General features: G+C 50.8%; 1 protein-coding gene across 2 annotated transcripts; it reads right to left on the bottom strand.

The window, feature by feature from the left end:
• Positions 1–4,934: 4,934 nt before the first annotated feature.
• Syt2 (synaptotagmin 2) lies at positions 4,935–106,981 on the bottom strand. Of its 2 annotated transcripts, none has more exons than XM_051147453.1 (9): positions 106,772–106,981; positions 11,835–12,029; positions 10,858–11,024; positions 9,372–9,491; positions 8,882–9,049; positions 8,441–8,608; positions 7,093–7,210; positions 6,062–6,195; positions 4,935–5,261 (listed from the first exon to the last, which is right to left on the bottom strand). In XM_051147453.1, exons 2-9 carry the CDS (start codon positions 12,010–12,012, stop codon positions 5,055–5,057), a joined length of 1,260 nt encoding a protein of 419 aa, XP_051003410.1. In that variant the 5' UTR covers positions 12,013–12,029; positions 106,772–106,981; the 3' UTR covers positions 4,935–5,054. The 2 variants fall into 2 exon arrangements, with proteins under 2 accessions (XP_051003410.1, XP_051003409.1); XM_051147452.1 differs by lacking the exon at positions 106,772–106,981 and adding an exon at positions 49,671–49,926.
• Between the last annotated feature and the right edge of the window lie 6,133 nt (positions 106,982–113,114).

The following is a 113,114-nucleotide window of genomic DNA, read 5'->3' as shown; positions in this document are numbered from 1 at the left end:
CCTGGGACCAGCTCAGGCATCATGATCTGTGAATGGCAGGAGCCACCTTGTTGCCTCTGGCCTTCTCCAATGCACTTGCCCAATTCTGCCCTCCTGGAGGGTCCTGTGGGCGCCCAAGCTGCTCCAGCCCTGTCTACCCATACAGTTACTACTTGCCATGCCTGCTCAGGCTACCGTGTGAGCTGATGTGAGTCAGGCCAAAGCCCAGTGTCCCCTGTTTTGAGTCACCCCTTATCACTACACCTTCCACCTTACTTTCAAGGGCACCCTGCTCTTGTGGCACTGCCAAACCAAAGAGGGAGTGTGGGTGGCCAGTTCCAGGCTTTCCCTGTGGGTCACTCCATTGCTTTCTGTGGGCCCTGACAGCTCAAGGAGAAGTAGGCAGGGCTGGCCTTGTTCATCCCAGGCTGGGCTGCTGACTGCTTCTAAAAACCCTGGTTGCCTCCAGGCCTCTAAGATGATATCCAAGACACAGAGTCACTCCCACTGGCCTGCTTATGGCCAGGGCAGAGCTGAGTCCCACTGTCAGACTTAGGCTAAGGAAGCCAGCCAGGGGCATCTCCTGAGACCCCACCAGAAGCCCTGAAACACCAACTGTCCTCATGACACAGGGCTGAGGGAGCAAAGAGGGTGACAGACAGGTGAGCCCTTCACAAGTGTTCTGTGGGGAGCCAGTTAGAGGGACAGGGGGGCTCCTGGGAGGAGTGGAGGGCAGCCTCCAGTAGGAGGCCCCTTTATGGCTTTTCAGTTTATTCAAGACAGTGGGAAGAAGGAACCACATCACACACACGGAACATAGAAGCAACGGGACACCAGACACCCGGCTAGACACAGTGCACTGGGCCCCAAGGGTTAACCCTGCAGACATGCAGCAGACCTGCCTTCAGGGCTAGTGTCCTCCAGGGTCTTCCCCAGGCAGGGCTGGCGCTGGGGCCAGAACACTGTCTCCCACTGCAGACATTTCCTGTAGGGGAGGTAAGGTGGGGCTGAGGACAAAGACTTTACACAACATAAAATCAAGGAGCAGCCAGTTCTGTAAAAGGGGTTTGGGGGATGGGAGATCGAGGGGACTCTCAGCATTGCCATGCGGCTATTTACAGTGTAGACATGCATCTTGACTGAACAAGATTCTGCTCATGTGTTTATAGATAACATCTTCTTTTATAATATATAACTAAATGCACATGGAGGGGTCAGATGAGGCTCGATGGCTTCAGAAGGTTCCTGTTTTGTTGTTAAAAAATAAAGTATATTCATATATCTTCAAGTCACAGTGTCCCCTTCTCAATATCGCAGTTCAAAAAACAGGTTAAATCAGATCTGTGGTAACCAGCCTCTGGCCCCTGGGACTGAAGAAAAGAGGGGTGAAGTAGCCAGAGGTACACTGCCAGACTCAATATAGGATTAGCCAATTAAATTTCACATTAAACAATGAATCACTGTCTATAGTACAGTATGTCCCAAATACTGCATAGGATATACTAATACTTCAAATTTTTTTATCTGAAATTCAAGTTTAACCAAATAGCCTGTGTTTGTATTTGCCAAACCTAGCAGCCACTATGGGGACCTGGGCCACCTGCTGATACCCAGCCAGCCTACAGTAGGGTGGACACAGAGCAGAGGGGCAAGCAAAGGATAGGGAAAATTCAATCTCTTCCTACCTTCAGGGAGACTGCTGCTAAGTAAACCCTCAAAGGCAGGCTGTCCCTCACAGGGTTGGGAGACCCAGGATTTTCAAGAACTGACATAGCACATAGGACATAAAGGAACAAGGGATTTCTCTTTGCTGCCATCACCCACCCCAGCTCTTATGTATAGTATGGTGGCATGCTTATAAAAGCTACTTTTATCAAGAGGCCTGTGGTAGCCTCCCACCTCTCTCACTGAATCTTGGGTCAGCAAAATTACCCCAGACCACTCCTACAGAAACAAAGCTATGTGTCGCCTTCCTGGGGAGAAAGAAGACCAGTGTCTTGGGCTGGGCATCACCCTGCTTGTTCCAAGCACCTACTGGAGTGGGGACCCTCCCCACTCCCCAAGCCTCACTCCACCTGTGTTTCTAAGTCTCAAAAACTACCCACAGCACTGCAGAGCTTGCCTCTCTTCTGGGAGGACCATTTCAGGGAGGACACATGCCCCCAGATCCTGAGTGGAGTTGGGTTTGGGCATTCATAGTCTTGAGCTCTCTAAAAGAAAAAAAGGAAAAAAAAAAGCAACAACAACAACAAAAAGCAAAACAAACTCATAAGTACTTTCCTCTCTTTGGGCCACACTTTGGGATAAAAAACTTTCAGCCACAGACGTATCAAGACTCCCTCACCAGTCACTCTACTTAGTGCTGATACCCCTAGACAACCCCCCCCCCGAAATAAACCCCCATGGCAGTGAAGGTTTGAAATGCAGTGCTGGAGTTTGGGTCACATCAGCTCCCCTAGTACAGAAAACCTTAAGCCTCAACATGTTCCTGCCAAGTGCCTGGGCCTGGATAGGTGCCATCTGCTTGGGTGGCTAGTTGGGGACCAACCCTGAGCCTGCGGAGGAGCCACTCCCAGCATCCATGCTGGCTAAACTGGTGATCAGAGTCAAAAAAGCCCTGGCAGGCTGCCCACAGTAATGAGCTCTAGCCTGCCTCTAAGACCAGGGACAGTCAAAGCCCAGAGGCACCTACCATTCTTCCTCTCCCCATCAGCAGTGCAGTAGGACTGTGGGCTGTGGGAGGGCTGACTGACGCTCATAGGAGAGAAATCCACAGTGAACTGGGAGAGGCTGAAAAAATACAGGAGGAAGGATAAGGGGAATTCCTGTGAGTGAGGTTTATAGAATGTGGGTGAGAAGAGCCAGTGCGGGGAGGGAGCTTGGAAAGCACCAAAATTCCACAGAAAAGAATCCAGTGGCATCCGATGTCCATACCAAGACCCTGGAGTTCTTTAACCAACTGAGTGTGCCCTATTGCCTGACAATTTCCCACCAGAACTCTGGTCCCAGGGACTGCAACCCATAATCCTATCAGTCCTTCATGTTTGTCATAAAGACACATACAGAGAGTGTATGAAGTCTAAAAGTCCCCATGTACCAAGGACCAATAGCAGAAGGGTGTCTAAAAGACAGGCAGACCAAACCTCACACTGCAGCCCGTTTCTGGTTACCTCACTCCCTATTTAAACCAAAAAAAAAAAAAAAAAAAGCAAAGTAAAGCAAAGCAAACCCACATATCCCTCCATTTTCATTAAAATTAAAAGATACTCTGCACCTCCTTCAGGCTGGGTTCTCAAAGCCAAACTCTATGCCACCATCCATCTCTCACACTTACGAGAAGAGGGGGCAGAACAGAAGTTCCGCCACATTTGCTGTTGAAGAAGCTGACCTGCCCAGGCTTCAGGAGAGCTGTGTATTTTCTGTGGTAAGAAGACAAAAGCCTGAGAGATTCCAGGACAGAAGCAAGACCAAGGGAACACAGCAGCCTCTGGCTTCATGGAACCCAACTCCCCTACCCAGGCTGAGGGTTCAGAACGGTACCCAATGCAAGCCTGACTAACATATATATGGCTTTTTTTTTTTTTTTAAATCAATGCTGGGGACAAGTACAAAACAGGAAAGGGAAGAGACAACACAGGGTAGAAACCGGAGCAGGTTTCTGCCATCATCCATTTGAAATGAATGCCCTGTGTTTCCTAGCATTCAGAGAAAAGTGTCTCTAAGGACTGGAGGGATGGGGCCTCTCCACAGGTCTGCCTGGGCCACTCCAGCTACAGTCATAGAGAGCCAAAGGGTCCAGAGGCTCAGGAAGAGGAGCTGTGAGGAGCTCAGCACAGCCGCCTAGCTCACCACTATCCACCCATACCCCCCTTCCTGCTGCCTCCTCCTTACCTGGACCTCAAGGGAACTAAACACTTAAGCCTTCCTCTAAGGGTCGCTGGCCCTGTCAGAGCACTTGTCTTCAGACAGTGTTTTTCCACTTACACGAAAAGGGAAACAGAAACAAAAGCAAGATGGTGCATGAATGCAAATGAACGCGCTGCTGCTTGTACTCTGCGGGGGGCGGGGGGGGGGGAGCGTCTGCTTCCCACTGGATGAGGCGAAGATCCAGGAGCTTAATTTTAGGCTGAGTAATGGGACTTCTGTTTCTTCAGGGTTTGATGTTGTCAACCAGAACGCCAACCTGGGCTGGCGGTCTCTGGTAGAGTCCGACCAATCTAATGAATAGTCTATTTTCATGGATGTCCCCAAAACCCCACTCCTGGGGGAAGAAGCCATGACTGACAAGAGGATGTCTGTGATGCCATCAAGGACTTTGGTCCTAGTTCTGAACGCAGCCAGTACCACATCTTGCCACCTCCCAGATGGCCATTCACACGGACTTTGAGAGCTCCCGTCACCTGACCAGGGCTTTGGGCTTTCTTCCCACGCTGACAGGCCTCCCACTCGGGCGGTGGGCGTGTCCCTGAAGACTTTCTCCTCTCACACAGCTTCATGGTCCGTGGCTCGTTCCAGAAATGACGGGAGATACTCAAAGACAGAGGCAGGTGGGGATGGATGGACACACACACGCACGCACCCACGCACGCACGCACCCACCCACGCACGCACCCACGCACGCACCCACGCACGCACACATACAACGCCGGCCATTGTGTTGCCTTCGCAGTCAAGAAACAGAATGTGTTTGCCATTTTGTTGGTCCAGAAACCCAGGAAAGCAGAACCTGCTTTCTGCCTGTAGAGGGCCTCACTCAGGATGAGACCTGTATGAAGCCTTGACGGAGTGAGGGGAAACCCTGACAGCATGCAACAAGGACAGCTCCTGGGACAATAAACAGAGCCAGGCTTCTCTTTCACGTCTTAGGGGACTCTCTCTTCACGCAGCCACCAAAAGGAAGTTGGTCTTTAAAAAGAGAGAAAGGAAGGGGAAAAAAAAAAAAAAAAAAAAGAACGGGACACACCGCAAACAAATGAAGAAACCTCTAAGGTCGCATAACTGAGGTATTGATAGCTCTGGATCTTGTCAGTGTCCTCGGCGGGCGGGGGGGGCCATGCGCCCCCAGCTGCTGTTGCCTATTTGTTCTTGCCTAAGAGGGCATCCACTTCCTCCTCAGGTTTAAGAGAATGCCACTGGGCAATGGGCCTCCGGGGGTTGGCCAGCATGTCGGACCAGTGCCGCAGCTCCGTGCCTGTGGCGTTGCTGCCCACAAAGATCTTGCCGATGGCTTCGTTCTTGCCCAGCTTGTCATAGTCCAGCACGGTGACAACCACCTGGACTTTCTGCAAGGCAAGCAAAGGAAGGAAGGAATTCAAAGGAGAAGTGGGGACCCACGGCGTACTCTCCCCTCTGTCAGTCTATACTGCAAATGACTTGGAAAGGATGCCTCCAGGTTTCTGGCTTCTAGCTCCAGTTAAACGTCAGAGTACATGGAGGTGGAGGCCACAGTTTTGTTTTTTTTTTTTAAATACTTGTTTTTCTGCCAGCAGATATACTTGAGCCTACACAATGCTCTAGGCACGCAAGACTTTATGGGATGGGAGTGGCCTCTCATGAGGTCAGTGGACACATAATAAAAAACACAAAGTGCTGCACAAAATGCAAAGTACACAAGGGTTCCTCAAATACATATGCCTTTTTTTTTTTTTTAGATTTATTTATTTATTATTATACAGTGCTCTGCCTCCATGTACACCTGCATGCCAGAAGAGGGCATCAGATCACATTACAGATGGTTGTGAGCCACCATGTGGTTGCTGGGAACTGAAGTCAGGACCTTTGGAAGAGCAGGCGGCGCTCCTAACCTCTGAGCCATCTCTCCAGCCCACATATGCCTTTTAAAACTCATACTCTCTCCTCTGTCAGTCGATAATGCAAATGATACGGATATACAAAAAAAAATATGAATTTTAAATTTTAGTTCATGTTTATCTTTTCGGATAATGGGGGCCCATCAGACAAGTCCTCTGCAGAGTCCCACCCCCCAGCATCGCCAGACTCAGATTCTTCCCCACCCAAGTGCACTTGTCCCACAGGCTGCTCTGGTGAGCTCACAGTCCTAAGGCCCTTGAGGCTTAAGCACCTGGATCTGCTCAAAGGGGATCTCGAAGCTGAAGGACTCGTTGAAGTAGGGGTTAAGGGTCTTCTTCTTCACCGTCGTCTTCTTCTTCTTCAGTCTCTTTCCATTTTGCATCAAGTGGATCTTCACGTAAGGGTCTGCAGAGAGAGTCCCAGCCCAAGAGACACCTCAGCCCTGGCCAGTGGTCCCAGGGTCTCTGCAGAGAGACCCTGGGAAGCCCAGAGGAAGGACAGAAAGTCCCCAAAGCAGAAGAGTCACATCTGGGTCATGGGTGGCAAAGGTGTTAGGCCACCCTAACTGTTCACTTATAGTCTCCTAGGGAACTTCTGAGCTTAAGAAAGGCCTATGAGAGGAAGTGTGGGGACTTACAGGTGAGGTACTTGGGCTAGGCAGGAGTCAGAAAGGCGGGAAAGGCAAAGCACACTTCCGCCGAGTCCTGACCCTGGCCCATCCAGTCTTCCTAACCTTGCTTATGAGAATCTGAGGACACAGGAGGGAAATGACCAGTCCAGCGTCACATGTGGGGGATCAGTGGCAGAGCCAAAGCCCAGCTACCAGGCTCACTGTCTGAGGAGGCACCGCAGAGGTGGTAGGCTTTACCTATCAGCATCCTGTGGCACAGACTAGCCCTATTCACTGTCAGATAAACTTGAGACCTAGATCATCCCTTCTGGAACAGAGCTGGCAGAGCCTACAGCCTCTCGTGGGAAAAAAATCCCCTACTCTGGTGGCATGGCAGAAAGGCAGACTTTGGGCTAAGCCCTGCCATTTCTCATACTTCCTGGAAAAAAACTGCCGTGTCATTAGCTCATTTGGAGAATGAATTTCTTCTGTCTTCTCCATGGCCCACAGAGCATGGCTAGAGAGCAATGGGAGAGGACTCAGATATGGACAGGCAGCATGGGAGAAAGGTGGCACTGGAAAGCCTGTGCCTCGCAACAGGTAAGGCTTTTTCTATCGTTGGCCCCAGGGACTCGGAGCAGAGAGACTGGCTCACTGGTGCCACACACTGGCGGCCAGAGGTTCTGCATTACCTGAAAGGCCGCCCACATCCATCTTCTTGAGGTTCTTGGCTTCCAGGATACAGACCGTGAGCTTCCCAGCAGTGGGCACATAGCGCAAGGAGGTACAGATGTCGCCTAGCTTCTCTGGCTGGCCACGGAAAGAAGCAAGGGGTTAGGTCACTTCAGCTAGCCCAGTGGCCTCTAGTGTGGCTGGCCCCATCTCGCCAAGACCGGCAAAGCACAGTGGTTTCTGCTTAAGTCACCAGCTCCCACATACGTAGCTGGGACAGTCTGCAGCTTTCAACATCAGTACCTCGCACTGCAGTTCCCAGCCACAGCCTGGGAAAGCTGACACTCACAGAGGCAACTATAGTAGAGGGACCCGAAAGACCTGGCAGATGTAGGGTATGCTCAGATCCCCATCAAGCTGACGTGAGAAACGCATGAGGAGCAGGTGCTGGGAGGCCAAGCATTTTGGGAGCTTCCTCCCTGATCGCTCCTGCCCGCAGCCATCTTTTCCCCATCAGCCACTGGGCTTGCAGCATGTGGTTCTCAAAAACACTTTTCTTTCCTTTTATTATGTCACTTAAACCTTCTGTGTGGATAAGGCAAGAACTATTTGTAACCAACAAGAAACTCAGATTGCCAAGGGCACTGCTCCTCAGAGGCAGACAGCAGTGTAGCGCCGGGCAGCAGAGGTCCCAGGATTCCAGACTTAAGGCCTCCGCCAGCCCCCAGTTTCTCAGGCACGGGGCCTGCCAGGGAAAGGGTAAGGCCAACCAATCGCACATGCCCTCCTTTAGGTGTTCAGGGCTTCACCTCTGACAACAGGACAAGGCCCAGCTACAGAAGGAGGCCTAGGGCTTTTATCCCTGTACCTCCACCGAGCACCGTGTCAGCAACTCCAGGGGCCTGGCTGAACCAGGTGCTGATGCCGGCAAAGTAGCTGAAATGGGAGTTCTGGCCCACAGCAAATGAGGGGCTGGTTGCTGTGGAGGTCGCTAGGAAGACAAGCCACACACTGAGAATCCTTTAGCAGCACGGCTGGCTTTTTCTGGTGGGTAAGCTGAGGCCCACAGTCTGATTGGCAGTGGGACCTTAAAAGGAACAATGACAATGGCATCCTTATGTCATGTCATGGTTTGCTTGACAGACACTAGGCCCTGTGCAAGGCACTCTGCATGGGCAGGTAATTCCCAGCTGGAAGCTTCTAGAAGAAGGCCTCAGTTTAATTAGCTCCCCTTGGGTCAACAGCCAGGCAGTGGGGAGCTGGACTCTTCACCCAGCAGACCTGACTCCAAACCACCACTCTTCCCAATATACAAGTGGAGGAGCAAGCCTCTGTGAACAGTGAGAGACCTGGCTTCTCCGTCCTTACCTCTTCCTTCTCCCCGCCTTGGAGGTCTCTCCATTCCTCAATGGGCTGGCCAAGGTCCACGGTGTTCATAGGCACCTTCACCTCCCCGATAATGTCATGCTTAGAGAAGCGGTCAAAGTCATAGATGGCCATCACCAGGGTTTTGCCTCCTAATTCCTGGTATGGCACCTGTAGGGCACAGATGGGGTTAGAAGGGGACAAAGCGGCTTGCTCGCTTCTAGGGGATGCTGTGGGGAGATCCCCAGGCTCAGGGCTGTGTTGCCCGATGGGTACCAGGCAAAGTGTAGAGACCAGCGTATGGGATGGGAGGGAGCCTACTGCAGCCTGCTACTGTGCCATACTGAAACCATCCCAGGACCCTAGCTGTGGCTGAGGACCAGGGCAAGATGCACAGAACCCAGGGGCAGAGGGAGCTGGAGTCTTCCTTCTAGTTTCCATCACCTTGAAAGTGAAGGTCTCGTTGAAGGCGGGGTTCAGCGTCTTCCGGTGCACCTTGGTCTCATATTTCTTCTTCTTGTCTGGGAGGAGGAAGACTTTGACATAAGGGTCTGAGGTGCCGCCCATGTCCAGGGCAGGGAGTTCAGCGGCCTGCAGGACGCCCACGGTGAGCTGTGGAGAAAAAAGGGTGTCTGAGTCTCTGGATTGCTCCAGCACCAGATCTAGTCAAAGTCCAGTCTCCTGCCTACACCCTACTCCCACCCCAAGTGGGAATATGGAGAGTGGGGCCAGGCCAACCTCAACAAGTATGTTACTAGCACAGTTCATCTGATACCTTCATCTGAGACTTATGGCCAAAGGCAAGGTCAAAGTCAAAGGATATATTTGTGCTGTGGCTTCCAACTGCCCACTCCATGGGAGGACACAGGACCCACCTGTCTCCAGAGTAACCACTTTTGCCCACATCCTGTCCCCTTTGCCCAGCCCCACATACCTGGTTGGCCTGGAAATCATAGTCCAGAGAAAACTGCAATTTGCCCAGGTTCTCTGGCTCTTTCTCCTCCTCGCCTTCACCTTCCCCTTCGGTCAGGCCCGTCTCTGCATCGTCATCATCCTAGGAGAGCTGCGGGTGGGGAGAAAGGAGTTGAAAGAAGAAAAGCAGACCAGTAACGCCTCACAAAGACAAGAGCCTGACTCAGAGCACGTCCAGGGATGCTGTGGGAAGATGCCCCAGCTTGGGCCTGTCTTGCCCGCAGGGTATAAGGTAGACTGCAGAAACCGACATGTGACATGGGAGAGTGGCTTGTGCAGGGGCTCGGCTCCCTCACAGCTCCCAGGACCCCCTGGCAGAACCCTTAGGCCCTCACTTGGAAGACATGACTCTGGCGTGGGCAAGAAGCTTTCCTTTCTGTGGGGTCAGGCACCAGGCCACCAGCCATACAGCCTCTTGCGGCAGGGCACTCACTTCCCTTGTAAAACCCTCTCAGTCCTTTGCCCAGCTCAGATTTACCCAACCTGGGAGAGACATACCAGGATTGCAGTCCAGGCAGCCAGGAACAGGGTGAGTCCAGAGAGGCAGAAAGAGAAGGGAGTGATATAAGAGAAAATCCTTCAGCTTATGCTAATCCTGAAGTCATGGCTGCTTGGTGAGATGAGGCTGGGTTGCACGCATGCGCGCACACACACACACACACACACACACACACACACACACACTTATGCATATACACAAGAATACACACATATGTACACATACATGCATACACACTAGCACACATGTGCATAAATATATCCATGTGTGCTCATGCACACATGCACATGCACACACACACGCGCGCGCGCGCACACATATATGCACACTGTAGGCTTTGAGGTGAACATAGGCACACAGACAACACATGAACACTCAAAGGCCATCATGACCCTGGCTGCCTATTGAGCTGTGTCCCTCCCTCCTTCCAGCTTTCATTATGATGCCTTGAGATAACTTCTCCTAGTCATTCCCCAAACAGACAACAGACTGTGACACACCAGACGCTAAACTTAGAGGAAGGGCTGATGTGCCAAGGGACCTGCCGTAACCAACAGCAACAGGCTGGGCTCAATAGATGGTTATCTGATAGTAATGGGCGCCGCATGGTCCTGTCTCCCTTTCCCCCTACCCCCCATCTCATCTGAGCCCTCAACCCACCCACCTAGATATATCTATCCTTCAGTTTTTCCCGGCAGGAAAATTCAATGTTACCCAATGGTGTCTTCCTGATGCCCATCATTGTCCTAGTGGCCTCCTTGGGAGTCCATAGATTGTTCCCTTGTTTCGCCTTTCCAAGGGTGAGCTCATGGTGACCTGTGGGTAAGTCCCTGCCCTCCAGCTCGGGGGCGGATGGCCTGACAACCATAGATGCAGCCATTAGGGCCCGCCTTTGCCTCACCTTTCAGCTCCGGGAAAGCCAGGCAGGGCCCCTCCCCCAGCGTCCTACCTGGCCCCCTTTCATGTCTTTCATGTTCATGGCGTTCTTCATGCCTTTGCCCTTCTCCTTCTTGTTCTTCTTCTTCTTGCAGCAGCACTTCTTGCAGATGCAGAAGCAGCAGGTTAGCAGCAAGAGGCCAGCAACCACAGCCATGGCGATCAGAGCCCAGGGTGGCACTGCCCACACAGAGAGCCCCGGCGTCAACACGCTGAGCCTCACACGCCCTCATCCCAAGCACGGGCAGATGTGTGTTGGGGCTGTGACTCCCAATCCTCCCACCCCACATACACACACACACACCTCACATATACACATGCCCCTGTGGACACAGCCTGCTGGCTTAGCAGCCAGGAGTATATGCTGACCGAGTTTTTCGGTTCCTTTGATCTTTGCCCAACTGACTCATCCTCATCACAGGCAAGGGGAGGAAGAGCCCTGTGGACCCTGACTCTGGGCAGTCTCAGAAGCAGAAAGGTTTCATGAACTATACTTCCCCAGAAAGACTGGCCTTGTTTAACCAAAAGGGCTGGGGACCCCTGACCCCACCCCTACCCCAATCTGCCCCCTCCATGATGCTCTCCATGGTCCTGAAGCCTTGGCTCCCACTAGTGTGGCCTTCCCTGCAAAGGGGACCCTAGTTCCACATCCTTTTCCACTTGTACAGAAAGCTTAACTTTCCGCACTCTAAAATAAAGCGATTTCTAAAGTCACCTGAAAACCTAAATAATGATTCCTATCCTATTTTTTTTTTTTCACCTTTTATTTTCATCTTTGGGGAGGAACTTGCCTCCTGTAGCACAGGGCATGTAACATAACTCCCTTGGTGGGCTCATGAATCCCAGCCCATGTGTAATGGGGTGGGGGTGCGCACATCCAAAATGGGACCCAAAGAAAGAGTCCAGCTAATCACATCCCAGTGGCTCCCCCACCTCCTCTGCCCAGCCCTGTTGTAGGCTGTAACCCTCCTGGCCACCAGGGCCACTCACAGGGAATCTTGTTGATCTCGTTGAAGAATTTGTCCTTCAGCTTGGCGAACATGTCTTCTTGGGTCTCCCCAGTGCCTGTGCTCTCTGTGGAGTTGTCAGCAGGTGCGACAGGCATTGTGGCAGTGGTGGTGGCAGGAGCCACCACGGGCTCCTGGTTCCTCTTGAAGATGTTTCTCATGGTGGCAGAGGGGACAGCTTGCGGGTGAGAGGAAGAGAGAAGAGGGTAAACATTGCAGAAGCTCTGCCCAAAGGACCAGGAGACATTTCCAAGCTAACGGCTATGGATGCGTCTCCCTCTGTAGTGCAAAGGTGTTGAGCACAGGTATCCACAGTGTGCAGAGACAACAACCAGTGCGGGCATTCTCAGGGCTGTGACAGGTGCCTGCTGTGTGGGAGCTGCTAAATTCAAACAACAATCCGAGGAGTGTTTGGTTGTTTGTTTCTTCTTACTTAACAGCTGGGGAAACAGGCTCAGAGAGTTAAACAGTCCTGGGGCCGCCCAGCTGCCAGTGGGAACCCAGCCTGACTGATTCTGCCTCGCTCCAAAGGCCACACTGCTTTCCTATGCAGTTCACATCTAACCTCCCACCGCTTTAGAAGGAGCAATGCTCTCACTTCCGCAGCTCAGCGGGCACTCTGCCTGTCCGCGTGACACAGGGACACTCCCATCCCCTTCCCTTTCTATACTGGCCTCCTCCTGCACTTGCTTGGGATCTTTTCAAGCCTTTTCAGAGCCACTTCTCTAGCCTTGCTCCTCCCAACAGCCCTAGAGCAAAGAGGTGGCATTCTCTGGAGATAGGAAAACCAGAAGAACGGGGAGGCAAGATGGAGGCAGAGACAAAGGGAGCCCCCACGATCCTACCAACCAAAGAACCTTAGTTCTGGCACACTTTGGGCTGGTATCTGTTCTGTCTTACATGTCTAGACCACAGGTGTGTGTGTGGCGGGGGGGGGGGGGGTGTTTGTATGCTTACTCTGCTTTATCTTTCCTTTACCAGTACATTTCGTCTTCATCCCCAGGTGGTTTGTAATATCCCACTGTTTACAGTAGTCCCATTAAGCTTTTACTCCATTAGTAATAGAGTTGCCATTGCTATGCGGCCACAGGGCTAGTTAAATGGTAGCACTTGCTTAGCATGTGCTAGCCTAAGTTCCATACTCAGCACCACTACACACACATACACGTGTGTATAATATATATGTATTATGTGTATAGCCACATACCCATACATACACATCTACAACAAGATGAACACAAACCCCGGTCTTCGTTTAAAGCAACGCTCTTCCGAGCTTCTAAACTCTAACCCTGCTCTCTGTGTTCCGATGCTTCTCGAAGGGGTGTGCACCTCTTCAACTCATGTCCAGACAGGACACAGGCTGTGCTGTGTTCACACTAGCTGATTCTGTGTCTCACACACACAGTCCTAAGGCACACGTTCTTGGCACCTGCCTTGTTTGCTTCTTTTGTTTGTTCTGAGGTGAGATCTCACTATACAGTACAGGCCAGTCTGGAGCTCAGAATGCTACCTCCTCGGGCTCCTGGGTGCTGGAATTATAGGTGTGTGCCGACATGTCCGCTTGTGACTGGCTTCTTTCACTTAGTGTGTAAGCTTCATCCATGCTGTAGCCTGTATCAGTTCTCCATCGCTTCTTTTTAAAAAAAAAATATTTATTTATTTATTTATTCCATATACAGTGCTCTGCCTGCATGTACACCTGCAGGCCAGAAGAGGGCACCAGATCTCATTATAGATGGTTGTGAGCCACCATGTGGTTGCTGGGAATTGAACTCATGACTTTTGGGAGAGTAGCCAGTGTGTCTTAACCTCTGAGCCATCTCTCCAGCTCCTCTCCATTGCTTCTTAATGCTAAGTGATATTCCACTATATAAACAACACATTTTTATTTATCTATTTATCAATCTATGGACATTTGGGCTATTTCCATTTGGGGGTTGTTATTATTATGAATTATTATGAATACCCACATGTGTTTTCACTTATCTTGGCTACACTTGTTCTGGGACACAAAGCCTGGACATCAGGTGTACCCTGAACTCAGATCTGCACCTAAAACAGCTGGCAAGCCAGCCAGGAGGCAAGACCTGTGCTCTATCTTACTTTTGCCTTCCTCCTAGCTTTCCCCTTTCATTTTGTCCAGAACAGTGGAAGTGGACAGACTCCCACAGAAGGGTGGCGTGGGGGCGCCTCTCCCTTCCTGTCTTTCTCCCACAGCTCATAAGGCCAAGAGCCAATGATGTGCCTGGTCCTCCTCTCTCACACTCCTGGGCTATAAGCCAAGGCAATGACGTGCACACTGACTGTCGACTACACAGTAGAGCGACACTGCAGATTGGCTAAATCTGGGAAGTTCATGGACCACATGGGGAACCAAACAGGACAGCCATGCTGGCACCAACAAAGACAGTGCCACACTCGCACTTTCCTGTGCTGTTGACAGTCATTCATCCACTAATATATTATTCCTTCCTTCCACCTTCCCAGCACCCACCAAGATGACAAGAGCAGCAGGTGGGGCTCTGAACAGGGTGCTGCAGAGGCTTATACCCAAACCCTTATTCCACAGAGATAACTCCCCCAGGGACCTGCACTGACTCTGTCTCCCTTAGGGTCCTAAAGCCAGCCGTTTTCACATGCTGACCCCCAGGGGGCTCTTAGCTAACTATGCCCACCCACATCCCTAAACCAACGCCCTGTTTATTTCTCCATTATACCCTAATTGCGTTCGATGTCTCTGTGGCCCTTTACTGCAGAATATCAAGGTAAGTCCCCAGGCGACAAGTATGAGGTTCAGAGGAGATGGGAAAAAACACCCATTTGCACTTTTAACCTCAATGGCAATTTCAAACCAAATAAAAAGGCCAAAGCCATTCATATAACTCAGAATCTTCTCTGATATAGAAGCCCAATAGCCTGAGGATTTTATGAGCTCCTCCCTGTTTTGGGGGAAGAAATATATTAATTCGCCCAGATGAAAGAAATCACCCCACAGGTGTCACAGTAGAGGCTATATCACAGGAAACAGACAATGTAGAGATGGGTTCAGGCCCTGACTGGGGAGCAAGGAAGTGCAGAAGAGCTGAGATCCTTGCCATGGCTTCTCTTAGGCCTGCCTTGGGATGCCTGGGTAACAGGTGATGGGGGCGGGGAGAGCTCTCACCCAGCGGGTGTCCTTGAGAACTTGGAGCAGCCATGGGGAGGGACTCTTCCCCCAGAGGCCTGACACTTGTCTCTTCACTTAAGCCTGTCCCTTGGACTCTGTACAACTGGTCAGCCTCGAGAACTGGGATGAGGTTTGTCCTGAAAAGATGGAGGGAAAACAGAGGCTGAGATCTTACAGGAACCCCCTCTGGCCTCGGTACAAGCTGAGTGATGGGGAAGCTCAGACAAAGATGGGAAATGAAACTACAGCAGCACCCTACTGCTGGACCAATTTGGTAAGGACAGACAAAGTGACTGGAGAGCCTCTCATGGCTCTCCATCAGAACAGGGAGATGCCAAGAGAAGGGGCAACCTCTGATTCCCCACATATTAGGGTCCATACAGAAACAGTAGGCAGCAGGATTTAGACAATACATTTTCTCCCACTCTGCGGAGCTCCAGGCCACCTTCGTGTCTGTGAGTCCGTGTTCCTGCTTCATCAGCAATATAAGAAAAAAGCTGGGGTGCTTCTCTAAGAACTCCCCCACAACATGACTAAGAACCAGCACACACTAATGCCATACCTGAGTCTGTATTCTAGCGTGTCTCTGGGCTCGTGGGGACTGACAACGACTTTTGCCTTCCTACAGCCTTCCCGGGTTCCTGTGCTCTCCTCCTGCCAAGCCTACCTGGTTCTCTTTTTACGGCCCAAAGACTATTCCTAGAACTCACTAGCCCAACTGAGTGTCTTAGCCCAAGGACACAACCTTCTTGGTGCTCACACTGAGGCCTGAAGGAAAAGATCCTGACATGACAACCTCATAGGGCAGAACTCAAGGTACCCGAAAAAAAAAATTGATAGAAAACAAAAGCCACGTCACTGATGCCCCAAGAATTAACCTCTTTCCCTCCAAAGACAGAGAGAGAGAAAAACAAAACAAAAAATCTTTCCACTTCACTAACATAGTTGTATCATGTGTGTTCATAGTTGCTTCCACTTGATTTCCCTTATGTTACTCTGTCTCTAGAATACACACACACACACACACACACACACACACACACACTTAACTGGGGAACAAAACTTATAGCTACTTCAGGCTTTCCCACTTTTTTTTTTTTTTTTTTAGCTTTCTTAAAGATTTATTTATTTATTATGTATACAGTACTTTGCCTGCATCTATGCCTGCAGGCCAAAGAGGGCACCATGTGGTTGCTGGGAATTGAACTCAGGACCTTTGGAAGAGCAGCCAGTCCTCTTAACCTCTGAGCCATCTCTCCAGCCCCTTCACTCATTTTTTAAATGTGCATTAACTTGGCTTTCTATTTCTCTTTGGGCATGCCTATTTTAAAACTCTCTCTCTCTCTCTCTCTCTCTCTCTCTCTCTCTCTCTCTCTCTCTGTGTGTGTGTGTGTGTGTGTGTGTGTGTGTGTGTGTGTGTATGAATAAATATGAATGTTTGTGGGCTGAGTTAAAAGGCCCGATAGAGGCACCATGCCATAAAAACATAGGCATTCTCAACTTCTTTTATTTGTTTGTTTGTTTGTTTGTTTGTTGAGACAGGGTTTCTCTTGTCTGTCCTGGACTCGCTTTGCAGTCTGTCCTTGAACTCACAGAGATCCGCCTGCTTCTGCCTCCCAAGTGCTGGGATTAAAGGCATGCGCTACCACGCCCAGCTCATTCTAAACTTCTTAAAACCTATTAGCGTGGCATCTTTGGGTCTACTGAATGATCTACATAATGCTTTTTAAAATGTGGCATTTGTCTTTTGTTTGTCTGGTGGGGTGGCGCTCCTGTGTCAGAGTGCACATGAGGAAGACACAGAAGCAGTCAGTTCTCTCCTCCCACCATGTGTGTTCCAGGGATCCACTCAGCTCACCAGGCTTGCCAGCAAGTGCCTCTACCCGCTGCTGCATCTAACTACCCCTCCTGAGACCTGGAAATGCTGATTGCATATATAAAATAATATTCACAAGTGTCATAAAAGCTCCATGAAATTTTACATTGGATATAGAGATTGCCTTCAAAAACAGGTTCTAAAAATAAACAATTCTATTTCACTATTTAAAATAGCCATGAATAGCTGGGCGCAGTGGTACATGCCTGTAACCCCAGCACTCGAGAGGCAGAGGCAAGCGGATCTCTGTGACTTCAAGGCCAGCCTGGTCTACAAAGTAAGTCCAGAATAGCCAAGGCTACACAGAGAAATCTTGTCTTGAAAGAAAAAAAGTCATGGGTGACATAATAGACAATAAAGAATGGTTTATGTTACTCAAAATACCTCTAAATAATGTGTCTTATTAGATTAATTGTTATAGATTTATTTTTCAAGAATTTTTTTTTATACAGAGGCTCACTATATAGCCCTAGTTGGCCTAGAACTCATTGTGTGAACTAGGTTGGCCTAGAACTCACTGTGTAGACCAGGTTGGCCTTGAACTATGTGAAACAGGTTTGCATTGAACTCACAGTGTGGACCAGGTTGACCTTGGACTCAGAGAGACCCTCTTGCCTCTCCTAAGTGCTGGGATTCAAGAGCATTTTCAGGAACAAATGTTCTTAATATACAAGTGAGAAATATAAGATTTTCATTAAGGCTGTGACATGTGTAAAACCATGGGTAAAATGTTTACCAAAGAGCTTTATGTTAAATTCCCTTTTCATAATGAAAATTATAGGCAGTGAAATCCAAGCCAGTAGTAAATTAAAGTCTAGGTATGCTCACTCCAGATGTAATAAAAATGGCTGTTATTAAATCTTAAAGTAATATTAATGCTTACGATTTAAGCACATTTTTAACTTATACTTATGACATTAAAATATAAGAATACTGTCCGTTCTCCGCCTATGTGCTCCTCCTTCAGAAAACAGGCTTTTCAAGACTCTTATCTTGATCAATTAAAATAATAATAAATAACTTTAGTAACTAAAACTGGTGCCTGCTCACTCACCCTGCTTTAAAACCAGAAGCCTTCTATTTTACCTATATGAACGTCACTTCTCTAAAAGTATAGATTTGGGGTTAAGGACTGCTTATGCTATGAAAAATGACCCAATTAAGGTAAACTTAAAGCTGACAAAAGTTACAAAGTCTTTGGCATTTCTAAAGCCTGTCTTCATATACGGCCATGTATACACTTCTGTTGTCTGCATGTGCTGGTGAGGAGTTTTATTTTGTTTTGTTTTGGGGGCGGGTTGTTTGTTTGTTGGGTTGGTTTTTCAAGACATGTTTTCTCTGTTTTTAGCTCTGACTGTCCTGAAACTCACTCTGTAGACCAGGCTGGCCTCGAACTCAGAGATCCACCTGCCTTTGCCTCCGGAGTGCTGGGATTACAGGAGTGCGCCACCATAGTGTTTTATACTGTTCACGTGGTCTATAAATCAAAGGTGCTGTTAGCCAAAATTCCTTTTAGCTTATAGTATAACTAAAACTATAAAACAAACAAACAAACAAAAGCGAAAGGTGTATGTAATTAAACAGGTTCCCTCAGGATATAATTTAGTTGCTATTTATTGGTCACTGTTGTTTGAATGAAAACCTGGCTTTCAGAATGGGGGACTCCCGCTCCAGGGCACAGCCCTCATCAGACATGTGGCTCTCTAGGCCCTGCTATTCCTGCAAGCCCAAAGCTGAAACAGTGGGTTCTGCTTGAGCTTTTGGCTTTCCCTGATAATCAGTATGTTCATCTGCAGAAGTACAGAGGTAGGCCACAGCAAAGGGGCACTAAAGAAAGCCAGAGTTTTATCTTGATTTAGAGCTTCGCGAGCCCAAATGAGAAATGGATGTTTGTTTGTTTTTAAACAAATGCAGTTCTTAAATATTTAAATCTTTATCAAATTGGTTCATCTAAATTTTTTAATTAAAAAATTATGTATTGTCTCCACGACTGCTACAGATGTTTTGCTTATATTTTAGATATAGCTTTCTGTGACTCACTAAAAGTAGTTTTATTAAAAATATTTCCTAAATTTTGTGGGTTTTTAAATTATTTTTTTCTAAATTTTGTAAAAACAAACAAAAAGCATAAAATAACAAGGAGATACACAGCCAGGCGTGGTGGCACACACCTGTAATCCCAGCACTCAGGGAGGCAGAGGCAGGAGGATCTCTGTGAGTTCAAGACCAGCCTGGTCTACAAATAAGAGTCCAGGACAGCCAAGGCTACACAGAGAAACCCTGTCTCAGACAGATGAGTCAGGGAAGAAGTGACAGAGAGGGGGTCACCTAAAACCTAGGATATATGACAAATCCTTTGGAAATCCACTATTTGGTAGGCTTATTTAAAAATATAATTTTTAAAAATGGAGTTTGAGCGCAGGTACCCTGTACAGGTAGACAGTACTTCCCCCAAAAGACACAGTTATAATAATAAAATCTTGGTGCTAAGTGTGGGGTGTCTCACTCGGTATTGCTGGTCAGGAGGGTCCCATAGGACCTCAAAACCCGAGTCTATCACCATGGCTCTTGGTTCACCAGAACTGGATGGGAGGGACATAACACACCTTGGTTTCAGGATAGAGGAATCAAGCTGGGATTCACCTGAAAACTTCCTCCCTAACAGCTAGTGTGATGCTTTGCATAAGTAGCACCCCTATAGGCCATACTTTGAATCCTTGGTCCCCAGCTGGTGGAACTGTTTGGGAAGGATTAAGAGGTGTAGCCTTGTTGGTGGAGGTGTGTGTCGCCAGAAGCAGGCTTTGAGGTCCCAAAAACTGATGCCATTCCCAGTTAGCTCTCTCTGACTTATCTCAAAATGAGAGCTCTCAGCCACTGCTCCGGCACCATGCCTGTCTGCCTGCCTGCTGCCATGCTTCCCACTATGATGGTCTGGAATCTACCCCTCCAAAACTTTAAGCCCCCCAAAACCTTTTTCTTCTATATGTTTCTTGCTCATATTGTCTTAGCTAGCTTTCATAGTGCCACAATGTGCTATGCCGCTGGGAGAGAAAAGCTGTCAGTGGTATTACCAAGCCTTAAAGACTACATGCTACAGGCTAGAGAGATGGCTCAGAGGTTTAAGAGCACTGTCTTCTCTCCTGAAGGTCCCAAGTTCAATTCCCAGCAACCACATGGTGGCTTACAACCACCTGTAATGAGATCTGGTGCCTTCTTGTGGTGGGCAGGCACACTTGTGGGCAGAATACTGTATAAATAATAAATAAATCTTTAAAAAAAAAAAAAAAGACTACATGCTACTATACTGACTTTCCAGGCATGACGTGCCCATTTGTCAGTATAGGCATGACAGTTACATGGGCAACCAACCAATTTTGGATTGGATTTGAGGTCTACTCCACAGGACGAAATTAATCCCTGGTTCTGCAAAACTGGTCAAAAGTCGATACATAGGGAAGGCATAGGCCCTAGAGGGGATCTTACTGCTATTGTCTTGCTTTATGGACATATTATCTGACCACTTTCTAAATATTTACACTCACACACAGATTAGTGCTGCCCCCAAGATTGGCCAGAGAAGCTGCTTTTTTCAGCAGTCAATGCGGAGACTCACAACTTACTGACACAATAAGTTGATTACTGGGTGCTCAGTTCTAAATGGGACACCCCCACTTATATCAGACAGCCCCCCAACTCAAGGCTCAGGTGCTTCATCTTGGAAGAGGAAGAGAGAAAGACTGTAAGAGCGGGACAGGGAGAGGTGCCTTGACATTCTGTCTGCAGGACACGACATGACCAGGGCACTCAGGAACCCACTGCGGCCGTGATTGCCTGCACAAGATCAAGCCAACAAAAGCAATCAATATTCCAACAGGCAGCATCAACTGGACTCAGTGGGTCACAAAAAAAGAAAAATGGCGGGGCATGGAGTGGGGAGGGATGCCTGAAGGGAGTGTGAGAGGGCAGCTGAGGGTTGCCGTGACCAAGATACACTGTTTACATGTATGAATCTGTCAAAGAAGGAGTAAAAGCCATTCTGTTAAAAACAAGAAAAAGATGACAAAAATCTTACAGATATAAAAAATATTTTTAAAGAAAGTTAAAGAGAAAAAATATATTAGACGACAGAGGACTGTGCACGAAGATTCTGTCCAAAGGCAAAAGACTATCAGGAATAAAAACAGATTAGGATAAGACCAGACAGAGTATGTCACAGATAGCTTCATGGAGTTTAAAATGTACAAACAGTGTGGGTTTACAGAGACCTGCCTAAAGAACCAAGACTTTATTTTTATTAAAATAACTGCTTTCGTATGTAGTTTGTTTTATACATGTGTAATAAAATAAAAGTATTTTTAAAAAGATAACTGCTTTCAGCTTCTAATTAGGAAAAAACATCCTTACAGGGTCAGGGCGTGTTTTTAAATGTCCCCGGCAAGCTTTATCAGAGTGTTGCACAGAAGCTAAATTTTAAAGTGCAGTCCGCCCTTCTATACTGGTGTCACGAGCTGGGTATGCAAGAGTTGTGCTTAGTGGGCAAAGCCAACAAGAACATAGGGGCAGCCAACATTTTATTCTACGGCATTAAATATGAAAAATAAGATGCCAGGCAACAGCTATGATATGGAGAAGTTTATTATAGATGCATAGGAGAGCAGGGAAGGAAAGGAAGGGGTGTCCCAAGTGTGGAGACAGACAGACAGACAGACAGACAGAGGCAGAGACAGCAAGAGAGGGGAAGAGGAAGAGTGGGAAACGAGGTGAGTTTGCCTTTTTTTATATCCTGGGCAGGGGCACACCTAGTGGTTGGCAGGCGATGACGTCATACACAGGTTGCTAGGCAGACTGGGGGCAGGTATGCCAACACCCAGTCAACTAGGTCTCAGGGGATGATGGACAAGAGAGAAATGGCCCTGCAGCTCCAGTTAGTCACATGCCATGGCCTCTTGATCAGAGAGACCATGGAGACTCCAGAAGCCCGATCTAATCGGGGGTTTAGTCTGTAAAAAGAGGGGTCAGCATGCAGGAAAAGGTCCTTAATGCTTTCATGAAAAGCTACTTGGTTAGGAAGAGTCTGATGCATCCCAGGAGATAACGCCGGTGAGGGCGGGGCCACAAGGGGCCAGAGAGATGGCTCAGGGCTTAAGAATGCATACTGCTTCTGCAGATGCCCTCAGTCTGGTTTGCAGCACCCAAGGAGGACAGCTTACAGCTGCCTGTAGCTCCAGCTCCAGGGGATCCCACACCCTCCTCTGGCCTCTCTGGACACCTGTACTCACTTGCATGTACCCCTACACAGACACATACATACAATTAAAAGTAAAATAAATTTTTTTTTTTTTTAAATCCCATCACTACCTAAAGGAGACATGGGGCTCCTATCAAGTCTCCAAGAGTAACTCCTAAGGAGCCTCAGCTGACTTTATTAATAACTGGAAAACAGTTCATCTGAGGCCACCTGCATGGACTTAAACACCCAGCAGGAAACCACAGCCAAAGAATAAAAGGACTGGTAATTATACACAACACATACACACACACTAAACTAAACTAAATTTTAAACTTTAAAAAGGGGACAAACAGTGCTCCTGGCCTTACAGACCTCCTCACTAAACCTTGATTATGGTGCTGGTGAGATGGTTCCATACGTAAAAGTGTTTGCTGCCAAATGTGGTGATCTGAGTTCGATCCCCAGAACCTACGTGTTGGAAGGAGACAATCAACTCCTGCAATGTGTCTTCTGACTTTCACACATGCACTGCGGCATGCACGTACCCACACCTACACATGTCACACAAATACATAAAGGTAAGAAAGCACTGAAGCCCTGGGTATGGGCTCCTGTCAGCAGCTACGGCAATCACAGCTACCATACAGAGTGAATTCCATCCCTAAGCCTGAAGCTGTAGCCTTACTTTAGGTTTTGGATTTCTTTGCTATCTCTCCTTTGGTGCTGTTGGTGCCCAGTGATTGCAATCTCACACACTCCTTGTTTGTTCCAATCTATTCCTTCGTTGGGTTTCTTCTAAAATAATCGTTTTGGTATCTTGCTATATTCGTATGTGTATGGGTGTTTGTTTTCGCTTTTTTCAAAACAAGGTTTCGCTGTGTAGACTTGGCTGTCCTGGACTCACTTTGTAGACCAGGCTGGCCTCGAACTCACAGAGATCCGCCTGCCTCTGCCTCCCGAGTGCTGGGATTAAAGGCATGCACCACCACGCCCGGCATGTGTGGGTGTTTCTTGCCTGCATGTATGCTTGTGCACCACCTGCATGCCTAGCGTTCATGGAGTCCACAAGGAGGCGGATCACCTGGAACTAGAGTCACAAATAATTGTGACTAGCCACATGCATGCTGGGAATTCAACCCCAGTCCTCTGCAAGAGTGGTCAATGGTCTTAGCAGCTGGACCGTTTCTTTAGCCATATTCTTTCTTTCCCTTTTTTTGAAAATATATTCTCTTCTCATTACGATATATTGTGATTACAGTTTCCCTTCCCACTCCTCCTCCTCCCCCCATCCGGATCCACTCTCTTTCTGTCTGTCACTAGAGAAGAAGAGGCTTCTAGAAGACAACACCCAAACATAACAAAATCAGATAAAATCAGATAAAAGTAATAAGATAAAATGAAAACCATTAGCCGAGTGTGGTGGCGCATGCCTTTAATCCCAGCACTCGGGAGGCAGAGGCAGGTGGATCGCTGTGAGTTTGAGGCCAGCCTGGTCTACAGAGTGAGTCCAGGATGGCCAAGGCTACACAGAGAAACCCTGTCTCGAAAAAATAAATAAATAAATAAATAAATAAAAATAAAAACCATCACATCGAAGTTGGACAAGGCAACCCAAGAGAAGGAAAAGAGCCCAAGAGAAGGCACGAGAATCAGAGACACACTCGTTCACACACTCAGGAGTTCCAGAAAAACACTAAACTAAAATCTATAATATACACCAAGGGCCTGGTGCAGACTCATGCAGGCCCTGCACTTGCTGCTTCAGTCTCGGAGCTCAAATGAGCTCTGATTTAGAGGGCCTTGGTGTCCTGGTGTCCTCCATGCCCTCTGACTCTCTAGACTCTTTCCGCCTCCTCTTCCACAGGGTACTCTGCAGGCTTCCATAAAAGGAAAATATATACCAAGTCAGCCACAAGACCTTTGATCCGCAGCTCTGCCTGAAAAATGGGCTAGGGCAATGGTGGCACAAAGCTTGTGGGTGTAACCAACCAATGTCTGATTTGATTTGACTTAAGGCCCACTCTACAAGATAGAACTCATACCCAGCACTGTGTGGATGACCAAGCAGCAGAGCATATAGCCCAGACACATAGGGTAAACCAAACACTACTGTTCTTTTTTTAAGTAGTGATAAAATGACTCCTAATGATATCCTGCTATACTCAACAATCTTACTTAGTCATCATCAGACAAGCTTCCTCCTGCAGCAGATGGGAACAGAGAGAGAGAGAGAGAGAGAGAGAGAGAGAGAGAGAGAGAGAGAGAGAGAGAGAGAGCTTAGAACACACAACTCCAAATAAGATGTTTCCATCAAAGCTCAGGGAATCTTGCTATAATTTTAATGCGTAACCCTCGGGGCTACATAGTAAGACCCTATGTCCAAAAGATTTCAGAAAATAGAACCCACTCTTCAGAGCTGCTTTGAAAATATGTGTGACCATAAATGGCATCTATTAAACACAGGCTGGTTTTGAAACTGAGGCACTCACCAGGGCCCTGGAAATGGATTTTCCATAGTATAGGGAAGAGATTGTAACAGAGAAGGGACTTCCTCTCAAAGAGCTGGTCACCAGGAAGTGTCCTGCACCTGAGCCACCTGGATAAAGAGTCCAACCTGAGATTGCATTGCATGTGGTAGAGGTGCAGGCCACTACAGACCGAGACATAAAGTGGGAGAAACTGCAAGTCCAGGAAGAGGGACAGGTTCTCTATGGAGGCACCAAGGCTGTTGTTAACCAGGGCCTCAGGAAATGGATTCCTCAGGGAGGACAGGGAAAGGCTGGCAAAGCAGACCCACAAGAGGCTGGCACAGAACAAGAGTGATCTGGACCCAGACCAGGAAGAATGTAGGAATAAACAGAGGCAGCAAGGCCAGGAGAGCAGCTCAGGGGCAGCAAGGCCAGGAGAGCAGCTCAGGGGCGGCAAGGCCAGGAGAGCAGCTCAATTTGTGAGAGGGAGGTCCCTGGGCTCCTCCCTAGCACTGCACAAGAAAACATGAACAAGAGTGTCACTCATTTATTCCAATATGGACTGAGCTCATATCAAGCTACCTCTGTGGATCTCACAGATGGAAAAGTCCATGCATTAAGAAATTGAACATCCTGGTCTACAAAGTGAGTCCAGGATGGCCAAGGCTACACAGAGAAACCCTGTCGCGAAAAAACCAAAAAAAAAAAAAAAAAGAAATTGAACATAATTGAATGTAAAACAGTAACAGGAATGCACCAGCGCAGACAGAATGTGAGGGCTGAGGGTTGAGCCAAGACCTACCAGAAGAGTAGGGGAAAGATCAGGGGAAAAGTGGTGTTGACAGCACAGCGTGTGCAAGGATCCAGAGGTGGTGGGAGGTGTGTGTGCAAGAACAGAGGCAGCAAGTCCTGTGACCTCTCCAACTCGGCCTTGTCACTACATGCTGCCACCTTCCTCTTCCTCATGCTGGACATTTCCTCTGTCCCTCTGGAGCTTGCCGGGCTTCCAAAGTCACCTAGCATGGCTCTCCCACTCCTCCCCAACATCCCTTCTGAAGACTCCCCGACATGCTACACTTCCAAAGAAAGTGACCATCACAGCCACGTGACTTCTGTTTCCTTGTCCTCTCCTCTAATACGTTTCTTCCTTACCAGTCTACAGAAGCGGCTCTTGGTAGAATCCATGAGGGACCTGAGATCCAGGGGACATTTTCATTTTCTTAAACTTGCCCTCTCCGCTATGCTCGCCCCTGGCTGCTTCCCTGGGACTCTCTCTCCCTGTACCTCAGGCACTCTGGATCTGCTCCAGGAGCTTCCCAGGGGGTGTCCCTTGCCCTGTCTTCAGGACTCCCTGTTCTCACCACTGTTTTATTCATGCCCCAAGCCCCAAGGCCCGCCTACCCCTGATGGAGCCACTGGCCAGCTGTAGCCACACTTGCTCAACCAGGTCACTTCTACACTTGCCACCAAAGCACCTTTCATAGAATGCAAAGCCAAGCCACTCTTGTTACATTCCAGGGACATGACCAGCCCTGTTCTGTATCCAGAATCATCTCTTTCCCTGGTCCCTTGCAACAACCAACCTCTAATGCAGCATTAGCCACTCCCCCCCTCCTTAGGGCCTTTGCACATGGCATACCAACACCTCAGTTCTTTGAGTTTATGTTCTTACATCTTTGTCAGCCAAGCTTAAACAGTACCTCCTCCCAGAACACCTAGAGCTGCCACAAGGCCCACTATTCCTCTATCTCCAGGTCAAGGCCCCACTTCCTGCTTTCATAACTCATCTTATTCTCAGAGTACATGTACCGCAGTAGAGGCTTTATCCTCTTGGCTTTATTGTGGCACTAAGGCAGGGGTTGAAAAACCAAAGCCATAGACCAAATCTAGCCCACCACCCAACTTCTGAAAATCAAAATATGCCAGAAAAAAAAATGATGCTTGCTTGTCTATATTCTTGCTATTGTTGTTTTTGTCCAAACCATAGTGTTTGTGTCCCAGTAACCTGTAACTGTCAACTTGACCCAATCTAGAATCATCTCAGGGAAAAGCGTCAATTGAGGAATTGGCCTGTGGGTGTGTCTGTGGGGGGGCTGCCTTGATCACTGAGTGGTGTGGGTGGTGTCCAGCTCACTGTGGGTGGCGCCATCCCGAGGCAGGTGGTCCTAGGCTGTATAAGAAAGCTAAGTACGAGCTCAGGAGGGCATGGGTCAGCAAGCAGCTTTCCTCCACGGCCTCTGCTTCACTGCCTTACTTCCCCCTCTGCCCTCCAACTTGCTTACGACCCACCCCCAGGGGAATCCACTGTCCCTAGGGCCCCACCCAGTCTGTTTTCTGTCCACGAGGCAGAGGGTTTATGCGATTAAAACAGAAAACCCCACAGTGTCTTTTTTTTTTTTTTTTTTTTTTTTTTTTTTTTTTTTTTTTGCTGTTGCTGGTTTTTTGGTTTTTGTTTTTTGAGGTAGGATCTTACTATCATGCAGGTTGGGTGCCAATTGGCAATCCCCCTGCCTCAATTTCCCAAGTTCTAGGATTACAAGCAAGCACCACTTGCTTTTTGTATTATGATCATAGCCTTGTGCTAGCCTCTGGGGCCATGTGCCAGGCCTGGCCCCCTCCCCTTCCTCTTCTGCGGGTCTCCCAACCCTCCTTCCTGTGCCAACAGATTCCCTGCATACCCCAACCGTGCCAGACACCACCTTGGGCCTTGCAGATGCTGTTCCCACTCCCCCAAATAGCCTTTGGAGCCCATGTCCACGTAGCTCACATCCTTAGATGGCAAAGGTCATCAGAGATAACTGCATTTAAAACAGCATCGCTGTCCAACCCTGGCACCTCACGCTCCCTCCCCAGACTCTGTTTCTACCACCTGCCTCCCCAGTGACACATTCTCTATGTTATCAACCCCATATGTCCATCTCCGTTCACTAGAATTCAATGTTCATAAGCACAGGGAGTTTGGACTAACACATAGTAGGTGACAAGGACTGGATGGTGGCTCTTCCACCCATTAACCCCACACTTGCTCTCCTCCGATATCTTGGTGTGAGTGGCCAAGCACGTCTACAGCACTTCAGAAAACCACCTTCCTCTCTGTCTTTAGATGAGTGGAAAGACAGGTGTTCTCCATCCCCACAGATCTCCAGAAGCCATGAGAGAAGAGGCTTGGAGCCTCAAGACTCCCATAAGAAAAGGAGGCCCCGAGAGGGAAGTGACTGGGTCAGGTCACATGGGATATTAGCAGCATGGCAGCAAAATCTCTCTGGACCCCTAGTCTTAGCTCCTAACTCCGCCCTGTCTTACACAAGTGCACCCTCTAGTTTGGGCACGCTCTGGGATGCAGGGCCCAGCAAGGATCAGGAGGCAGCCAGCTGAGGAGTTGAAGATAATAAATGAATCAGGCTCTGGGTGCTCCCAGACCAGAGGAGCTCCTGCCCAGTTGGAATCATCTGACCAGGGAAGCGTGAAATGGCCCCATTAGGCAGAGGAGGCTCAGGCTGCTACAGAGGAGCCTGGCTGAGATGCCCTGCTACAGGGCCTGGAGTCAAGACTTGGGAAGAAAAGACCAAGGAGGCAGATGTTTAGGTAAATAGGTTGGGGATGGGTCTCCCAGGCATGGTCCCCATTGTGGCCCTGGAGATGGCTGGCATGCACTTGGCCCTTGGTACCCCCCAGCATCTGGCAATCAGGCTGCAGCATTGCCTAGAAATCTGTACTGCAATTTTACCCAATGTCGTCTGTCACAGGGGGCTGGGGGACTACACCTGGACTCTCAGTTTCTTGGTAATTTGAAAAGACCTGGGAGAGAAACAGAGGCCAAGAGAAGTGAGGCGTGAAGGAGCCACCCGGGTGCCATGGCAGTAACAGGACACTGTGGCTACAGCAGACTTAGTGGCCACAGCCCACACAGTGTGGGGCTGCTCCCCCTCTGCCTGGGAGGAGGCCAGGAGCATAAGTACCATTCACTAGTGCTACTGGGAGACAGGTGAGTAGCAGCCTACCCAAGGTCACACTTTTGGCTCAGTGGAACAATTTGAGCCTTTCCACTCTGTTGCCCAGGTGTAAGGCTGGGGGTGCTGTGGGAGCAGGGGAACCATGCCAGGGTAACAAATACACTCTGGTGAGGACTGAACAGAAGAGAAGGCATGAAGCAGCCCTGCTTTCCCTAGCCACAGTGTCAGTCCCAATCCATAGGGAAGCCACGGCCCCAGGCAAGGAACCACTTAGCAGATGGGCAGAGCCTGCATCCTAGCAGAGACTGTGACACCAGTCTCTGACCACTTGATACCTACTTAGGTCCCTCTCCCTGTCTGGTAAGTGTGGCTTGAGATGGATGGGTGACCACCTGGTAGAAGACTCTTTGTCCCTCTTGTCTGTGGAGCAAACCAACAGGAAGCTACATCCACGGACAAGAAGCAGGACTGTGGGTGGGCAGAGAAGGACACCAAGAGCAAGCCTAGGGAACTCCAAGATGGTAGATAGGGACACCCACCCCACCCCCATCCCTTGCAGCACCAATGGCACCTGTCTGCAGGCTCTCTGTATCCTTAGCACTTGAAGACTTGGTTGTAAACAGGAGGAGAGAGTAGTTAGGTGTGAGATCGGAGTGAAAGGCCTCGCTGCATTCACACCTGACTCTCAGCATATCCAGGAGGGTCCAGGAGGGGAGGCAAAGGCCTCTAAGAGAGTCATCCACTTGTGTGGGACCAGCATGCCAGGTTTACTTCCGTGCAAGGATGTGGAATGGTGTTCACGGAGACAGCATCACCACAAACCGGGTGCAAAGGGACAGGGTATCTCTGGAAAGTAGGGTGGCACTGGTTGCCATTGGCCCTGAGGAGACCATGGGAAGGGAGCCATGCAAGTGTGCCTCTTTGTGTCTCTACCTTTTGAATTTTGAATGCAGTAATAATACATCTGCACAGATTTACCCTTTACGACCCAGGAGCTGGGACCTGCCTTCAGGGAGAACAATAAATAGGCCCCACACTGCGGCCTTACAGCTAGAAATGTCACCAGGACTAGTCTCACCCCTAAGGGTCCCATTTCTCATCTGCCCTGCAATAGGCTTGTACCCTAGAGTTCCACCCTATCCTCCAGTATGGGGGCTCACAGAGCTTTCCTTCCACATGTGACTCCAGAACAGGGTCTGATGCCCCACATTAATCCAAAGTACCCGTGTGTACACACTCACACACTCACAACTTCCACCTCCACCAATAAAGCGTGATTTGGGGACTATGGACTTCTGTGGATCATCCACTCAGCCCTGGCCTTGATTAAGGAAGATAAAGCTATATTTTGCTTGTTTAATCTTTGCATGCACTGTGTATGCACAAGCCAAAATAATGACATGGAAATAGGCTAGCCAGAAGGGTGACTGTCGCGAACACCAGGCTCAAACAATCGGTAGTCAATGACAAATTCACAATATTATGTTTGCACCAAAGCGCCAGTCCAACATTTGGTGCTGGGAGGCGGCGAGTAGAGTTTTAATGAGTTCATTTTCTAGCTCACATTGAAAATAAATCACCCATTTCTTTGAGTTGCTTGTGTACCATGGCCTGGGACACCTTCCTGGGTCAGTTCACACGTACTTCTGCCTTAGAGCAGGGCTGTCACATCTCACACAGAGAAACAGGGTCTATTCTCGATCAGACTTGGGGAAGCTGCCCGCCCCAGGGTCCTAAGAATGCCGGGGGAGTGGGGGGAACCTCCCTGAGTTTAGCCTCAGTCTCTCCTGCAGCAGCAATGCTCACTTTCCTGCTTTTACATCTAGGCTGAGATCAGTAAATCTCAGGCCACCTGAGAGATGGCCTGAAGCCAAGGCTGCAGGCTGAGGCTGAGAATCCGAGGGCTGGGACCCAGCCCTCCCGAATGTTCTCAGTTGCAGTGTGTGACCTTGGGCCTGTCAGGGCTGTCAGCCACCCTGGGCCTTAGCCCTTGCACAGCCCTGAGTGGACGTTAGCTGCACTGCTCTGAGTGAACGTTAGCCACCCTGCTCTGCTGCTGAAGGGCAATTGTGGTCACCAGGGCTCAGAGCTTTCAACCCACACCCAAGCATGACTGTTTTTTAAAGCTTAGACACACACACAGTCTGAGTACCGAGGAGCCTCTCAGACCTTGCAACAGCAAAGCCTGTTTTTTGGATACACCCAAACAGAAGCCAAACCAGATGCATCTCATGGCTGACAACAGCAGTCTCCACAAAGTCACCTCTGGACTCATTGCCCCTGCCCACCCCTTCCACTCCCCCACCGAGCCCTACCAGCGGGGTACCTACTGTAACCCTAATTATCAGGGTTGAAGGGTTAGCGTCCTATCAGGCAGGCCCTCTGCACCCTTCCTCTAGCAAGGACTTCAGCTTGACTAGACAGAAGAAAAGCTACCCCTTTGAAGACAGGAACAAGACTTCCTTGACCTTGTCAGCCAAGGCACTAAAGTTGCTGAACCAGGTCACCTGCACCCCAGCTGCCTCCAGCCCTGGAAACTGCTCCCTTGGGACTCCAGATAATTTCCCCCATCCCAAACCTGCAGGCAGCTCTCCTGGAAGGAAAGGTGCTCTCCTCTCTGGGCATTGTGACACTCAGAAGGACAGAAGGGTGGGATCCCCACCCTTCATGTGTGGCAAATGTGCATGTGTGTTGTGTGTGTGTGTGTGTGTGTGTGCGCGCGCGCGCATGTGTCCCCGTATTTTTGGGGGGAAAGACTTGTCCCCAGCCATGCTTCCTTAGATTATGGGGTCAGCTAAGTAGGGGTCAGGTAGAAGCTTGGGACCAGCTAGTGGGTTAGTGGAAGCAAAGGGTAGGGCACTGGCTATGGGGCCTTGGGAGGATTTGGGATGCGTGTGCTCTGAGAGAAAAAGGGACAAGCAGGACAGTGGCACTATGCCCCTGGTCATGACCTAAGGAAGCAAGACTTCCCCAAAAATACACACACACACACTCACACACATTTTGCCACACATGAAGCACACTGTGCCTTCCAACTGTCCCCCTGTCCTTGACATCAGAGGCATATCTTCACTTTAAAATGGATGTTCCTCCTCACTGACCACACAGCATAGGCGCTGAAGTCTGAGAGGCTCCTCGGTGCTCAGTACCTCCGCTCTTAAAGCTTTGGGGGGATGGAGAGGTCTTTCAGAAGTGTGTGCACATTGAATGTGTGAGGTGTCATATGTGGTAGGCAGGTGTATGGCTGTGCAATGTAAGAGCATGGCGTGAGGAATGGGTTACATGTGAATCAGTGGCATGTAATGTGGGGGTTAGGACTGTGTGCTATATATGTAGTGTGTCATGGGGCATGGGACATAGAACTGTGGTGTGTGGTGTGAATAGGGGCAAGAGTGTGAGGTATATGGTGGGTGGTATATACTGGACATAGTGGGCACATGTGTAGTGTGTACGTATGTATTGCAGGTTACGGATATATGAAATTTAGCATATAGTGGAAAGCAAGGTGCATACAATAAGTGGGGGTGGGGTGTAGGAGGCAGGTAGAGGTAAGGGGTGGGGTGGGACTTGGAGTGATAGGTGGTGGCTGTGGTAGTGTATATATAGTGTGCTGTGTAGGAGGTGAGGTGTACGTGGTGTGGCATATGGAGTTGTTCCGGGGGGTTATATAGAGTATGTGATGTGGCTGGGTGACAGGGACTGTGGCTGGGTGACAGGGACTGTGGCTGAGTGATATGGACTATGGCTGAGTGACAGGCACTGTGGCTGGGTGACAGGGACTGTGGCTGGGTGACAAGGACTGTGGCTGAGTGATACGGACTATGGCTGAGTGACAGGCACTGTGGCTGGGTGACAGGGACTGTGGCTGGGTGACAGGGACTGTGGCTGAGTGATATGGACTATGGCTGAGTGATATGGCTATGGCTGAGTGACAGGCACTGTGGCTGGGTGACAGGGACTGTGGCTGGGTGACAGGGACTGTGGCTGGGTGACAGGGACTGTGGCTGGGTGACAGGCACTGTGGCTGGGTGACAGGGACTGTGGCTGGGTGACAGGGACTGTGGCTGGGTGACAGGGACTGTGGCTGGGTGACAGGGACTGTGGCTGGGTGATATGGACTATGGCTGAGTGACAGGCACTGTGGCTGGGTGACAGGGACTGTGGCTGGGTGACCGGGGACTGTGGCTGAGTGACAGGACTGTGGCTGGGTGACAGGGACTGTGGCTGGGTGACAGGGACTGTGGTTGTGATATGGACTGGGCTGAGTGATGGCTCTGGCTGGTGACAGGACTGTGGCTGGGTGGACAGGGACTGTGGTTGAGTGATATGGACTATGGCTGAGTGACAGGCATGGCTGGTGACAGGGACTGTGGCTGGGTACAGGGACTGTGGCTGGGTGACAGGGACTGTGGCTGAGTGATATGGACTATGGCTGAGTGACAGGCACTGTGGCTGGGTGACAGGGACTGTGGCTGGGTGACAGGGACTGTGGCTGGGTGACAGGGACTGTGGCTGGGTGACAGGGACTGTGGCTGAGTGACAGGCACTGTGGCTGGGTGACAGGGACTGTGGCTGGGTAACAAGGACTGTGGCTGGGTGACAGGACTATGGCTGAGTGACAGGGACTGTGGCTGGGTAACAGGACTGTGGCTGGGTGACAGGGACTGTGGCTGGGTGACAGGACTGTGGCTGGTGATATGGACTATGGCTGAGGACAGGCACTGGCTGGTGACAGGGATGGGCTGGTGACAGGGACTGTGGCTGGGTGACAGGGACTTGGCTGGGTGATATGGACTATGGCTGTGTGGTGGAGTGGATACTGGCTGACACACTGGGCTGGTGTAGGGACTATGGCTGAGTGACAGGCACTGTGGCTGGGTGACAGGGACTGTGGCTGGGTGACAGGGACTGTGGCTGGGTGACAGGGACTGTGGCTGGGTGACAGGGACTGTGGCTGAGTGATATGGACTATGGCTGAGTGATATGGCTATGGCTGAGTGACAGGCACTGTGGCTGGGTGACAGGGACTGTGGTTGAGTGATATGGACTATGGCTGAGTGACAGGCACTGTGGCTGGGTGACAGGGACTGTGGCTGGGTAACAAGGACTGTGGCTGGGTGACAGGGACTGTGGCTGGGTGATATGGACTATGGCTGAGTGACAGGCACTGTGGCTGGGTGACAGGGACTGTGGCTAAGCCTCCTCTGCTTGCTTCCTGCTTGAGCTGACTAGTTGAGCCTGTGGTGCCCCCTGCTGATTACAGGCCTGGGCAAGGCTCCTACTCAGGGAAGAAAACATTGGAAGCAGGAGAGAAGGCTACAGAAGGCAGTTCTGCTAGCCAAACAATGGAACCTGACGTTAGCAGCAGGCTATGGCCAACCCCAGGTAGAAGAGGGTCTAGCTCCATCTCTCAGGCCCATGAAGGATACATATGTTATCAAAAGGCTCTGTGTGTGCACACGCAAGTGGACACATGCTTTTGGGCATAAATGTGAGTATGAACATGTGTTCACAGGCACCATAGGTGCAAACCAGTGTGCACTGCAGCCCTATGTGAAACGTGAAAAACCCTGGGGCAGGGACAGCTGGGTTTCAGACTCACCTCTTGCCCAGGAAGCTATGGTCATAACAGAAGGCCCCACACCTAGTAATGAGGATATCATCTGACAGCTCTCAGAGAGTGTTCTGCCTCTTCCATGATGGCCCACAACCTCCAAGACCTGACCTGAATGTGGGACAGCTCCATCCTCAGACACAAACAGCACGTGGGCTGCAGCACAGCCAGGGCTGTGTTCTCTATCCACAGGACAGACGAGAGCCACGCGCTGACCACAGGCCCAGGCTCTGTCCAACAAAGCCAGGGCTACTACACAGGTAGGTAGGTGAGGGGGTGGTGAGCTGCTACACGGGCAGGTAGCTGAGAGCCTACTTCCTCAGCTCTGTACATCCCTTCCCCAGGGACTGCCCACTTCTGCCTGGTGTCAGTCACCTGTGCCCACTGCTAAGCCCACAAAGGCTATGAGGAGGAAGCGGCCTGTTTCTTCCAATGTTCTCCTATTCCTAAGCCAACCCTGCCCAGAGAAACAGCCCGGTAGCTGGGCCTGGCAACAGGTAACCCAGAAGGTGAGGTCTTACCAGGAAGGGCTTCTCCTGGAAACCTCTGCTCCCCCCCCCCCAGACCCCAAGGCTAGAAGCCAAAATGGCCAATCAGTGGTGTGTGGCAGGCCTGCTACCCTGGAATGATCCACCTGAGGGGAGAGGTGCCCTCCCCTAAGTCTGGCAAGGAAACCTATGACATGACTTTGCTCACAGATGCCTCCTTTCCCCAGCCTTGAGACTGGCGCTTCTAAGTGCAGCTGCGTTGGGTCTGTTTTTCTATGCTCATAGTCACTCTCTTTTACCCCCCATGCCAGACCCTGTGCTGAAAACTAACCATACACGCTGAAGAACACCCACTGCCGTCCCCAAGAAGCTCGCCAAGAAGATGCCAAACTCGGGGCTTCATGGCATGGTCGAGCAGACATAAGTCTAGTTGCTTGACAGAGACCCCCAACCCCCCCCCCACTGTGAATCCCCGACACCCCGGCATGGCCAGCCGAGGGTTCTGCTTTCCATCAGCCACTCTTAAGCTTCGGGAAGGCTGGCGTCACAGGGGAGGGGTGAAGAGGTGCCAGCCCTGAGGTGCAGAGACAAAGGAGCTATCCTTGCTGCACTCCAGAATTCAAAGCTGCACCTTGCTCGCTCCTCACCACAGATGGAGCTGTGATGGCTCCCAGTAACAGGAGAGGAAACTGAGGCTAAGCAGGGTATGAAAGAGGGTGTCTGTCACATCTCTGTCTGACAGACATCGCAGGTGTCTGTCATATCTCAGATGTCTGTCACATCGCAGGTGTCTGTCATATCTCAGGTGTCTGTCACATTGCAGGTGTCTGTCACATCACAGGTGTCACATCACAGGTGTCTGTTACATTGCAGGTGTCTGTCACATCGCAGTTATCTGTCACATCACAGGTGTCTATCACATCACAGTCATTTTACCTTTCCCAGATGATAAAGAGAGCTGCACCCCCAAATAATGAGCCATGTGGTGGGTAAGAAGTTCCAAGAAGTCTAAGGAGCCTAGTCTGTCCTGGTGCATGATGGGTGCTCTGGAATCCAGGGAAGGGTCAGCCAGAGAGGACAGTCTGGTCTCTCGGTTTCAGTATACCCTCCTCCCAGACACTGGTCAGGAGCAAGGACCAAGACGTGTCGGCCACTCTCCAGACAGAGATGCCCATTACCGCCAACACCCCTGACAGCTCGCAGTATCCGGGAACGAAAGTGGGTCATGCCAAGTCCTGGGGGCATAATTAGAGTCCCGGAAGCCAACTTTGTCCCACATGACCTGGGGCTGGAACAGATATGGAAACGGGGCTGGGAGGGATGAAACCTGGCCTCAGAGCACCATCAGGCTGCCAGAGGGAGCATCAGGGAGAAAAGACGTATGCTGCAAAGCCCCACCTTGGGACCCAACCTAATGGCAGGGAGCCAGGGAAAGAGCAGATGCCACCAAACGGGCTGAGCCAGTACCTGGCTCAGGCAGATAGGCCAGTGTGGCAGAGTGGTATCAGAGCAGAGCCTGCCTCCAGGGGTAACAAGGTTGCGAACAAAGAGGGAAGCAGAAGGCATGGCCAGAACAGGTTCTAAGGTCTTTGGAAACAGGCCTTTAAGGAACAGCTGCAACTGACCCAGCAGAGAAGGCGAGGTGCACTCAGTTGCCTACCATTTCCTAAGGTGGGTTTGGTGCCTTTGTTGTACTTTCTAGACCCCCTGTTTCTCAGCCTTCCTAATGCTGTGACCCTTTAATACAGTTCCTCATGTTGTGGTGACTCCCCAACCATAAAACTATTTTGTTTTTATTTCATAACTGTAATTTGACTAATGTCATGAATCATAATGTAACTATCTATGTTATTCGACGATCTTAGGAGAGCCCTGGGAAAGGGTTGGTCAATAGCCCTAAAGGTGCCATGACCCACAGGTTGAGAACCACAAATTCAGGCTTTTGCCCAACCTGGCAAGCTTTCTTTAGGAACCCTCCTTTAGCAGGGTGCGGTGGTGCTGCACACGCCTGTAATCCCAGCACTCAGGGAGGCAGGGGCAGGCAGATCTCTGTGAGTTCCAGGCCAGTCTGGTCTACAAAGCGAGTCTAGGACAGCCAGGCTACACAGAGAAACCCTGCCTCTAATACTGTCCCCCCCCAAAAAAAAGAAACCCTCCTTCTCCCATCATGCTTTCAGCTGACCTTTTGGGGAGCATGGCTTGTGGCAAAACTCTACTCCCTCTCCCCTCTTTGGCTGTAACTTCACTCTAGCCTTTCCAGCATCCCTGTATCTCAACATCGGCAACCTCATCCACCATGGCCATTACATCTCCAGTTGGTTGTTCAAGTTGTAAGTTCTATGCAGGTTCTTACTGCATCTAAGTTAAGATGCAATTAAAAAAAAAAAAAAAAAAAGAAGAAAAACAAACAGCACTCAGCTCAGTGGCTGGCATGGCTGGTGTCGCACAGCATCTCAGCTCTCCCCAGTGGCCACTCTCTAGCACCCCAGCTTGCCCAGGTGCTCCAGGATACTCTAGTAGGGGAATATGGGTGTCATCAAAGTACAAGCGAAAGGGTACAGAGGCTGGGGCCCACCCTGGGAAGTTTCCTATGTTAGCCAAGGTTTTCAAGGAGATGAGTGGGCTCAGAGGTGGCGTCCAGTTGTGAGCAACAGGCAGACTAAGTCCATGTGACTGTCGGTATCTCATGAGGAAGAACCAAGAATGTGCTACTCAGAGCTGCCACCATGGATGGCTGACTGAGGGAGGTGATGATGTCATGAAGTACTGCTCCGGCTCTGGGTACTGCCACCTCCTCAGAGCCTGGCCTGGGGGCAGGTGACCCATCTAAGAGGCTCTCTCAGGAGGGGAAGCATCAATCTACACTGGGGTCGGGGATGGGGAGGTTAACAGGTAGGAACGGTCCCTCTCTGACTAAGAGAGAAATGCCCAGAGCCCCAGCCTCCCTGTCCTGCACCAGAGGGTGCCCACAGAGAGTGTGCAGAGGTCTATTCCTGTCACAGGTTCATTGAGGGTATTGCCCTACTGAGCACACCCCAGATGCACACATCCACTACCTGGAGAGGTCCATGCAGCACTTTTTACAGCCCCCACTCCAGAGGGTGTGACAAACCAAGGCAGTGTGACAGTGACAGTGGAGTGTGGTGCCCAAGCCAGTGTTCTCCCAAAGCCCCCAAGCTTGGAGCAGTTCCAGTGTTCTGGAGACCTTGTGGGGTGGGTGTGCAGTCACCTGACCCCTGGCTGAAACTGTCCCTGGAAGTCCTACTGTGGCTCCTCTCAGATTCCCAGTCCCTGGTGGGCCAGAATTTGCCTACCTCCATAGAGGCCACAGGTGTAATTCAACATTTCTAACTTCCCTGTCTCAGACCTGAGGACCTCCTCATGTGAGGCGGGAAGGCAGGCTCATCTATCTAACATCCTCTCAGCTCTTCCCAGGGGCCCACTGCCCAAGCGGAGTCCCCTCAGCGAAAGCACCTATTACATTGGTCCGTGGCTCTGGCCCTGCCCAAGATGCCGTGCTGTGGCTCCTTGTAATGGATGACTGGCATGTCCTCTGATCCCCACCTCCTCTTCTCTATTGCAGTGAGGGTTGGAGGTAGATGAACTCCTGGGGGGGGGGGCTTCCTTCCTTTTGGTGTGGGACCTCTGATTTAGACTCAACATGAACATTTTCTGCATAGTCAGCACTGTCCAGTGCTGGCATCAGACCATAGCAGCATGAGAAAAAAGCCTTTCTCAAGGGTCTGAGATCTGCAGGATACCCCCAGGTGAGCTAAGGGCCCACTGCAGTTGCTGGGTCCAGATGGGAGCCTGGCCAGCTCTGGCCTCAGATAGGCCCGAGCTGTCAGGTGTGAAGAGCCCGGGCGATTTCTGAGGTTGCTAGAGAGCAAGGTGACTGCTGAAGGTGTACAGCCGTATGCAGCAGCTCGTTAAGCCCACAGAGCTTAAAAATAGGGAAGTGCGCAGGCAGAGGGGGAAGGGAGATAGGACAGTCAGCACGCCAGAGGCAGGAACAGCCTGGGAGAGGCCTCCAAAACCACGCAGAAAGCTGTGTGGTCAGCACCAGCCCTCTGAGAAAGATGCCAGGGGACCACTCTCCTCCCGTTACAGGCCTGCAGCCCTGAAGCTTGGTGTGGTGATGCATACAGGGGGAGGCAGAGGCAAAAGGATGGTGAGTTCGAAGCCAGTTTGGCCTAGACAGTGAGACCCTGTCTCTAAAAACCAAGCCTGCTGCAACAGTGAACGCCTGTTATCCCAGTACTTGGGAGGTGGAAGCAGGGAAATCATTAGTTCAAAGCTAGCCTCAGCTACATAGAGTTTGAGATCAACCTAGACTACAAGAGACCCTGTCCTGGACAAACAAAACATATCAACAAACAAACCAGAAAAAAAAAAAAAAAGAACAACAATTTTAAAAAAACTGAGGGAGAGAGTGAGGGAAGACTATGGCTCAGAAGAGGACACTGGCAGACAGAGTCAAGCAGGTCCACTGCTTTGTTCAAGGTTAAAGAGAGAGGAGCACTAGCTGAATGCAGAGTGGACCTGCTCAAAGATGGCGCCCTTGGGTCTTCCAGTCGTTCCCCTTAGAAGCCCCGACACCACCCCTCTCAGCCTGGTAACACAGGCACTAGGATTAGATGGCTTTCACACGACTCCTCCCCCTTGCCTCCTTCCAGCGAGGTATCTCAGAAAGGTCCCTTCTCTGCCCTCATCTTGTTTCCTCAGCCATAACAGAGATATTGCACACTCTGGCACACGAGGCGAAACCGCAGCACCCTGCACGTCCTAGGGAAACACAGGTGGTGAGCTGACTGGCAGGAGTGCAAAGGAAAGAGAGCACTTGGACAGCATGTTGGGAAATGCAACCTGGCCATGGCTGCCTTGCTTTATAGCGCACAATGCAATTCACGCTCTCACTGGAAAGTTCAGAAAAGAGCCCTGGGGACCAGCGGCAGCAGCGACCACCGACTCAATATCAAGCCACACCCGAGTCAGTCAACACATGCCGGGCATCTGGTGACACTGAACAGCATCCCTCAGGTGAATACACACTGGAAGCTAGGCCAGCCTCAGGAGGTAGCTGCAGGGGCTACAGAGGGAGCAGGTCTCAGGGGTAGGTAGAGATAGGCAGAAGGGACCCCCCCCCCCGAGAGAGTATCAGGCCACAGAAGGTTCCTGCCTACAGCAAGGCTGTGATGGAAGGGAGGTTGGTGGTAGGTTCTGACCTCCCCTGCCTGGCCCCAGGCCTGGTCCATGGCTAGGGAGGTGCTACTGAGAGACATCAAGGCCCCGGTTGCTGGGAGAATGGAGCTCACTCAGGGCAGGAGAACAGGAAGAAACTTCAGCGTTGGTTATTCTACTGTTATGGAACAATGGGGAAACCAAAGCCTTGGAAACTCTCTCCCCTTCCAGGCCAGGCTGTGTTCCAGTGAGGCACTAAGGAAGGCCTCCATGATACCGCCCTCTCCAACATGCCCCCCTCCTACATGCCCCCCTCCTACATGCCCCCCTCCTATCGGACGCCAGGCTGGATGCTTTGTATTTCGAAGGGAACTGAACTGAGGCTCAAATAAGTTCCCTAAAACCACATCATAGTCAGAAGGAGAAACACAAAGTACCAGGCCATTATGCCAGGATTTAGCAGTGGGTGATGGAGCCCCTACTCTGCAGGGGCCTGGCAGGGGCCAGCAGTGCTCTCCCTCTCTGCCTCACTCGGCCCAAAGAGTGTGGCAAGTATGGTAGTATGGTGACCTGAGGGTCTAGCATCTAAATCCTAGCTCTATTAACTAAAGCGCTTGCAAATGGTGCCTCAGTTTCCTCACTTGGAAAAAAAAAGGGCCTGTCTTGTGTTGACTAAGGAGCTCATCCACATGAAGAGTAGGGCCTTAGGATATAAATACACCACGTAAGAATAAACCCTTTGATGCCAGGTGTGGTGGCGCACGCCTTTAACCCCAGCACTCAGGAGGCAGAGGAAGGCAGATCGCTGTGAGTTCTAGACCAGCCTGGTCTACAAAGCGAGTCCAGGATAGCCAAGATAAGATAGAGAAACCCTGTCTCAAAAAAAAAACAACAAAAAACAAAAAAACAAAAAACAAAAACAAAAACTGGGCTGCAGAGATGGCTCAGAGGTTAAGAGCACTGTCTCTTCTTCCGAAGGTGCTGAGTTCATTTCCCAGCAACCATACGGTGGCTCCCAACCATCTATAATGAAATCTGATGCCCTCTTCTGGCATGCAGGTGTACATGCAGGCAGAGTCCTGTATACATAATAAATACATACATAAAAGATTTATTTTTTAAAAAAGAATAAATCCTTTGAACTGGGGCCATAGCTCAGTGGTTAGGAGTGCTTGTTTATCTTGTAGAAGTTACAAACTTGGCTTTCAATATTCACATCAGTCAGCTCCCAACTGCCTGTAATTCCACCTACAGGGGCTCTGTGCCCTCTTCTGGCCTCCACAGGTAAAACACACACACACACACACATATACACACATAAAATAAGTCTCTGCCAGGTATGGTGACACAAGCCTCCAACTCCAGCACTTAGGAGACAGAGGTGAGCAGATCTCTGTGAGCTCGAGGCCAGCCTGGTCTACATAGCTCAAAATCAATCAATCAAACCTTTGAGCTGACAGGATGCCTCTGCAGCTGAAGGTTCCTGTTGCCAAGTCTAATGACCCGACTTTGATTCCTACAACCTCGTGGTGGAAGAATTGACTCTTGCGTGTTGCCTTTTGACCTCTACATGAGAGCTGGGACATTTGCCCCCCCCCCCATAATGAAATAGAGAAATGTAATAAAAGGTTTATTTTCAAAAATAAACAACTGAACACAGCAGTTCCAATGCTGGGTACATGGCCGAGAGGAACGAAAACACTGTCCAGACTGCCTTTTCCCCAGTGCTCACAGCATCACTGTGAGCTGTGAACATCAGCTCAAACGCCTGTCAACTGATGAATACACAAACACAGCGCCTGGCCATATCCAGATTCTATCCACTAGAGAGAAAGGCAGCCCTGGCTCCGCCCAGCATAGGGCACCTTGGAGCACTGTCATACAGTGTACGACTCTACTTATGAAAAGATCCAGAGGAAGCAAAGTTATAGACACTGAAAGTCAGTTATTAGCTGGTTAGGTCTGGGACAACGGAAAATAAGGGAACTGCAACATATCTGGGGTTTCTCCAGGGGTTGTGTGAAAAAAAACATTCTAAAACTGAGTGTGGTGGTGGTAAAGTCATCAAGGTGCGCATTTTAAAATGTGTAAGGTGTTTGGGATGTGAACAACATTTAAATCAAGCTGTGTTTTCAAAGGAGGCGGATATTTAGAAACTTCTGTGCACAGTGCCGATCGCATTTTAGAAATAAGGCTCAAAGGCTGGGCTGCAGCTCAGGGGTAGGCTGTTAGCCGAGCATGCCCAGGACCTGGCTGGGTACTGTCCCCAGCACCATGTAAAACTAGGTATGGCAGGGCATACCTTAATCTCAACACTTGGAGGTGGAGATAGGAGGACAAAGTCAAGGCCATCCTTAGCTACCTAATGGGTTCAAGGCCAGAAGTAGTACAGCAACCTTAAAAACAAAGAACACAGAATAGAAACGAGACTCAAAGCCACGTGCCCAAAGCTAGTAGGTTCAGGACCTAATTTTGAATTTTTAAAAGTTTATTATATTTATTTGTGTGGGCATGTTCATATAAAGGGGATATACAACCCATGGTGCATATGTGGAGGAGTTGGTGTCCCACCATGTGTCCCACGGATTGAACTCAGGTTGTCAGGCATGGTAGCAGACACCCTTACCCTCTCAGTTAAAATTTCAAGTCCAGGGCTCTTCTCTAAAGTTTCCCTGTGGCCTACAGCAGCCCAGAGTCATGGGAAACCACATTTGCCCTTGAACGTCCTTGAAGAGTCAGGCATGGTAGCTCCTGACCCTAATCCTGACACTGGGATATACTGGAGGATGGTAGCAAGTCTGAAGCCAGCCTGGGGGCCACAGTGAGTTCAGTACCAGTTTAGGCACATGGTGGACTTGAGACCATATGGACTATATGGAGAGACTCAAACTTTATATATATACATATATGTATATATGTACACATATGTATCTATGTATACATAAATACATAATAATAATCAGGAGCTGGGTATATATGCTTACATGTAAGATATATATACATATATATAGTGGGGAGAGCCTCTATCTATACCAAGGATGCCACGAGAGAAGGTCTACCTGTTATCTAGTCTAAACGCGTCCAATTTACACAAGGATGATATATATGGAGACTAAGGTCAAGACCAAGGTCACAGGAGACAAGCACCAGAAAAGAACCCCATGATACTAGCCAACGCTGAAGCCTTATCTAGTGATGCTTGGGGAATGGTGCCTGTGAAACGCAGCTGACGGAACGCCGTGAGCTCATGGTTGACTTTAGAAGTGACCTTGGCCAACCAACCTCATATTTTGGGCTCTTGGTAAGATGCTATTTGGGGAGTCATGTGGGCGACAGTCCCTAGGCAGCACTGAAATAATGCACACCCCTCTTCAAGCCTGCCAGTCGCCCACATTACCAGGCGGAGAGTCAAGGGGCAGTGGGCATCTCCCAGTTGCTGGCTTTGGGTGTGCATAGCCTGGTCATCCCACAGTCTTTGGTAGCTGTTGAGGATCTAGGAGAGGCCTGTGGCTTAAGGGTCAATTTTATACTGTCATCAGATCCTGTTGGTTCACCTCAGAAAGAAGGAAGCAAGCGACAGGGCACTAACTCTTCAAACAGGAAAGACACTGGATGACGCGGGGAACCAAGGTCCTGATTCTTTGTGCTAGCTGGCAGGAGGGAAAAGGCCGCTGCCTCTGACATCGCAGGAAGCCTTCACCTCAGCCTGTCTTGGGCTCTCAGCCAAGGAATTCTGGCTTAAAGCAAGACCCTCTGCCCTGCCCTCGGCTTGGACACCATGGCACAGCAACACGGCAGTGCCCTCCCTGCCTTGGCACCTCACAGCACAAAACCACCAGGCCATTTCCCTGCCCAAGCCAAGACCAGAAGATGAGCAACCAGATCCAGCCAAAGGCACCCAGAAGCCAAGAAGCCTTGCTGGGAGGACAGCCCACTGGGTCTGGTGTCAGGGGACTCAGCCAGGATGCCTGTGTGTGTCCAAAGAGGAAGCAGGAAGTGGCCACGATGTGGATCTACCAGGCCCGCTGGCTCTGCCAGACCATCATGCGCTGCAGCAGCTTGTCTACAGTCACCCATGGGGGTGGGGGAGGGGGGCCATTCTCCAGATCCTTCCTGTCAAATTCACTCACATCCCGCCCCACCCACTCCCAGCACTAAACTTCTTTCTCTTCAGCATGTTCCCTTCTGTTGTTATAAGAAACAACCTATGGCGACCATGAAAGCATTTTACTGCATCACCTTCACGGTCTCTAATACCCTCAAGGATCTAGGTAAATACGAATACATTAAATCCTCATGTCAACCCAATGGGTTTCAAACTACTTTGTTTTCACTTTCACACATAGGGGGACTATGGTATTGATTCAGTTAGGCAAAGTCACCCCCCTCCCCCACCACACACGTGACAAAACACTGAAGGCCCTGAAATTTGCACACGGGCCATCCTCCCAAGTCCCTGGGTCCAGCCACACTCAAGGTGGCAAGAAATCTCATGGGTTCCAGGAGTCACAGGGGCTAGAAAGGAAGTGTATCAGTGCTAAGAGCCTCGTGCTGGAGGGAAGGCCAGGGGCCAGGCTGCAGTCTGTCCCTGACAGCTGGTGCCTCAAGTCCAAGCTGAAGGTAGGCTTGGAACCGGCAGCTTCGACCACACTGCAACTCTGAGACACTTTTTTTTTTTTTTGGTTTTTTGAGACAGGTTTCTCTGTGTAGCCTTGGCTGTTCTGGACTCACTTTGTAGACCAGGTTGGCCTCGAACTCACAATGATCCGCCTGGGTCTGCCTCCCAACTGCTGGGATTAAAGGCCCGGCCTGTTGATGGCTTCTTGAACTTTCTTGCCTGGGGTTGGTCGCTGAAGCCAGTTTTATTCTTGGGCGTCGTCCCCTTCAGGGTCAGGTAACAATGCTGACTGGTCCTAAGAAAGTAAGCAAGCCCATAGGTGCCCATCTGGGCAGATTCACTAACCACGGGTGATTGCCACAATTACGTCCTTCTTTCCACCTCACACGAGCCCATCCTGCTGGGCCAGCCCTGTTAGCACATAACACATCTGCCTCCAAATGTACCCTTTGTAAGTTGCTAAGACAGGGTTCCATGAGCCACACAAGCCAAAAGAAGCCATTGGAACAGTTGGCAGGTGTCATGGGTCCAAGAATGTCCTTTCAGTAGAGGAAGGCAGCAAGACCCTGCCCTCCCCCAGCCCCTATGCAATTTCAGGACAGAGAAAATGGAACAAGAGTTTGAGATAGGAGGAGAAAAAAAAAAAAAAAGCAAAGGCGGCATGACCAAGGCAAAAAAGGAGCCTGCACATCTGTCCCTGGGTTTGGGGGCTCAGGTAAAGAAGCCTATACCTCTGTGGGCAGCTCAGCGAACCATCTGCTGTTAGGCCTTTCCACAAAAAGCCTCAAATCCCATCTCTCTAGGGGGCTGGAAACTGGTGAGGCATCAGCTTATAATAAAGGGAATGTATTAGGGGGGAGGGTTGCAGGGAGGACATGTGGACGTGTGGGCCAGACCAGACCAGCTCAGGAGACACTCACACACACAAAGGGTTGATTCGCTATGGGGACCCCAAAGGTAAGGTAGCGAGCAGAGCACTTGGTCCCCATCTCCACCTTCCCTGCCCCAGCCCAAGTCCTGCTGTCCTTTGCCGCTGGGCAAATATTGACTTTCTTTCACTCGCTGGCCAGTGGAACCCAGAGCAAAGCGCTGGCTGTTGTTTCCTTCCTCTGGGAGGCAGGGCAGGCTGTCAGCCTGTCAGCCCAGAGCAGCAGCCATCCCAGACGGGTCAAGAAATCAGAGCCAGTCTTAGAATCAGATGCCTGTCCGTCCTTTGGCCTTTGTTTTGTCTCCACCCCCTCCTCCCTCCTCCTCCCCTCCCTCCCCCTCCTCCCTTCCCCATTTCCAAGCCCACGTGGCTTTAGTCTCACGTTCGGACCTTGTCTGGGTTGAGAGGAGTGGAATGGGTGGCTGGTGTGCCTACGGAGCTCTGACCTGACACTGAGGAACTCTGTATTTTTCTAAGGACTCAGCATTCTCATCAGCAAAATGGGGCTGTAAGACCCAGAGAATTCTGTCTGGATGAAAAGTTCTCTCCTTGGGACCCATGTCCTTCCTGCCACCAGAGCACTGCATGTACCTCGTGCTCTGATCCTAGAAGAAATGGAAAATAGCTGTCTTGTACTAACCGAGGAAGATGGAAAAAGCATTTGATTGAGAACCCCAAAGTGCTGACTCAGCTCCATCCTGCTTCGAACACTGTGTCATCTCTGAGTCTGTCCCCCTCCAATCAGAAGTAAAGGAACAAAGGCTCCAAGACCCAGCTGGATGCCTTGTTCTGAGGTCTCCTCACCCAATAACCTCCAGCAGGCAGCAATGTCCCAGCCCCATCTGCATTTCCTCCAAGACCTCATTTCTCAGCCTTTCCTCATAGGGAGCCTTGAATGCTGCACCTCTGCTTCTCTGCCTCCAGTGCCCTCACTGGTAGCCTCATTAAGATGGCCACCCCGTGGCTGAGCTACCCCCATACATGGCCAGGGCATGTGACACTCCAGGATACAGAGCAGGATGACACAGGAAATATAGCACTCTCTTGGATAGCTGTGTTTGGGGGCAGCTTCAAGACAGTGACCTTCCTCTGTATGACTGAGAACCCCTGGCAGCAATCACCCTAGGAACACCTCAGATTCCAAGGGCTTTGCACAAATTATCCCCATGTGATGTTAAGAACCGTAAAAGGTGCTGGGCAGTGGTGGCACACACCTTTAATCCCAGCACTCGGGAGGCAGAGGCAGGTGGATCGTTGTGAGTTCAAGGCCAGCCTGGTCTATAAAGCGAGTCCAGGACAGCCAAGGCTGCACAGAGAAACCCTATCTCAAAAACAAACAAACAAAGAACCCTAAAAGGTAAGGAATATGATGATGCCCATTTCACAGATGAGATAAATGAGACTCAGAGACATAAAAGAACTAGCCAGGAACCTCTGCTCTTAACCCTCAGCGCTCTCTGGGCATTGTCATCCCCTCTCCCAGCCAGGGTGAGTCACAAGATAGACACCAAGGGACAGTGAACATTAGACACTCGAATGATCTCAGCAACATTCCCAATAGCCAACAGGGGCAGCACCGATCCTTCTAGGCTGGCCTTTCACTTCACATAGGAAGCTGAGAGCCAGAGAGGATATTGGCTGACCTAAGCTTACACAGCAACTCTGGGTAAGCCCTCGCCCGCCCTGCTTCCTTCCTGCACACAGGGTCTGGTGCAGCCCCAGAATCCTCAGAGCCCCCGCCCGCCCCCTCAGCTGGTCTCTTTGCTGTGGTCTACAGGCCCCATACTGCAGAGACACCCAGCCTCATCGCACTCCAGTCACCTGTCGGCTCATTCCTGGATGGTCCAGGGAGGGAGGTAAAAGGGCCTTCTGTCAGAACCATAGAAGGGACCAGAAGTGGGAGCAGGTGAGGAAGGTGGAGCCGAGGAAAAGTTAGTTTGAGAATGTAAGAAAGCCAGTCAGTGTCTCCTCCTCATGAAGCTCCTATCTGCACGGGGGTCTAGTAGCCAGAGGGACAGGGGCAGAGACAGTGGCCTTGATCATACTGCAAGACTCCAAGCCCTCCCTCTGTCCCCCATAGCCACTGCTCCTAGCCGCCCCACTGCTGATTCGCCAAGGGCTTTGAGGGATACTATGAATAATGGCCATGGCTCTTCTGGCTCCTCTCCTGGCTCTTCTGGGATCCACACTGTATTAAGCACTTGCCATGTTTCTCCTGTAATCTCTACAGGAACACTAGACTACCGCCGCCTTTATCACTGTGTTCTGACAATAAAGTCACTGAAGCTCAAAGATATAAAGGCGCTCACTCAAGGTCACCGAGGGGAAACCAGCACAGCCTGGGTGCCTGAGGTCTGACTCCAGGGCCAGGTGGAGCCTGGGAAAGGGTTCTACTTCCTGGAGGCATCTCTGGAGGATAGACGCAGGGAGAGGTGGTACACTGGGAGTCCCCAGAGGCCACCTGCTCCCATCGAACTCCCTTCTGGCACTCAGGTACCAGCCCTGACCTCCGACCACAGGTCTTTGGAGATGGATGGGTTCTGGAGCATTCTCCGGGCTTGACATCCTTCACATGCAGGTGAGGAGGGCAAGGGAAGAGGATTGCCCAAGGTCACATAAGGTCACGCAGGCAGAAAGCAGAGCCTGTGAATGCAGCCTAACTCTTGTCTTCATCCAGGGGTCTTCCTACAACACTTGAGACGACCCCCCCCCCCAAGCCAGGCTAGGGACTCATCTCAGCACAAGTCCCAACAGGTTCTCCCCCCAAGGAAGACCTCACTGAGAGGCCCTGCAGGCAGTGCAGGCTTGTGCAGGGAGCTGGTATAGCTCACGCTGGAGAGCTTTCTAGGCAGGGAGGATTCTGGAGTTAGCCAGACAGCAGAGCAGATGGCATGACCTTGAGAGGCCTCTGACTCTCCAATCTACCCCAACGACCCTCTCCCCAAGGAGGTTTATGCCCTGTGCAGAGGGTAAGCAGCTCTGGGCTGACACTGGCCCGCCTCCCTCTAAGACTCTGTAAGGAACTGTGATAAAGGGATAAACCATAGGCCTTAGTCCACATGGAAGTCCCCTACATACCCAGAGGCTAGCTTTTTGTGCCCTATTTCCCCTTCAGTTGGGACAGCAGGTGTCAGGCTCTGGGAGAAATTAGATCTTCAAATGCCCTATGTCCCAAACACCCATGTCCAGACCAAGAGACTAAGGCCCAGAGGGGTAGATGAGTTACTCAAGGTCAGCAAACAGGTCAGAATGGAACCCTTCTGACTCCCCCTGAGGTTCTGGGTTCAAAGTTCCAGGGTGCCACAGTCCTCTCTGCCAAGTGTGCACAGTGCTCTCTGCAGAGGCCAAGAATCAAAGGCAGTGAATTCCCAGGCACAGAAGCTTGGCAGGCGAACTCATGGACTGGGCTGGCCTGTCTCCTCTTTCTCCCCTATATCGTTCCCATTCCTGGGTAGTGTCCATCATACTGAGACTCCCAGAGGTAGACCAGTTGTCCAAGGTCACACAGCAAACCCAGTGGAGCTTTACTGTCCGCCTTTCCTTTCTCCCGGGGCCTCTCCTAGGTCCATGGCTGCTTGCCAGGATCCATGAGAGCCCTGATTCCTCCAATGCACAAAGCCGTGGCACTGGTTGGAGGATGAAAAAGTTCTGGGGAGAGAACGGGGCAGAAGAAAACGTGACCACAGATTCTGATCTGGATAGACCAGGCCCATGAGGGGCACAAAGGACAGCGAGTCCTGCGTCCTGCTGCGGAGTGCCAGCACCCCCACTGCGCTCCACTCTGCACCAGGGGGCTCCAAAGCTCTGCGCACGTGGGATCCTTCAACTCGTCTTCACTGCGGCGGGGGCGAGCAGGGTCCCCCACACTCTGCACATGCTTCTCATCGCACACCCACTCCATCTACCCTCCAGGGCACCTCTTCCCAACGTTTCTAAAGCCGTGAGTGCCCTCGCTGCCTAGCTAGCTCCCTGTCCCGGCACAGTGCGCTATCCTAGGCACAGCACTAGAATAGGTCGAGGTGGAGGGGTTCCTGGGATATTCAGGACATCTCCCCGGGGACAAACAAGTGGATTTCCGGAGCCTAATCTCACTCACAAGGGCTGGTCCTGCACTTAGTTTATACCTCAGCAAGTACCAGACCCAAAAAGTCATAGTCTCACTTGCGTGACCCAGCATCCCAGGGTCCAGCATCAGGCCCTGGGAAGCTGCTCGTTGTCCTGGGTGTGGCCTCACTTGGGACTGCGGAGCATGGGATGCTCTCCCGCAGGGTGCCCTGTCTGGGCTCGCTCTTACCCAGGGACGTTCTGAGAGCCGACCGATGTGGGCTGGCGAAGAAGGCAGAGGGAGGCTGCCGCCCCGAAGTCCAGGTCCCCTCTTCCCACTCCCGCGCCGGCCAGCGCTGCGGCTCTCCTCCCGCTCCCTCGCTCGCGCGCTCTGCAGTAGTAACAACCTGATCCGCTTCCCCCGCCCGCCAATTGAGATGCGCCTCACATCCGCTTGCACACGCGCGTGCGGCCCCTCAGAGGCGATCCCCCATCCGGATCCCGGATCCCGGGGAACAGAGATCTGCTCCGGCACCCCACGCCCCCTTCTTCAGCCAGGACAGCCTGCGGAGGGCAGCAGAGAAGGGGTCGCCCCGGGAAGGTTCCTGTGTGGAATCACCCGGCAGAGAGGTTTAACCGCATGCGGACATTCAGAAGTTGCAGGCTGGGCAGCTCAGACCCCGGAACCGCATGGGGCTCCCCTGGCGCTGCGGAGAATCCCCCGCCGCCCGCCCGCGCAGTGCCCTCCTACGATACTCCCCCACCCGCCCCGCCACTGCAAGCTTTTCCGGGCTTCTCTGTGCTCAAGAGTGGCTGGGGGGAAGGGAGCAAGAGAGGGGACCTCCGCCTGTGGGAACCGCAGGGGAGAGGGGAGAGGAGTGACGTGCTTCAGGGATACTGATTAAGGTTTTCCTGAGTCAAGAGAGAAGAGAAAAGGGAGGGGTAACAAAAGGCAGGCATGGGAAGGAGGGAAGGGGGGGGTGTTGTCCGGGGGGCGGGGGGGGGGCGGCAGTGCACCAGGTCTCTGGACGGAGGAGTCAGGACAGGGTGCGGGGTCTTCCCATAGGTAACTAGGGGAGCGAGGACGCGGAACAGGAAAAGCTATCCGCAAAAGGGTTGTATCCTGGAGCCCTCCCTGCTTGTCCCAAATTCTAGTTTTTTTTTTTTTGTTTTTTTTTTTTTTTTTTTTTTTTTTCCTTCTTCTAGGGTAAGGTAGGGTTTCCACAAACCCTTGAGTGGGGACACTGTAGGGAGTGGCAGGGAGGCTTGGAACCATGGTGCCCCCCATCCCCAGTGCCTTGGTCTTACCCTTGAGCCTCCTTCTAATTCCCTAACAGCCCTGCTGCTAAGACCTCAGGAGCCCCGTCCCCTAGTGGAGTGTGAGGCTTCCCCAGCCCAGCCCACCCCCCTGCTCACGTCTGTCCTGCTTGCTCCACCCTCTGCGGCAGCACCTTTCACCTTCCGTCCAGTTCCGTAGACTCCGGAAACAGGAGTCAACTTCAGGGCCTGACGCGGGGAGACAGGATATTCCCAATCTACCATCAACCCCTTCCTCCTCCCCTCCCGGTCCCCAGCCCCAAGACTGTCGGCTCCCACAGCATGGCTGCTCTTTGTAGAGCTAATGCCTCCTATCAGAATGGCCTCTGCTTGCTGAGGGCCCCTAGGCTACAGAAAAGCTGTTTTGGGGGATTCCATGCAGCATGCCTGGACACCTGGCAGGGGCGGCTGCACATGGGTGCTGGGAAGGGTGCTCCCAGGTGGCCTGAGGGTGTCGAGAGCTCAAGGCCAGACTACAGAGAATACTAGGAGTCTTCCCATACCATACCTGTGCCTGGCTGTGCCACCCACAGAGCTGAGAACTGCTGCAGTGTGTGAGTGGGCAGGCTGAAGAAGAGTGAGGGAGGCCTGCTCCTCCCTCGGGAAGCAGCGCCCCTCTTTGGATCCCACACCACCACCACCACCACCACTACCACTACCAATGAATGACGAAGGCACAGCAGGTTGCACTCAGGATAGACTACAGGATTTCCTTTAGCCAAGAGTACCCAACAGTATCCTGTCTTAGGAGAACCCGTGCCTTCGTGATGGGAACGGATAGATGGGGCACTGTTCGGGATGACTACAATGACACGGCTACATGAATTGAAAGGTGCCTTGAGCCTTACTCAAAACTGCTGCCATATCTGTAAAGCTATGTCCATGCTTTCCTGAAATACCTGCTTCCGCCTTCAGACTGCCTCCATGTGCCTGTCACTTCCCCGGGGTGGAGGGACAGAGGGATTCTATTGGTGTGTGAACAGATCAGATGGCATCTACACAGACAGGGCAGGTCCCTTGAGAACAGCATCTACAGCTGCCTCCCTTCCCTTAGCCCATGAAAACAATCAGAGAGGCTCCAGGGTGAGGCAGGGGTATTTCCCTGGGCCAGGAAGGAATACAGTCCCCTAAAATGTGGGTGACTCAACCAAGGAATCATGGGGCCCCAGAGCTGGTCCTTGTGATTCGGGACGCTAATCTTTCCTAGTCTGCATAGTGGGTTGAGTACACATCTATACCGTCTTCCGCCTTCCCAGATGCTCCCTTCCTCCCCAGTTGCCCTACTGTCTTCTTGCAAGCTTCCTGCACCAGAGTCTGCAGGTGCTGCTGCCTTGTCCCATCTTCCAGTGCCCTTGCCCACATCCCTGCCCTCAGCTGTCTACACTGCCCTGCACTGCCTGAAATGGCCATGTTCTGCCCTGTCCCAGGACCTTTGCACATGCTATTCTCTCAGACAGCTGGGCACTGTCCTCTTTCCCCCCACCACCACCATCGCACCACACCAGCCCCTCCCCCAGCACTGCTCCCTGCCCCCCTCCTCTTGCCCTTTCTTGTTCTCATCCTCTATACTCTAACTGCAATTGCCGTGAGAGGCCTTCCTGTTGGGTCCAGCCTCCAAGCACACAAAAAACCCTCAGCAAGTATCCTGAGGTATCAAGACAATACACGATACTACTTGACAACGCAACCACTTGAAGCATCTGGGAGTTTAACTATAAAACAGGATTGTCATCCTAAGGATTAAGGGGACGGTGCATGCCAGGGGACTAGTATAGGCGCCCACTCCCACTGGTGAAGGAATCAAGTTTTCCTCTGCTTTCAGCTTCTCCCTAGGACACTAACTCCTCACCTGCCATCTCACACCTCACTTAGTGTCTCCTGAGGCCCTGACTTCTGCTCTAGACCTCCTGGGGAAAGTGGACTACAGCTGGTACCGGCTCATCCCCTCTCCATCCGGCTTCACCCCTTCAAGGCTGAGACCAATACTCTGTGTTCACCCTGAGTTGGCCTCAATTGCCAACCCAAACCAACCCGACTCCGAGCCGAGGTCGCGTTCCTTGGCTGACCCAGGAGTGGCCAGGGAAGGAATGAGAGGTTTTTGCCCTCTTAGTGACCAAGGACACTTCCAAATAAATCCACATACTATGAGCAAAGTGTCCCACATCCCACCCCTGCCCACCCACCCTCTGCTTCCAGTCCAATGAGATGGCAGCTCTAAGTCCTCCCCCATACAGACAGGGTAGGTGCTGGCTCTCTGCATCTAAGCAGCACACCTCTGTGGTCACGCACAGAAGCGGTGCCCTGAAACCCACTCTGCACTGTCCCTGTTGCTAATCAGTTGGCCTCCTCCCTGTCTGTGTCACCGAGCCAGCAGCTTCTCCCCACAGCTAGTTCCCTACAAAGCTAGCGACTGCTAAGTTGGTATATGATAGCTCTCCACTTTGACTGAGTCTCCGGCCCACTTCACACCTGTCCGGATGAAAGAATAGTTCCATTGCTTCCCTTCCAAAAACACGGAAATTAAGAGTTCCTCAAAGAGCATCATCTGCTGCAGATGCCACTGTGACCATCACCCGTGCTGACGGAGACCCTTTTCTCTTCCATGTTGTCCCTCCTTATGCCCATCCTAGTCACTGAGCCATCAGAGCAGCAGGCCCCAGACCCAGAAGCACTCAGGCTTCACAACTGAGAAAATTGAGGCCCCAGAAAAGCAAAGGACTTGCTCCAGTCTCCAGAACCAGGACCCAAAGTATTCAAGCCTAACCTGTGGGTTCTGACAACCACCCACCTCCTGGGGAGAGAGAGAGGACAAAGACAGCATCTCCATTTCTCCCCAAGGACAGCTTTTCCTAGACATGAGTAGCAATTCCCAGGCTATGAAGAACGTGGGTTTGGCAGAGGGGCCTTGAAGAGGGAAAGGAAAATGGAGCTGCTGCACACTGAGCCTCTCTCCAGAGAACTCAGGAAGCCAAGATAGCCTCCCACGGTTGTGTGAGGGAGGTACCTCAGTTAGGGTACAACACTCCAGGTAAGCCGGCCCACCTGAAGTGGAGAGCTCGCTCACACGCGGTGACCTCTATCGCCATCTACCGGTCAGAACACACACACAGCCCGAACGTTCCTTCTAGTACAGTTGGGTTTTTCCTGCAGAGAAAGAGACATGCAGCCTGGAACTTTCTGCCCCACATTCTTCCGGAGAAGCGTTCCTGAAGATGTCCTATGCGTCACACACTCTACTGGGCCTGGGAATGACATGCTGGAGGTCAAAATCCCTACTAGGAGAGAGAGAGAGAGAGAGAGAGAGAGAGAGAGAGAGAGAGAGAGAGAGAGAGAGAGAGAGAGAGAAAAGTAAGTGGTCCATGGGTGGGGTGTTTCCCTGGAAGCAGCTGAGACTGGGGCCCGCACAGTGGGGCCTGCTCTGGAGAAAACTCCCAGACTCTCCTCACGAGCACCAGATTCTACCTTCTGCTCTGACCCCAGCCTCGTGCACAAGCAGAAGGCACGAACAGGGTAGGAAGGAGTGACTGAAGGGGAACAGGATGGAACTCTGGCCTCATCGGGGCCTGAACTCAAAGGGCCTTAGAGATCAGGCTGTGAACAAGGAGGCGTTGTAGAAGGCTTACATCAGGGAGCCTCAGACAGAGCAGAACCAGTACTGCATAGGTATGGGAAAGATGGTACAGGTGGCCCGTGGCAGCACAGTGCAAGTAGAAAGTCAGTGGTAAGCTTGCATGGCTAGGAGTCTCCCCGGCTGAATGATAAGCCAGGGAGAGACAGGTATCCAGGCTGACTTCTGGGACTCTGGAGTGTACCACCACTGTAGCGCAGCAACAGTGGAGTCTGTCACCAGAGAGCAGGGAGACTGTGGAGTGTAAGTTTGGCTTGGGACATGCCCAGTTTAGAAGCCTGGACTGCAGACACTTAGACGTGAAGACGCGGTGTTCAGAAAGAAGCTCTGGACAGGAGGCGGGCCTTTGGAACCCATCTACTCTTAAATCCTAGAGGAAAACCCGTGCCAGTAGCTGGACTCTATCCTGGACCACTGGGCTCAAGACCTGGCTAATTTTCTTTCCCACTACCCCTCCCTTTGAGTTTTGATCTCTAAGCCAGCAGTGCAAGCCCCTGTCTAACAATCCGTGGAAATATGTCCATCCCCAGTGCAGAATTTCCTTGTCTTTTTGCATCTATGGTGTGACATCTCGATGGCATCATTCTAACTGGGAACAAACAAACAGAAAACCCTAACACCACTCTTTCCCTAGATGCTCCCAGCCAATGTGCGTGCTGCTTTTTGGTGATGAAGGCCCTTCCACACCACCCCAACCAATCACTCAGCACCCATGCCTCCGGCCCCAGCACTGCTCCCAATCTCTCACAGAATCTGCACTCCCACCCTGACCACTCCCCTGCACTGCCTCCTGGCCCCCACCCTCAACCCCCAGGCCTCATGAACTTCCTTCTGAGATGTCCTTTGCCAGTCCCCAAGGGCTTTGCTAGTGCATTGTGGGTTCTTTGCCGTCACCCTCCTCACCCAGCACAGCATAGGTACATGGTAAACATTGCATCATCTTTGACTGCTGACCTTGTATCAGGAAAACTGGGACCACAGGCTACTCTCTCCTCAGAGACATGGAAGAGGAAGATAATACATGTTCAAATCCACTGCAAATAAGCACTGAACCAAACAGGGGCCGGAATCCAGAACAGAGACAGGGCCTCATTTCTGGACATTACTCTAGGTGAGCCCTGCCGTGTCACGCTGTCACCATGGTGACCCCTGGCAGTGAGATGGGATCCGGCATGTCCCTTGCTCCGACTTGCTGGGTAACCTTGACTAAGTCATTCTTTCTCTGGGTCACATCTCAGCCTGTGTCTTTATGAGAAGGGTCTGTGCACAGTTGTAAGATGGCCACTGGGGCTTCCAGGCACTCGCAGCCTGCTTTTAGCCAGCCTCCTCCCACTCCAGCCTCGAAGTGGGGAAGTTAATTGACTGTTGACGTTTCTTCCCCAGCCCAGCCACAGCTGAGCTTACTGGGAAATTAGGGTGACATTGGTGCAAATAATTGAGTGTCTTTCCCAAAATGGTCTTCAGGCCCCGTTGCTTTAGCTGTTGCTTAAATAGATGAGCTAATTAACTTAACTAATTGCTCCCAAGTTCTAATATTTTCAGTCATGTGACCCAGGAAGACACATTCTCCATGGCCTTTCTGCTGCCCACACTCCCCCATTAACGGACCAGCTTCCTGTTGTGCTAGAGACAGCCACTGCACCCTGCATCCAGGCTGGCTCTTATAGCTGGACTCTTGGCACCTGCCTCTGCCCAAAGAGCCTGCCTCAACTGACTTGCCAATTCCCCTGTCCACTCAGCAACTTACAGTGGCGGCCTGCCCCATGAGTCAACTATGGTGCTTTGGCTGAGGTGCCGGTGTCCTTATGAAGCACTTGGCTTGCTTGCAGAGGTTATGCCAGCCACTGGCCACATGCATATACATGCATGCCATTATATCTGGGATACAACCAGTAAGATATACATATGGGACAGTGCTATGCAACAAAATTATTCAGGCTGTGTGTGGTGGCGCACGCCTTTAATCCTAGCACTTGGGAGCTAGAGGCAAGTGGATCATTGTAAGTTTGAGGCCAGCCTGGTCTATAAAGTAAGTCCAGGACAGCCAAGGCTACACAGAGAAACCCTGTCTCAAAAAAACAAAACAAGACAAAGTTAATCAGATTTCTCAGGGAGATCAAGGGGGGCTTCCTGGAGGAAAAGCTTGGCCTGATTTAAAGAGTGGGCAGATATTAACTGTACAGCGAGTAAGAAAGAGCACTCCTGATGACATGGGAGCAGGAGAGCGGGCCCTGCCCTGAGGACACGCAGAGAGCTGGCCCTGCCATGATGACACGGGAGGGAGAGAATGGGCTCTGTCCTAAGGACAAAGGAGTGGACCCTGAGCCATGGTTCTGAGTGAACCTCACCCTAACATCTACCCTATGTATGACCTGCTGGAACACATGAAGGGGCCAGACCTGCAGATTCAAAGATTAAGAATCTCCTTGACGGGCTGGAGATTTGGCTCAGTGGTTAAGAGCACTGGCTGTTCTTCCAAAGGTCCTGAGTTCAATTCCCAGCAATCACATGGTGGCTCAGAATCCATCTATAATGAGATCTGGTACCCTCTTCTTGCCTGCAGGCATATATACAGGCAGAACACTGTATACATAAAAAATAAATAAATCTTTTTTTTTTTTTTTTTTTTTTTTTTTTTTTTAAAGAATCTCCTTGACACATAGCAACAACAGGATATCCGACAACAGCCCCAGTGAGGATCCGGTAGCAATACTGTAGCCTCCAACCAGACCCATGACTCACAGCAATGAGCATTAGAAAGTAAACATACGTGGACAAAAGGCTATACTGCATGATACACTGCAGCTTCTGTGACAAGATTTTTTGTTAGTCTGTTTTATTTTACTCGGGGGAGGAAAGGGATTTTGGTGCATGATGTGTAAATCATAGACATTCAATAAAAGTAAAAAAAAAAAAAAAAAAAAAAAAGAGCACTGCAGGCAGATTACTTAGACTATGCATAATCTAGGAGAAATGTTAATACAGTGGTTCTCACCCTGTAGTTCATGACTCAATTGGGGTTGACCAACACTCTCACAATGTTTTCCTAAAATCATTTGCATATCATATATTTACGTTACAATTCATGACATAGCTAAATTACAATTATGAAGTAGCAACAAAAATAGTTTTATGGTTAGGGGGTCACCACAACATGAGAAACTGTATTAAGGGGTCCAGCACTGGGAAGATTTAGAACCACTGTGCTAATAGCTGGACCAGGCAACTTGGGTTGGAAAGAGCGATAAGCGATTGGCTTTAGGGTTGGATTGGGTGGTGGGAGAGTAATCTTGGCTGAGGAGATGTTCAGAGCACGTCCAGCTCTTCCAGGGAACTGGAGTGAGGTTCCTAGCCCCCATGTCAGGCAGCTGACAGCCACTCTAACTCCAGATATAGGGGAATCGGACATATCTGACTTCCATAGGTACCTCTCCACCCCACCCCCGGACAGACACAAATGCATACACATGGTTTACACAATAATAAAAATATTTTTTTCAGAAGTAACTCCTAAGCTACTGGCTTGTGGCTGGAAGACAGGGAACAAGAGAAGAAGGAAGGATGCAGAGGTCCATGACAGCAAAAGGACAAGTTTGTGTCATTGCACAAAGGCCCCCATACCAGAGGGCAAAGGGGCCCTGCCTACAACCCACACCACCCACCCTATCCTGGACAAATACCTGGGATTCCCAACTGAGGGAAGCTAAAGGTCTGAGCCTGGGGCAGGGCCTGGATTTTTCCAGGGCTCTGAAGGTCCCACAGTGTGGGGGAGGGGGGGCACACGCTACAGCAACCCTTGAATGACAGATGACAGAGAAGTGTTTTCTAGCACCCGGCCCGTGTAGTGAGTGGTGCACTGAGGAGAGAAGTAAGCTTTGGAACACTTATCCATGTGTACACTTGTGCATACAGGCACACACACATGTGTGCGCGCACACACATGCACCTATGTGCACACACATCCATATTCACGTATACACATCCCCACTCCCACACATACATGCGCGTACACACATATGCATACACACGCAGGAGGTAGGGGACACACCACACAAATCCTATTATCACCTCCTCGCCTGCCATGGACAGCAGCTTCCTGGATAACTTCATTAATGAGTCAGGAGGAAGCCACTGGCTTCTGTCGAGAGCCCTCTGGCTGGGTTTCCCTCAGCATTCTCCCACCCCAGCCTTGCTGCTGGGCTCTACAACCAGTTCTGCTCCAGCTGAGTGACCTTGGCTAAACTAGGTAAGATGTTCTCTTAGCTCCCTTCAGTCCATGGGTTTGAGTGTCTAAAGCTGGGATACTATAAGTGGCTGAGTAGAAAAGGCATTCTTCCCCCCCACCCCCCCCCACTTTCTCTTTTGAGAGTCCGTGGAGAAAATTAAATGGATGTATATGGGTTTTAACTGAAGGTTCTCTGAGTACAAGACATAAGCTTGTCGACAAAGCTGTCCCCCAGCTTGGACCTCTGTGTGCTGCCCTCCCCTTCCTCAGCCAAACCATCCCTACCTAGGTCTCTACTGTTGCTTCCTGAGTTCGGCCTGGGCAGTCCATAGCTTGGTGGCAGGAGAGCTGGGGCCCCTTCCCCCTACTCTAGGCTTCAGGGCTGTGACAGCAGCTGCTGGAGGGGGCGAGGAGGCAGCCATCCGGGTGTGCTGGGAGAGTCCCTGTGCTATGCCGGGCAGCCTGCATTTCAGCCGCACTGCATTGCAGTGGTCCAATTTTTTTTGTTGTTGTTGATGCTCGTTTCTATCCTAAAAGTCCTCATTTTCTGGGGGAAATGTGAAGCCAAATGCTTCCAGAAAGGGGTGGCCAGATTGCCTGGGATTATGTCAAGTCTTTTCCATCAGGGATAGCAGCCTGTCAGCGAAGAGCCCCTGGACCCTGCTCTTGGTCAGAGGAACATAAAGTGGCTTGTTTTCCCTTGCTAAAAGCCAGGCAGTCTGAACATAAATGTTTGCTGAATTAGAGTGCTTCTGAGCTTCTGCGTCCCAGGGTTTGGGGGAGAGGGGGGCGTAGGTCAGGCTTGAGGCTCCTCAACACCAAGGCTGGAAGGTGGTTGGTCTCAAGGAGGGTCAACCACACTCTTTATGCTAATGAACCTTTGCAGGGGGGCAGCCAAGTCTTCTTCATCGAGTACCAAAGACGACACTGTAAGCTGCAGGGTTTGAAGAAGGGAGCACACCTGGAAAGCACCTTCTTCTCCCGCACAGCCTGGCATACTAATTCCCCACTCAGCCTCTGTGTTCTTCTGGACTTAAGTTTCATAGTCAGACACTGTCAGGCTCTGCATTTCCTATTAGAAAGGTCATGACAATGCAACAGAGGCCTGTAGTGCCAGTTCCTAGCCAGTTGAACCACAAGGATCATGAGTTCAAGACCAGCCTGGGTCGGGGGGAAGGAGGGGGAGGGCAGAAGCAGGCATAGCTGTGCTCTGGACTCTTCTCCTCCATCTCCCTCAGAGAAGGGTTTCCAAGGACTCTGACTATCGTGGAAAAACACCAGGGTCACTTAGCTAACAGACAGAAAGCCACAGAGATGGCTTGGACACAAGGTTGGGCCAGCACCACTTGGCTAGATACGTGTAGATAAATGGCATTTCCAGCTCAGAAAAGGCCTAACATTCCCAGCTTTGTGTAGGCCCCAGGTACCTGAACTGAGTACAGCAGGTATAAGTGCTACAAGATCCCAAACTCTCTCCTCACAATGTGGAAGGGCTAGGAGGGCCCCTGTCTGCCCTTCTGTGATGTTCAGTCTCTCTCAGGCACAGATGGCTGTAGCTCAGGGGCAGCCAGGGTACAACTGAGCCAATCTGGGAACAGCCCAGGGAGGGATACTGCCAGCCGGCCCATCTGCCGAGCAGGTGACAGATGCTGACATGTAAGTTGGGGTGAGGGACAGGAGTCTGGTGGATGGGGTCAAGGCTACTTCTTATAGGACCTTACCCCGTGCTCACAGACTCCCTGGGCACTGTGCCCAGCATGTGAAAACAGACCGATGCCTGGCTGCAGAGAGAGGCTGCCCCACACGTCCTACATGTCTGTCAAAACGGGCCAGAGCACAAGGTCAGTAGGGATGGAAATGGCAGCTCTCCCCACACTGAGAGGCTCTAGTGGGATGAGGGTTAGCGGTGAACGGGACACCCTGAAGGAGAGCAGAAGCCATATCAAGAAAAGCCCAAACCGTGCTTCCTTCTCACAGCTGTGACCTGAGGCAATGTCAGAGCCTCAGTTGCCTCAAAAGAGAAGAGGAGCAGTGCCCATATCTCACGAGGCAGGACTATGTGACAAGGCATGCCCTTGGTGAGCAGAGGGTACCACTAGCCCAGAATAGCAGAGAATGGCAAGAAATCTCTTTGCAGGTAGCCATAACCCACTGGCTCCTAGATTTTAAGAGGCATTAAAAAACAAAAAAACAAAACAAACAAACAAACAAAAAAAAAAGCCGGGTGTGGTAGCACATGCCTTTAATCCCAGAGGCAGGCGGATCCTCTGTGAGTTCCAGACCAGCCTGGTCTACAGAGTGAGTCCAAGATAACCAGGACTGGAAACCCTGACTCAAAAAAACAAAAAAGCAAAAACAAACAAAACAACTCCTGGAATTTTCCATAAGATGCAGATGCCCAGGCTCAATTCCAGATTCTGTTGCAGTAAGGGTGAGTTCAGTCTTACCGGAAGATTCTGAGCTGGGAGTCTATGGGCTGCATTTTGGTAACCATTGCCCCCAAAGACAGGAGAAATTGCCCCGAGGTTACTGCCAAGGACTGTATAGCCATACTTGCAAGGAACAGAATTCTGTCTCCCAGCTCCCTGCCACAGTCTCACACCTTTGCACCTACTTTCCACAGTTATTTAAGCTGATCTGCAAATACTCACTGAGAATGTAAGGTGTCTGACACCATTCTACATGCAGGGCAGACAGAGGAAGACACACAACTCTTCACCAGGCTCGGTGGTGCACGCCTGTAACCCCAGTATTTGGACAGCCGAGACAGGAAGATCCTAAGTTTAAAGCCAGCCTATGCTACATAGCAAGACTGTCTCAAAACATAACAAAAAAGCCGGGCGTGGTGGCGCACACCTGTAATCCCTGCACTTAGGGAGGCCGAGGCAGGCAGATCTTATGAGTTTGAGGACAGCCTTGTCTACAAAACAAGTCCAGAGCAGCCAAGGCTACACAGAGAAAAACCCTGTCTCAAAAACAAACAAACAACAAAAGAACATAACAAAACATCCTTGTCCTTGTGGACCATATAATTTATAGAATTACTGGCATCCATTCAATAAATATCCACTCTGCCAAAGACTGTGCCACACACTAAGGCTAAATGCAAAGACACTTGTCAGAAGAAATCCAATGGGGAGAGGGGCCTTAGGGACTACCCAAGTCCTGTGGGCCTTTAGCTCCAAACCCTAAGGCTTGGGGCAGTGTCAAGCTAACTGCCTTCACCCTGAAGGCCACCTGCTGGCCTCACCAACTGCAGCTCTCGGGCAGAAGCACCTGGAAGAGATGGAAGGCTTGGCCTTTCTCCCTAGCTCACTTACCATCACTGCTCGGTACAAACTATTTCTTTCTCCCTCCACCCCCCACCCCACCGCCATCCAGCTCTGTCCCTTTGTATAATTCTATGCCTCGTAATTACATGTGAGGGTAAACGAATTCCCCCAAATGCCATGTCAGGCCATCAATAACATTCCCCCGTGGCTGCCTTGCACCACTCTGCAGCCCTTGAACTGCCTGGCAGGGAGAGCTCAGCCCATGGCCTCAATTTTTCATGCCAATCCCACATCCATCACCAGGCCTGCCAGCTCCGCTCTGTGCTCCGAGGGGGCAGGTGTTCAGAGAGAACACTCTGCAGGCGCCGGCCTGCTCCACTACCCCGGCTGGCATGCTTACTGGAAACTGTAAAAATCTATTTCTTGGTGCTGGGAACTGAATCCAGGGCCTCGTGCTTGCTAAGCAGGCAACCCTGCTGCTGGGATATGGGGTTTGTGGACGCAGAGGGAGCTTTGTGGTTTGGAAATAGGGTGAGGCACAAAAGAGGCCCCGATTTGCTCAAAGTTGGCCATTTAAACCAGTCATTTATTTCATCTACTTATTCGCTCATTAGTTCACTTGGCAAACACATCAGGAGTGCTTGGGACACCAAAACTGGTGTTTTGGCATTCATTACTGGGCATCTAATAATGAGATGGTGCCGGACGTCAAGCAGCTCCCAGTGCACTGAGAAGACCCACGTGACCGAACCACAGGCACCAGTAGGACAAATGTCATTAATCAGTAGCAGGTGGAGATGAAAGGCTGAAGAGATCCTGGGATCCCCCCTTCTCTGAGCTAAGTGTATGCACACTCTCAGTTTCTTCAGGCACATGCCACGTTCACCCTGAGATGTGTCCTGGGGTCCCGAATATGGGCTTTTGGCATGACACAAAGTTTTGTTTGACCATTAGCTCTCAGTCTTAACTATCTAAGGTAAAAGCAAGCAGGTCAGAAATTCAAGGTTGGGACCACTGAGGTGGCACAGCAGGTAAAGGTTCTTACCAGCAAGCCTAATGACAAGTTTGAACCTTAGGACTCCCAGAACAGGAGGGCAGACCCCTGAAAGTTGTCATCTGACCTCCACATGTGCACTGCGGTGTGTGCTCTCTCTCTCTCTCTCTCTCTCTCTCTCTCTCTCTCTCTCTCTCTCTCTCTCAACTTTTAAAAAGAATGCTAAAGTTGTCCAAATATTGGGATTACAGTCTGATGGCACACGCCTTCAATCTCAGCACTCAGGAGGCAGAGGCAAGCAGATCTCTGTGAGTTTGAGGCCAATTCTGGTCTACATGGTGAGTCGCAGGACAGACAGAGCTACATAGTGAAATCCTCTGTCTTGAAAAAAACCAAAATCAATAAATGAGAAGAATGTTAAATATGTTCAAGACCAGCCTGGGCTACAGAAGGCCCACGTCTCAAGTAAAATAATGAGAGCAAAGTGTCCGGCACATAGTGAGTAATTGTCTGCAATGACAGTGGCACTGGGGCCAGGGCTGAAGGAAATGCTTGCTCTTTGCCCACGGACAGGGACAGCAGCAGGACACGGTAGGCGGATATATGTCGGATGCACTAGCTGAGTTACTGAATTCTGCGTGGCATTAGCACTGGCACAACTCCTCTCACACATTTCCTTTGAATCCCAGGACTGTGGCACAGCAGACAGATCAGAATGCTGTAACACCGCGGTACCACTACCACGGGCCTTTGGAACACCTTCTGATACCAGCAATTTCGCTGCCTGATGGCTGGTTTTGGGCATTTGTCCACTTTCTACCCCGTGACGCTGGCATGGGGAGCTGTAACGCTTTTAGACCCCCTGAATCTCCGCTGCCTTCCAAGATTTACAGTCTCGTTCTAAAAAGAGCTAACTGTAACACCCAGTGTGGGAGCTCATTTCCCACCTCCCCCAGAGAGGCTGGGAAGCCAGCTTTGTGCCCAAGCCACAAGCCTCACCCCCAAAGCGAGGCAGACAATGCCCGGACAAACCCACAGGAAGTGGGGCCCATCCAGACTTGCTGCCATTGGGCTCAGAACTACATGTTGGGGTTCTGGGTACAGCACTCGCACATGGCAGCCACAGCAGCAGGAAGCCAGAAAGAAAAGAGTGTCTGGTTCTTACAGGGGTAGAAATACAGAGACATAGGTCCCTTCTCAAAGGCTTTCTCGGATCCCAGCTGCCTGACCTCCTCACCCCTGCTGCCTTCCCAGCAAAACTCCCCAGACAGGCTGAGATATCTATGCCCTAGCCGGAGAGACTGTGGGGATCTAGGCAGGCATCTCACCAACATCAATTCTAGGGAGAAGCTGGGGAGTGTATGTCAGCTACCCAGGGCTATACTCTTCCCCCATCACATTCTTCCTTTTTATCCAACACAGGTAGAAATGGTGACTTTACTCATCATGTGAACCTAGGCTTCCCCAAGCAGAAGGTGCAGGGGAGGGGTGGAGCGGGGGAGGGCCTTTCCACTTGCAGAATGGAAGACACCCTGGTCCCTTTCCAACTGCCCAAGAAGCTTCTGGAGTTGGAGGATTTAGCTTGGGGGTAGAGGGTTTGCCTAGGAAGAAGCCCCTGGAAAATCTAGCTCCAGGCTCCTTAGCTGGTCCATCCTTAGCTGGTCCATCCTTAGCTGGTCCATCCTTTGCTGATCCATCCTTAGCTGGCCCATCCTTAGCTGGCTGGCCCATCCTTAGCTGGCTGGCCCATCCTTAGCTGGCTCATCCTTAGCTGGTCCATCCTTAGCTGGTCCATCCTTAGCTGGTCCATCCTTAGCTGGTCCATCCATTCTTAGCTGCAGGGACGATGTTTCATCTTAGTCCCACTCAGGTTTCCTGAGAGTGTGTGATAGCCGTGGGTTCCCGCTTCCTCCGTTGGCCCTGTTTTTGTTTTCCAAACAACTGCACTGAGGTACAATTACAAACATACAAATTTGAGGGCTGGAGAGATGCCTCAGAGGTTAAGAGCACTTACTGCTCCTCCAGAGGATCAGGGTTCAGTTCCTAGCACCCACATCGGACAACCACAACTACCTATAACTCAAGTTCCAGGGGACCTAACATGCTCTGGCCTCCACAGGCACCTGCACATACATGGTGCACACAAACTCATACAGTCTACACAAAAAATAAACAAATATGCATACACATATATATGTATAGTAATAAATAGTATATATACTAATATGTAGCATATTATATACATATATATATATATACTAACTTAAGTGTTCAATTAATGAGTTGTTGGTGAATATAGAGCCATTTACCACCACCTCAATCAATAAGCACAGCATTGCTATCACCCAAACAGCTTTCCCACGCTTCTCTGCCCCAACCCACCTCATCCTCATCAGTCCCAGGTTACCATCGATTTCTTTTTACTACCACAGATTGCATTTGCCCGGATTTGTCTTGTTTTGTTTTAGTGCTGGAGATAGTCTTGTGCAGCAGCCCAGGTTTGCCTCGAATTCACTACACAGTTCCGTCTGTCCTTGAGCTCCTGATCCTCCTGCCTCGTCCTCTGAGTGCTGGGATTACAGGTGTGCACCACCATGACCACCTAGGTTTGCAGTTAGAAAGCGCCCTGTGAGTGCAATCATACAAGCTGCACTCCCCTGTGCCGCTGCCTTGGGCTCAGCGTGATTCCTTTGCAATTTATCCATGTTGTTACAAGTAATCGTAGCTCGGTGCTTTTTAACTGCTGGACACGGTATGCCTTCTATGGGGCATCAACTAAACTTAATTTTAAAATAGCACTGAACGCTATCCTTACGTATCCACTCTATTCTTACTCTTCTCGCCCACAGGCTCCTAAGAGACTTTACCACATTCTAAAAAGTCCGTTTTTCCCTAGAATGGAAGTGCCAGAGAGGAAGAAGAAAAACAAGAGACAAGGAGAGAGGATGTAGATGTCTTCAGGCGGTAGTGTCTTTACCTAGCATGCAGGAAGTCCTGGGCTCCATTCTCAGCACCACATAAAACTAGGCATGGTGGTGCACACCTAGCACCCCAGCACTTGGGAGGTAGAGGCAGGAAAATCAGAAGTTCAAGGTCATCCTCAACTACATGGTGAGTTCAAGGCCAGCCTGGAGTACAGGAGACCCTGTCTCAAAGAAGACAGATGTGAGGTGGGGGGAGGGAAGAAAGAGAAAGGGAGGGAAAAGGAATGAGAGAGACTGAGACCGCTTGCTATCCTGTCTTATGTAAATATGAGATCAGAGGCTACATTGCATCCAGACTCTGTACAGACCTCTCACACCTTTTCGGCGTTCTGATTCTCTTTCTGTGACGTCATCACACACACAAAAATAACAGCACATCTTACGTGCTGGTACTTGGGCTAAATACACTTGACAGAGGTCCTTCCAGGAGGCACGTGTCAGGGAGCTGCCAGAGGAGCTTATGACTATGCCCACACGGGACTAGAGCCATCCAGAGAGAAATCAGCTGGGCATATACATCTCTGCTTCAGAGAGGCCCCAGCCACCTCAAGAGGCATTTGTGGTGCAATCCCAGAAGGCCAAAGAGAGGGACCATTACCTCAGGAGTGACACCCAATCTCTTGATTCTCTCATTTTAGGGATTCACTAGGATCCCTGGGCTAATGGGGGGTGGGGGGGTCCTCAAAACCCCTTCTCTCCCCGGCTTGTCCTTTCCTCCATCTTGTCTTCTTCTTAGTTGGTCATCAGCACAGAGTGCATGTTTTGTTATCTGTGGTGTTTATTGAACAGGATTTTAGGTCCATACTTGCTCATTTAAGAAGCAGAGAAAATGGGCATCAGTTTATTTCATTTAAAAGTCAGCAGCTCTCAGTAGGAAAAAAAAAAAAGGTACCTAGGTCGTCACGGTGCCCAGCACCGACTTAACTTAAACTTCCCTGGTGACCTACCACTTCAGCTGCTTCGGCAGATCTAGAGCCAGTCTGCTTGTTAAAATGCCACAATGCTAAGTACCAGGAAAAGTTTCCCACCCAGGAAACTGGGACAAGCTGGCATCTCACAGAGCAGTTCTGGCTGGCTTAGGACACCTACAACTCTGAGCCCTCTCCATGGTCCGTGAATAAAAGGGAGGGCTTGAGAGCCAACAGTGGAGGCACCTGGGCACACCAAAGACAACACTCCACAGTCTCTTGGACTCTCAGAGAACATCTCAGTCTAAGATCATGTGAATCTCAGCCCACGGTCTTTACCATGGCGTGTGTATGGGGGAGGGGCGAGTGAGTGGAAAGACAAACCCACTCCAGGTAAAGGGAATGATTGATTAACAGAGAGACAATGAGAAATAGAGAAAACAACAGAGAAGACCCAACCCAAAGAAAGGCAATGGCAGGAAACACATCACCTCAGGACTGGAGGGAGGCCGGGGGCTGTCTGATCAGGACGGGCAGAGGCAGGGAACATCTACTTAGGAACTGGTGACTAGGAGGAGTAGAGCTGCACCCAAGAGGCAGCTGGGGACCAGACAGAAAGGGATTCTTACCTCCAGTCCCCATAGTAGTGTGGATCTGTGGCCCCAAATGCTCAGCATCCCATTGGCCTGAGAGCTTGGGGAACAAGGTTCCCTGTGGTCAAGCAAAGTCGGGAAGGAGATGGAAGACAGAGAGCCAAGGGCTACGCTGGGCTTGTGTCTCCCTCTGTAAGCGTGTCCACAAAGAGGCGGTGATGTTATGTTGTGTAGCGTCCACTGGAAATATATCATATGAGAGTCGCTAGCTGAACCCTGAGCAGACTTCCCAGCCACTTTAGCTGCTCTCCCCGCCAGCACGGTCAAAGCCCATCAAGTAGCTGAGGAGAAGTGGATGTGGGGACAGAAGTGGATGTGAGGACAGAAGTGGAGGCAGGGACCCTTTTGGGGAAAGAGAAGACACACAGACACACAATGACTGTCTGCTCACATCATTTCCACACTCAGATACGTGCACAGGATGCTGCACCAAAGACGCACAGCATCTGCCTTCAATCTCTCATGCAGCCTAAACCCCTAGGGTGTGCTGTGGGAGATAAGTGGGCGATGCACGCGAAAGTACTTTAGAAAGTCTATAACGTATCATTCAAGCAAACACTAAAACATCCTTGAGATTGTGCTTATATTCCATATTTAGTTATGAGTGGAAATTGATAGTGATGTCTGTGGGTGAAATTGTAAGATTTGTGACGGCTAGAGACTGGGACAATGGGAGGGGAGCCTTTTATTTGGAAGAAAAGACCATAACACCAATGACCATCTGTGGCATGCCTGTTCCACGCTGGCTGTTCTTGCGTGGCAGTGTCAACTCAGTCCTTGGAGAACTTCTGCAAGGCAGATGCTTCTTCTCCCACTTTCAAAGGAAAAGTGGTTAATAAATTTGCACAAGATTGCACAGCTGCTACGGCCCAGAGCTAGGTTTGAGGCTGGAGTTTGTCTGACTCTGGGCCCACTGGTCAGGGCATCTCTCACAGAACAGGGAAGGCAAAGATGATGGAAGGCATCCACTGGGGTGTTGATGGTGTTTGTTTTGATGCCATTGGCATCTCTTGAAGTAGACACCAAGCAAAGGCCAGGATAAGTGATGCGTGGACCACTGGGGGAGGGGAGGGAGAGACCTGTGACACTTAGGTGTCTATACTTCAATGTTGTCTAAGCCTCAGGAATTTGAGGACACGTGGCTGATTTCAAAAGTTTGGGGTTCATTTAAGAAAGTCATTACTCATCAGTTCCATACAAGCCATAAAAAACACTGTGGCTAAGCAGCTACTAAGACAAAAGGAGATTCTGGAGTCACCCCACTAGTCAGTCTCTGAGACTCTTTAAACAAAATTCTGCTCAGAAATCCCAGCCAATAACTCTGGTTCTCCCTATTCGACCACTTCCTCTTGATGGGGAGACCTGGTGGCACTCAGAGGAAGGGTAAGAAGGCTACCAGGATGAGACCTGCTAGGCTGTGACCATATGGTGGGGGAGGAGGTCCCCTTCTGTCACAGACCTAGAGGAGGGAGAGAGGGGAAACGGGAAGATACAAGTGAAGGAATAACAATTGAGATGTAATCTGAATAAATTACTTTTAAAAAAAATCCCAGCCAGCACGTATTTCTTACCTGTACTAGAACTCAGAACCATGGTTGACTAGAAGAAATGAAACCTGACTCTCTTGTTCATTCAACCCACCAGAGCCTGGGCTTCTTAGACCAGTAGTGAGGGAGACACTACCCTGTGTCTGGTGCCACGCTATCATAGTGGTGTGATAAAAGGACTGATGAGAATACGGACCGTGGGTCCAGACCCAGCCAGCCGTGAGGTCACACACCACCCAAGCATTCAACAGTACCCGCTGCCTCCCTGACACGTACGTCTGTGGTCATGGGGAAAATGGCTCATCACAAGCCAAGAGGGAGGAGGAGAAAGACCCTAAGAACACCCCTACTAATAGGAGCCAAGCGAGGGCCTTTCAGCGTCCACGATGCTGCTCCATGTTAGATCAGTCCCTCGGCAACGTATGATGTTCCAGACGACCTCCCCCACCTGAGCTTGGGGAGCAGGCAGGAAGAGCTAGAGCATGCTACTGCTCTCAGGACTCAAGAACCGAGACTAGGAGGGGGCAGGATGAGAGACACGAGGGAGGACCAGTGTCCATCCCTTTAATAGCTACACAGTACTATTAGTCTGGCTGGAGGCTGGTGAGGCTCCAAGGCGCTAAACTGTGGTATCCCCGCCCCAGTTCCCAGCTGCTTTCTCTAGGAATCAACCCTTCCTTCAGTCACTTACTGTGTAGACAATGAAGGAGAAGGGGAAAGAAGACACTACGCTGGACACTAAATCAAGATTAATGAAGTCCCTGATAGGATTAATTACTGTAGTCCCTGGGAGCAGAATGTGGACCTGACCATCCATAACGTCCAATGCCAGCTCTGAACAGCATGGCGTGTGACTCACTCACTCTCTGCCTACCTAAGGAAGGTTTGAAGGCAGCTACAAAGGAAGCCATGTGGCGAGGAGGCTCCTCCCACAGCCCCAGTCACCACTGCGCATTAAATCCATCCTTCATGTGTCTTCATCCGCTATGATCAGCACAGGCTGACTAGTCAAGCGCAGACACAGCGTACCCTTGATGAGACAAGAGGAATAACTTGTCAGTGACCTGTGGGTGGCAGCCAGCTTCAAACATGGCTCTTCACACTCTCTTCCCAGTTCTGGATCCTAACTCCGTTCTGCACTGAGGCTCCCCAGGACCTAAGGGCTGGTGGGACTGGTCTGTCACCAGGTCTGTGCTGAGGTATGGGAAGCTGGTGAAAGGACCAGTCTGGATGAGCGTGGTTGGTGGCATGCCTGTAGTTCCTGTACTCAGGAGACTGAGGCAGGCGGGCTGTGAGTTCCAAGCCAGCTCGTGCTACGTAATGAGTTCCAAACCAGCCTGGGCTATATAACAAGACTGAGACAAAGAAACAGCCAGAAGCAGGCCAATGTGGTGAACAGCGCACTATTTCTGTTGGCCATCAGCTGGCCCACTGAGCAGTGAGATCAGCAAAGCAAACAGATGGTACCCGCTGGATTCTAGTAACTTTTACATCATCCCTACCGATGCCCAACCAGTGTGACAAGAGACCTCTATTGGGAAACAAAGCCATGGCCCCTCTCTCTCACCTTTGAAAGCAATCTAACAGCGCTTTGAAGAATGAATGCTACCAAGAGCAGCCCATGATTCGCCATGCCTTGGGTCAGAGCCAAAGAGAAGCATCACTGTTCTGCTTGGCTAGGTCAGGTTCATAGCTCCTGAGTCCAGCACCAGGGCTATAGATGGCCAAGTGCACACCTGCCAAGGCAGACCCAGCAAAGATGAGTCGGGTCACAAGGACTGACCCAGCAACGATTGCAACTGAATAAAGAGGGGATCCTAACAAAGCCCCAAGGCAACAGTGGGCCGCTATAGGTCCAAACAGAAAGGCATTTTTGACCAAGCGGTGGTGGCACATCCCTTCATTCCCAGCACTCAGGAGGCAGAGGCAGGAGGATCTCTGTGAGTTCGAGGCCCGAGCCTGGTCTACAGAGCAAGTTCCAGGACAGCCAGGGATACACAACAAAAGCCTGCCTCAGAAAAAAAACAAAAGCAACTACAACAAACAGGGCATGGTTGCACGTGCCTTTAATCCCAGCACTCGGGACCGGGTTAAATTCCCAACACCCACACAGTAGCTCAAAACTGTCTGTAACTCAAGTTCTAAGGGATCGGATATCCTCTTCCGGCCTCCTCAAGCACCAGACACACACATTGCGTACAGACATACATGCATACAAAATATCCATACACATAAAAATAAATTTAAAAAATCAAATTAAGTGCTTTCTGAACACAGTGATAAGAACATAGCAGATACAGATAAAGAATAAAAAGCCGGGCAGTGGTGGCACACGTCTGTAATCCCAGCACTCAGGGAGGCAGAGGCAAGAGGGTGTCTGTGAGTTTGATGCTACCCTGGTCTACAACGAGAGTCCAGGACAGACAAGGCTACACAGAGAAACTCTGTCTCAAAAAAACAAAAACAAAACAAAACAAACAAAAAACCAAAGGGGGAAAAATAATAAAGAGTAAAAGATTCATAAGGATTCTGTGAAAAAGAAGGCTCATATTTAATTGGAATTATAAAACAAGAGGAAAAAATCGGGGATCCAAGGTAATTCTTGAGATAAAGACTGAAAAGATTTCCAGAGGTGACAAAAGATATCAACTCATACATTTTAAAAATGCCAACAAATCCTAAATAAATAGAAACTCATCTCCAGACACATCATCTAGGAACTGCAGGAAAAGGTGAGAAAGCCTTCTGCCCACCCGTAGAGCTGCCCGTCAGAGGGCGACCCAGGTTCCAGGAGACAGGCCATCCAGATGTGTGCCCATGTGTGAGCAAATGAGAGCGCTCTTCACTTCCTCCCCCAACATCTGGGCCTGAGGCCGGGATGCAGGGAGTTAAAAGACTATTTCTGAGATGAAGATCTAACAAACGAGCTGTCACACAAGTGTAGACATGGGCCTCGATTTATTAGACACTAATTCATCACTGAGAGGCAGGAACTGAATGAGCCATGCGTGCTAGCCACCCTTCCTTAGACACTGAAATGAGATGCCTTCTAGACTAAACAGTAGGCTGGTCACGCAGGACTGGGTGTGGCGGGTCAATTTCCGTGATGAGGCTCCTGAGAACAGAAGTAAGTGAAGGGGCTGGTGAGGTGGGGAGGTGGGGAGGTGGGGAGGTGGGGAGGTGGGGAGGTGGCGAGGTGGCGAGGTGGGGAGGTGGGGAGGTGGGGAGGTGGGGAGGTGGGGAGGTGGCAAGGTAGGGAGGTGGGGAAGTGGGGAGGTGGGGAAAAGCACTTGCCACCAAGCCTGATGATCTGAGTTTGATCCCTGTGATCCACGTGGCAGAAGGAGAGACCTGACGCACACAAGTTGTTTTCTGACCTCCACACATGCACTGTGGCATAGGCACACTCGTACACACAGAGACAGACAGACAGGCACGCACGCACGCACATACACACACACACACACACACACACACACACACACACACACTTATTTAACTGTAAAAAAACAATGTTTTTAGTTAAGTGAAAAGCTGAGGCTGTGGCTCAGTGGCAGGTTCAATCCCCAATGTCAGATTTTTTGGTTTGATTTGGTTTGGGGGTTTTTTGTTTTTGTTTTTGTTTTTGCTTTTGTTTTTAAGAAAAAGAGTTGGACGTGGTGGCAAATGCCTGTAATCCTAGAACTCAGGAAGCTGGGGCCAGGAAGCTGGGGCTAGCCTGGTCTACATATAGCAAGATTCTGTTTCAAAAAGAAATGTAGTGAAAATGAACAATAATATAATAAAACCATGGGCCTGGGACAGCAGTTACATGCAAGAAGGAATCATCAATCTGTATCTAAATTCAGTGCAAACAAACCAAAAACCTATTGACTCTCATCTCTGTCCTCTAGAAACAGTTTGAATGAGTTCAATTCAAGGGTCACTTTTCCTCTCAGAAGGAACCAAACAAGACAAATGCCCTTGCGCTGCAAAGACCAGTGCTCGCCCTATCCTTGGGAGGAGGGCGGGAGGTCCCCAGCTGAAAGGACTCATCAATCAGGAAGGAGGCCATAGTTACCTTGGGATGCCCTCAAGATGGGAACCACACTCTCTCCCCCACCTGCTCCTGAGCAAACAACAGGCTGGACCACTACCCCTGCACAGATTTACTACTGTCTCCTCGCCGTCGCCAGCTGCCGCGAGTTTTCCAGCCTTTAATGCATTTTCTACATCTGTACACGATTTATTCGAGGCAGGAAGATTTATTTAGCACATTCATGCTCAGCAGAGAGGGCAATCCCTCAGTGGAGCTCTGATCTCATTTGCTCTTAGGCAGCTGTGTGAGAGCGGCAGACATTGGATGGTTCCTAGCAGGAGTGGTCGTACACACTTTACACAGACGTGAAGCTTGTGGGTGACACAGGCAGGTGCGTGGGCAGGTGAGCGTGTATTTTGTGTGGACATATGTGTGAACTTGAAAACGTGATAGCAGAAGAGTCATTTCCCCCACACCCAGACATCAGCTTGACAATATTGGAGCTAGTGAACGCCTGTGGGAGAGTCTGTGCTATGATGTACCTATGCACACAAATGTAGGAGAGTGAGCTGTGGTAAACTGCGCGTGCACGGGATCGTGCACTCATCCAAATCCACATTCCTGTCAGAGCACCAGCCACTGTCAACCACTCTTCAGAAACAGTAAGCAAACTGGCTCTCCTCCGCTAAAAACAGGCCAAGAGCTCTAAAGGGCTTAGTGGGGAATGCCAGCTCCATGTCCTGACCTCCTGGTCCCACTTGCCTGGCCCCGACCCCTTGCTGATCATAACTCCCAATTCTCCAGCCTTCAGACACTACTCTGCTGACCTGGACCATCCTTGTATGTCACATCCATCCACCATGCTGGCTTCTGGCAGAACCGCCCTCTCCCAGCCCAACACGCTCTCCCGCAGGTCTTTGACTCTTCTGGTCCTTGTAGTGATCCATGCTCACTCGGGTGTTTCCTCCAAGAAGCTCTCGGAATCACCTTGCTTGTCTGCATGTGCATTTGTTAACCGCATGCATGCACTGCTCAGGGGGCCCACAGGAGGGCACCGGGTTCCCTGGGAAACTAGTGTTAAGGGTTGTGAGCCACCACATGTGTGCTGGGAATCAAACATGCACCCTCTAGAAGCCGGTGCTCTTGACGGCTGAGCCATCTCTCCAGCCCTGCCTACCTGTCTTTCTTTCCTTTTCTTTCTTTTGATCCTCGTAAGCTAACACAGTGCAGGACAGCAAACCCAAGGCCTTGTGCATACTACAAAAGCTCTCTATCCACCCCTGAGCCATAGCCCAAGCCCCTCACCCCCGCCCCCCGCCACGTTCATCCTTTGTATCTTGATGGGGTTTGTTGTCTGTCTTAGGCAAGTCTCACTATGTAGCCCAGGCTGGCCTAGAGTTCCCTAGCCTCCTGCTGCGGCCTCCATACACTGGAACGACAGGTGTTGGCCACCACACCTAGTTTTCACCTTAGTTATCATCTGCTGGTGTCTCCTAAGAGAAAGCGCAGAATCTAGGCCACCATCTTCCTGTTTATTATTGGGTCCCCAGAGCAGTTCTGTGAGAACCTGTTAAATAAGGGTAGTTTATGTGATGTGCACAAAGTACATTGAGAAAAAAAAAAAAAATAAGATGCAGTTAATATCTGATCATGTTGGGGACATGAATTTGAATGAGGCTGATGGCTGTACATTCGCCACACGGTCATCCATTCAGCCAATGGCTGCGCCTCACACACTAATGGGCTCTGCTCTCAGAAAACTCTCAGAGCAGTGGGGGGAATACACCAAATAGCCAGAACCACGCAGAGGCATGAACAAGAGCTGGGATTGGATTTGATGAAGGATTGGGTAGAGTTATAGGCTCTGCAGAGAATTTCCAGAGGGGTTGATGCTGGGGAAAGTTGGGCTTTTCACATGCAGCCCACATGTGTACTCACTCACAACACTGACACTAGAAGTCTGAAATCCCCGCTAGAAGCACCTCCAACTCTCAGGATAAAACACATGTGCTCACTGTATTTTTCTGGTTTCCCTGTATCTCTCTCTTCCTCTGACCACCCCTCACACCCAAGGCCTCTAGGTAAACAAGTTTATACCACCTAAGGGCCGAAGGACAGCTCCCCAGCTGATCAGCCAAGGCATTTGACTAGCCATTGCACACCTCTCTCCAGGCTTCCTGGATCCAGGCATAGCTAATTTACATCTCTTCCTTCAGGTGTCATAGCTCATTGTGCTGGGCCCCCACTATGCTTCCTTCACAACCAGGAAAACTAAAACCTGCCCCTACCCCATCTCCCCCGGAGGCTGCCCCTCCCCCAGAGCATGTTCACTCCAGGGCCTTTTCACCCCACCAGCCTTCCCAAGAGCCACAGTGCAGGTGCTCAGGTCCCTTCCACTCCACCCAGAGGCCGCTGCTGCCCTGCTTCCACAGTCAGTGCACAGTTAGTGAGTTATGTTCCCTTTAAGGGTGGAGACGTGAGGCTCAGGGACGCCCTCCAGGGCTGAAGGCAGGCATGAGGCCCAGCATCCTCTCCTCCAAAGCCAGCTAGCTCTTCATGCTCAGCCATGTGCCCCGTCCGAGCCACAGCCCCCGTCTCTGCTCACACACTATGCTACCAGCCACAGGCGTCTCTCTCCCCTGATGGGTCATCAGCTTCTCAAGGCATACAGCTCTGTTGTGTTTCTCTTTCCTGGAACTTCTGTGTGTACCTTACACCACCTACCACACTTAAGCCCCTCTCTCAGCTCACACCGGCAGGGAGCAAGCTTCTCTCTTTTCATCTCATACTTCGTGTCAGACGACAGGGCTTGGATTTGTGGGTGTGATAGCATGGACCAATTAGGAGCTGTCTGAGTTAGCACGTTACCAGCAATTCTCTAATACCTAGACCAGGGCAGTAGCTATGCTGTGCTATGTCTGGTATGTGCTAAATACCGTGAGCATCATGGTAAGAGAGAAAAGGTAAGCTGGAGAGCAGAGGCTACACACTGTTTATAGAAAACTCTGAGCCATCCGTGTAGCAGACCCTTGCCCTTGTGTTAGGCCATGAACATCAGGTGGTTTTTGGGGGGGTACTCTGATATACCAGATAACTGACACCCCATATAAAAGCCAGCATCATCTGGCTTACGGTTTACAGACAGCATAGTCATCAGGGTCCTTTCAAACACATGGATGAAATAAGATTGGAGGTGATTCCCAGTGGAATTCTAGCTACACCTGGTGACTTATCTACCTACATTTTTATAAAGGAGGCGGGTTGCATGTATTATTTGTACTATTTTTTTTAACTTGTCTGCTTATATGTATGTAAGTATACACACTATGTGCATGCAATAACCACAGAGGCCAGAAGAGGGCACCATACCTCCTGAGACTGAACTTCTAGATGGTTATGAGCCCCTATGTGGGTGCTAAGAATTCTAGGTCCTCTGGAAGAATATCCAGGGCTCCTAACCACCAAGCTGTCTCTCTAACCCCTGTACTGGCTTTAAATGTATAGAAACCCAGAAGAATATTAAGAGCAGGTAATAATTCTATTAAAATAGATGTTCATATATATACCTAATTTAACTTTAAAAAAAAAACACACACTTCATTTTCCCCTTCTGTTTTGATTTGGTTTTTGGTTTTTGTTTTGTTTTTTTTTTTTGTGTTTGCTTGTTTGTTTGTTTCAGTGCAGGGAATCAAACCCACAGCCTTGAGCATGCAGTACAAGAACTGAGTTCTACAACTAGCTTTGGTTTTGTTTGGTCTCCTGTGGCCCAGGCTGGCCTTGAACTCTCAGCAGTCCTCCTGCCTCAGCCTCCCAAAGTGCTGGGATTGTAAGCATTAGCCATCATGGTGGTCTTTGGGGATTTGTTTTGTTTTGTTTTGTTTTTTGGGATTTTTTTTGAAATAGGATCTTGCTGTATAGCTCAGACTGGCCTCAAATTCCCAAGCTCCTGAGTGCTAGGATCACAGGCATGCACCGCCATGCCTGGCTCCAAAAGTTTTGACTAAAGCCATGGACATCCTGTCCTAGCTGAGCATGGAAACCAGAAGAGGGATGGAGTCGCACTCAGCTGTGAGTCACGTGACATGTGACATGAGTGCTGGGCACTGAACCCTGGTCCTCAGCAAGAGAAGCACCCACTCTTACCTGCTGAGCCATCTCTCTCTCTCCAGCAGGCGTCTCTGATTTGATATGTTCTTTCTAGGTCTCTCCAGCCCTCCACTTCTCCCTCCTCTTCTCTCTCTCCATCTCAAGGCTCACAATATTCTTGTGGTCTCTGGGATCCTGCTCCCTTTCAACGCCCTTAATGACTGGCGCCGTTCTGGAATCTTCATTCGGTCTTTTCCCAGGGCTCTCTTTAGTCCTGTGTCACACCCATCCCACCTCCTTTAGCACCCTACTCGCCTACCTGCCCCATTTCTCCACCTTTCATCTGTAGAATCACCTGTTTATCCCTAGCTACCTGCACATCTCCCTTCCATCCACACAGGGCCACTTCTGTTGTCTCCACCACTCAGCCCACAGCTGCCCCACAGCCCTGCATCTGATACATTTGAGGCTGGTCCTTCTCAGCCAGTGAAAGGTCTCAACCACCTCTGGCGCGCTCCTCTCTTGCTGCACAGTGACAAGGGCAGCCTGGCTTGCCTCCCTTGGCTTTCCTCCGCTGACCTCGCATGGCTTGACCTACTGACACCACCGGTACCCCTCAGGAGTCTCTGTCCCCAGCCCTGTCTGCCCTCCCAGCTCTTCTGTCCCAGCTTCCCTGAAGAGGAAGACCCCTAGACCCAGCCTGCTCTTAAGCACCACACCCATGCCTATAGCCATTCATAGACGATTCCCACACGGCTACTGTGATAGGCTCACTGTGTCCCCAGTACAACAGTGTGGGAGGAGGTCAAATCCTGAGAGCTCTGCCCAGTGAGTGGACTAATTCCATGTCCCTTGATCTTTTGCTCTCCACGCTCCACCTTCCACTATGGGATGGCATAGCCCAGCACCATACTCCTGGACTCTGTGGCCTGTAGGACTGTGGTCCAAACCAATTTCCATTCATGATAAATTACAGGCTCTGCCATTGTCCCTGTAGCAGAAAGCAAGACAGCCATCCCAGAGGCACCTCAGACTCAGTCGTCTGTTCTAAGGCTTAAGAGTTGTCCCCAAGCTGGCTCCCCCCACCCCCCACTCAAGACTGGTTATTAAGCTTGGTGCGTTAGTCTTCCTAATTATCTCTCCAATGCAGACTCTGTCTCCCAGTGGTCCAGGCCCGCATCGTTTCATACCTAGATTCCCCAATTAACTCTTAACCACTCTCCTGTGCTGCCTGCGCTGCTCCCCTCAAAGCAGGAATCACATCCCTGACCGAGTGAGATTTCCAAACCACACGTAAGATCATATCCTACCTACTTAGTTGCCCAACATTCAGAAGACCTGGGCATCTACCATGACTAGCCACGCCCTAAGCAGCCCTTCACGCAATTTCTCCTGTGTTTGTCTGGGCCTTCCACCCGCCCCGCCCCGTGTTCATCCAGTGTGTGCTACACTCCTCGGCAAGGCATGTCCCACACATGACCTTGATCTGGCTAGTGTTTTGGTCCCCTGAACTTCCTCTTCTGAAGCAGGCTCAGTCGCCGCCCCCCCATCCCACCCCACCCCCCCGCCCCGCCCCAAGATGTCTGCTGTCTTAACAGGAGAGTCTGCCTATCCATATCTGCACATCCAAACCCACCTGCACGATGCCTGCACTTTGGGGTCCCATCCATTTTTTGACAAAAATGTGAAGCTTCCTAAAAGCAAACCTGAAAATTCAGAGGAATCCAACCTATCTAGGCCGTTATATAACTGTTGCTGAAGTAGGGAACGGGAACGAACACACCAGTGCCTGGCCCCTCGAGCTGGAGCCGAGAGCATCTGCCCTTGGGACCTCCATGGGCGAGTCTGCCTCCCGTGCGGTACAGGTGGCAATTACAGCCACTGCTGGGGTAGCTAATATGAGAAGAAAACAGGAAGGGGCGGACAGTACGTGTGAGGGGCAAGGAAAAGAGACCCCAGACCTGACTTGAACTCGCAGTTGGTCATCACCCCCATATCTCCAAACGTCCCCCTCATCCCTCTCTGCCCTTCTCCATCTAAACACACTCCCTCCCCACCCCCCTCAGCTGAAGCCCAGCTCATATCAGACCCACAGGTGCTCCAGTAACAGAGACATGAAGGCATGTAGAGAGGCAGGCAGTGGGGGCGGGGGGTGGGGGGAGGGTCACCCTGCCCTGCCTGCTGGAGGCTATGGACATGGAGGGTCCTGTGCCGGGTTAGTTTTCGGACTCTCCGCACAAACCTAAACATATCTAGGAAGATGAATCACTGAGAAAATGCCTGCATCAGCCTGTCTTGTGCATATGTCTGTGGGGCATTTGCTTGATTAATGACTGAGAGAGGAGGGCTCAGCCCATCGTGGGCGGTGCTGCCCCTGGGCAGGTAATCCTAAAGTGTATAAGAAAGTAGGCTGAGCAAAGCCATGGGGGACAATCCATAGGAAGCAGCTTTCCCCCATGGTCTCTGCTTCACATCCTGCCCTAACTTCCCCTCAGACAGGCTCTAAGATCTAAATTGAAATAAACTCTTTCCTCCCCACATTGCTTTTGGTCCTGGTTTCGATCACAGCAATAGATTGCAAACTAGACAGCCGGGCTTAGCTGTGGGGAGTTGGGGAGCAAGAGCAAAGCTCTGAACAAAAAAAACCCAGCCATCGCACCAGCACTCCTGGTGCCTGGGAGGGACCCAGGGGTATGACTGGCTCCGGCATAGGCTCCCCCATGTCCTGGCTCACAGTCTAGCTATAATCTCAGCGAAGTTCTAAGTCTGAGCGCATCTGCCAAGGCCCCTGGACCGTGCTCCAGGCCAGCCATGCTCAGTCCACTTTCCCTAGCTGTCCACAATCATAATCTTTTACCACTCTGAGGCTCCCCAGCCTAGTTCCTGCCCCCTAGGCTGTCCAGGGATCTAGCCTCCTGGCCAGTGACTACAGGGAAGAGAAAGGTAGAAAGAGTCCCTAGGGTGAGAGCCTGCAGCCTCAAAGACTCTTCCACAGCCCGACTGGTGTCTCATCTTATTTAAGTGGAGAGTCCCCAGGGCAGGGTCCTTAACTCCTCCAACCTCAGCAGACAGCACTGAACACCCGGGAAATGCTAAATGGAATCTCTGAGAGACTCCGACTGAAAGCCTTTCATTTGCAACCCTGAAAAAAAAAAAAAGCTTCAGACAAAAGTCCAGGCCTATTCAGTCAAGAGCTAAGCCTCCCAAACTCTTAGACAGAACACACAGATCAGGGCAGGCAGAGGTGCAGCCTATGGGGAGGGGCTTTGGGGCCTCGGCCACCACTATAATGGCTATTTGTATCAACACAGAGAGTGACACAGAGCCACCCCCAACACACAGGACTAGCAGTGTCAATAAACAAGCTGAGCAGTGTGTGTGTGTGTGTGTGTGTGTGTGTGTGTGCGCGCGCGCACGCGCATGCATGTGTGACTGTGTGTGTATGTGTGAGTGTGAGAATGTGTGTGTGTGTGTGTGTGTGTGTTCACACCACATCAACAGAGAGGCAGGGAAAGCGAGCCTTTGGAGCAGAGTGAGCCATGCTTCTTGCTTGAGAGGCAGGATGATCCTTTCAAGAGCAGGTCGAGCCTGTGACCTCCCTCATCAGCTGCTTCAGCAAGTAGGCAGCCAAGTGATTCCAGCACCATCCATTATGTGTGGGGCCACAGACACCAATATGCCTGGTCTACATCTCTGAGGTCTGCCATTCTAGACCAGCCTGGCTGCTCGGCCCACACTTACTCCACTTGTCACCCCTGTGGCTCCCATCCATGGCTCCTCAGAGGAGTGGCATCTTGGAAGGTGAGCAGCGCCCCCCTGCTGCCTTCTACCCAGCTCAGCATCAGGCCTCAGGAGGCACGCAGGAAGTCACTTGAGCCAACGGAACCTGCTGTTGGGCAGGTAGAGCCTGTCATGGCTGCCCTATGGTGGGTACCTAAGGGTCTCTCTCCTTCTGGACTCAAGCAAGTACACAGAGTGGGGACAGAGACCCCATCTACCTGGGAATGGATGGGCCTCAGCACACAGAAGTCAGAGCACGAGATGAGCCAGCAGAGAAAGTGATCGCTGGCGGACTCGCAGGGCAGCAGCTCAGTTGGTAAGAGCGCTTGCTGCTGCTGCAGAAGTCCCAGGCTTGATTCCCAGAATCTACATGGTGACTGACAACCATCCATAACTCCAGTTCCTGGAGGTCCAACATCTTCTTCTGACCTCTACAGGTACCAGGCATGCACAGAAACACATACAGGAAGAACACTCACACGCATGAAAAAAATAACCATGGGACAGGATCTAATTGATCAAGGAGGTCAAGGTCACCAGACAAGGAGGAGGCTTCCAAGCCAAGGAGGTGAGGCGCGGAACAAAGAAAAGCTTCCGGCAGGAAGAGGGCTTTCATCCAAACCCAACGACTCCTAGACGTCCCACAGGCACACCTGAGCAGTGGCATGGAGGCGGCAGAGCCCACCATGAACTTAGGAGCTGCATATGGTCCCACCTGACCAAGGTGCAGGCCTTCGGAGGGCGCTGAGCACAGAGGGACATAGGGTGGAGCACCAACTGAGAGCCAAGCAGGGAGCAGCCTCCCTGCCACGCGCAGAGCTGGTGACTGCAGAAGGCAGGTCCGAGCAACTAACCAGCTAGATCCCAGGTTCGACACCACCCAGCCCTTCGGCTTCCGGAGGAGAAGCAGGAGGGAAGAACCGGGATGTGGGCCTGCAAGAGAGGTGCCACCATGTACCTAAGAACTGACCGTGAAGTAGAAGGATAGGCAGGAGGTTTAAGTAGTACCTTCAAAGGGGATGTCCAGAGCTTCGAGAGATGGCTCAGTGGTTAGGAGAGCTTCTAGCTAAGAGTGCTTCCTGCTCTTCCAGGGGTCCCGAGTTTGGTTCCCAGCACCCATGTGCAGCGGCACACAGCTACCTGAGATTCCAGCTCCAGGAGGGTCTTGAGCACCATGAATAAATAGTACTGCCCTAACCATGGGAGTCACGCAGAGCTCTGTCTACAAGGACTGCCTATGGTGTCCTGCCTATGGTGTCCTGCCTATGGTGTCCTGCCTATGGGGTCTTGCCTATGGGGTCCTGCCTATGGGGTCCTGCCTATGGGGTCCTGCCTATGGTGTCCTGCCTATAGGGTCCTGCCTATGGGGTCCTTCCTATGGGGTCCTGCCTATGATGTCCTGCCTATAGGGTCCTGCCTATGGGGTCCTGCCTATGGTGTCCTACCTATGGTGTGTGTCCTGCACTCCACCTTGGCTCTTTCCTCTGTGTATTTGTTCCTATCTGGTTAGTAAACTCCATCTTTGGGCCCTGTGTTCTGACTTTGACTTTACGTGTTTCTCAGCATGTTGCTAAACTTACCTTCTGTTCCCCAAGCCATGATACCTTGGGAAAGTCCTGTCTGCCCAACCCATGCCCTGCTGACTCTTGTGCCCTGCCACTGACTCCCCATTCCTCTCTCTGGCACTCTAACCACACTCTAGGGCACAGCATACAGTGGGGGCAGCAAGACATGATCAAATGGCATTTTAGGGATGTTCATAGAACCTCAGCAAGAGAGTACAGTGTGAAGAATGGCCCCACCTTGATTCAGACTAGGAAGGTGGGAAAGGAGAGAGACGGAGGGATCTAGGACAACCTACCAAGCGGGCTCCCTGGAGGAATCTAAGGTCACTAGGAAGGAGTTAACCCTTGGCAGAGCCAGGTTTTAAGTGCCCAGCCCTGCCAAGCAGCCTGCTGAGGAAGTGGCTGCCTGAACAAACAGTGTTTTCACCACCCAAGAAGGAAAGGGTTTAAAAACAGAGCTGTTAAAATAAATAAATAAATAAATAAATAAATAAATAAATAAATAAATAAATAAATAAAAACAGAGTCATGTCCCATCCACTAAGCACCAGTCTATCTCAGGGTAGACTATATAAACTTAGAGAGGCCAGATCTGCACCCTTCACTCTAGGCCCCCCAACTCCCTCTACGCACTAACAGGGCTCCACTAGCAGTACAAAGAATAAGTGAGGCCTCCTCACTCAAGCCAGACACGGAGGGCTATAAGCACACCTGTTCTTGCCTTCAGAGTCCAAAAGTCACCATGGGTCCAGAAACCTAAGGCTTCAGGTCTCCTGGTATCTTACCCCTCCCTTGACCATCCCCCCCTCTACCTCAGGAATGCCACTGTCTCATCTTACCTCAGCATATACAGGGAATGCTTACATAGAGAAAAGTCGGGAAGCCTGAAAGCTGGTGTGGGGGTGACATGGTCACACTATGCCTCCCTAATTCTTTCTTGCAAAGAGCCCTGCGTGTTTTATTTCAATCTGCAATGAAGCATATTTCAGGGCAAATTTCCCCATCGCCTGTCACAGCTCAGGGGAAAAATGAGTGCACATTTCGCCAGCTCCATTAACTGGGAAACAGGTTCCCATTGCTAGCAGGCATGCTCCCTGCAAGCAAGATGAAGGATGAGATCATCAACATCCCCCTAGTCCTGGGCATGGGTGGCAGGGGAAGGGTCTAGCTCTACAATCTTGGGGGCAAGTACAGAGGCCAGGCAAGCCTACCACAGGGACTGTCTGCCCAGGAAAGCACAGCCTAGTTCCTAGGGGGTCCGTGGGTCCCCACTGCTTCCTGCTTCAGCCTGCTTTCTTGTCCTCATCCTAATCTCAGATAGACAGAATATGTTTTTTTTTTTGTGTGTGTGTGTGTGCACGCGCATGCACATGTATACACATATATACGTATATATACATATATACATATGTGTATATATGTCTGTGTGTACATATATGCACGTGTGTGTGCATGCGCATGTACATGTGCACACATATATACGTATATATACATATGTGTATATATGTCTGTGTGTACATATATGTACGTGTGTGTGTGTGTGTGTGTGTGTGTGTGTGTGTGTGTGTCTCAATGGCTTCTCTTTCCTTCTTGAGTTGTTCTGCCTCCTGGTGCCTCCACTGGCCTCGAGTAGAAGAGGTATGGCCTGGGGCACGGCTCCCTGCTCTCAAGTCAAGGATGAGCCATCTTGAAACGCACTCCCTATGCCCTGCTGAGTGTAGACAGAGACCTGCTTCTGCCCTGCCCAGTTCCTGACATGTCTGAGGCTACAACCCTCAACCCTAGGTCTCTGCTAGTCCCCCTGTCCCTTTATCTCCTGAGACCAGGTCTTATGTAACCCTGGCTAGTATAAACCCGCTATGTCACTCAGGCTAGCCTTGAATTCACATCAGTCCTCCTGCCTCAGCCTCCTGGGTGCTGGGATAATAGGTATGTGCTACCAGACTCAGCGAAGTGTTTTAGCTCCTGGGGGGCGGAACCCTTGGCCTCATGTATGCTAGGTAAGTGTTCTCTGACTGACCACATTCCAAGTGCTTGTTGTAAGACCAGATCTGGCCATGTAGCCCAGGCTAGCCTTGAATTTAAGATCTGCCTGCTTCTGTCTGACTCTCCTTTGGTGCCTACTACCTGCAGGCCATTCTCCACAGCCTGTTAAAGGCACAGCCTCACTCTCCTTCCCTCACTGCCACTGAGCACAGCTTTTGAAGCTTTTCTGGGTCTGGCCATCGCCTCTCCAGCCTGCTAGCTCCCTGCCCCTTTTTAGGCGTTGCCTTTCCTCCAGCCTCAAAGTCTCTGGGTGCTGCTCCTTCCTAGCTCCAAGCCCCCACTCTTACACATGGCTCCCATGTGGAGGATGCCCACTCCGTCCACAGGCAGTAAAACTAAATCCTCCTGTCCTGGGATGTCCCTTCTGTGGCATTTGAGGACTGAATCCTACTTCCCCTGTGGCCCACACACTCATAGTAACACTGGCCCTTCTACACTGAAAGTACCCCGCGGCATGCCAGTTGTGGGATCATGGAGGGCAGAGGCAAGCCAGACATCCTTCCAGCCCCAGCACTTAGCTATGTGCCTACCCCCCGAGAGTGTGCAAGGTCACTAAATGGATGACAAAGGGCTCTGAGGCCTTGCCAGGCATGTGACCAGACTAAGAGCCCTCCCCCCTGGTACCCCTCAACCTGAGCTTGGTCTCCTCATGCTCTTCAGATTCTCAAAGCCCACTGGGCAAGCCTCTCCTCATGCCATCACCAATTGGCCACATGGCTGACCTACTCAGCTTCAGTGACTGAGGGTGTGATGGGCAGAAAGGGGGCTCTGTGAAAGAGTCTCCCACCCACCCCAACCAGAGAGTCTGGAAAGAAAGAGCCCTACAGCCTAGGTGATGTGGGACACACCTGTAACCCAGTACTCAGGAGGCTGAGGCAGGAGGATTATGAGTTTGAGGCCATCCTGGGCTAATTAATGGCAATATATCACAGAGATGAAGTCAAAGCACACCTGTGAGAAAAGTCCATGAGTTTCTCTGTCTTGCACAAGCATGTGTGTGTGCTTAAGAATGGATTGTCTTCCACACTCTTGTGTGTGTGTGTGTGTGTGTGTGTGTGTGTGTGTGTGTGTGTGTGTGTGTGTGTGGCAGGGAGGGTCCTAGAACTATCTCTCTGTAGACCAGGCTGGCCTTGAACTCAGAAAGATTTGCCTGCCTCTGCCTGCCAAATGCTGGGATCAAAGGCATGCATCACCATACCTGGCTTGCCTTCCACACTGTTAGAGTTTGGACCCAGAACGTCCCCTAAGGTTCATATGCTAAACCTTCAGCTAATGGCACTCTTGGGAGGTGGTGGCAACTTTAGGGGTGTAGCCTAGTGGGGGGAGTCCCTGGAGGTAAGCACATTAAGGGGGCATTAGGCCCATAGCCTCTGTCTCTTCCTCCCTCTTTCTTTCCTTTGGTCTCCTTCCAGCCACCATGAGGTGAGCATCTTCGGCTATGTCCTCCCCACCAAAGGCAACAGAGCCAAGATACCATGAAGTGCAAGCCAAACAGACCTTCTCTCCTTCATTACCTGGGACGTTTTGTCATGGTCACAGAAAACGAACACATAGCATTTTAATTTATTTTTCCCTTAGAATCTGGATTTTAAAAAAACTCACCTTTTCCTCCCTAATCCCTTCCTAACTGCCACTTTCTTTGTGCCTACCACTGAACTGAAATCAAACTGAGCAAGGGAAAATGGCTTCTCCATCACACAACAGAGATGTCTTAGTTGCTTTTCTATTGTTGTGACAAAACACTATGACCAAGGCAAACTTATAAAAGAAAGCGTTTAATTGGGCTTACAGTTTCAGAGGGCTAGAGTCCATGGTGGCAGGAATGGCTGAGGGCTTACATCTTAACCCACAGGCAGGAGGCAAAGAGGGCACACTGAGAGCAGTATGAATCACTTCAAAGCCTGCCCCGAGAGACACACCTCCTCCAACAAGGCCACACCTCCTAATCCTTCCCAAAGGGTTCCACCAACTGGGGACCAAGTAGTCAAGCCTATGAGCCTCTGGGAGTCATCCTCATTCAAACCACTACAGAGGGAACACCTTCCTAGGATGGGGACATGGGCCTGCTCTGCCTAACCCACTTAGGTTGGAAGCCCTCCTGTAGCCGAGGCTAGGCATGTGAGGCCATATCGGGATAAGGAGCCTGGCTTCCTGATCACTGTTGTTCCTTATAGAATCCCTTGCAGAACAAAGCCCAGAGGCCACTTCCGCACTCCAAGCTTGGTATGCTCCTTCATTCTATGTGTCTCATTTGTCATCTGTCAAATGGCCTAATGTGATCTGCCACAGCACCCTGAGCCCCCGGGCCAAAGATCGCTAAGCTTTCCCGCATTCCTTAGCAGGGGTGACCCTGGGGGAATCTGGAAGGGGTTGGACAGCATGCATGAGAAGACAGCCTGGTTCTCGCTGTCTCCTATGAGGGTGTTCTGTCCCAGCATCCTTGACAGGGCCCAACTAGTGAGAGGAGAAAGATGTCAAGTTGGGAATGACTGATAGCCACAGAGGGATTTGGCTGTAAAGTCCAAACTCCGAATTGCATTATCCTCTCTCTTAAGCAGACATTACTCATCCACCTCCCACACCCACGGTGCTACAGGAGACCTCGAGGGACAGGAAGACATATTTGGCTGCAGCTGGAGGACCTCAGACTAGAAAGCAGGAAGAATTTCCTGACAACAAAAGACGCTCGCGATGGTCAGAGATGGATGGGGGCTGAGGATCCAAACTGGGGAGAGGCCTGAGGTAAGTTGTTTAGCCTTTGAAGAGGGGTGGCCTCAGGTGGCCTCTTCACTCAGCCTCCAGCAGCCAAGGGAGGCGAGGTGTGAGGGCAGAGCGGCAGAGGAGCAATCCAAGCAGACAGTCAAGAATGTATGCACTCTACACAGGGGCTGGAACTCGGCTGCAGTAAATATGTACTCGCAGAACAGCCCACAGGGCCACACACCCAGCAGGGAAGCCTTCTAGAGCCCACCAGGGAGCCTGGCTGCTTCCCTCTGTGTTCTTGGGTCTTCAGGGGTCTTAGTGGTCAGAGAACAAGAGGCAGCTAGACCACACTTGGTCTACTGCTCCCTAAGGAGGGGAAGGAGGCTAGCATACAACAGCGCCCAGAGTTCACAGATAAGCATACCAATAGACATGTGTAAGAACAGTATACTCCCAGTGTGTAACACACACACATACATACATACGCATATAAACACACACATATACATACATATACACATATGCACACAAACACACATATACACACACACACACACACACACACACACACATACAAACACACACACCAAGGAGCATCCAGCCTTCCCAAGCATATGGTGGCTGTGGCTGTGGCTGTAATTCTATCCTCGGATCCCAGTGACATCATTTCCACAGGGTCGGCAGAGAATGGGAGCAAGGAGACATGGGAGTTGGGTGAAAGAAACCAATAGACTGCTGTAGCCGATGCTATGGGATGAGACCCTGCTGGGAGAAGCCCTTCCTCGGTGGCATAGCAAGACTGTTTAAGGAGGTCTCAGCACCCAAGGGGGCCAGCTGGCATCACACTAGGCATCCTAGGACTACACAAAGACCCTCTGCTACCAACCAGCCCTCCTGAGAGTCCCCCGCCATCCTCAAAACTGAGCAATGCCAACAGCCCTACACAGCTGGCAAGCCCAGGCCCTGGAATCATGGACTATGAGTTCCCACCTTCTCTCCAGTACTGTACCTGAGAATGCTGACTCACAGGCCCTCCCACCCCCCATTCCCCCACCCCCCCCCCCAGCACAGTCTACTTGTCTCAGGGAGCTGGGTCTCCCACCTCAAGAGCACACCACCCACCAGAAGGGTGACACCTGAGTCCACAAACCTGCTAGAGGCTGACTGAGCACTTCCACAGGAGCAGGGAGCTATAATTCAGTATCCATTATTCATCTTCCCACCCCCAGTCAGGGGCAGGAAGGCAAAGAAGAGCAGCTGGAGCCGGGACCTGTACCCTCTCAATCCTCTCTCCCTGCAGACACTCAGCCATCTCACATGCATGTGAGTGTGCATCATGCGCGTGCGCGCACGCACGCACACACACACACACACACACACACACACACACACACACACACACAGTACCAACCTCTAGAAAGTACATGTGGGAGGCCCAGGGCAATCACCCCACTGAACAGACGTTAAGCAAGTCACGGGCCATGCTGAGATGTGGACATATGAGCCTCCCAATGAGGATTTCCAAGAAAGAGAAAAGTGCTCACTTTACCCAGTTTGATAAACACACTTGGTGACAAACTGAGGTAACAGGCAGCTGGGCGAAGGGCACCAGACTGGTGGTAATCCCTGAGTAAGGCTTCCATTGCCAAGTCAGCCACAGCTGTGTTTTGAGGCACCTTCTCTTCAAAAGGCGCTACAGAATTACAGGTTTGCCTAGCTGTGCCATCAGTGCCGCTGGAGACCTTCCCACAACGTGACAAGTAAATGGTCGCCTGGCCTCTCCTGGGTTCTGCCCAAGGAAAAGGCTTTCCCCAGAAATGACAGGTAAAAATCTCTCACTATTCCCAGATGTCCGCTGAGCATCCTTATCCTGCTGGGGACCCAATGAGATGACAGCTTTACAGCGGAAGCAGACGACAGTCTGGCTCTGTTGGAATCATCCGCTTAGGAGTGGGTCAAATGAGGGGCTGGGGAAATGGCTCTACTGTTAAGAGCCCCTGTTGCTCTTGCAGAGGACCTGGGTTTTGTTCCCAGCACCCACATGGTGGTTGTCTTAGTGAGAGCTACCATTGCTGTGATGAAACGCCATGACTTGGGGGAAGAAAATGTTTATTTGGCGTACACTGCCACATCACTGTTCATCACTGAAGGAAGTCAGGACAAGGGCTCAAACAGGGCAAGAGCTGATGCAGAGGCCGCGAAGGAGTACTACTTACCGGCTTGCTCACTGTGGCTTTCTCAGTTCTTTCTTACAGAACTCAGGACCACAAGCCCTGGGGTGGCACCACCACAATGGGCTAGGCCCTCCTCCATCAATCACTCGTTAAGAAAAGGCTCTACAGGCTTGCCTGCAGACTGATCATATGGAGACATTTTCTCACCTGGCCTTCCCTCCTTTCAAGTAACTCTAGCATGTGTCAAGTTGACATAAAACTAATCTTCACAGTGGTTCACAGCCATCCTTAACTCCAGCCTCAGAGAATCTGATGACCTCTTTGGACACCAGGTACTCACATGGTACAGGCAAACACCCATACACTAAAATAAGATAAAATAAAATAATCTAAAACAAAAACAAAAAACGGTGGGCTAGTGGCCAGATAGGTTGTATTCCCTGGGCCTTGCAGGAGATGAGAGGTGGGATCAGTTTTCCTCATGGCTCAAAGCCTTAGGCCATGGCAGCGAGGCTGTGGACCCAGCATGCTCTCCAGGGCTCACCCTGTGCCCTTGAACTTATCTTTTATTTTGGCAGTGCTTTTCAGGACTGGGCTTGAGCAATAGGTAGCCCTGGTACTAGGAGTGTGGGCCCCCAGTCCCTCCCTCCCAGAGCGCTGTAATAACACATGCATGCACATCTTTTGTGCTGAGCATGTGGTCTGTCCTCACTTTCTCTAGTCCCACCCACCCCAAGAATTAGTTTGGAGTGAGGTAGGGAGTGAACAGCTAGGTGTTGTGAGTGGCTCTGGAAACTCTTCCTAAAGCGTATCCCCTGACAATCCTGCCACACCTGGATGTCACTCCCACTCAGCCAAGTGTTTTCAACTGGTGCCTTCTGATGGAAGGAGCCTGCCAGGGGCTGCACAGTGAGATGCTGGTCCCAGGGATAGGGGAGGAAGATGAAGTAGACATCCGCATGGCAACAGGTGCACTTGGCATCCCTGAGGAGAGCTTAAGTGCAGAAATACCACCTCAGGTGCCTCAGTCCTGCCTAGAATTTCCCTTGGTGTCAAGATGACAGAAATAGTTCCGCCTTGCATCAGACACCTAAGGACTCAGGAGAAGTTAGCATCTGATCCTCTCCCCCACTGTCACCCCCACAGCCCTGGCCTCTGAAGTCATCTCTTCTCCTAGGAAAGGCTGCTGCGCCCACTGCAGCCCATGCCTTCTGCTGAGGCAATGCCACTGAGATAAGAAGGGATGCTCGCTCTGCCCGGCCTACCAACTCTGCAAGGCCTGGACTCTCCCTTCCAATGCCAGTAGTCCCCTCTCCTCTGGAAGTACCAAGCCTAGGTGTTGTGTTACCTCAGCCATTTTTCTCACTCTTGCGTCCATCTCCAAACGTGGAAGTCAGCCTATGACCAAAGTTCAGAGGGCCGGGCTGGCCGCTGTCCGTGGTGCTGAACACCCTGAGGCACAGCCGTGGCTTGTTTTTTTTGGGTGTTTTTGTTTTTGTTTTTGTTTTGTTTTAAAGCCTTCTGGGACTTCCTGCACTACAAGACACTACAGGGAATTTCAGGGAAAGATGGTGGCACAATCCAAGAGACTACTTACAGGAGGGAAGATAAGGTGAATTCAAGTAGAATAAACAGGCAGATATCAAGACCACAAGGAAGGTGAGTTTCAACTCACTGTTCACAGTAAGCTGGCCCTACAACTCGGTCATAACGGATCCTTCCATAGGAACTGAATGTGAGAGAAAAGCCAAGCTGAAAGGTACTGCTTGGGCAGAGAGACAGTCTGAGGAAGAAAACCACTAGACTGAAAATTTGAAGAATATAAACAGAGCAAGATTTGTGGTTTGGAAAAGGCTGTTTACCTAGAGACTGGAGGTTTGGTCACATTTTCCCAAAGCCCCAAATCACCACTGGGCCTGTCTCAGTCAGTGTTCTACTGTTGTGAAGAGACACCATGACCAAGGCAGCTTATAAAAGAAGACGTTTAATTGTGGGCTGGCTTTCGGTCTCAGAGAGTGAGTCTATGACCATCATGGTGAGGAGCAAGATAGCAGGCAGGCATGGCGCTGGAGCAGTAGCTGAGAGCTCACATCCGATCCATAAGCTGGAGGAGGAAGACAAGACTGGGCCTTGCTTGGGATTTTGTAACCCAAAGCCCACCCTAAGTAACACACCTCCTCCACAAGGCCACACCTCCTAAGTCTTCTGTGATGGCTATTGTTTGTCAACTTGTCTGCATCTGCAATTAATTCAAAACCCCCAAAATGGAGAGGCACACTGGTGAGGAATTTTTTGCTTAATTTGAGGTGGGAAGATCCACTTCTAATCAGGATCTGTGAGGTAAGAAGACACACCTTTAGTGTTCTGGAACTCGATCTGTAGACCAGGCTGTCCCAAAACTCACAGAGAGCCTGCCTCTGTCTCCAAGTGCTAGGATTAAAGGTGTGCACCACCACTGCCTCAGCTAATTCAGATTTTTTTGAGGAGAGAGGACCCACCTGCTGTTTGGGCCACACCTTCTGCTGGAACCTATATAAGGCCATGAAGGAAGGACGCCTTGCTCTTTGCTTGCTTGCTCTCGCCTCACTAGCAAGTCCATTTCTTCACTGGCATTAGAGCCTACTTCTTCAGGATTGTGGCAGATACTGAAGACCAGCTACAACATCCAGCCTTGTGGACTGAACAGCTACTGGACCCTTGGACCTTCCATTCATAGGCAGCCATTGTTGGACTAGCTGGACCCCAGTCTATAAGTCATACGTCATAAGTCACTGTACTAAATCTCTTTTCAGAGAGAGAGATTCACTCTCTAAGTTTTGCTACTCTTTATAACCCTGACTAATATACCGTTACAAAACAGTTCCACCAACTAGAGACCAAGCATTCAAACATATGAGCCCATGGGGACCACGGCCATTCAAACCAACCCAAGAACCTTCTTGTGGGTCCTTGCCGTCAAGTTTGGAAGATAAAAAGTAACGGACTATCTTATTCTGTAGATGGCAAAGTAGTCTTAGAGGCTTTGTGCATTTTCACATGTGTGTATACATGTACGTACACACACACATATTTACTTCTATGTATAGTCACATGTACACATATGTGGAAGCCAGGAGTCACCTTTGGGTGTGACTCCTCAGGAACCATCTACTTTGTTGGGGTTTTGTTGTTATTGTTTTTCTGAGACAGGGTTTCCTTGTGTAGCCTAGGTTGTCCTGAACACTCTCTGTAGACCAGGCTGGCCTTGAACTCAGAATGATCTGCCTGCCGCTGCCTCCCAAGTGCTGGGATTAAAGGCGTGTGCCACCACCACCCAGCTTGCTATAAAGGACTCTTAATTATCAAGTTTTCCTTCCCTAGTGTCTATCCTGCCTCAGACCTTCCATGGAGTGAGACAGCCTCACCACCTGCTTGGTCTTCCGTGACAGCACCTGTGTTTAATGTCTGCGAATTCCTCTTTAGATGCTTGAGATCTTTCATGCAATAGACTTGTCACCAACTTCCTGGCAACATAAATCATTTGTACAGGTGCACAGCATGGGCTTCTGCAGTGGTGCAGCTGTGCATCCTTAGGCCTTCCAGAAACTGCAGGCAGACAGACCCATGCACACACAGAGAGCCCAAGACTATCAGCAACAATTAAAAAAAAATCAAGGACACAAAAGGCCTCTACAGAGCACCTGCTGAGCTAAAGATGCTATCCCCAGAGAGGACAGCAGCGCAGGCCACCCAGCCCCACACCCTCAAGGAACTCATCTGTTGCCCTCATCCCTGGGTCTGAAACATGAATCTATCTCCCCACTGCCTCCAAAAGCCAGCTGCCCCAGCCCCCCGCCACCAGCAACTAATACACTTCTAAGACACCATATTTCTATCACAGCAAGACAAGAGAGCAGAGGTGTCATTGGGCTCTACTTGACTGATGTGACAGCTGCGGTTAGCCACACGTGTCAACAAGAGATGTGAACTCGACAGTTTATGCTAAAAATCTCGCTGCTGAGAGGACCTGACCCCTTCCTCTCACAGACGTCCAGACAGCAGTGACCTCAGCTGTGAAGCAAAAAGAGACTCATGGACTTGTCTGAGGGAGAGCCTTGTGAGGCCATCACTGCCATGGCCACCATGCAAGAATCTGCCCCCATAAATGCTCTCTCTGCTTTCCTGAAACACCTAGTCAACACCACCACACCTCTTTAATCAGTTGCCAGATTCCTTAGTGCTACAAGGGAGGAAGTACTGCCTCATATCTAACCTGACCTCTGATTCCTGCCATTTGAGGCCACTCTTCTCACTCCATCATAGTGCAAGCGCAATCCTCCCCAAATCCAGCCCCTCTGGGACTCACCTGTGATGTGCATCATCCGTGCACTGTCAAAGGCGTGTGATTCCCCGGCTTTGAGCTGTTCTCCTCCAACTCGTTAGTGCTCTGGGGTGACAAGCCAGTTCTAGAATTCCTCTCTTGGTATTTTGGATCAAGACCACAGCTGGCCCTCGGAAGCCTGTGACATTTTCTGGGACTCTGGGGAAGTACACCGGGGCCTTTCTACTTGGGTGTCCTCACAGTGGTGACAGCCAGAAACTCTAGATTCTGCAGACAGATCCTGCCTCTGAACTCAGCACTTCCAGGAATCCCACCTGAGGGAAGGCTGGGGGATGCCCAAGGCCCCTCTCTGCCTCCACTGGGAACCCTGTAGTTTTTGTTTGACATTTTGTGTTTCTTGAGCCTCAGGGACCACCAGGCATGGCCTCTCTGCGCTATCTTCTCTCTGCTCCCCCCTCAGCATTTCCTGCATGGAGGGCTGGTATGGCGACTGCTTGAACAAGTAATCAAAACCTCTGGAAGGGAATTCCAGGAGACTGCAAGAAAAGTACAGAACTGGGATTCTGGCCCTCAAGTCCTGGCTCCACCAGTGAGACAGAGAACAAGGAACAATACAGAACTGTCCTTCCCTACCAAATTTTGGACACAGAAAAGAAACTTTCTGCTGTGGGACAAAGCGCAGGAGGATCAGATAAATCTGTTCTGCCAGAACAATTTCAGAAGCCCATACACCCTCACAGTCACCTCTCCTCCCTCTAGTCTCCCCCACCACTGCTGCCACCAGGGCAGTAAAGGGAAGTCCCAGGCTTGGGTCCCCAACACCTCCCACAGAACTACCATGGACCCCATCACAGAGTCTCCGAGTTTTCCACACTAATGGGTACAGCTGAGCAAGCTCCAGGCACTGGCTCTTAACAGCAGGTGGCAGTTGTCAAAGAGGCTGGGGAGGCAGCAATGGCTTGTGGGGACCCAAGGGTCCCAAGTCTACAAGGAGTCCACAACTGCCAAATGCCCGAACTAGACCCCAGCCTAAGATTTCTGCCAGAAAGTGGCATGTGGATAGGGAAGGCTGTGTGGGACCAGAGAGTAGAGATGAGGCCTGAGGTTCAATTTCATTGTCACTTTCCAACAAGTGTTAGAGGAAGGTGCCACTGCCCATGGGCACCCTGCCAAAAGCTGTGCCGGCGTTTGCTTGCCTCTGTGTGCGGATGGATGCCTGCCTGAGAAAGTGTGACTCTCTCCCCACCTAATGCCGCTGGGTACCACGAACCAAACAAGAACTTGCTTTCAGAGAAGGTGTGGTTGGGCCACTACAAGGGGCTGTTTTGGGACTATGTCTGGCTGGTTTTGGAGGAAGGTCAAGAGCCTGGTGCCACAGAACTGAAAGTCTCAGGAACACCACAGGTACAGTCATCTGTCCCCACAGATCGCCCTTATGGCCATGTGTTGATTCATGCTATGGGGATAAATGTCACCAATGTACATTTATGCCAAGTCATCACACACCATGTACATCTGCAATGTTTGTCAACTTTGTCTCAGTCAAGCCAGAAAGAAGTAAATTTTAATTTAAAAATAATCTGTCCTAGTAAGACTGCCTTCCTGGCTGCCTGCCTCTGAGAACTTTGAAATTCACTAGTGAATTCACAAAAGGCTTCCAGGAGAAAGGAAACGTGCACTGGGGTACCAAAAAGGAGAAGACTCAGAACCCCTGCAAAGAGACAGTGCCCGGGGTCTCAGTGCCCCTCCCACAAGGCAGGTCTAAACCACCTAAGGCAGGGGCTCTCAACCTTCCTAACACTGCAACCCTTTAATATAGTTCCTCATATTGTGGTAACCCCAACCATAAAGTTATTTTTTTTTTAAGATTTATTTATTGTATATGAGTGCTTTATCTTCAGAAGAGGCCATCAGATAACATTATAGATGGTTGTGAGCCACCATGTGCTTGCTGGGAATTGAACTCAGAACCTCTGGAAGAGCAGGCGGTGCCCTTAACCACTGAGCCATTTCTCCAGCCCCCCCATAAAGTTATTTTCGCTGCTACTTCATACCTGTAATCTTGTTTCTATCATGAATTGTAATGTAAATATCTGTTTTCCTATGGTTTTAGGCGACCTCTGTGGAAAGGGCCATTCGACAACATCCGCCCCTCGCCCTCCTCCCCTGTCCCCCCCCAACCCTGCAAAGGTTCATGACCCATAGGTTGAGAACCACTGACCTAAGTGAACCTTGTCACCCAAAGAAGCAGCCCTCTCCTCATCTTTTGTTATGTCTTGGTCTCTCCCCATTCCTGACAGCCTCAGCACCAGAAAAAGTTTCTAGATTGGCGCACTGAGGCCAGGGCAGCAACTGCCAGGCTGGGCAAGAGCCACAAGGCAGGGCAGTCAGCAGCAATGGCCCAGCCCTGTGCTGAGCGACAGAGAAAGGCACCTTCTCTTTTGGCCACGCCCTCACCCGCATAGCATCTCTGGGCCCAGAGCCACAAATGCCACAGGAGAGACATGAAGCCTACCTAGTCTTCTCACGGGAAGAACAATTCTCTTTGAGCCCCAAGGATCAGGAAGCTAAATCTTTTTTTTCCCCCCTAAGATTTATTTATTTACTATATATACAACATTCTGCCCGCATGTGCACCTGCCCGCCAGAAGAGGGCAGTAGATCTCATTGTAGATGGTTGCGAGCCGCCACGTGGTTGCTGGGAATTGAACTCAGGGCCTTTGGAAGAAAATGCTAGTGCTCTTAACCTCTGAGCCATCTCTTCAGCCCTAGGAAGCTAAATCTTAAATTCAACAGGCACATGGATGGCCAAGTCCGGCTCTCAGCTTTTCCTACATACAATGGCTCCCAGCATCTCCAAGTGAGAGGGAAGAAAGGGTGAGCAGAAAGAAGAAACGAGTATTCGGTGCAGAAGAAACGCAGCTAGACACAAGAGAGAACTTCCCCTCCATTCCAGGCTATCAGCACACCAGATGGATTCTAGTTCCTGGGGTCTTACTTCACAGGCCATCGGGGTCTGTTTGAGAAGGCGCTTTGGGTCTTCTGTAAGCCAGGCCAAAGAAAGCACCGTGAGCCCATTGATGGAGGGGCTGAGTTCTGGTTCCTGTCAGCATCCTCACAGAGTCCTGTGACTAGCCTAGGGGTGGAGTGGCATTTGTCCACAGTCCCCAAGCAAGAGACAGCCCAACCTTCTCTAAGGCAGGCAGCTAAAACAGCACCGAGGGTGGCTCAGTTGACTTTGGATATTGGTCTGGAAGCTGTCCAGCAGCAGGGTGGCCTCAGGGACCTGTTTTACCTTTTAGAGACTGTCTCCCTCTGTAAGTGAAAGATCACGGGGCTAACCCTGGATTGTGATGGCTGTCCTATGCCATCAACATACTAAAAGCTATCGAACCCAACACTTTAAACAGGCAGAGCTCGGATCTGTAACTGTTACCTCCATAGAGCTGGGGCGTGTTACAAAGACAAAGAAAATAGGAAAGCCAGTTGTCCTGAGTTTGCTGAGTTCCCAGTGTGCCAGCACCCAGTGTTGTAGCTAAATCTGCAGCCACAGCAGGCAGCTTTCTGGGCATCTGGACCTCATCACTGCAGATATAGATATAGATATAGATATAAATATAGATATGTGCGTGTGTGTGTATGTACGCACCTTCCCCCTTTTGTTTTGATTTGATTTGATTCAGGGGCTTATCATGTAGCCTGTGCTAGGCTAAAAATCACAACCCCCCTGCCTCAAGTACTGGAACTTGATCCTGGTCTTTAGAACAGACATGCTACAGCATATCCCTCCTGGATACCCCTCCCTCACTCTAAGGATGAAGCTTAGACCCCAGAGGCCAGCTGAGGCCAGCGGGCTGGATGCCCTAAGGATTTCCCAATGCTGGCTGGCCGTGTCTCTCCATGCAGGCCACTCAGCAAGACTACCAGGTGATTGGGACATCTGAGACACAAGAACACCGTGACTTCTACTCTGAGGTACTAAATTGTGGGAAGCTCTTCTGTGTGTGTGTCCACCTCTCACGCTGGTGACCCCACCCCAAGGACAGTGGCTCAGAACCACCTAGCAATGACCCACTTACAACATGCACTTACGTGGGTTGGAGTTACCATACCAGAAATCCAGACTTTTCTATTATTGGCTGACAGAAACAATTCAATATATGTGAGCACACTAGATTTCAATAAAACCTATTTTCAAAGCTGAGGAAAAAAAATCTAGATGTGTTATCTCATAAGAAATAAGTCAGCAGGATATGGTGGCGCACCTCTGTAATTTCAGCACTCAAGAGGCAGAGGCAGGCAGATCTCTATGAGTTTGAGCCAGCCTGATCTACAAGCTGTCCAGGACAGCCAAGGCTACACTGTCTTGAGCCAAGAAAAACCCTGTCTTGAAAAACAAAACAACACACACACACACACACAAAGAAAGAAAGAAAAAGAAAGAAAGAAAGAAAGAAAGAAAGGTGTCCAAGTTTTTCAATGCCTGGTTTACTGAAGGAACTGGAATCTCTCACCTCAGACTGTGTTCAGTCTATCACAGTGAGGGGGTGTGAAAAGAAAAGCCCAGACTCACAGAGTATTTATTTTACCTTGATTTATTGACAAGGATGGTGCACACAGGGTGGACAAAGCAGAACTTTCAGAGGTTGGGTCTTTACTCCACCATGGGATCCCAGAGATAAAACTCAAGTCATCAGGCATGGCAGCAAGTACCTTCATACACAGGGACTCTCTGCCAGTCTTATTTTTATATATATACATTTTTTTTGATAGGGTTACAAGTATTCAGGCTGGTCCTGAACTCCCAATCTTCCTGCTTCCACCTCCCAAGTGCCGGGGACTGTGAGTGTGCACCACCACACCTAAGTCTTTCAAATCCCACACCTAAGTCTTCCATATCCCTTGATACCGACATCAGACTTTCCCAGTGGTGGTTTCTAGGGTCAACTGAATATGGACTCTGCAACCTTGCACTCAGTGGGAGATTAAGGATGGTTCTAGACTCTAGAACCTAGAGCTTCATATTGATTGCTGATGACAGCAGCTTGCTCAGTTCTGTGGCTCTTCTAAATACTGACAAAGTTCTCTAACATTAACATCTGTAAAAATCCCCACAGATCTGACCTGGACAGCCTTTCTCATGACAAGGATTACGCTTTCCAAAATTCTGACTTTTGCTTGAAGGCTTGAATTTCACCATTGGCAACAGACATTGCTGGGTGTTTTTCTTGGAAATAATAGATAGACCAACTCCATTCTTTTGTTTGTTTTTTGGTTGGTTGGTTGGGTTTTTTGTTTGTTTGTTTGCGCAATTGTCTACTCAGCCTTCACTCGGAATGACCGTTATTTGTCAGTCATTTTCTCAAATGAGAACATCGGTCCATGAAAGAAGTGGTTAGTTCAGCTTGTAACTCAAACAGATGCCCAGGCACTCGGGCTTCTGGTGCTTTCTACCCATTTTTGTTTCAGAAAACATTTAAAAAGATGTCTACTCATTCCAGGGCCCAGGCTCAGTGAGCTCAGTATTTTCACTGCTTCACCAAAGACTGGTGATCATTTGTTCAGATGTCCTGGGGAAGAGCACAATGGCTGGGCCAGTTGGTGCTGTGGCCTTGACTCACATGAAGCATCAGCGTCTTCGCCCACCACTGCCTTGGCATCAAAGCCGACTCCTGTGAGCATGTGAAGCACTTCAGTGCTCTTGCTGTAACTGCCCTGACCTTAAGGAACCCTCTTGGGAGCTGCCTCACGAAGCATACTTTGGGAACTGCTATCACAGGGAACCTTGTGTAATCATCCTGGGGGTAACAGCCCCTGAGTGACTAGCTCTATTCTCCAAGGAGTCCCCCTGAGGCGTCAGAAGTTTAACTTGCTGGCGGACACACACAGGCAGCTCCCCACCCCAACCCCGACTCCTAGCCACATGTGTGTTCCCTTTGTATTGGCTCCTCAGAATGTGCAGCTCTTTCCCTCTTTCCCATTACCCCATCTCCTGAGGAGCTTGGGAGCTCACATCTACTCCAGAGAAATCCCAGTAGCTAAAGCTTTGGCTCCTCCCACCTTCCCACCCCCTACCCCCCACCCCCCCCCCCCCCCCCGCCCGCTCCCTGTCACACTGCTGCCCCCACCAACCCAGCCCCAGCAGAAGACTAGGTGGGATGGAAGGAAGCCAGGTAGGTATCCTTGACAGCCTCAGACCTCTTGGACAGGTTCAGTCCTCCCTCCTCTGCATCCCATCACAGCCAGCATGGTTCCCAGCATCAAAGAGCTAATCCAATTTCACTGCTGTGTTTCTCCCTTCGCCTCCTGCAATGCCAGGATTGATTTGGAACCAGGGCGGCCTTTATTAAAGTGATGCTTTTTCTACTCGAGGGAGACTAACGCTGGGAGAGGGAGCCCTCCCCCACCAATTAACTCCACACTGCGGGCTCACTCAATTCCCAGGCCCTGCCCTTGAGGTTTGCCTCTAACTTCTCTGGGTTCCAGGGGTGAGGCGGAACCTCAGTCCTCATAGGTTTTCATGCAGCCTCCCTCCACACCTGAGCTGTGATGGGATGATGGCTCTCTCCTCCCTCATGTCTCCGTCCCTCCCACCATCTGATCTTTGGCCCCTCCCTGGAGCCTGTGGCTGCACCAAGGGGTCTCCATGGGTGACTGTGAACTTGGGAAGCCAGGCCCAAAGAAGATGGAGATGAAGGGCTATGTGGTTTTTTGTTGTTGTTGTTGTTGTTGTTAATATGCTTTCCCCTAAAGACACACAGGAGAGAGACATGGAGAAGCCTTGTGAGGCCCGCTCTTCAGGGGCCCTGCAGCAGCCTCCAATGCTCTTCTCTGCTCCGGGAAGCTATGGTGGGCAGAAAGTAAGGCCACATATGACAAAGAACTTCTTTTCCATACAGTCATTAAAACTTCCCCAGTTACTTCTCAAAGTAGAAGTCCAACACATCTGGGTCATTAGTTCAGACCAACCAATGAGAATGGAAATCCGTTTTTCTTAAGTTCTCCAGGCCTTAGAGCACAGGGGCTGTCTGGAGGACCCAGGTAACATGGACAACAAAAAAAATCCCAAAGGAATAATAAAGTCTGAGGCAAGTGATATGCCAGGGATCTTTATCTGGCGTCACACTTTGTAGGGTGCATTAAGAATCTACACTGACCCTGCAAATGTGTACAATTGTTTTGTGTCAGTTAAAAATAGACATTAAAAAAAAAAAATAGGGTCTCACTATGGAGTCCAGGCTTGCTTCAAACTCACAAAGATCTACATGCCTCTACCTCCTAAGTACTGACGTTAAAGGACACCATATCCAGATGTGTGTGTGTGTGTGTGTGTGTGTGTGTGTGTGTGTGTGTGTGTACACATATATGAGCCCAGTGATGGCTAATACTAAAGAGGCTGAGGTGGGAAGAGTGGTCAGTTTAAGACCACCCTGGGATACTCTGCAAGTTCCAGGCCAGCCTGGGCTACACAGTAATACCCTATCTCAATGTGCACATATGCAAGAACATGCATGCGCGCGCGCGCGCACACACACACACACACACACACACACACACACACACACACGCACGCACTCACTCCCAAGGTAAGCCTGAATGGTCCGCCTCACTTGACTACAATGCAGCACACCAAAGGTCTCCTGGCCCCAACTCTGCATCACCACCAGACCCCCCCTCCCCCCGGCTGGTATAGGAGTATGGAAAGAGTTAAGCTTCTCCCTCCCAAGCCCACCCTCAGAGTAAACCCCCATCCCAGATCCCAGCTTTTCCTTCATTTCTGTTTCCCATCTCCCTAGTGCCATGCTCACAGACACAACCACCTGCACTCACTATTAAGAGGCAGGCAGTGGTAATGGGAAAATTCCACCTCTAATTGCAGTATTCCCTAATTGCCGCTCCAGAGCCACCACATCAGTCCAATTATAGGCCGCCCAGACAGGGTTCTCCGTGGCCGAGGACTCCCTGCCCCACTCAGAGGCGCCTGCCCTTGCAAATGTCATAAGGGAACCTCCCTGACTCCAAGGGGCCCAGACTTCCCAGTGCTGAGTACTTGGGCCCTTCCGTTCCTGATAGCCCGGGAAGGGTGGCTATGCTTCCAGAGCCCGCGTTGGCTGCGTGCCAGCAGCAGCTTCCTCAGTCCTCGAGCCTGCTCCCTTCCTCTCTACCCCCAGCACAGTACCTGCTATCAGGAGTGCTCCTCTTGTGTGCTATGGATCCCCCAGAGTTCTGAGATCTTCCCAGCCTCTCTTTCAGAGAGTGGCTTAGTCTCTCCAAATAGGAAGTAGAAGGAAAAGAGCTCTGCTTCTTCATTGTAAAATAGGGCCATCGAGAGCTACTCCAGGAAGGAGGGACAGGAGTTATACAAGTCCTTTTCTGAACTGCTGTATTAGAGAGAGCAGGAGGTACGTGGGGCTGAGCTCTGCCACCTCCCACCCAGGCTCTGCCTTGTCTTATAACTCTTTCCACAACTGCAATCTTGAGATGCTGATAAAATGGCCAACAAATATCTGGGGGCTACTTGGAAACCACACTCTGGGTGCAACTCACACCTTGCTCCCCTATGTGGCAAGGGCTGGAAGGGCACCCAGAGTTCAGGACCTCAGCAGCAGGGCCCTGTGCCCAGGTCTGGAGACCGCCCTTGGAGGAAGTTTCCACAACTGCTCTTGTTTGCAATGCATCTGAGGAGCCCTGCCTCGTTTACTCTTGGGGCTAGCAGCTGAATGCTCCCCATAGCCCAAATTCAGATCCCCAGGTCCTCAGAGCTGGGATCTAGTCACCCGTTACCCCAGTGACCTCTTCAAATTGCCCAATCCAGAGGTGGAAATGACGGATGGCTGGGACAGGTCTTTCCCAGAAATTAAGCTCTGGTAAGAAACAGCTCACTGGGCATCGAGCAGAATTGCCTAGAAGTTGGAGGGCTGAGGTTCAGTGAGCATGCATTCTGTTTGTGGACAAGGACAGGACACTACTCACTCAGCTCTCACCCAGGCTGTTCCGGCACGTCCAGGAACTCATTCCCTTAACGCTCCTCCAAACAACCCATGTTGGGGGCAGACAGCTTAGCTCCACTCCACACACAGGATGACCGAGAATACGAATTTTGATTAACAATTTGCCCAACGTCGGAGCATGCTCAGAACCAGGCGGCACCCAGGCAATCTGTCCATCGTTGTCCTACTGCCTCTTAGGGGGGAAAATGTCATGTGGCATTTCTCCACCTAAACTACGTCGTTTCACTACAGGCCTCCTGGATGCCAAGAGAGTCCAAGGCTCAACCTCCATTTCCTGGCCTGGCTTCCGGCAGAGCAGATGGTGACTCATCAACCAGTTGTGTGTGTGGCTATTCACATGTCAGATGGCGCCAATCCAGGGAGCCGTGAACTACTGTGTAGATAGTATTAACAGTATTTACACAGTAATACCCTGCACGTGTCCCAACACGAGCCCTGTTCAAGGCACCATTCCCAGGCTCTCACAAATGGCATTCGTCACAGCTGTCACGAGTCCTCTGTGATCACTTTTTCACTTGTCAGTGATCACCGGTGCTTCTCACCCAGCACGGCACACTGCAGACTGTCAAAAGGCTAACTGTTAATCCTGGCACCAGGGAAGCAGAGGCAGGCAGATCTCTGAGTTTAGGGCCAAGCCTGGACTACAGAGCGGAGTTTCAGAACTGCAAGAGCCACCCAGACAAAACCCTGTCAAGCGGTGGCACCCACCTATAATCCCAAGGAGGCTGAGGCAGAAGGGTCATGAGATGGACAACTGCCTTAGCTCTATAGTGAGTTCAAGGCCAGCCTGGGCTATATAACAAAATCCTGTCTCAAAACAACAACAACAACAAGGCCATAGTTACTGCCAAATGGTTGTGGAAACTAATAAACTAGCTTAATAACTTGCTAAGGCACACTGGGGCACACTGTACAAACCAGGAGTGGTAGCACATGACTGAAACCCCAGCTCTCAGAAAGCCAAAAGTAGAAGGCAAAAAGGATTGATTAAGACCACCCTTGGCTAAACGGGACCCTGACTTTAAAAAAAAAAAGTTTACTGCTGTCTGTTGTGTTTGTTACCACGTCCACAGTGCCTGGGACAGTGGCAGGTGGTGGTGGTGGTAATGTACTAATAAAATACTTGTCACATGCATAAATAAGGCCACACACTACATAATTAGTGTATTAGCTATAACCAAATACCTGACGAGAAGTAAAAAGGAAAGAGGTGGGGTTTTTTTGGTTTTTTGGTTTTGGTTTTTTTTTTTGTTGGTTCTGGGCTCTAACTTCAGGGGCTAGAGGAAGGCATGGGGACTGGGGTGAGGAAGGCATGGGGACAGGGGTGAGGAAGGCATGGGGACAGGGGTAAGGAAGGCATGGGGACAGGGGTGAGGAAGGCATGGGGACAGGGGTGAGGAAGGCATGGGGACAGGAGTAGCATGGAGCTGTCCCTATGAGAACACACACATGGGCAGATCAGGAAGCACAGAGCAGGGGGAACGATGGTGCCCAGTTGGCTTCTTTTTTTCTTTTAATTCGGTCCAGGACCCCAGCCTACAGAGCGATGCTGTCACATGCAGGCCGGCCTACTCCTTCAGGGAATCTTCTTGGGAAAAGCCCTCATCAATAGCAAAGGTGAAAGTCATTGGTGTCCCAGGCGTTTCATAATGCGGACCAGCTGACCATTGAGACCAAGCATTACACTGGCCCCCGGGATTAGCGCCCGAGTCCACCTGGCTCTGCCTTGCCCTTCCTGTTCTAATCACCCGCTGAATCAAAGCCTTCGTTTCTTCCTCTGGCTGGCCACTCCAATCCCTAAACGGTATCCTCCTAGCCTGCACACTCACCTGCGATATCTAGCTCAAGACAAGCCAACTTGGCTAGAGAGCCAGAGCCTGTCTAGCCCGGGCAAGTCTACCTAAGCAACCCCAAAGCCAAAGGAAGCAGGATTCTACTGTCAGCCACGAGTGTGCCTCAGCTCCAGGCATCCCCCCTCATTGTCTTCCCTTGTGTCTGCTTCTCACACTGCACAGGTTCAGCAGAGATTAGAGGGAGGACTCCGTCAGGGTAGGACAAGGTGAGAGCCACTCAAGGTCAGATGTGCCCAGACCCAGGAGGACTCAGGTAGTCATCCTGCCCCCTGGCCCATCTCTGCAGTATTAGGGGTAGGTAGCCTTGTAGCATCTACCTGGAAACGGTCTGAATGGAAAGAGCTAAAACCAGCTGCAGCTGCAGTGTGGTCAGGATAAAACCAATGCTCCTCACAGGTGAGGCCAGTCAGACTCCGGCAGGGAATCGGCAACCTACAGACAGCCAATGCCTCCCCCCTTCCCCAGGCCCCAAAGCAGAAGGAAATGTGTTTGTACAACCCCCCCCCCCAAAAAAGGATCCCAAGCTGTTTGGGGAAAGCTTGTGGAGTGCTGGAAAAACAAAACAAAACTGACTCACAACAGGGGACTGGCCCCTGCTCCTCCGGAGAGTGACTAGACACCTACCTCTGTGTCCTCTCCCTCCACAGTCCTAGGGTCCCAGTGCCTCCACAGGCCAGGTGCAGAGGGTAAAGGATGAAGATTAAGTTTCTGTGATCCTAAGAAAAAAGCCCCAAAGCAAAGGGAGTCCTATGGTATGAGGCCAAGGCTATGTCAAAGAGCAGAACAGGACTGAGGAGAGAGCCCCGGTTCAGATGGCGTTTGTTAGCCATTCTCCAGGAGTTTAGGAATGACTAGGGCTACATCCCCCAGATCAAGCCACGGGCGCAGTGCGATGGCAGGCCCCTGAAACTGCCTCACCTCTGGGGCCTGACATAAGCCGAAGCTCGCAGTCTGGCTAGCCAGGACACAAGGCACGTCCCATTGCATCACAGCCGCTGTGGCCCTGCCCTCTGGTATGGTCTGAGGAGTGTCAGACATGTTCACTTCTTCATTCTTAAAGTAGCCCAGTGGCTGGACTTGATGTAAACTGAGGCTGGCGGTGAGGTGGGGGGGGGGGGGTAGCTGAAAGGATTAAGGGCCTCTGGTCCTGCTTCTCCTCAGTACCTGGGTGATGAAGTGCCCAGGTTTCTGTCAGCTAGAGATTGGACTGAGGACAATCTATCACATTGGAGCCGCCTCCCGCCCACAGCAGCGGGAGAAGAGGAGAGAACCTATCCCAGGTTCCTCCAATCTGACCCCAGTCTTCTTTCAAGTGTCCTCTGAAAACCTAAGGGTTTTCTCCTCTGCCCACCCCATTTCCACCCTCTCCCTCCCTCTGCCCTCTCCACACTGCAGTGGTCCTGCTGGGCCAGCGCCGCCTCTGTCCTTGTGCTGGCTTCTTCCGCGGCATGCCAAGGAAAGAGACCTCCACCTGCACGTCAGGAGTGGGGATGTTGAAAAGGGAGACCCCGTGCCGCTAGAGGCACCTGTGGAATGTAGGAAGGCAGGAAAAAAACAGAGCACCTGGGTTAACGGGATGAGATGGCGAAAGATGAGGCCTCTCTCTAAGTTAAAATAGAGCAATTCGTGGTGGTGGGAGGAGAGAGTTATGAAAGGCAAATAGAAGAGTCTAGAAAGAGGAATGGGTTTGTTTGGCCCTGAGGACCAGAGCTGGAGCAGCGACAAGCCGCCCTAGGTGATGCTGAGTCATGAGATTTGAAGGGACATCTCCATTTCCCTGGTCGCGTCCCAGACTGCTCCCCTGGACCCTCACTTCCAGAGTTCTTCTAGTCTGGGGCCCCCAACCTCGCACGCGCGACCTTCCCCTCTCCTCCCACGACGGCAGTGCCGCAGATCCCCGAAGCTTGACCAGGGGCAAAAGAGGCAAGCTGGAGACGGCGCAAGCAGGCGGGGGATGGGCGACACGCGAGTAGGGGCGTCCAGGGACAAGAAACGCCATCAATAGAGCGGGAGGGTGCAAGGGACCCTCGGCCCTTCCGCCTTGCAGCTCCCCGCACAAACCCGCAGAGGCGCCTCCTTCTCTGGATCCCGGGCTCCGGCTCCCCCAAGCCCGTGGCGCGGCAAACTCCCCGCAAAGGACGGTGCGGGCGCCTGGTCCCCTTTGTCCCAAACTTCCGCGACCCCACCCACCCTTAAGAGACCGATGCCTTCAGCACCTGGACTCAGAAGCCGGGATGGAGAAACTTTGGAGGGGGATAGGACTCACCCGAGGGCGACCCCGACGCAGCAGGAGAGATCTGCGGTCCCCGACGGGAAGCAGCAACCGGCTGCAGGGATGCGGCGCTGGCGACGGTCCAGCGGCGGCGGCCGTTCCCTAGGGGCGCGGAGTCCCCGCTCCGCCCCGGGCCCAACTCCGCTCCGAAGTGCCTTTGCCGCAAGACTTGCTGAGCTTAGCAGTCTGCGCCCGGGCGGAGGGAGGGGCTGATCGATGGGCGAGCGCGAGCGCGGCGAGCGCTGCAGTAAGGGGAGGAGACCAGGCGGGCGGCGCGGGAGGGCGGGCACGCGCCGGGAGGTGCGGGGCGGGCCTGCCTGCGGGACTGTCCTCGGTGCGCAGCGAGCTGGGCGCCGCACCCCCGCCTCGCCTCCTGTCAAGGTCAGGGAGGCCGCTCCCGGGACACGAAGAGGAGGGCAGGGTAGGGAGCCTGCTACCCTCCACCCCAAGTGGCTTGGCTTTCTAGAGCCGGCTTCCACCTGACCTCAGCAACCGCTCACTGCCACCCAAGGCTAAGTAGTTGGGCGCAAGAGGGCCCATAGCCATTTTGGAATCAATGGACCCCTTTCCTCTCCCCTCCCCTCGCAGGAAGGCCACCTGCACCTAGAGCGGTCCCTGGGAATGGTAGGGATACTGATCATCATAAAAGATAGATGAAGAGGAGGGTCCCTAGAAGAGGGAGGCAGGCTGTGGGCTGTGGAAATAGGGTATGGAGGGCTGAAATGTACTTTAGGAGGGAAGAGATAGGAAGACAACTAAATGAGGGCTTTTTCACGCATTTGTTTTCTAAAAGTGTAAGACGTGGCTGAGAAGGTGGAGATTACCCGCTGGTTGCTGATAGAGAAACAGCCCCGAGGCCCTGAGCCAAAAGCAGCTTCCTGTGCCATAGTGCCTGGGGAGAAAGGATTGCAGCACCGCTGACCTAACCAGAATTGCCGGGCGCTAGAAGAATTCCTTGCTGCAAAATCTACTTTAAATATTTTTAAAATTGCATTTGTTATTTATTATTTTCACACACACACACACACACACACACACACACACACACAAACACACACACACTGAAGTCAGAGGACAATTTGCAGTAATTATTGCCCCGTTCTACCATGTGCGCCCTAAGATCCAAGTCTAGTAGTCAGATTTGGCAGCCCACTGAGGCACCTTACAGGATTCTTTTGGAGTTTACTTTTTCTTTTCTTTTTGTTTGTTTGTTTGTCTGTCTGTTTTGAGACAGGGTTTCCTCCATGTAGCCTCAGCTGTCCTGGACTCACTTTGTAGACCAGGCTGGCCTCAAACTCCCAGCGATCCGCCTGCCCCTGCCTCCCTAGTGCTGGGATTACAGGCATGGGACACCTCCGTCAAGCACGGAGTCGGCTTTTATAATGGCAGCACCCTGCCTTTCTCCTGGATGTCAGACAGAGGGCCGGAGTCAGCCCTCGATACATATTTGCTCTTTGAGAAAACGGGAGGTGGGATGAGTGGAAGATGAGGGAGTGCAGAGAACCGGGCAGGACTCAGGGCTGTGAATGACAAGAGGCAAAACAGGGGACTTTCAGGTCCTAGCCCCAGTGACGCCAGAATTCTAAGGCCATCTCAGGTCCGCTTACTTCATCTGAAGGGAGTAGGTGACAGCTTCTCAGAGGCTGCCACGAGACAACGGCCCCAGCGTAGCCACCACAGGACAGTCTGAAGGAAGTGTAAGACTCTCTCTCGCTCTCTCAGCCTACGTCTGGGAACGTGACCCAGACAAGCTTGAGAAAGTGACCCAGAAAAAATTGAAGGCCAATTTCAGTTTCTGAGATCAAGGTGGCCAACTGAGATAAACAATTTCAACTAAGGTAAACAATTCTCAGAAAAATACCATCTGGAAATTCCCTGGAAACTCCCCAACACCCCTCCTTGCCAAGAATAACCCCCAAGACCAACGACCCCTGCACCAGCCAATAACATTTAGACAAGCACCCCTAGCGACCACCAGAGCCAATCCTAACATCAGGCACACAGCCCCTCCTAACCTTTGTGGTTTTAGCCTTTAAAAGTAGCCTGCAACAGTGACTCAGTGTGCCTCCGCCTCTCGATTGAGTGCTGAGGTCCCCTGACTTGTGTCAGCAATAAACCTTGTGCTTTTGCATCAACACTGTGGTCCTCAAGTGGTCTTTCGCGATGACCCCCTACCCGAGTGGACTCTAAGGTCCAACAGAAGCACATGGGAGGAAGTGAGGAATCTTAGGGGATGAAGTGGGACTGGGTGCCATCATGCCGCCCTTAGCCCAGCCACTCTAGCCTTAGCTGTGTTTGAGGACTTGTCCAAGGGGCAGCCTCTGTCGCCTCACTCCTAATCCCTGTCCAGATCACGGGTAGTGTGCATCTACAGGATCCCAGCAGTGCTGGCCTATTTCACCTCTTCTACGGGGCTGGCAACATCCAATCAAAGCCCATGTCAGCCTGGCACCCCAAGTCCTCGCAAGCACACCTGAGAGCTTAAGGTTAGAGGGAGCCAGCCTGCTTTCCAAGACTATGGGGAGAGCATTAATGGTTCTTTTCTATTCATCAGGATAGAGAATCAGCTTGGTATCCCTCTTGCTTTCATGACTGGAAGAGGGAAGGATTTAAAAGGCCTGTAACTCCTCTACACCCAGCGTATTACTAGATACTCCACTTTTCAATTGTTCGCCTTGAGAAGATGAGCCCTGGCTGCTATTACACCACTATCGCTGAACCAACTGCTTTCCCATCCAAGGGCTATGAGGCAAGGCTCTGAACCAATGGGGATGGAGCGGAGCTAACACTGAGAGGAGAGGGAAGTCTGGCTATAGGGCTTCTCAGCTTTCTCCCACTGCTTCCCTGAGGTCTCCTCTTCTGGTTTTGCCTAAGTGGGGAAGAAAAGCCAGCAGGGAATCACAGCTCTCCTCCCCTCCCCCCTACCTGTGACAGGAAGCCTGCATTTTTGTCCTTCCTTGCTTCCACCCTCACCCTGCAACACTTGGCCTGCTTCGTCCCCTCTTCCAGGGAAGATCCTTGACCTTACACAGCTTTTCAAAAGCCTTGCTGTTGTCTGTTATTACAGCAAACAGGACAAAAGCAGGAAATGGAAGTCTCCATCCCATTCCCATCCCCCCCCCACACACACACCCCAGCACACACACCCTCAGACCTTACTCTTTTTTTTTTTTTTTTTTTTAATATTTTATTTAATTTTTCTTCTTGAGTGGTTTCCATTATTGTTGATGACTAAGCAAGCACCAGCTGGGGTGACACTGAAGAACCTGCTTGACTAGTGGGCTCTTCTCAACCGCACGGCGACGCCTGTCTCCAGTGGTCCTGGATGACTTATCGTCGGATTCTGTAGACATGCCAAGCTCAAGTGCATTTTAAATTATATTTTATTTAAGGTACTATGCTTATACTAGTCTGCTTAATTTTTAGATCTCCAATAAGCATGCTTTAAACACAGAAGATATTAACTCATCAAACGGGGAAGAATAAAACATGAATTAAAATAAAATGAGGCACCATACAATCCATATGTTATCTTAGATTTTATTAAAATAAAAGTCCTGGGGCCTGGAGAGATGGCTCCATGGTTACAAACACTGTGTGCTCTTCCAGAGGTCCTGAGTTCAATTCCCGGCAACCACAAGGTGGCTCACAACCATTTCTAATGTGGTCTGATGCCCTCTTCTGGCCTGCAGGTGTACATGCAGACAGAGCACTCACATAAAATAGATAAATATTTTTAATTATTAAAAAAAAGTCCTGGCTACGTGGTGGTGACACATCTTCAATCCCAGCACTTGGGAGACAGAGACAGGTGGATCTTTGTGTGCTTGAGGCCAGCTTGGTCTACAAAGACAGCTCCGCGACAGTCAAGGCTACATAGAGAGACCCTGCCTCAATCAATCAACCAACCAGTCAATAAATTCTGGTCTGACAAGTGGCAAAGGCCAATTCTCCCAAGGTAGGCTATAATTACTTATTTATCATGCAACAAACAAAACAATAAAACTTTGCTACTGTGGCTGGAAAGATGGCTCATCAGTTAAGTGCATTCACTGCTCTTGCAGAGGGTTTTGGATTTGGTCCCAGCACCCACACGGCGGCTCACAACCATCTATAAATCAAGCTCCAGGGGATCTAATGCTCCTCTGGCCTCCATCTGTATCAGGCACACAGGTGACACAGACATATATGCATCCAAAGCTCCCATACACATAAAATGATCTTATAGGAAAATACCACCAAGCTAGGATAAAACTCTTGAATACTCCAGAACAGGAGAGGGCACAGAAGCCCTGCATAACCTTATGGCCTGAGAAAAGAAACATCTTTCCAGTTCTGTATCTAGCCTTTGGAAGAAACTCGTTAAGTTGCAAATAATGACCACAGGTGTATCAGATCCCAGCGAGTGGAGAAAACTGTAAAGATGCTGTCTTTCACAGTGCTCTTTCACCTATTTGAAACAACACCTGACTGTTCTCCTCAGGTTAAAAACAAGCAGCACCCTAGAACTCAGGAGCAGACAACTGTTCCTCGGTGAAGCTCCAAGCTTTATGTGACACTGAGCTCTTTGCCACAGACAGTTGGAATGAGTCCTGGCTTTCCTTCACCGCTCTGAATGCACAGGAGAGGGCTCTGCATGACTGTGCCCACCCACCCACTATGCCAAACACCCCTAGTGAGCCAGCTCAGACAGAGAGATGCTCCACAGAGGAAGTTTGTAAGCTTTCTGGGACATGAAGAACAAACAGCTCAGAATTAATGATCATAAAAGGCAGGCATCGGGGGCTGGAGAGATGGTTCAGAGGTTAGGAGCACTGGCTGCTCTTCCAGAGGTCCTGAGTTCAATTCCCAGCAACCACATGGTGGCTCACAACCATATATAATGAGATCTGGTGCCCTCTTCTGGCATGCAGATGTGCATGCAGATAGAGCACTGTATACGTAATAAATAAATCTTTAAAAAAAAAAAAAAGGCAGGCATCTTTTCTTTTCAGAAGGTACTCACAGGCTTTGAAGCTTGCCACCATAATGAGATGAAGAGCAAATCAGCTGAAACCCTTTTGGAACAATTATCCTTGGCACTTTAATATCCCAGTGCCCATGATCCTCCATACGTTGGGGTTGTGTCATAGAACTGCCTTCAGATAACCCCTAGCTGTGGGGCGCGAGCACCAAAAGCTCCAGCGGAGGACAGTGAGGAAGAAAGCCGAGGCCCACGTTTCCCAGGCCCATCTACCACCCTTCTCTTCATATCACCAGTAAAGGTGGAGCAGGTCTCTTGAGCCCTTTATCTGCCTCTGTAGAAAAGATCTTCCTCAGGGATGCTGTGCAGAGAAAAAGACACTGATGGGACCCGGTGGTCACTGAAGAGCCTGAGCAAGGAAGCAGGACAACCCTGTGACCTCACTGCACCCTGCTCCTTTACTGGCTGAACGAAGCTTTTCACCACCTTAGGAGACTGCTCTGACTAAATAGTTTATGGAACTGGAGTGGTGGTTCAGCAGTTAAGAGTGTGGGCTGCTCTTCCAGAGGATTCTGGTCCCGTTCCCAGCACCATGATGTCACACAACTGTTTATAACTCGTTACTGGTGATCTGATGCCCTCTTCTGGCCTCCACGGGAACTGCATGCACATGGTTCACAGACATGCATGCAGGCAAAACACCCATATACATTAAATAAGTCTAAAAAATATTAAGTAGCTCCCTCAGCAAAAGGTAGCTACTATTGGCATACTAGGAAAAGAGAAAAAGGGTTTGTGAGACCATGAGATATAAGGTGTATTTGGGGAGCCTTGAAATGTCAGAGAAGCTACGGCAAGACCATGCTAGAATCCACAGACCAGATTTTTCTAGGGAAGGCAACTGAATCAGAGGCACTGAAGGAATTGAGTGCTGGAAAACTCATCTGGAGTTACCCTGAAGGGCTTGTAAGGTCCCTCCCGCTGCTGGCCTCTCCAAAGAGGCCATATGGGAAAGGAGATGTAGCTCAGGGGAACATCTTCTCTGGTAAGACTTGGGCTTGACCCTCCAACACTGAAAAATTACAAGCTAGGAATGGCAGCTATTCCTGTGATTCCAGCAGCATTCAGTACATTGAGGTAGGATTTGAGTTCAACGCCAGCCTGAGCTACACAGTAAGCTGCATACTAGCCTGGGATACAGAGTGAAATTCTCTCTCTAAAAACAAATAAAAATTCCCCCACGTTGGGGTGGGAGTGGGGTAAGGTGGGGGTAGGGGTGGGGGTGGGGTGAGGTGGGGGTAGGGGTCGGGTGAGGTGGGGGTGGGGTGGGGAGAATAGGGGTGGGGGTGGGGTAAGGTGACTCACCAGTTTCAA

This window comes from Acomys russatus, chromosome 6 (genome assembly GCF_903995435.1).
Source record: "Acomys russatus chromosome 6, mAcoRus1.1, whole genome shotgun sequence".
NCBI classification, from domain to species: Eukaryota; Metazoa; Chordata; class Mammalia; order Rodentia; family Muridae; genus Acomys; species Acomys russatus.
The sequence above is the reverse complement of the archived record's forward strand: the minus strand, read 5'-3'. Positions and strand labels throughout refer to the sequence as shown.

Coding starts and splice junctions, on each gene's coding strand:
- Syt2 (XM_051147453.1), bottom strand. CDS start 12,012: ATGAGAAACATCTTCAAGAGGAACCAGGAGCCCGTGGTGGCTCCTGCC. Junction 8,609..8,881: donor ACGAGACCTTCACTTTCAAG/GTGATGGAAACT, acceptor TGTGCCCTACAG/GTGCCATACCAGGAATTAGG. Junction 7,211..8,440: donor AAGGCGGGGAGAAGGAAGAG/GTAAGGACGGAG, acceptor TTCCGTGGCCAG/CCAGAGAAGCTAGGCGACAT.